This window comes from Plodia interpunctella, chromosome 17, assembly GCF_027563975.2.
Source record: "Plodia interpunctella isolate USDA-ARS_2022_Savannah chromosome 17, ilPloInte3.2, whole genome shotgun sequence".
Taxonomy (NCBI): Eukaryota; Metazoa; Arthropoda; class Insecta; order Lepidoptera; family Pyralidae; genus Plodia; species Plodia interpunctella.
Genome location: NC_071310.1, coordinates 7,719,962 through 7,841,857, shown reverse-complemented (window position 1 = coordinate 7,841,857; position 121,896 = coordinate 7,719,962). Strand labels below are relative to the sequence as shown.

Here is a 121,896-nt window from a genome sequence, read left to right as displayed (position 1 = left end):
AATGCTTGTGTGTGTACAAAAAGGATTTAATGCTTAGATTATACTCCCGTTCATTTAAATTTGTATGGCATATTGTACATTATATGAACTTTTCACGTTATGGCAAAAGTTAAGGCAAAATGTATTTTCTTTGAGATTAATAAACGTTTTGTGAAGAAGTAGCACTTAAACCGTATAATGATCGGTGTGTGTCATACCCCAAATCTAATGTTGTGGATACAAAGAGAGTTTATTTATATATCCGTTATCGCCAGACTTTATCTACTTATCCAAACTTCGTCTACCTCACGAACCGGTTCTGTGTGCGCGATCGAAGTGTTCTATTTTATCATCATTTACCTAGTTAAAAGTATGGAGAGTGATATCGGATAACTATCATCGTGGGCAAAGTACTGTGCAGAGGGAAAATCAAGCGAGCGATGTCGCTCCCAAAAGTATCAAAGTATAGGAGTTTCAAGTTCTGTATGTATGTATATGTATTTAGAAAAAATGGACACCATATTCGACCGACAATAAAGCTGAAAACAGACGGCCAGAAGCAGGAGTGAAGCGGAAGTTTTATTTACGTACGGAACCCTAAAAGTGAAAAAACAACTCAAAAATCAAAGGAGACAAAAACCCAATTGAAAAAAATATTTTCTCGGTATTACAATTTATTTAAACTGTAATTTGGCTAAAATTACTACTTAGATATTTATGTGGATCCCGCGCGTATTTGAAAAGGAACCAGGCATCAGTTTAATGAAGGATATATCTTCAAATAAATCACATTCCTAAACGTATTTACTGCGTTCATTATCAGCTCGCACGCACGATTTAAACCTCTATAAAATCAATCTTCCTCACCCGTTAGGCCTTTCAGACATGCGTGGTACGTGAAAATGGCTGAAGGCATATTTTCTTTTATATTTTTTTAATTCGTTTTCCTTTCCCAACGAGCAGCGAAGCGACATGTGGGATTTGAGTTAGCACCCTCTAATTTTAATAAATATAATATTCACCAATAGTAAAACAATTATAACAGAGATAAATAGTTCAATGTATGCTCACTCAGTTCTCACAGTGGGCCAACAAGATCTTGCCTGATCTTGATACTTAGATGACAATGATAAATATTTTAAAAAATAAGACCTATTACTTAATTGAACACACACACATTTAAAAAAAAATCTATTATGCATAATAAATTAATTAGTTAATTATTAATAATATAATTTAATATATCAAAATATATTCAATATCTTAATAATTATAATTTAAATATTTGACATAAAACTAATACCCCTATAATAAAAAAACAGAAATCTATCAATAAAATTAATAAAGCACGCATATATATGATTAGTTTTTATAACATAATGGCCCTTCTCTCATTGCAGCGCCCGTCAGGGCCCTTAATTGGTTCTAATTCTATGAAAACACCTGTATTACATTAAGGACGCAATAAATGATTTGATTTGATTTGCCGTTACAAAAGTTTGCTAGTGTCCTAGATTTAGTAAAAACTCTCTAGAGTCTCTATATCTGTTCTAAATTGTTTTACAAATTCTAAGATTGGTTTTAGAATTTTTTTAGACCTTTTAATATAATAATTAATATTATATTTATATTTAATAAAATTATATTTAAGAATATTATATTTGTTAAAATTAGAGAGTGCTCACTCAATGCACACGCATACAAAAAATGGGTATTGGTATCTGGCTTATGGTGGCAATGATCACCTACCACGACAATTCATCCAACATTTCAGTTAGAAAATGCGTATTTGCATCTCACCAATTAAGTAGGTATTATTTGTATAAATTTAATTATTTTAAGTAAGTTTATTTTGCAAAATGAAGCAGCGGCAATGTTGTAATATGGTAAATGCATTTCTGAATTACTAAATATTCATTGAGTAATGTTTCGTTAGAAAAATAAATCATAAAAATACACTCACTTGTTTATAAAAATCCCGGTTCAATTAGTTGAAATTTAAACATGAATGAAAAACATCAATGAATATAATAATAAATTTTTGAGTGAAATGGAAACATAATAAAGATAGATTGATATAATAATTACATAAACAAGTTTTGCATCTAACTATACATTAAGGGGCGACCCTGGAGTCCCTAAAACACAGTTCAGGGCTGATTTTAGTGGAGCTTCGAAATTCAGCCCGTCGATTGGTTTCTTAAAATAGGATAAGTTCATTATACCTATTAATGTTCCGCTGGAGGAATTTTTTGATATCATTCAATTTTTCGATGTCTCTGGGGACCCAAGGGCTTTTGGCCAACGTTTGAGTTTGGCCATGCAAAGAGGAAATGTCGCCAGCCTTCTGGGAACTTTAGCGCACGACGACGGCGATTTAGTATCAATTTTTTATTTAAATTAATGTAGTATTTATTATTTAGTTTTAATTTAAACTTATAGTACTTTATGTTGTTAATACTTTTATATAGATAAATAAACTAATGTTTAAGTTCTTTTCAATAGAAGAAGATACATTTAAAGAAAATAAGATAATTCGTTGATTAATTATAGATTCTCAAATAATAATAAGTATTAATATGATAGCAAGTAAAGAAATATATGTTTTTCGTATGTTATGTTTCATACTACGATTTTCATTGTGTCAAATTTATATTTAGCTATTTTCATAACACCTACGTTGTTCCAATCAATCAGATTTATCAATTTTTTTTTAAGTTAAGAGTTTATTATTTTTATAAACAATTATCCATAGTGTTCGGCAAATCTGGGATATAGGTATACAGAATTAAGGATGACATGGCACACACGCTGTAAGAGTTTAGTATCATTATATTAAACTTGATCGAATCAATGGCTCGACATCGTAAGGATTACAGTGCCAAAGGCTTCTTGAAAAAAAAAATGGTTGAGGAAAAATCGTAATATTAAAAAAACATGACCAATTAAAGAAGCTATTGAAAATCGCAGTGTGAAGCTTTGAATATACCTAGAAAACATAGGGGGTACATTATTGTATTTTGCCCTCTCGTTAAACTTTTAACTTGGGCCGTCACTGCATTAACTTAGCAATTCCGCGAACTGTGATTGAGTTGGCCAACAATCTGCGACTTTGCTATCTTGTTCCGAACATCCGCTGGAATCAGCTTGAAGCTAATTGATGATATTATACGATTATAGCTTTTTCCGCTGGCTTCGCCCGCATTGTTATCCCCCAGAAGTCGTGTGGAGGTTTTTCTAAAAACTAAAAACTATTATATATATATATATTCCTTTCATCAGCACTTGATCACAATCATAATGTTTCAGTATACTTTTGACCATGTACTTTATTGTGTACTTACATTGGTAAGCCCTGGCATAATAGGCTATATAATAACCAACACTGTTTGAATGAGTTTCTTTCGGCATTTCTTCTCAGCAGTGGTCGTTCCGAAACGCTAGTAGTTTGTAGCTTTGGTAAACATCATTTAATTTAGAATATGACGTGAAAAAGTGCCTGTGAAGGCCTAATTTCTGAATAAATGATTTGATTTTGATCCAAGCGAAGCCGGGGCGAGCCGCTAGTTATTAATAAAATTTACATTACTACATCAAAGATTAATTATTTTAAAGTCAGCAGCGGTCGAAACGCTCTGAGAAACACCTAAATATATTTTATATAGCAACTAAACAATTAGGCATATGTATAGATAAATATGTGACCCACTCCAACATATCAATAATGTTAATATATAATATATAGAACACCTCTATATATCTGTCCGTATATCATTATCGTATTTGTTTACTTCTTTGGTTTATTATTGGAGTGACTTTTGCTCCGGCTTCCCCGGAGATACTGTATTAATAATGATTAAATTATTCTTCTGTCGGTCTGTCTGTTCAGTTGTGAAATTATAGTATGTAGTATGTTTGTAGAGTTCGCACTGGTTTGTCATTGACATATACGTCAATGTCTCGTGACAGGACGATTCCCGCCACTTTGGCTGACAGGCGAACGTTACCGCAGCCGGAGGGCTAACCAAGAGTGATTATATGATTATATTCGTGTGTAATACCTAGTTTACTGAATAAAGGTTTGGCAGTAATAATATGTGAAGTATTTATTGATAGTCCCACAATGTTATACTGTAAACTTTGACTATACCAGTCGTCCGCGACTTCCGACGAAATGTAGAGTGAAGTTTTTTGCAACTGCTCAGCAAACCATGTCATATTTAAATATTCATAAAAGGTGATCATGAATTTTATCGTAATCCGCATAATTATTATCTAAATTATGTAACTATACCGGAGCCGAGATAGTAACTAGGCGTTTAATTTTGACGCCACCGGTCCATATAAATCTAATTACTAACCACAGAATAATACTTCTTACCTATCTAAAATCCCTTGCTAAATCGATCGAGTAATTAAATATTTGTCTAATTTTGTAAATTAGGAATGATAATGTATAACGCGTTTTGTAATACATACTAACTAATATTATAAATATGAAAGTATGTTTGTTAGTTAACTCTTAACGCTCTATCTACTCAACTAATCTTCTTTGAAATTTTGCATACATATAGTTTGAATTATGGAGAAGGACTTTACCTTTCATCCCGGAAATATAACTGTTCCCGTGCGAAATTTACGCGGGCGAAGCCGCGGGCAAAAATTAACACATCATTAGTACCTATGTGTCGTCCGAACAACTCGTCGTTATCAGCTCAGCCAGTCCATTCGACGCTTAGCGCCTGTTGTACTGTAACCTATTCACTTCTGTGATATTCATTCATTTTGTCAATTTAAAATATTTTTGTGGTAAGTGGACTATTCAATGTTATTAATTGGATATTAATAGCTGTACAATTATGTTTTATGTGCGTAGTAGTAGACAAAAATCTACAAAATAGTAATCGTTGTAGATTACTATTGGAGGGTGGTTACCCTCCACCGTTTTGAGCAAGTAACTAGTAGGTACCTGTGGTAGGTACCCACGGAAAAATGGAAAAGCCATAGCTTGATCATTCATATGAAAACCGCTGTCGCCAAACTCGTCGCAGTCGCAAAAATCATGTCAAATGCTTTTAGGCGACTTAAATCAATCTGACAACAGGGTTAGCAATTAACATTGGTGTCAGTTTTATTGATATTTATGTAGGTAGGTACACTCGAAAAGTAATATTGGCAGCTGACCTACATTCACAAACATTCGAAAACATATACCAATCTATTTAAGCGATAATATAGTAGGTGCATGTGAAAAAGCGTTTATTTGTCGCCTTCTTTCACTAAAATTAGCCATTCCGTTATGGTAATTTTTGATGAGCAGATATAATTCAGAGCCGGAAAGTGACACAAGTATAAAAGCTACTTTTGTAGCGGGCAAAAACTAGTTTTAAAATACTTCAATTATTTTCGTTTCATAGACATGGATCCTGAACGACAGTCGCTGCTAAATCCAGTAAGAACACGCGAAGCACATTGCAGTAGATTCAGGTAATGAATATGAATCTTATAAAAGGAGAAGGCAAAAAAGTGGGTATCGTTTTCTTAAAAAATATTAGCAATTTATTGGGTTAGCGACAGGTACCTGTATGTCCATACATAGGTACCTGTCGCTACCTGTGCGGGTTGCCTTATGTTAACCAAACAACGCTTGATATCAGTCAACCCGCATGCGCGATTGCCTACTTAAATTACTCAGCGAAAACGACCCCAAATTGGATCATAGACTTCAAAACTAGAAAACACCCAAATTTGACACTTCCGTGATAGGCTGATTTGATGCGTCATTGCATGCCAATCAAATATAAATCTGTAGCCAATGATCTGACTACAAGTGACTACTAACTACCATTGAAAGTGGAGATGAAAAATGACTGCTGAGGCTTCAAGCGGGAAATCAGTCTACTACGGTAAATAAAACAAGTCATTACGCATTTTGAACCGACTTAAAAAAGGAGATTCTAAGTTCGTCACGATGTTTTATTTAAAGCCTTTTTTACATCCCAATGCTGGACAAAGGCCTTTTCTGCTCCCATCAGCAGAAAAATCTAATTAAGATAAAATCTAATTCGAATCTACGAAGAACGCTCGAATTTCAAAATGAAACATAAAAATTAGATAGGTACAGACGCAAGCAGTACCTATGCTATCGGAAAAGAGATGACCTGGAATGATAAGCATTTCCAAGTCGAGTGCAGTGCTAAGTGCACTCGATGGAAATCAGGATGGCACTCGGAACTTGTATAAAACGACAATTTATCGTTATAACGCGACATTGTAACAGTTTATAGTTGTTACTGACCTATTTTCATTGGGGCTTCAGAATGGCGTGGTTGTGTTTATTTTTGTGTAACTGATTTTCTTTTATTACGAAAGCCTATCTTTACCGCTTTCACAACTAAACAGCTGGACCGATTTTGATTAAAATTGGTATACCTACGTGTAGTTAAAGAGCCCCGTTCAAGCTAGTTTTTTTTTTAAATCTACCCCTAAATGACTGTAATTTGCGTAGTAGATCCTTGCCCATTTATCCTTGTTCGAAGAAACGAAAAACTGTATTAACAATATACCTAATTATTTATTTCCGCCGATTTCAGGCCGCTAACATACGAGGAGGTAATCAGATCGCGTCAAGACGTCTCCTGGACTCGCATCCGCTTCTGCATAGTCCTCATCTTCTGGGGCATAATGGCCATGTTCCTCTCCATCGTTGCCTGTCTCCTCATCACGGCTCCCAGGTGCAGTTCAGTTGACACATTCAGAGCTGTTCCTATGGTTTCGCCTGTGCATATGTCGTTGGCGCCATTAATTTCTACGGGGAGAGCGTTGAGTGATGATTCTAGTTATACTTTGTAGAAATATTTACTTGTCGCTTTTGTATTTTGTAATTATCCCACGGGAACAGTTATTTTTCCGGGATAAAAGGTACCTTATGTCCTTTTCGGTACATCAAACTACATGCATGCAAAATTTCCAGAAGATTGGTTAAGCTTGTTTCCTAAGAGTAATAAAAATGTATGTGAAATTACAACTACGCAATAATATTGATTATAATGTCAAAGTGCCAAAGATTATTAATGCACTTGTTATGTTAAAGTGACATTGATTAAGTATAATAGACACAGTGGAAAGAAATTGACTAGGTATCTGTATCTGTCCACTGCGATGTGATGTAGCAATGTTTCTTGATGTGTTTTTATTATTTATATATTACTAACAAGCTTTTGTCTGCGGCTTCGTCCGTGTGAATTTCTCTGCGAAAGCGGACTGACAAATCTTCATACAAACTTTCACACCCCATTATAGTCATTTGGGGGTCAATTTTCGAAAAAAAAAAAGAGTATTTGTTTGAACGGGGATCTTCAACTACGTGCATACAAGATTTCATAAAAATCGGTGCCGCGGTTTAGCCGCGAAAGCGTGTCTGACAGACTTTCGCATTTATATTATTAATTACGAAAACAAAGTTATGGATTTACGAAAACACTACCTAGTTAACAAAAAACAAAATATTAATCACTGTCTTTTATTTTCATATTAAAAATGTTTGTACAAATTAATACATCGTAACATCACAACAACATACAAAATACAGCGGCAAAAATTAGTAATACCCAATCCAATTATGTCCATAAGCCATGTATCCATTAGGAAACAATTAAGTCTAAAAATATGATAGCACAATCTTTATATTTAGTCTTTGATACATTACTTGTAGAAGACTCAGTTTACGTCAAGTGTCATATTTGCTTATTTGTTCTTTAATATTTTAATGACAGTAAAAAAGAGAGTCAATACATCTTGCCATCCGAAGATAACAATACGCTAAAGATTAAGACCAGCCTACTACCAACTTTTATGGAATGATTCCAATACAAATCAGTTCAATGTAGGGATCTAAAATTAATCTATTGTATTTTTATAGACGTCGTAAGTAAAAATTGGACATAGTTGTCCTCACACATATGTCTGCAAGTCAACTGTTCCCTATTGGATACGATGCTTTATACAAAACATTCTTCTTCATTATTTTTTTGAAATTGTCATCAATATATTTATGACTACAATCTTTAAACAATAAATCTCTTTGAAAAATTTAATTTTGAAAAACAATTCTCACTTTTGTAAACTCAGATTGCACAAAATTACACGTAATATAATATTGACAGGCACAGTCCAAACTATTCTAGGTATAACATGAAACTAATATAAAAGTTTTTATGTTCAGATAATTATTACACATTAGCAAATAACTTGTGTCGTAAACTCGTGTAATTGCAGTTTACACAGAATTACAATATAATATTTTCCTGTTTGAAAATGCATAGAATATATAATTTCTGTATATATTAGCTACTTTCCAATTGTCAAATCAGATACTTTTTTAAATGTCAAAAACAAAAAATATATGGAGCTTGTATGCCAGAGATGTGCTTATGATATCACGATTTTTGAAGCCAAAATGCATTCCTAATAATACTTTAATGAGAACAATAAAGTAAATTACGTAATTAATAAAACTAATCAATTAAAATTATATTTAATTATTGTTTGGTTAATTTGGTTTGTAGTGTAATACCCAGTCTAGTAGCCAATTATTTGCTTACTATTGAGAAAACCACATTTTCAAGTAAGTAAATTTTCAAACATCGGAAAATACCATATTTTAGTATTGGACATACTTAGTCTTTTACGACCTAAAAATGTACATACCGGCCTGTGTTTTTGTTGGGGGGTGGGCAAAAATTAAGCATTTAGTACACGAATGGTAAAATAACACACATCCGACGAGAGAAAGAGTATACAAATGAAAAATCTCATAGGTGAGAGAGAAAATGTTGATTAACTCTCTATCGTGTTTGATGTGTATCAAAACCACCGGTGTCTGACTGGAGGCGGTAGCTTTTATAATTGATGAAAATGTTTCTCGACACTGCATGTCTATATTGTCATATATATAAATGTGATACTGTATTTGTATAAAAATAAATGATCAAAATCTTTTCCCTATAAATATTTCTCTCGTATATTATAATATAAATAGGCGGCTTAACACGTACTGTCTGTCTATGAAGAGTAGAAAATAAATGAATACATTGTGTCCTTTTGGTTGGCACACAACACTGGGTGTTGTCAGCTAAGAGAAGAACAATTTTATTTGGTTTTGCAGTGACCGAAATATGTAGATAGTTAAAAATTTGTTTTCTACTATTTACAAATAGCGGAGCGCCGAAGCTATGTTCATTAAAAATAATAGAGGGCGGGGTTTTGTAATAAAACGCGCCTGGTGTGTCATCTTTTAGCTTAGGTACGATACGCCAGGTGTACTTTCTTGTGACACGCTAGGCGCCTCTCCGTGAATGTCAATAAAGTACACAATCAAGTGATCAGTCGACATAATGAATCTGGTATAGAGTATAACGCGTAGAGTTGCGTTTCGTCTGAAGATCTGCTTTGGCTTGTTTGTTTCACTATGGAAGATAGCTCCTTTAGTGTGTCGTCGAGGATCTCGTAATATTTTATATAGCTGAAAAATACGATGGTAAATATTTATAATTGCGAAACTATAATTAAAAGTACAAATGGCGGACTTAAACTAAAACTAACCCATTTTAATATCCCACTGCTGGGATGTTGCCCTTCCTTATGGATGGATAAGGGGTATGTGTGGCCCACATGCATAATGCAGATTGTCGGATAAGATCACTATTTAATATAATTTGGTGCATCCAATAAATATATTAGCTATAAAATGATAAACATATGGCAAATAAAAAATTGCACACCACGATAGCTTCGACAATAAATTACAAATATTTATTTATTCCTATTGAACATAGGTACTGTATGGTGCGTACGTTAACGTCAAACTTATGAAAAACAACGAAGCGGCAACGCACTGCGTCGACCCGACTGAAAACGACGGAGAAATGAGTCCAGGCCAAAGACTTACGTGTCAAAAACGGGCTGGAAGGCATGCGCGAGCTCCGTGACGTCGAGCGGCGACGCGAGCTGCGCGCACAGCGCGCGCACGCACGCCGCGTCGCACGACAGCGCGAGCACACTCACGCGCACGCGGCTCATCACTGGCTGCAGGCCAAGGCTCACTAGGATTGATGTCACTTGGGTGTTTATCTGGCAAATTTAAATTCATAATCAAGGCCTTGTTTTACAACTTTCAGATTAAATATCTATCTCGTCAAGTGTTTTTTCGGTTTCTTCCTCAGCCGTCGAGTTGAACCACTTCTTGATAAAATATCATATTGTAATATGATAGATAAACGAACTAGGATAAATAAATTATTTGTAACTAAACTAACCTAGCTTTATTCAATACTTGTGAAACACAAATTTTAACGCTATTTATTCGATATGTTACCGTTACATAGGTTCTACGATATTTTAACAACAAGCAGTGGAACAAGGCCTTGTCATAAATGAGAATTGAATGAATTTCTTTCTTTTCCAAAGTGTCGAAAAATGACATACTTATTTCAGAATGTCGTGCAAATAAAAATCAGAGTTTAGTGATGTTCAAATGTGAAAGATTTTTTTTGTAGGTACTTCTTTCTCTCGTCGAAACATACGTATTATACTTAGAGTGCGAAGCGCTGGTTGGCATTTCACATCTCACTATAGAATCGATTCGAAATGGGACGCAGCGAACCAACCACATCGCCGTGTGGTTGTCGTTGCGTCACAATGGCGCACTGTGATTGGTTAGCTGGGTCTCCCTGCTAATCCACTCGATGGTGAGATAAAAATAGCAAAGTCCCACTAAACACACAGGTGATTTTCGGCGTAGAAATAGTAAAACAGATGAAGAGTTACGCAGGCTACATTTTGTTTGATTTAGATTTGTTTATGTAAAACTAGCGGCCCGTCCCCGCTTCGCTCGAGTAAAAACATAATAAATTATACACCAAAACCTTCCTCAGGAACCATACTATCTATTGGTGAAAACCGCATGAAAATCCGTGCAGTAGATTTTGTGTTCATCGCGAACAGACAGACAGGACGCGGAGGAGGACTTTGTTTTATAATAAGTAAGAAAAAGGATACAAACCTGATTTTCCAGAAACCGTTTAGAGTTCTTAGTTATCCTGTCGGCGGTGATGAAAGTGACGGATATACTGGGACTGTTGGACTTTTCGCTCTCACTCCAGCTTATTGAACGGTTGTTTGACGCTGAAACGTCAATATAAAACTGTAAAAGTAATACTGGAAATTTTTATCATCACTATTTATCACTCTTATATACAGAGGAAATATTTGTATTGTTGTATGTTAACTACTGTACCGATTTTGATAAAATTTGACACATGTAGACAAAATTGTTGTATGCTAACTACTGAACCGATTTTGATAAAATTTGGCACATGTAGACAAGACATGCAAAAATAACATATGCTTTTATTTTACGTAGACGAAGTGACCGACTGAAGGTAGTATTTGATCAAGTGTTTTTTTATTTTATTTGGAGATTAAATATAATAAATATACTTATTAGGACAAATCACACAGATTGAGCTAGTCCCAAAGTAAGTTCTAGATTTGTGTTATGAGATACTAACTCAACGATACTATATTTTATAACAAATACACATACAGATAAACATCCAAGACCCGGGCCAATCAGAAAAAGATCATTTTCCATCATGATCCGACCGGGGATCGAACCCGGGACCTCTTGGTTCAGATGCAAGCACTTAACCACTGCGCCACCGAGGTCGTTTTTCTCGAGATTGAAGGAAACATAGATAATAAATTGATTTACCTTCATGATTTTTCTGCGTGTCCGGTGTGAATTTTTGTTTGATGAAGTCTATCACTTCGTGGTAGGGCAGTTTGTGTTCAATCACTCTGAAACAATAAATATGTCACATTAATGTAAATATAATACTTAATGTGTATATATTGAATCGTATCGTGAAAATATAAAAAAAATGCAATTTAATTTTCATATGGCTAGACTTCATAAGATTTCATTTGAATAAACCTTTAATTTGAATTGCAAACATATTTCTTGTGGACATCAAAGTTAATATGATTTTTATATGAAATTTAATCACTTTCTACTACGGTAAGAGTTGATGGCAAGTGATTAGTAAGATAATCTATGTTTACTCCCGAGCACAAAACTAGTATGTGAGCATCCGCCACCCCTGACCCCCACGAGGTACAGTTGTATCTACTGCACCACATTTCCCGGCCAGCTGTGTGTCTGTTACCTGTCATCTCCCCAACAAGAGACCCTCACACCAGCGTCGTCCTGCCACAAGACAGCGGCCGCACGACTCAGCTCATGAGCGTCCGCGAACCCCGACCCCCACGAGCTGCAGTTGTATCCGCTGCACCACAGCTCCCTGGCTAGGTTGGCACGCTTGGCCGCCGCTTGGCCGTCGCGACCGCTGCCAGCCGTGCCGTGCACGCACACACAGATTAGTGGTGACTAAAACAATTATTTTTGACTGAAATACGTTTGAGTATTTAAAAAGTATCAAATTTCCAATCAAAATTCTAGTTCTTCTAAAGAAATATAAACCTTGAGTTTAGTTACTGATATGTGGCCGTCCAAATCAAAAGGGACCTTATGGCGCCCGGCACTTACGTCATTATTGCCGTTGTTTTGTATTCGAACAACGGCAATAAAGACCAAAGTGCCAGCCGCCATAAGGTCCCTTTTGATTTGAATGTCCGCTACACCCTATCGCCGACCTCAGATAGGTATGCCAATACATTGCGAAGTTTGTATATATTTTTATTACCGCAAGGAAAAATCAGCAGTGTACGTCAAAACTGTCAAGTTCGGTGGACTTTTAGCCTTAATTGATCTATAGCGGGCATTAAATAGTCTACCTATCGCCATCTCGTGGCAAGATATATATAGCTATAGGTAATAACACGTCCATCTTCCCGTCAGAGCCATGAGTTGCGAAACTCTTTCATTAGTGGAGACTATATAGTGGCAGGACTAGCCCATCGCCTATGATTAAGAATCTAACGTTTACAGCTTTTTCTCTTGTTTATCTTTTACAATCTGCGCGGGAGCAGCAGCTGGCACATTCTTCTATTTATTTTTAAACATAATAAATAAATAAATTAAATCGATGGCAGGAAACAAAGTAGAATGGAAAATACTCCATCAAAAAGGACCTCGTTCGTAAATTTATTAATGGCTAGCTGCGCCCTGGGGCTTCGCTGCCGTAGGAATTTCGGGATAAAAGTATCCATGTATACCCGTGTAGCAAATTTCATAAGAATCGGTTCAGTAGATTTTGGGTTAAAGAGTAACAAATATACATACATACACACATCCCAATATTATCATAGCATTTATAATATTAGTAGGGTGATGATGATATGGATAATATAAAATACCAGTTTGTATACGTACCTCAACATTCTTGACCACAGCAGGTAATTCCCCCTCAATTTTCTTTAATATGGTCGCAATCCTCTCTAAAGACATGGAGAAGCCGACGGAACACGACATCAGGTCGGCATTCTCGTGGTCTTTCTCTGTGCGAGCGACCTCCCAGAACTCCTCTACCAAAGCGTCGTATCTGATGACAAAAATCTATGGAAATACTTCATTCCACAACTTAAATATTTTAAAATGAGAACTAATGATATTTTGAACGGAGAACTATGATATTTTTAACTGAGAACTATGATATTTTGTAATAAGTATTACGATATTTTGTAATGAGAATCGTAATTTTAAAATTAGAACTATGTCATTTTTTAGTGACAATTGTACATTTGGAAATGAGAATTATGATAAATTAAAGTGAGACTTACGCTCGAGTTTTACAATTCTCGGCGCAGTCTACCCCATAAGACAGGATGTTGTATATATATTAAAGTGAGAATTATGATATTTTTAAGTGAGAATAATGTAATAATAATATTTTGTAAGTTCTCTTGTCGGCGAAAACGAAGCATCTTATGAAGTTCTCACTTTAGACACACACAACAAAGATCAAATTTCTGTATTCAACGGTGGTAGTCCTTATTAAATATAACGGAAGAATCTAAAATGATTGATGACAAAAATATAACCCGACACGATTTTTGTTGACTCCAACCTACATTTAATGAATTATTTATTTATACATATATATTTCAACACACATTATTACAAACTTAACTGCTAACAGTGTACAAAATCCAAATAATTCGGTTTGAACGTACACTGGCATAACATACAACATCGAGCGCTATAAATATAATGTTGTGCCGATTGCCGCGCGTACGCAGCTCAGTTATAAAGTTATAAATTCTGTACCACACGGGGTGATTTATGTGTTATAAGTCAGCAATTTTGTTAATAAAATATGATTTCAGTTTTTTCTTTACATTTTCACTTTTGATTTCTTGTTTTAATGCCGAAGGTAAGCTGTTTATTAATTTGGGTATATGGTATTGTAATGAATTGTCTACATAAAATATGTGAATTTTAATTAATAGCACGAACCTGCCCCCAGCAGCTATCAAATCGCCAGATCTTCTCTTTGCATTGGTTGTTTTATGGTCGGTATGCCTTACCACAGACATTTGCCAGAATACGCCGCTGTGTTGCGTCGCGTTGTACGCCAGTAATGGCGCCACTGTCATCGGACACTGTAACAAATGTTGTAAATCATTGCACTTTTAATATTATGGATGAATTTCATAAGCGTCTGAACGCGGCGTGCAGCGTTTCATTAGTGTCCAACATTTTTTTTTATATAAAGAATAATTTTTTTATATAAACATTTATAAAATTAACATTGTACCAGTACTTTACTTATTTATAAAATAGGACAATTAATTTGATTAGTACAATTTAATAAACACTAATGACATCCCGCGGCGGAGTTCAAATCAAAACGCTTGTGAAATTCACCCTTATACGTGACGTTCCACAGCTAAAAGTATGGATTCTCATGTCCAAATGTCGCATGTTAAAATATGCATGAGGTCCCGCTACATTATGCACTCGGTAAGGAATTCTCTTCAGCTCTTGTGATTGGAGTTTGAGGTTGCCGATAAATAAATATATTAGGACAAATCACACAGATTGAGCTAGCCCCAAAGTAAGTTCGAGACTTGTGTTATGGGATACTAACTCAACGATACTATATTTTATAACAAATACACATATAGATAAACATTCAAGACCCGGGCCAATCAGAAAAAGATCATTTTCCATCATGACCCGACCGGGGATCGAACCCGGGACATCTCGGTTCAGAGGCAAGCATTTTACACTGCGCCACCGAGATCGTCAATAATATTCCCGTTTTTGATAATTGCACGTTTAGGTGGTTCGGAGTTGCCGCACGCATTTTGTAATGCCACGATCGACTCACGTATAGTAGTTTTTAAAGACTTTCTTCCGGTGAAGGAAAACTTCACGTGGAAATCTGCACATTGCTTAACTTGACTTTACTTGTGTGTTTGCGACTACCTATCACACGATGGCAGTAGATGGTCGTAAATGTCATGTCAGATGCCTTTAGGCGACCTGAATAAAATCTGACACCTTAGCAATAAAACACTCGATGAGAAAAATGTGGGTTGTAGCCTAATGAGGTGGCACGAGTCTAAATATACTATAGGTTATGACCAAATGTCCCACATGGATATGTCCCAATGTCCCATGGTCCCACGTCCCACTAACCTCGCACCCTAAAGCCCTAGCGTTTCTGTACACAGCCTGAAGAGCATGCGCAGCTTGCGTGGCGACGCGATGACATTTCGCACTAAGCTTGCACTCGGTGAGGAACTCCTTAAGCTCTTGCACTGGGATGTCGGCTTCCATCAGTTTGAGAAGATTGGATATATCCCGGTTAGTTATGCAGAGCGAGGTTAAGTGGGTTTGCAGTTGCAGTCTTGTGATGCGGCCTGAAACACTTCAATATTTTAATGGGTGAATTTCACGAGCGTTTTGAACGCCGCCGTGGGCTGTCATTAGTTTTTATCAAATTTTACCATACACAGTAATCAATTTAATTATCCTATTTTATAAATAAGTAAAGTACTGGTACAATGTTAATTTTATAAATGGTTAATTAAACATATATATATATATATATATATATTCTTTATCCAATAAAATATGCGACACTAATGAAACGTTACACGCCGCGTTCAAACAGTCGTGAAATTCACCCTAATGCATCAAAACTTACAAAGCAATTATTTACTTATTTATTTATCAATTTATGTACAGCCTGCCACAGAGAAATCTGACCCCCTTGCGATTTGAACATCATCTCTAGGAAGATTTCTCTGTGGCAGACTGTACACAACAAACTTCAAATATAAATTACATTTTCTATATAAACCTATTCCGCGATATCCTACTCCTGAATTGCTGGCATGATAGGGACTGACACACTGTTGAAGTGTTCTTTCGGAATCTCTTTTCGAAATGAGAGTAGTTTGTAGCTTTGATCGATTATCACGAATAATAGTGCCTGTGGTGAAGGTCTTATTTCTGTATAAAAACTTTGGTTTTGGACGACGCTCAAATGAGGAAGAAAGTTATCAATAAAAAAAGTAAGAAGTACTTATTTCAAAAGAAATCTGAGTACACGTGATAGGAATATTGTTATGAAAATGAAGTGTGTAAAGACACATAAAACACGGTAAGCGGATTTTATCGAAGCGAGCGCGTTATTATCAAATACACTTCCGATGGCAAATTACGGATTTGCATTTGACTTCCCACTATCGACTTAATTGATTCGTAGTGAGACGCAGCGAACCAATCACACTGTGGTGTGGTTGTCGTTGCGTCACAATGGCACACTGTGATTGGTTAGTTTAGCTGAACTGCGAATTGACTCGATGCAAGTCGCTAAGATAGCAAAGTCGCACAACGCACATATACCACGCTAAGAGGATTTTATCGAAACTAGCGTGTTATTTAAATGTTATGTAACTCATAATGCGAAGCGGTGGTGGTGTAATGTTTAAGACGCCCGCCTGTGGATCGAAAGGCCCCAAATTCGAATCTTACTCGTGCCACATGAGTTTGTATACCAATCTGACTCATGTATAGTAGTTTTCATCGACTTGCTTCCGGTGAAAGAAAACATCGTGAGGAAACCTGCACAATGGTTGATTCTTATTAACTTGTGTGTGAAATGGAGAAGGCAATGGCAAACTACTCCATTAATAATGCCAAGAAAGTTGTTGTGTGTGTTTCATTCCACGTAATAAACACGCCCCTCAGCCGTGAGGAATACGACTATGAAGAGAATTCATAATCGATTAAGCATACTTAGATCATACTCCAGATACTGTTCAATGAACAGCGGAGTCTCGCAGACACAGGCATCTTATGATAGCGACTCCAACACCACTTATATACATTATAAGATCTGTTACAGAAAATAAATATTTTTGTTTTTTTTTTTTATTTGATTTACAAATACTATTCAGGTACTTACCAAAGCTAACCTCAACCAGAACTGGGTAGATATCGATGTGTTTGTCAATTGGCACTCCACAGGATAGTAATAATGTTTGAAGTAATGCTGTGTGGTTCAACTGAAGTGTAACGTTTAACGAGCATTCGGACGCCGCTCGGCTCGCTACAAGTAACAGTTCTGCGTCCGACCAGAGATAATCTAGAAAAAAAAGAAGCATAAAATAAATATGTCCATTCATATTCTCTGTAAAAAAATTTGTCTATGAGTATTCACATTCAACAATATACAGATCAGAATTTAAATTTATTTAAAAAGCTCCTCAGGTGCTTACTGACTGATAAATATTCTATTATATAATTTGAACGATTTTTTTAAATGTTAGACTCAGATAAAAATTTAGTTAATTTAGTTACTTTTATTTATTCGATTTTGTTTTGTGGGATTGTAGCATGCTCTCCATTTAAATTTGCACACCCGTGGACGGTGATACATTTAAGATTAAAATTATTATTTTAACACCTCATTGTAAAAAAATGTAAACTCATGTTTTTGTAAATAAATAATCTTTGTCTTTGAAAATACAAAAGATGATGAAAAGTCTAAAGATCCTTAATAATAATAATAATAAAAGTTAAGTAAATATCAATCAAAATCAAAACTCAGTGGAAAGCCCAAACTGTTCACATTACACCTATAGTATTGTCTTCAACTGGCATTATACCTACATCACTGAAACACAGCTTGAACACCTTAGACATACCAGATTATACACTCTCCTTGATCCAGAAGGCGGTAATATTAAATACATGCCGAATCACACGTAAATTCCTAACTCGTCTACCCTCACGTGTACCTTCAGCATATAAAACTTTTCCCTCTTACGCTTGGCTTCGGCCCGCGTATGAGGCGTATACCCTTTTATATTTTTATTTAAAAAAAAGGAGAAAACATTTATAAAAGTATAATAATAATGTTTATTTCAGATATCGTTACAATATCCATAGTAATATACAATAATAAAAATATTAATAAAAAACTAATTTATATAAATATAAATAATTTAAGCGGCAAATGCCAGCCAGCGTCTAAATGTTTCAGTGGTGTGAAGTCTTTCTTTCAGACTCCGCACAATGCAGTTTCTACACATGGCAACCCTGGACATGAAGTTAGCTATCCGTAGTCGGTGTATCGACTTCGGCGAACATATCTATATTGGTGGAGTAATCTAAAATATCTCAGTTTTCATCTCAACATTACGACGGTCATTCATATGACGAGATTTTCATATGAAGAGAGGCCTATGCTCGTCAGTGAACAGGAAAGGGCTGATGGCGACAATCTATACTATTATTATAAATAGGTAAGCGTTTGTGAGTTTGTATGTTTGAGGCGGGTAATCTCCTAAACTACCGAACCGATTTCAAAAATTCTTTCACCATTAGAAGGGTACATTATCCAAGATTGCTATAAGCTGTATTATATCTCAAAATTCCCACGGGAGCGAAGCCCCAGGCAACATTTTTAGACACTATTATAGTTACACATAAGGAATACTAAACTCGTACCCGTCTTAGGAGTGACGATATCAAAAGCGCACTCCACAATTTCTCTTGGATGGAAGCCCGCCACGTGTTTCTCTCTGTACACGCGGTCCACTACATAACGCCGCATATATTTTGTTCCCGAATATGCTGTGTGTCTGCAATAAAAAAACAAGTCGGAAAAAGAGTTTTTTTTTAACTTAACCAATTTGAATCGAATCCGAAATGAAAGGTATTTTTTTGGATATTTTCTCCACCATCTCATTTCTATCAATTTATTTTTATTGGTAGTGAAAAAATACCTGCTTCCGGTGAAGGAAAACATCGTGAGGAAACCTGCACACTGGTGCAACTTGTGTGTGAAATGGAGAAGGCAATGGCAAACCACTCCAAATAGTGCCAAGAAAGTTGATGTGTATGTTTAATTCTACGTAATTACCACGACCCTCAGCCATGAGGAAACACGAGTGTATTTAATCTCCTGTGGTGTTTTTAGGGGGTGTCCACAGTTCACAGATTTTTTTTATATCTCAAGTTACTTAAACTTGTTATATTTTATATTTATATTTAAAAAATGGTAAGCCCTTATGACATAATATGGACCAACACTGTTTGAATGAGTTTCTTTCCGCATTTCTTCTCAGCAGTGGTCGTTCCGAAATGCTAGTAGTTTGTAGCTTTGGTAAATATAATTTAATTTAGAATATGACGTGAAAAAGTGCAGTGTGAAGGCCTAATCTCTGAATAAATGATTTGATTTTGATTTATTATGTTCTTACCTAACCTTACCTAATTATGTCAAGCAGAACTGAATTTAACGATTATTTTAATTCAAGCTTATCTAGATTTTGAGAAACAAAAAAATATATTATATTATAACTATGGACACACCTGTTTTTAGTTTTCGCAATGAATTAAAAGAAATTGGAAAAATAAAAAATTGACGGTGGCGCTAGTGCGCTAGTGCTAGTGGCGCTAGTGTGTTGGCGCAATCTTGAAGTCAAGCGTTTTCAAACTGCTTTACCTAGCAAATGGGAGTCTAAAATCATGGGGTAAATGGCACACATTGCCGCTGGCCGTCATCACTTTGACGGCATTGGGGTACTGCTCCCAGCCCTTGGCCCGGGGGATGAGGAGGGGAGGGGAGAACTCGTCGGCTCCATGGCTGCGGAACACCTGAAAGAATTGAAAATCTTGAACTCGTGTGGTTCCCGCCCTATAATAGGACCACAATATCCTCCCGGAGTTGTGTTACTAGGTGACTAAAGATGGCAGATTTTTGTCTACATTTCTCGGTATGTTAGGCCCATTTCTGTGTTTGTGTTCCTAGGACCGGCGATACAACCTAAGTGCTCAGTGTGGGCCGTTGAGTGTCCACCAAACACAAGATACAATACAATTAGAAAGACGTAAAGAAGACTGTAAGATTGAAATATTAATAAACTAGCTTTTGCCGGCGTGATTTCCCACAGGCGCAGATATTTTTCGGGGATGAAAGGTACCCTATGTTCTTCTCCGTACATCAAACTAAATGTATACAAAATTTCAAGAAGATTGTTTGAGTAGATAGAGGCGTGAAAAGGTAACAAACTAATTAACTAATTTACTTTCGCATTTATAATATTAAGTTAGCAATTAGAAAAAATGTGAAGATGGATTTGTCACACATGCTTTTAACTTATTTTTGAAAATAATAATGAAATAAAAAATTCTGGAATCGAGCGGCCGAGTCGGCGTAAGACGTAAAGTGATGAATTAATTCAGCCGAACTGGCATGGTCTCGAGTTGTCAAGAGCACTGTCCCGGATAGACAGGGGCGCGGGTTCAATTCCCGCTCGATTCCAGAATTTTTTCATCTCATTATTATTTTCAAAAATTACGTGAAGATGTTACCTTGATAACAATATCTTTAACAGCGGCCAGTACGTCGTTCCTGTTCCTCACGTCGTTGTGGTAGGTATAATCTTCAGCTGGCGACGCTCGCTGGTCCAAGCAAGCGGCCACTAGTCTGGTATATCTACAACAAATAAATAAATAAACAAACAAACAAATAAATAAACAAATATAATATTAGGACAAATTACACAGATTGAGCTAGCTTCAAAGTAAGTTCGAGACTTGTGTTATGGGATACTAACTCAACGATACTATATTTTATAACAAATACATAATATTGATAAACATCCAAGGCCCAGACCAATCAGAAAAATATAATTTTCCATCATGAACCCGACTCTGGGTTCAGAGGCAAAGCACTTTACCACTGCGCCACCGAGGTCGTCAAACAATTTGCACGAAAAATTAAAGCACTTCTTGTTTCTTCTCTGTGGCCCTTCTTCTTCCTGGCCCGACGCGTCTTCGCGCTCGGGTAAAAACATAATAAATGATATACCTAACCTTCCACAGCAACCACACCGCGTATCGGTGAAAACCGTATGAAAATCCGTGCAGTAGTTATCGAGTTTATCGCGAACAGACGAGACGCAGCTGATGACTTTGTTTCATAATATGTAAGGATACACACATCTTTTTTATGTACAGTCAACAGCACATCGACCTACCCAAATTCATTGCAAACTCGCCGACATTACCGCGCCACAGAGGTTCGTGAAGGGTAACTTGGTGTGCTGTTATCTGTACGAGCGAAATGGAATATATTATGGGATCTCTAGCTTTCTCTGTCTATCGTATAATTATTGCTTTAGTGGAACATTGCTTCTGTAGCATCTTCTGTATGCACGTGTAGTGTAACTTTTCATACGAACATCACTTTATTGTATGAGCGGATATATATCAACGTAACAAATGTTTGACTTTTGATATCGTGTGAGATGAATGAAGAAGTATATTACCCTCGGCTACCTCGCTCGCTCAACGCGTGAGACAACAGCCCCGCCAGGGTTCCCTCGTGTACTGGCCGAGGGATATGTTCGCTGCTCAGCAGCTCCGCACAACTTGGCCGAAGACTAGCATCGTGGTTTAGTAGCCACCTGGAACGAAATCTTTGATGAACCTATATTCTCGTCTCTATTAGTATGTTTACTTTGAATAATAAAGTAAATTAACAAATCTATATATGTGTATATATATAGTAGATTTATATATCAAAGAAGACACTGAATGACGGACTGAAATATCAACACACAGCCCAAACTTCTTCTTCGTTATGTGTTCTGGGGGTGCACTAAGAAAATTTCATAATTCACCCTCTAAGGGGGTAAAAAGGGGTTTCAAAGTTTTTATAGTCTAAATATTTCACTGAAGGGAAAAACACGCGGGCGAAGACGCGGGCATAAGCTAATAAATAATATAAGAAGGTAAGGTAAGAACGAATCCTACCTGATAACATGAATTTGTTTAGCATTATCCCTTTCAAACTCCTTAGGCATTACGATATCTTTGCTCCTGATACTATTAAGTACGGCCATTCTCTCCATAGCCGTGTCGAGCGGAGGGTGGAACATTTCAAATAGGATGATCCCTAGGGAGTAAATGTCCACTTTCTGGTTGTATATCCCTTTGGTACCCGCTTGGTACAACTCTGGAGCTACGTATAGAGCTGTGCCGACCTGAAAATTAATAGGTAGATAGTAGCCAAGGGCTGCAAGGCATCAATTGCAGCCCGAGATATTGGCGCACGAGCGCAGCGAGGGCTTCTATAGTTCGAGGGTGCAATTGATGCTTACACCCGAGCTAACTACTACGCTTTACATCTCGATTGTGAGGTAAGTAGAAAAAAAAAACGTATTTATAAAAAAAAAACCCAAAAACAAACAATATTTAAAGTAAAAGTTTTCTATTCCCGCCTTTTTTCATTAAAAAGAACCAAGTAAAGCACTTTTTGATTTTTTTTTTTCAAGAACGTAATTGAGCTTCGCCGTTCGATACCTATTTAAAATTGATAACTATTATATTTATACGAAGACAAAACTGAATAGCGAAGGGACCTCTTTGGTCATTGGGCTGAATGCAGTATGATGATTAGATATGTGGGAATTTTTGAAAGAGTGAAGTGGTTTTTTTTTTCTAGCTCTTTTCTAGCTACATTATTACACTAGAGCGCTAATTGGTCACTTACAAGCCCCATTTGGGGGTAATAAGGACCTACTTATCGAACATGAGATGGAAAATAACTATAATACTTATAGTGAACTAGGGGCCCGTTTGCTTCGCTTGGGTATAACCATAATAAATTATACACCTGAACCTTCCTCAGGAATCGCACTATTTCTTTAAAAAACCCGCATCAAAATACGTTGTATAGTTTTAAAGATCCAAGCATACATAGGGACAGACAGGCAGCGGGAAGCGACACTGTTTTATTTTTGTCTGTGTTGTCTATGTGTTGATGATTAAAACTTAAGTAAATATATTTTTCATCCCAATTAGCATAAAAACTCAGTTATCAAATTTAGCGAGCAATTATAGTATGATGTGAATGTTAGAAAAAAAAAAAAAACACAAGACACATTGTATAGACAATGTGTCTTGTGTTTTTTTGTGTGAAAATTACCTGTCCAGTTAACGATCCACTGATTTCTTCTGGCTTTACTTTTTCTGTAATAAAATAAAATATTACGTGTTGGCCAATGGAACACCAGCAATTAAAAACACGAGTCTAATTTGACAGGCGTCAAAAACGTACTCATAGAAATAAACAAAAATACAAGCTTCTATCCTTATTAATATCTACTTAACCAATCTTCTTGAAATTTATATAGTTTGAAGTACGGAGGATATAGGGTACCTTTCACCCCGGAAAAATAACTGTCTCCGTGGGAAATCCCGTCAGAAGCTTGTATATAATAAATTCAAATTAGGTATAAAATTAATGCAATCAGTGTGAGGAATCCTCGCGTATCAGGATGCATTTGAGTGAACGGGATAGAGAGAGAGGGAGAATAAAAGTCCTAAGGAATAATTTATTTCTCATCATCATCATCTACGACCCTACGTGACCTCCTATACTTATACTATTATTTTATACTAGCTGCCCATCCCTGCTTCGCTCGGGTAAAACCATAATAAAAAGTAGACTATGTCCCTCCTGAAGGTTTCGTCTGCCTCTGTGCCAAATTTCGTAAAAATCAGTACATTACTTTTTGAGTTTATTCATTACAAACTACAAAAAAAAAACAAAAATACAAATTGTTTCTGTTTATAGAATTAGTATGGTAGTATATGAAATGGAAGTATGGAATATATATATTCCTACCATCAACCAAAGCGGTGAAAGCTTTCGTCGCGAGTCCAAAATCCCCAATCTTGACATGATCGTTGGAGTCCAAGAATATGTTGACAGGCTTCAGGTCCCTGTGTATCATGCCTCTTTGGTGGACGTGGGCCAGTCCCTCCACGATCTCCCTGAAGAGGCGCCACGCACGGAAGTGCTCCTGGTAGAGGCCGTTGTCTATGGCTTGGCGGAGGGTGTTTTTCTCACAGAACTCCATTTGGATGTATAACACCTGGTTGGAAATTTAAAAATCTTGTCTAACGATCTTCTATTTTCAACTTATTTTTTACTATTTTCCGAAAGTTGTGTGGTAGATTTCTTTTAGAATTAAATCTGCACTTAATGCCAATTTGGTGAATCAAGTTTTGTGGCATGTGTTACCACTCATGTCGTTGTCGTACGAGGCGACTAAGGGACATTAGCCTTAGCAGCGATAGAGTATAATTATATTCCCAAAGAGGGTAGTCGTCAGGCTGGCAGCCGGTAAAATCATAGCTAATAATCTTCAAAATTCAAGCTTTATTTTTTTTTCATGATGGCTTCGCAGCCTCACAGAAATCAAATGTAACTAGAAACACACGACAAAAAGAGAGAGAGATAGATAGATAGATAAATAATTTAAGATTATCAACATACTTGATTTAACCTCGTGGAAGGTGGTCTTGGACTGGCAGATAGAAGTTCCGATGGTAAGGTTTCCGATTTGTTTTCCGAATCGGATGCGAATTCGATACCGCTACTCGATTCATCTTCAGGACTATAAAAAAATCGTCCTTAATTTATACCACTAATAATATTATAAAGATCAAAGTTTGTCAGTATGTTTGCTACTCCTTCACGCTCAAAGGACTAGGCCATTTTTATGAAATTTGGTATTGAGGTAGCTGATACCTTAGATTAAAACTTAGGATACCTACTTTTTATCCCGAAAGCCCGCAATTCCGGTAGGATTTAGTTAAACATTCTGAAAGTTAATACCGCTTTATAAAGTAGATGGCGCTACTACAAGTATTGTACAACAACACACACCATCTGTTAGATATATTACATTTAGGCCATCGAATACTTCATCAGCAAACGGTAAATAGGCCCTAAGCCTAGTATTGGATTTCTTACAGAATCTCACCTGATATTGAACAGAGGCAATGCTTCATCATCGTCGTCTTCTTCCTCGCTGTCCGACGAAGAGTGCCTCTTCTGTATCGAGGGGTCGCACATGGACCACTCCACTTTGACCTCTTGTCCGAGTTTCGCCACTATGTCCTCCAGGCTGTCCGGTTTCTTCCTTGGAACAATGATTTTGATCATCAGTAAGAAAATCTTTATGATAGTGTAGTTGCAATCAAATCATATTATAAAATACCCGACGTTGCCCGGGGCCTCGCTGCTGTGATTTTGGAATTTTGAGATAAAATATAGCCTATAGCAGTCTTGGATAATGTACCTTTCCAATGGTGAAAGAATTTTTGTAATCGGTTCGGTAGTTTAGGAGATTACAAGGAGGATTACAGGAGATTACCTCAAACATACAAACTCACAAACGCTTACCTCTTTATAATAATAGTATAGATGGGGCTTGTATGACAAAAATAACTGATGACGTCACATTTCTTGGAGTCAAAAAGCACGACAAATTTTACGTTAATTAAAATTACTAAATCGTGCATAAATAAAAATGTCACTAGACGGCAGTAGGTAAGTCATGTCAGATGCCTTCAGGCGACTTGAATAAAATCTGACGCAAATGTTAGCTACAACACTCGATATTAATGATATACGAAATATTTGAATCATGTCAAAACATAATTTTTTACCTTAATTTGTTTCTATTTAATTCCTAGAACGTATATTTTCAGTAAAATATAACTATATTTATGTTAGTTACCTAGTAGCGGCCTTTTCACTGCAAGTGACCGGAGTGTCGCCCTCTACCGGCTGTGTGGTGGACTCAATCCACGCGTTGTAGTACCTCACCACATTTTCGTGGTTCAAACGAGACAGTAGTTTAACTTCGCGAGTTATCTTCTTGTTTAACTGGACGCTTTCCGGGTTAAGTTTGATACGTTTTATCGCGTATAATCCGCCGTCTAGTTTGTTCTTCACCTGTTTATGGACAAATATGTATTTTTTTTAACCTTGAATGATGTGTCCCACTGCTGGGACTCCCACTTTTGAGGTGGAGGCAGACCAAGTAAGATTTTTTTACTTAACGAAATGCAACTTGCTCCGGGACAAGATTTTAATAGTAAGTAATAGTTTTCCAGTTAATGTTATCAAAATTGACTAGACGGATTTTTATGGCCACCCTTTTCGATTTGGTAACTGTGTCCAATAGAAAATTATATTACTTTCTAATTAAGTAATTCGTTTAACTAGTATAATTTGTAGAAATATTTCTTTGTTAATAAATAAAAAAATATTAATAGAAAACACACCAGTATTCTAATTTATAATTAATTCCATTTCCATTCCAATTCCTTTATCTAGTATAGCATAATTTAAAGAAATTTTTTTTTTTGTTAATAACAAAAAAATATTTATAAAAAACACAACAGAACATACGACATAATAGTTAAACAATACATTATTGCGCAGATCCGCGCAGGCGCACTCGAAGGGTGAACGCTTACCTTCAAGACATCTCCGAAGGCGCCTTGTCCCAGCCAGGCCAGCACTTCAAACTCGTCGGCCAAGCGCGAGTGGCCGTTAATGGCCGGGCCTAAATTACGGATCTTTTTTACTGCATCCTCATCCTAAAATTATATTTAATTTGTTGTTTTGTATATCGAGACTGACACTTTTTTTGTTATTGAAAGCACTCCTAGCGTGTTAATTACTGAAAATACTCATAGCGTGTTGATAACTGAAAACACTCCTAGCGTGTTGAAACATTATTTCCATGCAAGTCTGGGAGCAAAAAAAACACATAACATGACTGCTACGTTCAAGTAGATAGTAAAACACTGGAGATTCTTCTCATAAGCGATAGGCTTGCATATACACATACATACAAATTGATGACCTCGGTAACGTAGTGGTCACCATTAAGCGGGCGGGCTGCTAGGTGCGGGCAAATATTTGTAATTTTTATCACAAATATTTGTCTGCGGTTTTAGCTGATTGAGCGGGCCGTTAGTGTGGACAACACTCAACGGCCCGCTATGGACACAGACACAGAATTTATTATATTTAATTTATATTTATATATATTCATATTATATTTATTAAATTTGTTAATATCACACCTGTTTCCATTGACTTAAAACTTATCACTATTTAATTTAATCAGCTAAACATAGTCTTCTTGGACCACAATTCATGGCTCTGTCTACTTATTAATAGTAGATTGAATGTCTATATTGTCTATATTGACATGTGGCAGGTATTTATTGCCGTTGTTCAAATACAAAACAACAGCAATAATGGCGTAAGTGCCGGGCGCCATAAGGTCCCTTTTCCTTTGGACGGCCACATATTAATGAGTTTACTCACATCAGACCCGCTGCCGCCATCGTCTTTCCTCTTGCCACCAATTTGTTTCACCGGCGCGTCTACCAGGAAACCATGATTCATGAGCTGTTCCGCCGACCACTGGGAATGCTCGTCTTCTGTTAGACATCTATCGGAAGTAATCGAAACTTACTTTGAGGCTAGCTCAATCTGTGTAATTTTTCCATATATATATATAGTATGTAAAACGAAACGGCTAAACATATATTGATAAGATAAACAAATTATATATAATTTGTTTTGTTTTGTTGTTGATAAACAAATAATATATACTATATTTTATAACAAATACATATATAGATAAACATCCAAGACCCGGGCCGATCTGAAAAAGATCATTTTCCAGCATGACCCGAACGGGGATCGAACCCGGGACCTCTCGGTTCAGAGGCAGGCACTTTACTACTGCGCCACCGAGGATGTCGTTGACATTATGTCAAAATACCCCTTTTTTTCATGAAACATAAGCACTAGTTCAACAAAGCCACTAGTTCGCGGAACCGTGGAAATTTTGAGATAAAATATATAATAGCCTATAGCAGTCTTGGATAATGTACCTTTTTAATGGTGAAAGAATTTTTGAAATAGGTTCGGTAGTTTCGGAGATTACCCGCCTCAAACAAACAATCTCACAAACGCTTACCTCTTTATAATAATAGTATAGATTACAAATATGTTAGGTAGGCCTCAATGTGTGTAGACAAAACATGACAAACACTGTTCCACAAAACAAAAGAAATAAGTTATTTTTTACATACAATTTTGAAGGAAAAAGATTTGAAACTTCGAATATATTTTTGCTATAGTATTCGAACCTGGGATGTTTGGATCTCAGGCGGACGGACTTAACTTCACTGAACCACCACCGCTTTAAATTACTTCAAATTTACGTGGAAAATTTACGCGGTCGAAGCCACGGGCAACAGCTAGTTAAACATATTTACCTAGAAAAGAAGTCTTTAGCTGCGCTGGGCAACTCAGGGGGTATTTCATGAGTAGTTTTCTCCTGGCACAACATGGACAGTAACAGATGACCCGCCGCGAATATGTCTTGCGCACGCGTCTGTCTGTAAAACAGAAACATACATATACATGTTATCTGCAGACGGAGGGAAGTTATAAATTTTAAAAGTTTTGTGTATTTGTATGTCAGTCTTTGGCGCCTAGGTCAACCGATTTAGATCTAGTTTTTTTATGTGAAAGAAAATTTTATCAGGAGTTCTTTTCTAGCAGATGTGCCAGCAACTTCATAGTCATGTAAAATCTTAATTAATTAAACAGTAGAATAGTAACAGAATTTGTGATCAGCCTTTATGGCTATACGCAGTTATGATGTGTGATTAAGGTTTTAGTTATTGTATAGTTCCTATAACACGGTGGAAAGACGAGCTAAGCCTAACATTGGGATCTAACTGGACAAGAGTGGCTTTAGACAGAGACCAGTGGAGGCAGTTGAACCTTTGCCAAAAGGCACACTGAGCTCAGAGATATTTAATGAGAAAAATTTTCAGTCGTAACTTGATCTAAGCACAGTAACAGAAGGCTAATTATTATTATTATTGTTTAGTTCTAAGAGTCACATTTCAGTCTATTCATGAAGTACGGATAATGATAATATGCCGATCTACATTCAAACTAATTTTTAGCGAAAATATTGATAGATAATCTCTATTTTTGTTATTTTGTTTGTAATGTATAAACTCAAAACTAATGGACCGATTAAGAAATTTGGCACAGAGTTCAGGAATAACATAAAAGCTACTTTTTTATTGTGATTTTATCTGACCAAAGCCAGAAGCCAGACAGGCCGCAAGTATATTATATTTTAATACATAAAACTCTTACTTGTCACAAAAGCTATCGCCATCGAGCATTTCAGCCAGCCAGCTGTCCAAACTAGCACCGACCAACTTGACCGCTCCGAAAACGTCCAGAAAAACGTTCTCACTTCTCACATCTTTATGCACTACGTCTGCACTATGCAATTCACTTAACGCACTAAACACACCCACGCCTACATGCCTCACTAGTCTTAACGTTTCGTATATATCACTATTTTTGCACTTATCTAATAAATATTTCAAGGAACTGCCTAGAATAAAATTTCTAAATATATAAACAGATTGGCCAGCCGTCCGTCCACTTTGACTTTCTTTGCATGTTTCCATGGCTATGTATGGCACTAAGTTTGAATGTTTTAACCGACACATTGATTTCAGATCTTGTTGAAGCGATGAGAGTAGCCGATGCCACGATTGGAAGTCCGGAGTGGGGATGGACCATTTTTTGGATACTAGTGGTTCTCCCGTTTCGTCTTCTATCGCTAGGTAGCTTGTTGACCCATTTGAAGAATGACCTGCAAATGAGATATGAGAAGAGAATCGATTTTATTTGTTTTACATAAAATAAGTTATCTATATAAAACTCGTGTATTACTGAGTGTTTGACTGACTGACAGACAACACACGGCCGAAAATACTGGGCGTAGAAAGCTGAAATTTGATGTGTAGCCTACGCAGCCTTGGACAGTGTAGGGGAGCACTAAGAAGGGATTTCCTGAAATTCCCATGGGAAACGAATTTTTACTCACATATGAAGATGTGGGCAAAAGCTAATTTTGATATAAAGGGCGATGGCCTTGTGCATTCACGGCAGTCTTTATGTCCGACCAACTCCAGACCAGGAGTGCCATCACCGCTGGTACGGCCACGAAAATTAGTACGTAAGAGCAAATGTTTGGCTATGCCCGTCCCTCCTGGTCCTGGCAGAAGGGGCAAACTCAAGATGTGCTGGCTTGATATCGTCAAGGATGATATGCGTGACAATGGTCTGACATCTAGGGATGCCAACGACCGTGCGAAGTTGAGACGCAACAGTAGGAAAACGGACCAAGGGCTCCGACACTCAACGACTGCGAAAGTAACCAGAAAAACGCTCAGATGAGAGGGAGATGCTCAAAACCTTGGACCCTTAGAATAATTTACCTAAACAATTTCCTATGTAAACTTTCTTGTGGTTCTTCTGCGTTATCCTGAGAACTTGTGCACATTTTAGATTGCACGTGCACGCCACGTCTTTTGGTCGCTTGCGAACCACTTTCTTGGCCGGAGACATCTTATCATCAGCATAGCTGTTAAAAAAAAAACAAATCACATAAATATTTTTAAATTAGCCATAAATTACCAGCTGCAGTCCGGGGCTCCGCTTCATTGGGAATTCCAGGATAAAAAGTACTAAGATTGAGATGGTTTTAGGAGAGCTGGCGAGTGACTTGCTATTTTTTGCCGCGGGCAGAGCCGTTGACAACAGCTAGTGGCATTATAATAATTAAATCTTAAAACAATCCGCGATAACAAGGACGAATGTTCGATGAATTCGTTGCCTGCACATAAGTACTAAAAATTAAAAAAATATATTTAAAGTGTCATCGAGACACCAAGAAGTACATACTATACTAATTCGGGTGCGTCTCCGTGACCCTCGATACTGTCCTCTTGAGACAAACTCGTTCTGTGCACCCGCTGTCTGCCCGCACATCGCAGCATCTCTTGTCGTCTATGTATCTCCTCCTTTATCTTTTTCCTCTGAAACATGATGAATGAGATGCAAAAGGATATCAGAAATTCAAAAATTCAAAACATACCTTTTGAGTTCTTTTGAGAACTTAAAATTTTTTTATGAAATTGTTAAGTTTACATCAGTAAACTCGTGTTTTTGCAATTTATTGCTATAATTTATTTATTATTTTTAAACTGTCTAAGTTCCCCAACAATATAAAGATTTAAATAAATTTAAATCTTTAATCTCAGTTTATTGATAAACATTATAATTTAAACAATTATTTTAACGACAAATTCAGATAAAATGATAATAGTGTAAATAAATATTTTTATTTTGTGGCATGATAGCATTCTCTCCAATTAAATCTGAATAATTTAAAAATAAACTTGGTACCCATATAGCTGGTGAAACATGCAGGATTAAGTTTTCTTTTAACACCACATTGTAAATAATGTACACTCACGTTTTTATAAATAAATGATCTTTGTCTTTGAAAACAAGGGTTATAGCCACTATTATAAGCAAAGAGAATGATAGAAGCTCTGTCCATTATTGGAATACTAGAAGCTAACTATGAGATGACGACAGACGATAATCAATAATTCCTCAAGAAAACAGTAATAATAACTTACTTCTTCCTTTTCTTTAATTTCCATGTCATGTTGCTTCAATTTCTCTTTCTCTGTGTTTTGTTTCACCATTTCGTCATAGAAGGAGAGAGTGGGCTTATTGTGGTCATGAAGGAATTGCTGCCAACAGAGCAAAGTTCATCAGAAAATTTTAATTGATTTTAGGTTCTATTCAATTTGAGCTGCTACATAAATTATACTTCAATACAAAAGTATTGAAGTAGGTATAATTTTCATTCTTACAAATAAATTTGGTTGTAAATATCTTAAACCGATTGAACTGATATTCTGTGCACATATTATGCTTAGTTTGGATGACAATGTATAATTATATACATGAATTTATTTAGGACTCAGGATCGGCTACCAACAGGGATTCCTTGGATTAGGATGTTTTTTTCACATGTTGAATGCAATAATATAAAAACTTGTATCAAATATTATATTTTTGAAAAATCTCACCTGGACATGTTGCGCCAGCTCAAAGATCATAACTTCCCCGCACTTCTCCGACGCCATACTGCCAAGCTCTGCTAGGAGCTTCTCCGCATTTTCCGCAGACAGCCCTTTCATTTTTGATATTTCAATTTTTGGAGGCCTGGAAAATTGTTAACAGGAGTGAGTAATTTCTTTTTGTTTTGGAGAGATTTCTGGAAGAGATTGCTTATTGCTTGTATAGTATTGTATTGTATTATTGCACTTAATACTAATTGAATGGGAACCAGGCTTCATATCATCAGATTTGATACCAATATGTATCATAAAAATATATCTTCATTACAATCATATTTTTATGGGTTACTATGCTTGTCTGGTAGTAAAAGAAAACATGTTTGCTAGCTAATTTTCCTCTTGTGTATCTACATGATTGTTAAAGAGGGACAGGGTTTAGCTAGGTTCTTCTCATTATTAGATGTTAGTATTACTTTACAATTACCTGTATGTAATTTTAAAGTAATATAAAAACTTTGTAACTAATGTTACTTTTTACGACAAAATTTTTACAACTTATGTTAATAAGTTGTTATTGATGAAAAGAAAAATAAGATAACAAATAAAAATATAGTCAGTATAATTATAGTTTGCCCATTATCTATGTAAAGATAGAGATAAAAAAATCAATACATACTTATCAGGGTAATTATGACAGCACTTGAAGCGCAGAGTGATGGAGCAATGGACATCGGGCATAGACGAATTGTGCAATGGATACAGGCTTAACAGAAAGTCATTTGGTCGCCAGACCTTCCAAGCCGTGGGCTCACGTTTGTCTTCAACCAGCTCTCCATATATTGCCTGTAAATTTGCATAATTTCTTAGATCATTTTATTATAGTTCCATGTTCTAGCTGAAGATAAGCATGATAAACCTAGATGTAACCAATTGACACTGGCTACGCACACAAGATATCACGTGAAAGAGTAACATACATACAAGCTCACAAAGTTTCGCATTTATAATATTAGTAGGTATTTCTACAAACATAACTTATAGTACTTATGAATACTCCAACAGTAGGATTCATATCAATATAACGTACTTCTAGAAACACACACACACACACACACACTAGAAATATTAATTATTATTACTGAAATATACTAATAATTTTAGCAAAAACATACTTCATTCAGATTTTATGAATTTCAGAAAACTACTGGGACGAAAATATAATGTAGGTACTGTTATATTTATAAACACACGTGTTCCCAAAAAAATCGTGCAATAATAATGTAAAGTTACAATAGTTTACATTAGGTAGATCTAAAAATATGCTGCTAACCTGTAATGCCTCGAATTCATTATTTTGTCGCTCCTCTGGCGTCTCGTCACCCATTATTGTGTCAGGATATTATCATAATCTCAACATTCACATTAAATGACTAGTTTCCAGTAAAAAAGGCTTTTTACTTTATCAGCTATATTTTGCGGAAAATAAAACACACACCGCCAAAAACACAAAACATTTCAATTCATCGAACGTCAAATGCATGCGACTTGTGTCAAATAATGTCAAAATGACTTTGACATTGGCCCTGACCTGTGGTAGATAACAGTGACGGTCCTGTTTGAGATTTTTTTTAAATCGCATAGAACTGTGGATTTAATAAGTTGGTGTCTACTTTACTAATAGAGAGTATTACTGCACATTTATCCCGCCAGAGTACAGCACTGTATGTTAGGTACACAAAAGCTTTTCCACCTTTTGCTATGTCGATTAAAACGTTTATTTTAGAGTAAGTAAAAATATGGACCTCATATAGGTAAGATCTTCAGTCAAAATCAAGTTTATATCAATTTATGATCACAGTTGACCAAATAATGCAGAACATAACCTAAAATAGTGTTATTGTTTTTAGGATAATCCACTAAATCCTTCCTTTTTCCTTTAAACTCTCACCACAATTGCGTAGAAGGTATTTTTGGTCGTAAATCTGCAACAATATTGAAAATTGGCGCTTTTTACCTCCATTGGTAATGTATGTGTATTTTAGTTGTACCAGTAGCCCCATCTGCGCTAAGCTTTATGTATGGTTTTCGGAAAGTACCTCAAATTGTTCATATATAAGTACCATAATAATAGATTTAAAAAACGCGCTACATTCGTTAAACCTTTGCGAATTTGTCTAATAAGTTCAAATTGAAAAAAATGACCATAAATAGCTAAAATGCCTTAATATCATAAAGTCACTTTGTAGTCAATATCATAAAGACACAGACATTTGTAGACTAGGTACTAGGAAATAAAAGATATATGTATTATTTATTTTTTATTAAGTACCTACTTAGGTAGGTACACTATACATACTTAGAATATAGGTAGGTAGGCGAGTATAAATTAAATAGACTACGCGTAACATCCAATACAAATGCCGGGGAAAGGAATGCGAGTTGTGACAATTTCTTCGACGATCGGCGCCATGTGGCCTGAACCCCAGCGCCCGACGCCGTTCCAGTTGTTGCTAGGCACCCACTGAAACAAATTAAGCAGATGTTGGAACTTAACTACCGCAGAAAATAGGTAAAAGATTTTTTAAAAATTTGTATAGGTAAGAAACAAATGCAATTATCTTTCTGTGAAGTTATGTCCAAATGGTTCCTATGACGGGAAAATAGAGAAAAGGGGGCGAGACAATAAGAATGCAAGAATCGTCCTGGAGATGTGGTCGTGGTGACTTACTCTTCTGGAAAGAGCCTCTGTAACATTATTTGAAGGCATGTATATCATCCGGACGCCAGACCCTGCTTGCAGAGACATCAGAGAAGACCCCGTCGAAATAGCTTCAGTGTTCAAGTTCTTTTGAATCTAAAACCGATAAAATTATTATTTTTTTTAACTCTCATGGCTGAGATTTGTGTCCATTATGTGAAATGTAACACACAATGATTTACTTGGCAATTTTAATGGAGGAGCATAATATCACACACTAGCTAATGCAACTAGAGTTCAGGTTTCCTCACGACGTTTTACTTCACCGGAGGCGAGTGGTGGTCTATGTAAAAAACAAGACAGGTTATATACTCATACGGCATACCTAAGTAGGTTTCGAACCTGGGTACATCGGTACTACCGCCGTATAAATTATGGCAAAAGGCGTAACCATAGTAGTCGACCTCCTTTTATTGACTTTTACCATCAAAATGTAGTTGGCACAGTCGAACTTATTTTGGGGCTAGCTCAATCTGTGTAATTTGTCCTTATATATTTATTTATAGTCTATTTCTGTCTCTTACAAAGAGTGCATGAAAGCAGAAGTTTTGCATTTCTTTGTACTTAGTAAAATATGACGAAAGAGATGAAATCATTCACCGACAAGTCGATATCGACTTCGATCGACACAAAACCTGATTTATTTTCTCCTCATTATTAAAAAAAAAAAACAGGATATGCACATACCGAAAGCTGATATTGCACCAAAGCATGATTATAAATCCCAGTATACGTCTGCACAGATTCCACTCCATCATTATGTAAGGTCACGACCACATCAAACCCGATCTTTACATCACGAAGATTTAAATTACCACGGACATTGGCAAAGTTAGTCGTTATATTGGTTTCACTGTCAGTCGTTGATGAGAGCGAGCCTTGGATGTTGGTTAGGTCAATCTTCTGGATGGAAACGAGGAAGCCGTTGTGGTACATCACGGTGCCATTGACGAAGAAGTTATATAAGGAATCGCTGGAAAAGATAAATTAGACAGTCATAATGTGGACACAGATGAGTGATGGTATTAATGGTGGTGTGTTGTATCTGGATCTAGCCTTAGAACAGTATCACGAACAACAGCCTGTCAAGAAAGTGAAGAATTTAAAAGAGTTAAAAACACGTGTTTATCAACCAATCTTGATTAATCTATTTGGTATTGCAACTGTCGATTTCCTAAATAGGCGTTTTGTTATATAAACCTTTTTATAGTTAGACGTTTTGCTACATAGGCGGTTAGCTAGCTAGGCAGATTGCTCATCAGATGTTTGGCTTTGTTGTTAGTATTTCTGATCGGGAGGGTGGTTTGTTAGAAATGTGGTTCATCAAAAATCCACTTTCTTCACTTTCTTGTTCAAATTCAAATTAGAAACAGAAATTAGTCTTTCACAGGTACTTTTTCACGTAAATTATTGTTATTTCTCACAAGCTACAAACTACTGTTATACTACTAGACAACGGATATAAAAGACAGACTTATGATCTGACCTTATGGTTTGGTAAATGTTGTCAGTTTTTAAGTTACACCACTCCCGGCGCTCCAATTCGTACATTGTCTCTTGGAGTACATCCGTGAAGAATTGCTCATGGTCCAGTACGTAGCTGGTGCTTACTGTGAATCAAAAAAATTAAATTGCCTTCGTGCTTCAACTAGTGATTATCTTCGTGATCGAAGCACGGGAAGAGAAACTGGAATATCTTCAAAGACCTAAGTGTCGTAGAACAGGTAAACAGTGGACAATGTTATCGGGTATTGGTGTTTAAAATCCGCGTATAATTGAGCCAACGAAATATGGTAGGAACCTCATGTCCTTGTTTTGTGCTGTCTCTGACGTAAGAAGGGAGGTAAAAGCGTGAGAATCTTTGTTTAAAAAAAATATTTCAAAGACTTAAATTTCAAAAACTGCCTTGACAAAATAGGAAGGAATGCTTCGATGATATTTTAAACAAATAGGTATATAAAATGCCTGTATACCGTAAGCAAAACACACTTAATGAATTAAGGATATATTATAAAACTTAGCTGTGCAAGTGAAAATAACAAATTGAAATACATACCCCAATTTTGACCAGATACCAAAACCACACATACACTAAAAAACACTACGGAAGACTTTAGCATTGTGTATTTTTTTAATTATAGCAGTTTTAATAATAATTATGGTACTGAATTTCAAACTTTTGAATCGTCTAAGAATTGTTTCTGTATCAATCTGTCACCCAATTAGGTGCTGATTATTAATTAAAGATTAGATATTCATTGATATCCTTAATAAGTACTTATAAAAATATCGATAGATAATTTTGATTTTTTTCTCTCGATTAGACATAAATAAAATCTATAAATGTATATATATTCTTGTAAGTATTTATATAATATCAATAAAACTTGCTTTTCGTAAGGTAGCTTCGTCGGTAATTGTACCTTGGTATTGTACTCATAAAACCAAAGACATTTTTTTATCTCGCTCTCTGAAGGTTTTCCCGTTTGTTTCCTAAGCCGTTGATCGTCGGAGCTCAGGGTCCGCTTTCTTACTTTTTCGTCTCCACTTTGAAAGGTTGTCGGCATCTCTAGTCATCTATCTTTAGTTGTTTGCCTCGGGTTTGCCTCTTCTGCTAGGGCCAAGCGGGAGCGGCATAGCCAAACATTTGTTCCCTACGTAATTTTCCGGTCGACGCATGACGTGGCTTTAGCATTTCTGGAGTTTGTCTGCTATGTCACGAACATTTCCACCATGCCCGACAATACGCAAATGACACCAGTTATCTAGCGAATTTGTTCACGTTGCAGATTTGTATTTAAGGTCCAATAATTTGAAATATCGTTATTCTTGTTCTCATGTGTGTTTTGATACTATGATATATTTTGATGGTTGAAAACGGATTATAGAAAGATTTGTCCATATTATTCGCTTTGGCTAGTTGTATTCCACTCTTGTAACCATTTAGCATTTCAAGAATTTGATGGTTATGCTAGGCTTGTATTTATTTTATAAAATAGTTGTTTACACGCGAATCGTTAGTGAGTGTTGAATATTTCTGATAATATATTAATTTTTTTATCATTAATGTGTTTACTCATACCAGATTACTAATCTATAAGACTAATAATTGTTTGATACTCAAATTTAAGTCGTTTTTGATCGTCTTTTCATCATGATTTTCATACAAACTTTCACTCCTCATTGTAGTCATATTGGGTTGATTTTTGAAAAAAAAAAGTACAGTAAAATGTTTGAACAGGTTTTTAATTAAATGCGTACCTACCAATTTCATCAAAATCGGTCCAGCTGTTTAGTGAAAGCGGAACAGATAGACAGACGGACTTTCGCATTTATAATTATTAGTCGGGATTTGTACAATCAATATTATTAGGCATGTTGATAAAACCTACATTACAATAATGAGAAAAGAAAAAGCAATGAAATAAGACATGATTTATTGTCATTAAGTGATAGGACAATTGTAACAGATGACAGGGAAGCTAATCCTATTGGTGACGACGTCCAGAGCAATGGGCTGGAAGACCTCAGACCACGACGTGATGCCTGTGAAGGTTATGTTGGAGTCGTACTGGAAGTAGAAATTATTTTATCTAATGAATATATTTAATGAATATATTTTTTGTATTAAATCAACAACACGATTTTTTTATCACGAATTCCCATTCTATCTGAAGCTTTCTGGTTTCCAATAACCATGGGGTTATTCAATTTTAAGCTGAAGAAAAATTTATTAACGAATTGATTTGAAGAATAAATTCTGTATTTATTTATTTGATGTCGAATTTAAATATTTAGTCTGCGTTTCGTCAAAATTAATAACTGATTAATTTTCATTAGTACTTACTATCTAGTCTTGGATGTTTCAAATGAGAGTTATTTTGTTAAATAACTCTCATTTGAAACATTAACACTATAACAGGTCACTATCACAAGGACTTACCAAAGCATTTATAACGTCAGTGGCGTTGTTAGTTGGCAAAAATTGAAGCTTGTTGAGACTCCTAGGTTGGGTTCCAACGACGGTAACTGAAGTGGCTAAAGTTTGGGTGTTTCGGAAGATCTGGAAAAATACAGTATTAATCTTATATGCTACTAGTTTTTGACCGCTGCTTCGCCTGCGTGAATTTCTCTGCGTAAGCGGAACAGACATGATTTTCATACAAATTTTCATCCCCTATTTCGGGGTTAAATTAAAAGTAAAAAGTATTTTTACTTTGTATAAAAAAATCATCAAATCGGTCCAGCAGTTTACCCGTGATAGCGCAATAGACAGATAAACAGACTTTCGCATTTATAATATTAGTATGAAGAGTTGGGAAAAGCTTTTATGTTTATAAATCGTTTTAGTGAGTACAATCGACCGCACATCAAGTTTATTTATTTATTTTATTTTATTACGGAATAACAAACAGTTACAAAATAAAGCCTTAATTAAAATATAACCCACAACATTATTCACAGCTACCCTTGATACCCTTACCCTTTATAGATCTTTATGCCTTGGTAATAGCGGCGAATTTGCAATGAATTTAGGTAGGTTAATGTGCTGTAGACTGTACGTAATAACACACTATAATATGATAAATTAATAAATTATTTGTACGTTTTAAATTTATAAACTTATAATACCTCTCTTTTACGACAGGGAAAATAGTCAATTACTCACAGAAAAGGCAAAAGTGATCAGCGGATGACGATAAGTAGCACTGGATCTGAAGATTTCACCAAAGTCGGCAACAACATCGAAGCCAACAGTCAGGTCATGCATCCTCAAGGTGCCTCTGACTTCAACAGTCCCGGTACCGTCAACGTTGTTCCAACTCCAGATCTGGTTTAAACTGGACTCCAAGATCTCTAGTCTTTGGATGGATACCGTGAAGCCGTTTTGAAATGAGACGGTGCCACTCACGTCCCAGTTTAGGATGTTTTGGCTAAAAATGCAGTTTAAAAGATATAACTTCTATTTTGTGATCTCTTAAAACGTCTAAGGACATTAGAATCATATAAATTGGACAACATGTTGTTACTTAATTTTTCATTGTTGGTGAATTTGATTGGAATTTGAATCAAAAAGAGTTCTCCAAAAAAGATAAAATCAGTGTTTGATTCCGTTTTGTTAGTTCCAAAAGTTGCTGTAGAGGTTATTTATATTTATAGTTATATAAATAAAACGCTAAATGTGTATCCTTACCTACAATATTTAGTTTAAAAAAATCTTATAAGCATTGTTTAATCAATTATAAGGGGAGGCTTTTTCCCAGCAGTGGGAACTCATAACTACTTACATAAAAAAGCTATGTTCAGGAAAAATCTATGACGAATAGTAACGACTTACTCTACGTCCATTTGAAATTCAGGTATCTTCAAATTGCACCATTGCCTTTCTTCCAGTATGTGGGCCACTGCAGTTAGCACTTCAGTCATATACTCCCTGTGGTTTACCAGACGTACATTGTTCACTGAAAATTTCGGGGATCATCAAGTACCTAAGTCATTGAAAATAGATAACTTGAAAATTTTTAATGATTTGCTTATTAGAATGGAAAAAAAAAATTGAGTTTTGTGTCCCTGATGCCAGCTGCAATCACGGCAACTGCAAAGCCATTGAAATTTCAGTTGGGTACTTAGTAAATGCATAAGGTTCGTGCAAACTCCCGTTAATATTATATATTATGTACTAGTATGTTCAAGGCGCGAAACTACGAACACTATGTTTATTTCGGTGTTACAAAAGAATAAAATATAGGTATCCCTGGTCGCTAAAAATATCCATAAATAAATAGCCATACCTCATTGGAACACTCATAAAAGAAAACAAAATCTTACCATGTTGACTATAAACAAAAGAACTAATTACAGTTAATAACAAACCAAACTGCACAGCAGCCATTTTTGGCTTTTTTACAAGCACATAATTCAATTACAATGAATTATGTAGGTATTAATGCGTCAATAGGATATTATTAATTGCATACCACTTATTATTGTTGATTAGCTGATGACTGATTAGATTATCAAATACGTGATATGTATAGGGTGTTGTGTCTATGAATACTTATATATAAAACTCTTCCTTTACTGACTGACTGAAAGACAACGTATAGCCGAAATTACTGGGCGTAGAACGCTGAAATTTGATGTGTAGGTTCCTAGGACAGACTAGGGGAGCACTAAGAAGGAATTTCCTGAAATTCCCACAGGAAATGGATGTTTACTCACATACGAAGTTGTGGGCAAAAGCTAGTTATATAATACAAAAATTAACAGTTATTTATTAAAGTTTGTGTAACTATAGTTAGGTACCTGTAGTTACATCAACTGTAACACTCAAGCAGGAAGATTAAGAATCTCTGTAGAATTTATTTTCAGTTTTCGGGCCAAGGGTCCCGAGGAAAGGTACATGAACGACAATAAACAATCTCGACAATGAAGCTAAATTCTCCATCAAATCATGTCACACTCTATCCCCAGGATTACCTTGTCAACTACCCTCGGGTGACATACCGTGACATCTGTCAAAAACTGTCGATTCGCGCCGACCGCTGTCAGATTCAGCGCGGATCCTGTGTGACGGAGATGCGGTGTGGGTTAAGTCAGTAGCGTTATGATAAATGCTAATCAATGTTATCACCACGATACGACATACAACAATGATGAGGCCAATTAATAAGCTGTATAGCTCGTGGCATGGGAATTGAGTTGCAAAGAGCTGGATACGACTTTCAGTCATGATTAATGATCCTACAACAAAAAAATGAAACTGTTAGTAAACATAAAGTCCAATGATAAAAATTATTAAGTACCTATATCCATCTAAAGACTATTCTCAGGTTCACTTTTAAAACTAGAAGTACTTACTTATCTTGTAGGTAGGAAATTTCCATTGAGCACAAACAAAATAATCATTTGATTGTAGGTAGTTGAAAAAAAGTCCCTTATGTCTATTCTGTAGGTACTACAAAAATAAGTATAAAGGAATTATAATGATTTTCTGAATACAACAAGGTTTTCCAAGAAATTTTGCATAGGTACTCGAAATATTTTTTTATATAATTTAGAAGAGGACATGAGTAAATATTTTTTTCTTTCTAATCTGATTGTGATCTATAGAGTAAATAAATCAATTCTCACAATCTACTTAAATGTTTATTTTTTTTATATTGGGCTGTGTTATGTAAAAATACAAAATCTAGACATAATACACTTCACTACCTCAATAAATACACTTCACTACCTCAATATTATTTTGTTTTAAACCTGAAGGTTGACTGGTAGAGAATGCGTTTAGCATCAAGTCCGCCTTTCGTACCTGTACTTTAAATAAATAAATCCTATAAATTGTACCACATTTTCGCAAACACCTGAACCACTTGGAATACTAATGAAGTTTTTGCGTTATCCCTTCAAATCTTAAGTACCTGTCATGGTTGAATTAACATCGAGTCGCCGGGTCTTCACTTCATTTAATACATTTATTCATTTCAGTATTCAGAAACATCTGTTTGTGGTTTTTACTTGTTAAGAGCAATCCGCCATTGTTCTGTCGCACTTAGTCATTGACGTCCGTCGATAGACAACGTAGAACTTTATTTATTTTATTAAAGAAATCAAAACCGTATATCTACACAATTACAATACAGTTAAATTCTTATTCTATAATTAGCCGCTCCGGCTTCGCTCGGGTAAAACAATAGCAAAAGTAGCAAATTTCCCTCATGAAGGTTTCGCCTATCTCTGTGCCAAATTCATCAAAATCGGCTCAATAGTTTTTGAGTTTATCAATTACAGAAAAAAACCAAAAACACAAATCTTTTCTGTTTATAACATGAGGCCAATAAAATGTTTTTTTCTCTCTCTATTACAATAGTATTTAAGTATTGTCGAATATAACTACTTAGAAATTGTATGAAGTTTCGACTTATGTCAACGCGCGTCTGTGTTAAAACCTATAGAAAATAACGGAGCTACAACCACGACTGAGCAATGAGACATGACTCTAAATGTGTCGTCATAAGGGGTAGTACCTACTTACATCGTCTTTCTCACTCTAAAGTTTCTGAGCCAAGACATCATACGAGAACTAATAATTTCCATTCAACCCAAGTCAGTCTTAAATGTAGGGCAATAAAAAATGCGTTAAATTACATAACATTGTAGGCATAATGTTTACAGTTTAACTTTACGACCACTCATAATCCGATAAATTTGATCACAAAGAATTGCCGAAATAAAATCCAAGTGTTCAACTTACTGATTGGAGTTTCAATAGCTTTTTACAACACTCCATATTTTTAAAAGTTGTTATTTTTTAAGGTTAGATTAGGTTAGCACTTATTTGGTTTAGTGGGTAGGCTGGGCCGACTAGCGGCCCAGGAGTCCTACTCTCAGTGCGTAACAAGCATTCCCCTGGGTAAACAAAAAAAAAGGTTAGCACTTATTTGTGTCACTTTCCGTATTTATTGGATATTGGCTATAAAGATTTATTTTTTTTGCGGGGAAAAGGTTTTAATCTTTTTTAAATTGACGAAAGATTATTTAGTTCAAAAAAGCTTTAAATCAAAATAACTTTTAATTAATTCAAACTTATAATAATAGATAGATAATAGATATAATAATATAGGAAATGTATGTGTTTGTTTTATTTTTGGGTCTTGGATGTCTATTTATATATGTATCTATTTATAAAATATAGTATCGTTGAGTTAGTATCCCATAACACAAGTCTCGAACTTACTTTGGGGCTAGCTCAATCTGTGTGATTTGTCCTAATATATTTATTTATTTATTTATTTATATTTATTTTGATTGTCCGTCAGTATATAATTATCTTTAATTCTTTAAAGAATTAATGTACCTCTCTCTCTGTCACAATGAATAGTACCTAGATATAAGTATGTATGTGTAAGTTTATATAGATTGGTATGTATATATTTAAATATATATGTATGTAATTTTGAGTAGGTTTATTTTGTTTTGTTTAGTACATTACCCTTTCTTCCCCTTTCCTCTGTTGGGTCTGCTGGAAGAGATTTCTTTAGAAATAAGCAGTACCTAAGTATGTACTATTAAGTATTCCACTTTTTATTCTTCTTATAATCTGTTCGTGTACATAAATTGATACATTAAATAAACATTCTTTGACTATAAGTCTATGAGAAGAATATCCAGTTTATAGCCCTTTCCTTCGATTGACTTTTACAATCTACGTGGGAGCTAGGAGAAGCACATTCTTTGCATTTATTATGCTTCCAGAACAGCATGGAAGAGTATTTCTCGGATAATTGATATTTGAAAAGGCCAAAATTTCAAAAGCAATAACATAACTGCCCTGTTGACTTGCCCGCCAAAACCGGTGACCGTGTCCAAAATTGACCGAGTCACGAGTGAATTACGTGGGTCAAATTACGTAAGTTAACTAGCTAGTGTCGAAGTGGTCTGGGTTTTATGATCTTTGTGTTGCAAACCAACCGGAGAGGCCATCATTGTGCATCGCCAGCGAATATTAGTGTATAAAAATCAGCAATTTTTTTGTGTCGTTCGAATGAACGCAATGTAAACTTAATGAGATCGTCAATAAACTTAACATGTAGTTACATACATAAAAAAAAATGGGTTGCACTCCGGGAGTGGCGGCAGAAGTGAAAACTTGAATATTAACGTTGTGCACTTTTGACGTCTTACGAATTGTTCTGACGCGACTTCACTTCAAAAATAATGCCGATGAACTTAATGAATTTTACAAACAATTAAATATTATTTGAATAATTATATTTCTCCATAAAAGTGTGTATGCAATGGCTACTAAACTGTTCAATAAATTGCCTGGAAATCTAAGAAATGCAAATAACTTACCTACCTTTAAGAGAGAACTATCAAAGCTACTTATCAAAAAAGCTTATTATTCTGTTACTGAATATGTAAATGACAATTTCAATTAATTTAATTAAGTATTTGATCTTTTAATGTATCGAATGTAACCTGACAATTAGATAAATTATGTAGACACTTTATAGTATAAATTATTGTATAAATATATTATGTAACTTCATTTTGTAAAACCTATGACAAAAAATTCGTATGCCTTATGGCGGGACATAGATAAGCTCATTCCAACGTATTATACCTATTATGTAACCTGTGTTCACGAAATAAACGAATTGAATTGAATTGAATTTGATCGCTGTCGCCGGGTTCGTTCCTTTGACTAAGGGAACTCATGTACCTAGGTTTAATAGTTTTCCTCTCCTAAATGGTATCTCAGATTGGTTTAACACTCAAAGTTTATGAGCGATAAAATTTTGATTTCACCGCATTCGTTAATTTCCACTGAAAAATTACAATGTTGTGTTGCTGAGTAACGCCATTTTATTACCTGCGTCGTAAATTAGTTCGCATTTTTATTTTAACTACCTCCAAAAGAATTTAGCTTAAAAATTTATAATATAGAATAATTAACGTGAGAAGGTAATGCGGTATTTCAAAACAAGAATCAGACATTAAAAATTTGCAGAATCGATAGTGATTTTACAACAGGCTTCTTGCCTGAAAATAAACCTCCTTAGGAATGCTGTGGTTGCTTATCAGTTCCCAAAACTATGTGTCTTTTAGTCACCTCATTTGACATCCAGGGGAGCTATGGAGTGGACCAATTCTAGGGCGGAAATACGCAAGAAATAACACAGTAAATATACCAAGCTTCTGTTTTCAGTGAAGTTATAGTATAAGTATTAAGATACTATATTTTATAACAGATACATATATAGATAAACATCCAAGATCCGAGCCAATCAGAAAAAGATAATTTTCCATCATGACCCGACCGGGGATCGAACCCGGGACCTCTCGGTTCAGAGGCAAGCACTTTACCACTGCGCCACCGAGGTCTTCGGATATATTTGTACCTAATTAACTATATACAATTTTACGAGACGAAATATTTAATTTGTAAATATTTATCCTTATCCTTACATATTATTAACAAAGTCCTTTGCCGCGTCTGTCTGACTGCGAAAAACACAAAAACTACTGCACGGATTTTCATGCGGTTTTCACCAACAGATAGTGTGGTTTCTGAGGAAAGTTTAGATGTATATGATTATATTTATATATTTATTATTATTATACCCGTACGAAGCTGGGACGTACCGCTTGGAATTTATATTTAATTAATTCGTTTATATATTTAGTTTTATTTAATTAATGTAAATTATATTTTATTGTAAAAAATAGATTCAATAACATATATTTTACGAGGTCGTTCCAAAGAAATATTTGCTATACATATATTTGTACCTAACTAACTATACACAACCTTACGAGACTATTCCAAAGAAGTCTTTGAACTAATAACTCGCAAACACAGTTCATGTCTCAGAGAAACTTCCTCAACTCTATTGTTACTGTTCATATGTAAAATTGGGCATTGTCTCAAACTACCAAGTATAAACTACCCACATCTCAAAACAAGAGGACACGAAGTTTAGGTACGATCGCCCGGCTAACCTCATGGCTTTTTTTCTCAGAACTAACTGATATTCAGTCGACAGGCATTGATATAGATGTATTATGGATTGTATACGCTGTATTAATAATAACAACATTATGACGACCTCGATGGCGCAGTGGTAAAGTTCTTGCCACTGAACCGAGAGGTCCCGGGTTCGATCCCCGGTCGGGTCATGATGGAAAATGATCTTTTTCTGAATGGCCCGAGTCTTGGATGTTTGTCTTTATATGTATTTGTTATAAAAATATAGTATCGTTGAGTTAGTATCCCATAAAACATGTCTCGAACTTTGGGCTTCTCAATCTGTGTGATTTGTCCTGATATATTTAATTATTTATTTATTTTATATTACTATTAAGCGGTGTTGGTGTAATGGTTAAGATGCCCGCCTGTGGATCGTAAAGTCTCAGGTTCGTATCCTACTTAAACCACCACTTACTTCCGGTGAAGGAAAACATCGTGAGGAAACCGGTACACTGGTGTGGTTTAGTTCACGAGTGTGTATGCGACTACCTGCCACTAGATGGTGGTAAGTAGTCGTAAAAGTCATGTCAGATGCCTTTAGACGACTTGAATAAAATCTGACACCAGTGTTGGCAATAACACCGATATGATAATGATGATTACAATTAAAATACAATTATAAATTAAAGAATTATATTTAATACAATAAATATGTACCTACATTCAGTTAAATTACATACAATGAACACCTTATTAAATTGTATTAGAGTGTGGTAACACACTAGCGCCATCTAGTGACTTTAGATTGCACAGACTACAAGGAGAAAATAAATATCGATTATCTATAGTAATACTTTAAGATAAACCTACGGATGTCACAACAATTGGTTAATTATTTTATTCCTAGATGGCGCCAAATATTCTTAAGTTCATATATAAGCTAATTATGCCTGTAATTCCCTCTCTTCGTCTCAGTTTGTATCGCAATATAGTACAACATAAAGTATTTCTTGAGTTTCTTTTTCGCCATTTAAATCCTGCTGGTCACGAAGCTAACAGAGTGTTTATTTGAAGAAATTGACATAAATTATTTTCGAGTGTGTTGATTGCTAACACTGGTGTCAAATTTTATTCAAGTCGCCTAAAGGCATCTGACATGACTTTTACGGCATCAAGGGGTAAGTAATCGCATACACATCAGTGTGCCGGTTTCCTAATGATATGATACAGTTAAATGCCGAAAATCATGCGAAGTGGCAAAGAAGAAGTTGAAGGCGGCGGAAGAAACCGGGAAAACCTTATAAAGTTATAATGAGAGGCGACACAATATTCATTTTGGATGCGGTTATTAGGGTGAACTTCACGTTATTAAGGAACTCGGCGTGTAGCGTTTCATTGGTGTCCGACATTTTTTTTGTATAAAGAATATATATTTTTAAATATGACATTTATAAAATTAACATTGTACCAGTACTTTAGTTATTTATAAAATAGGACACTTAAATTAATTACTGTGTATGATCAAATATAATAAACACTAATGACAGCCCCCGGCGGATTCCAAAACGCTCGTGAAATTCACGCTTTAGCGTTTCTATACATTTTGTTCGAAATTGACTCTTCTGTAAGCATATTGCATATTTAATCTATGTTCAGTTCATATAATAAGTCTTCCCTGTCACATACAGGCTTCCTTTCTAACTCCTTCCGTATCAAAATGAGGTTATTGTTTAATTTACACGGAACTTGCAAAATAATTATTACCCCTTATGGTCATATACTGGTCTCAAATCCATACTAATATTATAATCTGTCAGTCTGTCTTTTCCGCTTTGACGGCTAAACCGCTCGACCGATTTTGATGAAATTTGGTATACATATAATTAAAGGCTTCCATTCAAATATAGGGTGCTCTATTTTCAACAATCTACCCCCAAATGACTATAATGGGGGGGGGGTGAAATTTAGTGTTCCGCTTTCGCAGAAAAACTCACCCGGGTGAAGCCGTGGGCAAAAGCTAGCCATATATAAATGGCCATAACGACTTTAACTTATTAGTTGTTTATATTAGGCGCCTCTATTATCTCCCGTTGTATACTTATAGAGTATTCCAGCTAATTCAAAAACATGCCTTTTGGAGCCGTTCCTGGGCCTACCACCAGGTCATGCTTATAATAATAATAATGCATTGTTATCCAAACTAAACGTGTGTACAAGATTTCAGCTCAAGATAACTGTTTTAAAATTGAGGTTACAACACCCCAACATACATTAAAGTAAAAAATGTCTTTATTTTCGCCAAAACACTACATGATACAGTAAAAAACAGATGAATTACAGCGAATGTTACAAAATCTGTTTAGGAGACTGGAGCCTGTGTTAGGCAAGGCCTGTGTCACAGTGCTCCAGGGCTGTCCTGTATAGTTGAGAGTAGACTCTTCAATAACAATATTACAAATACATTATTACATATCGCAAGTTAAATAAACGCTTGTATTTTCATAATTTGAAGGTCTATTCCCAAAACAAACAAACAGTTGTCTCAAACTCTAATATTCAATTAATAGCACGACAGGGCATGAATATTTATGTCGTCTGCCTGATGCAACTTGGATTTGTTTGTTCCGCTTAAGTCTACGTTTTTGGACCCTATTGAAACATTTGTCTTGTTGATTTCTCTTGTTGAAATATATTTAGTACCTCTGTTACTTTTTAACTAAAGTTAAATTCTTACTCATTTGTTCTCGGTTTTATTTATAACCTCATCTAGCAATTGCCCAAAACCTTGTCTCGAAGAAATAAGGTCGCCTTTTGCACACTGTTCTAATTCATTATGTCACGCATGCAATGTCTGTTAATACATTTTGTACTTATATATGTTACAGGCCAAACCCGATTCCAGGATAAACTAGTTTTACCTAAGCTAAACTAATTCTTTATACATGTGATAGGATAAACTGGTATAGTCTAGGCTAAACTAGTTCGTCCTAAGCCCGATAGGATAAACCAGTTTAGCCTAGGCCAAACTTAGTTATCCTAATAGAAATACACACTCTCAGGATAAACTGACATAGCCTAGTCTACACTAGGCCATGTCAGTTAACATATAGAATATCTAGAAAGTTAACATATAGAATATCTAGAAAGACAAAATAAATAGCTAAATTGAATAAAAAAAGTAACATAGGTATCCGGAAGAGGACGTACAAGAAGTTATCATAGACCGCCTAAACGGAACGAAGGGACTAAAAGGTGAAAGTAAAACATTCATAAGACCTAATAATTAGGAAAAATATGCATTGGTAGCGTACGACTATGAATTTTAGATTAAGATTATTGTATGTTAAGTGTCGGTAAATCCCAATTCTCTTTTCACACGGTACCATACCGATTTGTCAACTTGTAACGCCACGCATTATGACCTCTTTGGTCATATCGCGTGCGCGCTGGCATGATTTTTATTTCTTTAATTCTAAATTCAAAATTTCAAATTATTGTTCCACTTGATATTTTGAAATCACATTTTGACTTATTCATAATCATAACGATATCGGCACGTACGGTGAAATAATAATAAAATATATATATAATAAAATATATTAAATTATTTATAGTATTGAATTATATTTATTATTTATATATATTATTATTTATTTATAGAATATTTATTGAAGGGTAAGTGTTTTAATATGTTTCGGAAAAGTGTTCTAAATTTTACAGTGATTTAGTGCTATAGTTTATGTATTTTTTTATTGTTCACAGGTCTGTATTTTACTTATCAATTATACTATTATACAACTGTCTGCTTTTGCCTATTTCTACTCCAACCTACCCTGAGGTTACCCTACCCTAATAAATGATCGAAATCACGCCAATAACATTTAACAAACATTTTTAACAAACAATGAATACCTACATACTTTTGTATTAAATTTATTTATTTTCTCGATATTCTATTTCATTAATAATTTTAAAAGATTCTAAAAATTACAACCGCCTATTTTATACATTTTGCAAATACGACACGAAACCGAAACACATAAAGAAGATAGATGGGGTTTTTTGAACTGTCATAGCTGAGAAATAATTTGAATTGAGTACTTTTATAACTGCGTGCGTGTTATTATAGATGAGCGTTTCATAGATGTAATTAAACCATTTAATTTCATTTATAAAAAGCTTATTCAATTCTATAAAATTAGGAACAAACCTGAAGGTCGTATGTAAAACAAAACTTCGATCGACAGCTTGCACTTCTATAATTTTCGGTAGCTATTGACTTGGGGTTTTGTTGTCTTATATATACCGAATATATTGCAAAGGTAGTAAGTACTTACACTGGTTTTATTTATCGCATTCGCGGCAGATAAACTCCAGATTATTGTTTTTAGAAATCGTTTTCCAGCCGATAAGGTATCTAAAAAGAACAGAAAAAAAGTGTCTAGTTCCGCAGGGGCTACTTGATTCTAATCCAATCCAGGAACACTACAAATACAATGTCCTATAAATACCACTTAAAAATTATATAACTTCTATGTTTTAAGCTCGTACTACAAGTATACGGGCGCCGATTTCTATATTACGATGTACATATTGCTTGGTTTTAATGTGTGTTATGTATTGATGCAAGGATTGAAAATGAGCTATAATGTTGAGTTGATTCTTGCAGCTTTGTTTAGTCATGATCAGCATCGTGAATCAAATAATAATTGTCATTCTTTAGCATGACAACTATAAATCATACTGGCCTCTAACGCGAATGAAAAAAAAAAAACAAAAAAAAAAAAATGAGTTCTTTTTCCGAGCTTCAAAAAATTGAAGCATCAATAAAATAGAGGTATAATAGCAATAGTATGCCATTGCGGTGTGAACCGAAACAGCTCGACCGTTCGCACTTAAAATTCATCCGAATAATCCTATAATCGTCAGCTTTCAATTAAAAGTCGCGCTGTCGCCGTGTGAATATTTATTAGTAATGGATTGAAACTATAGTATTCGAGTTAATGTTGCCGTGTTCAATCCAGGTATGAATGATTACGATAGAAAATACGAGGCTGCGTGGCCGGCACCGTTTGTGGCAACTTTCTTGTCCATTACATAACATAGGATTCATACTCGAGGAATGCCGCTACGTTATGAAAGGAAATTTAATCACCTCTGGGTAAATATGGGTGAAGTGATGAAGAAAAAATAAGAGAAGGTATCCTGGGCTACGACGTTGAAGAAGCATCGAGAAAAATGCTCAAATGCGAGAATAAGTGCGTATCTTTTAAGTATTAATTCAATTGAAAAATGTAACTCAAAGACCACATACTTGGGTCTGATTTATACAAAAATATATTTTTTCTCTCCACTTATTCTAAATATTATATACCTAAGTTTTTTTTTACCGTACAACAAGTAAACTGTTGAGGAGTTCCTACCTCTGGAGCCGTTCCTGGGTGCACCATCAGATCATGCTTATCATAATAATGATTGTCATCCAAACTAAACGTGCGTGTATAAAACTTCAGTTCAATTAGTTGAAGTAATCTGGTTCAAACTTGAATTGCAAGATTTCACCCGAGACATAGATCGCATAGAGTTAAATATAAAAATGTTATACATTTATTTTTGTTTGCAATTAATATATTTTTCTTTACACGTGTAAAATAAAAGAAGAGAATGACAAGAGTATAATATCAACTGACAAGAATGGGAGTGCAAACAGTTTCGCAAGCAGATGTCGCTGCAGTCTAGACTCGAGACGACACTGCGGGGCGTCGGATAAACTTTTATTTTCTTTGCCACACCGACATTTTGGGAGGTAATGGGTGTAGTTAAAATTCGAAAAACCAGTTTAATTGCGTTCGGGTTTTATGTACCTATTTTCATTTTGAAAGAGAAAAAAAAATTAACTAGCTGCGCCCCGGGGCTTCGCTCCCGTGGGAATTTCGGGATAAATAGTACCCTATGTGTTATTTCAGGTTATATTCTACCAGTGTACCGAATTACTTAACAGTTGGTCCAGTAGATTTGCGTGAAAGAGTAACAAACATACACGTACATACACACATACATTCTCACAAACTTTCGCATTTAAAATATTATTATTTATAATATTTATTATATAAAACTGTTCAAATTATTATTATGGTATATTATGGACGATAGTAATCTCAATCCCAACTAATTTAATTATAAATATGAAAGTAAGTTTGTTTGTTTTTGTTATCTACTCAACCAATCTTCTTGAAATTTCGCATATAGGTATATAATTAAGAGTATGGAGAAGGACATAGGACATATTCGACCCGGAAAAAAATGGGAATAGCGAGAAACCTATTATAAGTGGCGCCAAATATAAAAACGCTAGATGGCGCTGTGTGTATTTTAAATGCGCTTTGGATATTTCAAAATCAATCACATTTTAATGCGAAGAAAATATTATTAGAAGACTCGGGCGCTGCGCACACTTAATCTTATAGCCAGTGAGATCGATTTATTTGCTTGCACACTGAGTGACTTCACACGTGTGTAAGTTTGTATATAATATGTTACAGGATGTAATATTTAAGCTGCACTATCGCAATAGGTTATAACTGTAATAATAGTAGTAAGCTAGATGATGAAATAAATAAATATTCCCGAGGGTGTGTAGTCCCGAGCGGGCGAAGCCGCGGGTAAACAGCTAGTGCTACATAATCCGCATTTTATATATTTATTATCATTTTAATATAATACACTAGGTACATAAGATAACAAGTTTATTTGTTACACAAATTAAAAAAACCCCCGACTTTCAATGTTCATTTCGCTACAACTTTCGAACGGCCGAACCGATTATTTCATGAAACAGCTACGAACATTCAGGATAAAATTATCTAAATCAAAATCAAAATCAAATCATTTATTCAGAAATTAGGCCTTCACAGGTACTTTTTCACGTCATATTCTAAATTAAATGATGTTTACCAAAGCTACAAACTACTAGCATTTCGGAACGACCACTGCTAAGAAGAAATGCCGAAAGAAACTCATTCAAACAGTGTTGGTCCCTATTATGCCAGAAGGGCTTACCATTTTTTAAATATAAATTTATGTATAATTTTTTATCAGTAATATAACATGTAAGTACACAATAAAGTACATGATCAAAAGGTATACTGAAACATATTATGATTGTGATCAAGTGCTGATGAAAGGAAAATATATATACGACACAAAAGAAAAACTAAACGAAATAAGGTTCATCCGTTTGGGAGCTACGATGACACAGACAGATACACAGACAGACACGTTAAACTTATAACACCCCTCTTTTTGCGTCGGGGTTTAAAAGACGATAGCGGATCAAAGTCTCAAAGAAATAAGAATAGAGAAAATGGTACTAGGTTTACGTTCATATTTAAGACAGAGAACACTAAAAACACATTGAAGTACCTAAATGCGTGCGTGTAATAAAAGTTTTCTGCTTGACGTGTCTTCAAAGCAACTTAAAAGGTTACAAACCTTACCTTTTGGAAAGGTGTAGAAAAAAAACATCAGTGCCTTAATGAAAATCCTTAGAGGTATTTTTTCGCTTCGGTAGTTATCAACGGTTACACGGACTGTAGAATATTTTAAGACGGTAATCCTTAAATTATTATATAAAAAGTAAAGCCTTTTTAAATGAATTTTAATTCACTTTTCACTCTACGGTGTTTCTCTTTAGAATTCATCCAGAAATTAGACCTTAACAGGCACTTTTTCGTCAAGTTTTATTTATTTATGCACGCAAAATAACATTATATATATAAAATTTACAAATATAAAACTAGTACAGAGATTCTTCTTATTCGTATAGAAATTTCTTCCAGTAAATAAATAAATATATTAGGACAACTCACACAGATTGAGCTAGCCCTCCAAAGTAAGTTCGAGACTTGTGTTATGGGATACTAACTCAACGATACTATATTTTATAACAAATAACATATATAGATAAACATCCATGACCCGGATCAATCAGAAAAAGATCATTTTCCATCATGACCCGACCGGATATCGAACCCAGGACCGGTTCAGTGGCAAGAACTTTACCACTGCGCCACCGAAGTCGTCGATAGTAGAAAGAAAGAAATATGGAAAAAGAAGAGGCGTGTAGGTACAAGAAAAAAAAATCGATATTACTTATTGAAGCTACTTTCTACTAACATTTCGTGACGGATACTGCTGAAAAGAAATGGCTGCAGTAACTAAATTATATTTATACTGAAGTCGGCTAAAGTAACTAAATTATATGGTAAATTTCATTAGGGTTGGTCTCTATCATGATAGAAAAGCGGTACTATTTATCATGTTATTTGGAACACAAAAAGCAAAATATATAATATATATATTTTTAAATGGTTTTGTAATAAAAAATATCTGAATTAAATAATTAGGTAGATGTCAAATTCAAATTCAAAATTCTTTATTCAATTTAGGATGATATACATCACTTATTGACGTCAAAAAAATTACTTAAACTAAGTCTACTGCCGGCTTCCAAAGCGCAGGTGAAGAAGAAGCGGCGCAACAAACTTCACCGCAGCCTTTTCTCCAAGGACGTCAATTAACAAATATAGGTCTTATACATATATTAAAAATTAGGAGGACGAATTTACATCATTATTAAAAATGTCAAAATTTGAATGAATAAATAAAATAAAAGTTGTATTTCCAATAAAATTATTGAAAATTGTCACACAAAATATATATAAATAAAAAACGAGTATATAAATAAAAAGCTAAATGTACAAAACGTACGTAATAATGTCATAAATCAATTACATATGTTATGAGGATACTGCACCATACTTGGGCCAAACATTATTGTTGTTCACATAATCGTCAGACTTGTAATATGCTTTTTTACAAAGTACTTCTTTTATATAATTTCTAAATTTTTTGTCCGGCAAATCAAGAATCCATTTAGGCAATTTGTTATAAAAACGGTTACAGTTCCCAACAAAAGACGTTCTAACTTTGGCCAATCGATGCCCGGGGACAGACAATTTATCTTTATTACGTAAGGCTCTATCAGTGTAATCACCAACTTTTTTTAAATAAGTTTAAATTTTTCCGGACATGCATAATGTTGTCAAATATGTATTGAGAGGGTAAAGTTAAAATATCTTTAAAAAAATCTCTAAGGGAATCCCTTCTCCTCAAACCATATAATATAGCACGGATTGCTCTTTTTTGTAAAATGAAAATAGTGTTAATGGTGCTAGCACTCCCCCAAAGTAGTATCCCATAAGACATTAAGCTATGAAAATAACTAAAGTAAACTAATCTAGCAGTCGCCACGTCCGTCAGTTGTCTGATTCTCCAAACTGCGAATGCCGCGGAACTAAGCTTTTTAGATAGGCCATTAATATGAGCGTCCCATTGCAATTTGGAATCAAGGGTAATTCCTAAGAATTAGGTGTTTAGTACAAAATCTAAGCTTTCTCCATTCAGAGTCACGTCGACGTGAGCCTGCCTAACATTGGGAAGTGTAAATTTAATGCATTGGGTTTTATTTGCATTCAGCAATAAGTTATTAGCAGAAAACCAATTCGAAATGGTAGACAAAATACGATTTACTGATGTAAAACAACATCTTCGCTTCGATATAGAGTTCGTACAGCTACTATCGTGTTATTAACTTGAGATTTGGTCAACTGCACATAAAATAAAAAGAGAGAAAACTTAAAGATATTCAGTTAAAAAAATACTTATATAATACATATAATGAAACAAAATTCTCTAATATAATTAAGGAATATATTCTCGAGAACTAATTTTAAACCAATTTAAACCAAAATCACAGCTTAATAACGTTTAATTAAGAATGCGTATGTATTTAATTAACGGGATATGGCAACCTGCTTGAACGTCTTTGGGAAAATTAATTTCCCGATGGGAAAATTTCCCAGCGATGCTTAAAATTATGTTCGGATATATCCATGGCCAATGTAAAGATTTTTATTTAATAACCAGTTGCGCCACGGGGCTTCGCTCCCGTGGGAATTTCGGGATAAAAAGTACCCTACGTGTTATTCCTGGTTATATTCTACCCGTGTACCACAATTCATAACAATCGGTCCAGATGATTTTGGGTGAAACAAATCACGTAAAGAATTGTTTTTTCAAAACGTATCATTTTAAATCTTGGTTAAACTTGGGTATTTTTTTATTTCCACATAGCCTTGCCGCCTACTACTTAATACGATATCTGTATAATATTTTTTATGTTTAACAATAGACTTTTATATTTGGTATTTGGTACAAAAAATGATAAAATCAAACATGATTTTATCATTTTTTGTATAAATAACACTGATATTATTAATTATATGTAATTATTATGCTTAGTTTGTTTATGTTCTAGTATTCGAAATAATATTTTTATAATTCTTATACCACAAAAAAAAAATTTTGGACATTATTTTGTATAAAACAATCGCTCGAATACAATTATGTTTGTATATTAATAAACAAATCGATATGAACAATATCAAATTACCGCTAAATCATAAGAACGTATAAATAACCTCAATCCCGATGTCACAGTGTATGCGAGTGACAGTTGTATAATTGAAAGGTTCCAAGAGCTATTTTTGATCTCATCCCTATCAACAGCCCTTTGTGAACGATATTTAATTTGACTCCCCTATTGTACTCATAATTTTCTCATTTTTGTACTGTGAAAATCAGATATTGTGCCTTTTTGACTGTAAAATTTTCGATTCCGAAGCTTTTGTTGGTAAAGAAAAGGAATTAAGGGTGATTCGATTTTTAAACGTTACAGAATTTATGAATCCGTGTCTATTAAAGAGTACATAGTATTTAAATAAAGGGTTTCACCCACACATTTTTAAAGTTCTTAAAAAACTCTCAACTGATTTAGGTGATTTTAGATGAGTTTAGTTTAGATATCTTGTATATATTTGAGCATGGGATTTAGGAACTTAAGTATTTTTCCAGTACTTCCAAAACGACTGGCGCAAAGCTAATAAAACAATAGAATATTTGCATTGGACATTTTGGGAAGAATATGAGGAATTACTTATGAGTAATTAATAATAGTGTTTCCTTGTATAATATTCATAAATGTAAGGTACACATTATAGTATTATTTTGTACTGTTGTTATTTTTATGGACAATAAATATATATTGTATCCATCGAAGTAGATTGTTTCGTCTTCGTCTTCACTTGCACTTTGGAAGACGGCAGTAGGTTTAGCTTCAAGTTAGTGGAGAAAAGGCAGCACAGTGAAGCTGTTCACACCGCTTCTTTTTCAAATACTCTTTGGAGTAGGCGGTAGACTTAGTTTTAGGTAAATTTTGACTTCAACAAGTTATGTATATTCTAAGTTAAATAAAAAATTATGAATTTAAATGATTTAAATCTTTTTCATGATGTTGAAACGAAGGATTCAGATTGTAATTTTTTTGTATCCACCCTAGCTTATCCCCCATGATCGAAGGTGCCAGGGGTGTTTTAATAAAGGGAAAACTGATTTATTGCTATGAAACAGGAATTTTTCAGCCACGCGGCCATGTTGGAGCGATATTTGATAATTGCACAGTCATCCGACTAAGAAATTTCGGGGGACAAAGAATTTAAACCGTGGAAGGATATATTTTGAATTTCACGAGCATTTTGAACTCCGGCCTCTCATTAGTGTTTATTAAATTGTTATTATAAGTAAAGTATTTATATTATACCTATTTTATAATAAGTAAAGTACTGGTACAATATTAATTGTATAATTTAAAAATATATATTTATTAAACAAAATTGTCGGACACTAATGAACGCTACACGCCGCGTTCAAACGCTTGTGAAAATTACCCACAAATGTTTATATTGATTAATATAATGTTCAGCTTTACTCCATTTATTTGAAACTAGTTGTTGCCCGCAGCTCCGCCAGCGGCAAAAGTTGCCTATAACAGAATGACTTCTGCAATATTCTATCTCCACACCTAAAATCACCGCCAATCCAATGCTTCGTTTTGATGTAGAAGAAGCACAAATAAACACACTTTGAAATTTAATAATATTAGTATGAATTTCATTGATTCAATTTACGAGCTCCTTCTGGTTTCTAAAATGCTGTTCTTATTCTATGTTAGGGGACAAAAAGCGGAAAATGTAGATTTATGAGCAGACCACTTTTAAGGAATTCTGATGAAAGATTTCTCAGGTTTAGATTGTTCGTGACTTTGTGGTTTTCCGTAGTTTTATTTACACAACTGCTCAGAGTAGGACCTTATCGAGCTTCACACTAGCGCCATATCAGTTTAGTCAATTCATTCTAATTCACGTTGCCACACTAGATAAATAATATGTGGTCGTCCAAATAAAAAGGGACCTGATAGGCTAGCACTTAGGTCTTTATTGCCGTTGTTCCAATACAAAACAAGGGCATATTACTTGAGTATATAATACTTGAGTACATAATACTTGAGTACATAATACTTGAGTATATACACATAATTTAATGTTACAATGAATGATTAATTGTTTTGTTTTTTTAATTATCTTAGGATAATAATAGGGTTTTCGATACAAAAGGGTGAAAGAGAGGTGGGCTATCGATGAAAGGGAAAGCAATACAAAGTATTTTACAAAATGTTCTTGTGATTACTGGCTGAAATCAAACCTGTAGCTTCTTGAATATAACGCCATCTACTCGTCTCGTAAACGACAAGCTTATTAACCCTTGCAATGCCAATACTTCCGAAATGAACACAAATTGGACGACGCGTTCCGTTTGCATAGCGATGCTCTACGCCGCTGGAATGCAACCTATTATACAGGATGATTTAAAATTATGTTTATTTTATTCTAATTCCACATAGATTTTTGACGTCAATAAGTGATGTATACTTAAGTATATCATCTGAAGTTAAATTTTGAAACTCAATTTGATATTCACCGCTCGAAAGATTAGTTAACTTGTGTGCGACTATGGCATTTAGATATCGATAGTTAATTCTAAATGATTTGTGTCTGATGATTTTAAGCGATTTTAATAAAATCTGACACCAGTGCTAGCAATATCACAGCCGATAAGATACGCTACATAGTGTGCGATAAGGAAAACACCACTTTCATTATTGTTACAAAAATTATGCGCACGCGTATTTTTTATTCTGCATTTTCTCGTCTTATATTTTTGTCAAGTACTTTTATCTCCTAAACAAAAGAGTAACCTAACATCTTAGAATAGAACAAGATACTTACTTGCAAAGTTTCCAACAGCGATTCGGTGAAGTTTTTATGACTGAGACTTGTGTTAGCAAACATTTTGTGTCCGTCGTAAAAGTCGAGAAAACAGTCTGGAGACGGGAAAAATGAACGTTTTCATTACTTTAGTTATATTGAGAAATAAACGTAGTTAGGTGAAATGTTGTTTAACTTGTAGTGAGCGCGATACCGCTGTCTTTTTCTCTCATTTCAGCATTTTTCTTGTTGCTTCAGCCGCTATAGACCGTCGAAGCCTCTGAGCCTGCTTTTCAAAATAATAATGTATCAAATCTGATACATAAATAACTATTGGCGTCGGTATAATACGTGCCAACAGTCTGATAACTAAGGACGCTAAAGACTCGACGAAGAAAGGACGAGCATACTCTGGTATGCTCTTCTAGTTTTTCTTCTCCACAAGGCAGAGTCTTGGCGACCTCGGTGGCGCAGTGGTAAGATTCTTGCCACTGAACCGAGAGGTCCCGGGTTCGATCCCCGGTCGGGTCATGATGGAAAATGATCTTTTTCTGATTGGCCCGAGTCTTGGATGTTTATCTATATATGTATTTGTTATAAAATATAGTATCGTTGAGTTAGTATCCCATAACACAAGACTCGAACTTACTTTGGGGCTAGCTCAATCTGTGTGATTTGTCCTAATATATTTATTTTATTTATTTATTTATTTAGCGTCCTTAGTTATCCGACTATTGGCACGTATTATACCGACGCCAACAGTTCAACAAATAACAATATATCAAATCTGATACATAAATATGTATCAGATTTGATACATTGTACATAAATATGTATCAGATTTGATACATTGTTATTTTGAAAAGCAGGCTTTTATGGGTTAAAGTTTTGGAAGTAAGTGACTAGTTAGGAATAGGTATTTATTGGTTTTGATGTAATAAGGTGGTAGGACTTGTAAACTGAAATCTTTAATCCTACCCCTGCTAAATATGCAATAATAAACATATTTATATTAGGATATGAATATTTATATTAGGGGTTTTAATAGATCACTACTTTCTTCCGTTGAAGGAAAATATCGTAAGCAAAATAGATAAAATATCGGCTTCGCCCGCGTTAATTTTCCGGGATGAAAAGTACCATATGTCCTTGTCCATACATCAAACTACCTACATGTACTTTTAAATTTCAAGAAGATTTGTTGAGTAGATAGAGTGTGAAGAGGTAACAAACAAACTTACTTTCACATTTATAATATTAGTTAGGATGATATATAATCCTTTTCGCATCATGCTGTATATTATGTCTGTCTACAGGCACGCCTCAATAACGAATGCCATGCAATGTTCGCAATGACAACATGGCTGCCTTCCGAACATTGTCGAGCGATTCCGAATTTCCACGAACTTCGTTATGTCGTGTAAGATCTACTTACCACTTCAGTCTATAGGGTGTCACGTCTTTTTCTCTTGCGGGTTAGATAGAGCTGAAAATCGCGGGACTCCAAGATCACGTTTAGCTGAATAGTCGGCTTATTTGTGGCATTGAGGTCCTGAATTATTGCGCATTTTATATAATGTCAATAGCTCTTGTCCGCGGCTTCGCCCGTGTGAATTTTCCCACGGGAGTATTTATCTTCATGATAAAAGGTACCATTTATCCGTTCGACTTCCGTGTTCAAACTATATCTGCCAAATTAACAGACTTATATTATCAACCTCAAATTCCCAAATTTTTCCCAAAGTCAAATTTTAAGAAGATTGAGTAGATAAAGCCTGAAGAGGTAACAAACGTTAACAAGTTAGGACAGGATTCAAGTCTTTATATTTAATCTATTCCGTCCCACTGCTGGGCAAAGGTCTTCCCCATAGAACCTTCCTACATCCAAAGATGTGATAATTTGCGAAAACTTTAAGGACAAATGATGGGATTCGTCATCGGATAAAACAGCTTGGCAGCAGGTCAGGGTGTAGTGTATATAGTGTAAATATAAGTATATTTTTTTTATTCAACAATATTATTTTCAAAGTCAGTTTATTGTATCCGAGTGCAATTTTCACAAACAAACTGACACCCACAAGTAAATACGATTCGTCCTCATGACTTTGACACTTATAAATTGTCGTCCCTTTATCTACTTGCCACCTGGTACAGTAACCGGCAAAAGTTGATAGATTGAAAATCATTGACATTTTTTTGTTTAAAGAAAGAAAATATTTATTTGCTAAAAACATGAGTACAAATATACAAATTACAATGAATTAGACCTACATGTTTTACCGAATTTAGTATGCAAATATAAATAAATAATGTTGATTAAATAAATCTTTTTGAAGTTTAAGATAATAAAAGATATTTTGGATTGATTTTCAAAGTAAATTTGACTAAGTAGACGAAATATATATAAATTAATCGTAACTTGTTCCGTCAAAAATACAACAGAAATTTATCCTGCATCAAAATGTTAATTTAAGAGTTGTATTGAATTAATAGACATTATAATTATTATACCATAAGTATTATTAATGGTATTATATATCATAAGTTATAATGTGATTAATTGAATGCTATTCTATTATATATAAACCTATAAAAATATAACAAGTTATGTATAATATATAAATATTTATTACCATACCTTCTATGATAATATAGAGTAGTCAACGATAACATAATTAAATATAAATTAAATTCAATAATTATATTTTTATATTTATTAACAATGGATGGCGTGATTTAGCACAGGACCGAGCGTCGTGAAAGAAAGAGAGAGGCTTTGCCCAATACTGCGACAAGAACATTAATTACAATTAGTTGAACAATTTATTATATTTGTCAAACCAATAGACCTTAGAATAATGACTAGGATTTGCGATGATTCGCTTTTGTTGATGACTGTACCACCTGTACGTAAACAGCTGGGAGGAAAAAAATTCGTTCAAAATTGAGCCTTACTCGGTTCATATTAAACCAATATAACAATGCCTTTGAAAGTATCTCACAATGGTGTTTTTTGAAACATTATTCGATGCATCAGGGGTCATCAATTTTTGGATAGCGCGGCGAGGGTAATGATGCCTTTCGATGAAGGGAGAAAAGTTTGTGAAATGACCTGTATATAGCGGTAATACTGGACATAACTTTAAATTTGTATATATATATGTATCATATAAGTTATAGGTGCACTTAAATACAATTTGTTGGCAACAAATATTTGGCTATACCACTTTCGCCTAGTCCTAGCATATAAAGCAAATTTTATTAAACGCCAGAAAAAAAAATAATTTATTCATATATTTCACATAAGAAAAAAGACAGGTTTCGCTATACACTTCTATGAAAACATGTTCTCTATATGATAATCTAACCCTGCTGGGAAAATTTGATGTCAGTCGCTTAAATGCAAACTGTCTATGTTATGATCTCGCCTGGCCCTGACAGGTAGCTGCAATGCAAACCTTAGTAGTGCTTGCTTGATGTCCTCAAGGATGATATTATGTGGTCTAGTCAGACCACATATCATCCTTGAGGACATCAAGCAAACTAAAATACCAAAGAATGTGCATATGGAGAAAAAGGAGGGAACAACCGGGCACTGGGCTTCGACATGCAGAATGAAAGAATGAGAAAGGGATAGCTTGCGACTTTTACTTGTATACCAGGGTGAATTTTACGAGCGTTTTGGACTCCGCCGTGGGATGTCATTAGTGTTTATTAAATTGTACCGTACACACTAATCGATTTAATTATCCTATTTTATAAATAAGTAAAGTAGTGGTACAATGTTAATTTTACAAATGTTTAATTTAAAAAAAAAGATTATTAAAAAAAATGTCGGACACTAATGAAACGCTACACGCCGCGTTCAATCAAACGCTTGTGAAATTCACCCACCACCATTCCAATTACTCGCGTGTTATTTCCGTTCACATAAATTGTGACTTATTTCGTCTAGTACTTAACAATAGTAGTCGTTGAGCCGGAGAGCGTTTTACAACGATTTCCTGTCAACTCACCCCTTTGAATTTCCGGCTTATTTATGGTTTAAAATTTGACACTTGTATTGTGGGGGGCGTGTTATGGATTACCTATTATTGTTAGATTACAAGAGGGAACATTTTGTAATCACTGTTTGTTTTTTTCTTCATAACAGCGGATGTTTATATAAAACAAATTTGAGAATTTACAGAGAGTTTCTGACAAAATTGCAAAACTTTATTTTTTGATTTGTTTTAAATGTGTACTCGCATAATAAGCAAGTAACATCAAAAATAAGATACAAGAATTTTGAACAAGACAACCACATAATATAGTCTTTTGGGAAAAAAATATAAGTATCGAAATTACAGTATATCTGTAGTACTAGAAAAAAAAATTAGTGAAGTATTTAAATTTTAAAACTTTCAACTAGATATCTATCAAAGGCAAAATCACATTTTTATCTTTAGCTACATTCTTATAGTTACATACTTCTCAGTATGACTGTGAGATCATGCACTAAGCATTAAAATATTACTTTACATATTTTAATATCACTATAACTACATAGTATAAAACAATGTACCTGCCCTCTGTCTGTCCCTATGTATGCTTAGATCTTTCTTCTTCTTTGCGTGTCGATGGCAAATCAACGCTCTATTGGGTACTACCTAAACATATTCTTGCCAGAACCGAGCCACTTCGATGGCTTCATCGGAAGCTGCCATTTAGTCAGTCAGAGTACAGGTGTTTGGACACTCGGGACAGGCGAGGAGATGAGCCATCGATTGCGGGGAGAAGCCACAATCGCACATGTTCTGGTTCGCACTGGTCAAACATACCCCACCTAGCCAGATTGTCTTGAGTGCGCAATCTGTTTAGACACTTCCAAGTGGGCCAGGGCTGATCATGGCCAGACGGAAGTTCCTTTCGCAGGGCAACTAAATCGGGCACTCTGTGGCGTCTCTCCCATGACTCTTGTGGTCTATGGCTTAAATCTTTAAAAATACGCAACAGATTTTGATGCGGGTTTTTTAAATAGATAGTATGATTCCTGAGAAATGATTAGGTATCTAATTTATTATGGTTTTACGTCAGCGAAGCCGAAACGTGCTGCTAGTGTGCAATAAATTAAAAACAAATAAATAGAATCATTTCTCAAAACATATATTTTTGATAAGATAAGAACATTACATCTAATTAATATTACTTACATGTAGTGTTCTTGTATCACATTACAACGATTCATTCATTCTTCAATAAAATCGTTTCTCGAAGCATTTTTTTTTTGCACAGATATAAGAATTACATGTAAATAATGATTTTATTTCCTTTATTTTCTCTTCATAAATAAGTCAAAAACACACAGATATATATATATAAGAACATTCTTATATCTTGTTTATTAAGAGAAAAAGTTAGTCACAGAATGCAAATACATTGTTCTTATACCTACTTGTGAAGTTAGTCAAATATTTTCTACCTAAACATGGAGAGGTCGGGCGTGAAAACGAATTTTCAACACCTCTTCAGATTATCTGACGCGGAACGAGCCCAGAATCGATGCACCCTTATTGAAAAATTCAAAACCGTAAATTTTTCTTGCAATATTAACCCCTGTTCAAATACTTCCATCCGATAATAAAGCTTAAGTTCCAAGCAGAAAGCGATTTTTATATAAATAAAATATATTATAAAACAAAGTATTCTACCGCGTCTGTCAAATATGTTGAAAATATTTTATGGATTTTCATGCGGTTATCGCTAATAGATAGTGTTTTTCCCGAGGAAGGTTTAGGTGTATAATTTATTATAATTTTATACGAGCAAAGCCCGAATGGGCCGCTAATAAATAAATTACACTAAAAGTAGCTCATCAGCTTTTTAATTATATTTCAAATATGCTGGTCCAGGTATCTGGTGTTCAAAAGGCTAGAAGCTTTTTATGGATAAAGGCTCAGCATTGCAGTGCAAATTAGCAAAGGCTGGCAGCCTTTTGGGCACTTTGCCAGAGGACAACGCGCTTGATGGGCAATATTATTAGTATAATGTACCTATATATTTTAATTTAGTTTATTTTCAAGTTTAGCTTAATAATAATATCTTAATATTATTTAATAATATGCTAAACTAAAAGTAAAATAAAAAAAAACAGCAAAAAAATATTTAAAAAACAAATCAAGTAAACGCTATAACTTCATGTTTTGGACGTGCAGTGTGACTGACACTTTCGAACAGGAGCTCCCCCAAAAATATCTTTGAGAAATTCCAAATGAAGCAGGAACGTGTTAAAGAAATATTTTTCAAAAACTCAACTCACACACCCCCGTCGAGTTATTTCGTAATGATCTTGTGGATCTTCCGCTTCATCTCAATACCTACGTACATAATACAAATACTTTCCTGTATTCCTATTATTGCACCACACTAGCTGCACCCCACGATGTCACTCGCAATTTATCATTTGTTATACTTACGTGTTAGTTTTATAACGCGCCATTGACTATCAGACTTTTTGACCAAACCCTACGGAAATAGCATCATTTCGGGATAAAAAATATCAGCTATGTCAATACCGGCTTAATGAAAACAGGGTGGACAGAAACCAGCCGTGTGAGCATAAAGCAGTAATACACTTAAGTGAAACTTGGTAGTTGTTCGCCGCGAACACAATATATATTTTTTTAAATTGTGAATATTTAAAAAAACGACTTAACTTCAAAATTCTATTGGCAGATCCTAAATACCTTTTAAATTTCGTCAAAATCGGACCAACGGTTCGTAATATATCGCGTTACAAACATACATACAAAAAATGTATTTTTGCCCCAAAAGTCTTCTGGACACATTACCTCAAGGCAAAGAATTGCCGGGACAGGCATTTTTGTAAACATTTAATTTGTAAGTTTTTAGTTATAAGTTTAACTTGGTGAGATTTAATTGTACCTATATAATATTTAGTTTTATTTTTGTAGTCAAAGTGTAAATTCATAAGATTAATGACAATAAAACCAATCATAACGTAATCGATGTTAACAAATTATTTGAGTTTTAATTAATGATTCTACATATTAAGGTGCTATCGGACTCCAGTAATACTTTTCGTATAGCTTATTCCAGAAGGCATAACTATCTTTAAAGGGATCAGTTCTCATCTCCACACTTGTTCCTATTGATAAGTATTTTGGCTCTTCGTTTGTATATTTCTGCCACTTTTGCTTCACGATCAGACTCTCATAAGTAGTTGGGTTTCTGAAAAAAAAAAAAAATAATTACTTAACAATTTGACAACCTCGGTGGCGCAGTGGTAAAGTGCTTACCTTTGAACCGAGAGGTCCCGGGTTCGATCTCCAGTCGGATCATGATGGAAAATGATCTTTTTCGGGTCCCGGGTGCCCGGGTCTTGGATGTTTGTCTACCTATATATGTATTTATTATAAAATATAGTATCGTTGAGTTAGTGTGCCATAACGCAAATCTCGAACATACTTTGGGGCTAGCTCCATCTTTGTGATTTGTCCTAATATATATATTTATTTAATTATAAAAGAGGTAAGTATTTCAGCAACTAATAATATTTAATAATAATATAATAATATCTGCCCGGCAATGGGCTGAAAAAGGCTGAATTGATGAAATTATTGAAGACTTAACTGAATATCTTTGCTTACATAGACATTAGGTATTTTGTATCTTATTATTTCGTACCTATGTATGCCTATTGGCACAGCAAGCTGTACCGTAAGTTATTTTTTAACGTATGTATGACAAAAATAAACGAATTACGAAATATTCAGCTTCAAATCTATCAGAATTCCGCAGAAACTTAGGTACTGAAAAATATCCAAGTACGAAAATATATAATTTAACATTATTTGTTATGAGTAGTCTACTACGAAGTACCTACGTTTTCCATGACAAAGTATAGCAAATGGCTTTCTATTTGTCTATATTCATTTTCAAATTTTACTACAACCTATCAATAATTTTCTTAAAAATTATTAAATTACACAAATTTGACATGATCTTGAACCTTTTTACGATTTCAACATTACAATTTTGTGTCGATCAAAGCAACGAATATTCCTAGAGGAATATTCGTTGCTTTGATCTATTACGCAAATGGGTACTTACTCATATTTCACAAAATCAGTCCACATAAAAGTCATCAAATCCCTTATATTCATATCCTCAGCGTGGTGTGTGAAGCCGTAGAAGTCGAGAATGTATGATGTCTGATCTCTATGGCTAGCTCCTTTTATCTTGTCCATATAATAATGCTTCATATTCAAATCTCCTACGTAAGAAAACTCATAAAAATATAAAGGTCGTTTCGATCTCGCGGCGTGCAATCTAGCTGATTTCAAAATGGAATTTCTGAACATGGAATCTGAAAAGTAATCAATATATTCTTGCAAAGTATCATGACTTAATTCCTCTCCTTTGAAATAATACTCTTTGATTAAATCCGCGACCTCATTTTTACTTTTATCATCTTTGAATGTCAAGTCAGCTGGAAGGAAATCTGAAAAGTTTTCGTTCATCAAATCCATCCATGTTTCGAATTTGATTGATCTACTCAGACCCTCCATACTTGCGAGTCCGGTCAAAACTGCGTACTTGGTTTCCTTTTTACTCAAAGATTCTAATGGAGACTCGGTCAAAATAGCTTCAGATTTTTTCGATTTCTTTTCAATACATGGTGCAAATCCAAATGTGCTGTTTGGCAAAAAGAAATTCAAACTTCTTTTTGTTATATCAACTACAGGAGCATTTAAATAAAACTCATTTAAATCTTCAATCGTTCCTGAACCGTTATAGCCTATGGATCTGGCTATATTCCTAGCAGTGCTTATTGGATCTCTGTTAACAGCAAAAGGCGATAAAGCAGAACCACTTTCTAAAATCAATTTGTCTATCAAACCTTCTGTAGCATCAGAAAGTGCTATCAACTCAGCCATTGCCGCACCAACACTATAACCAGCTAGCGTAACCTTCCTACGATCTCCACCAAACTTATGAATATTTGAATTGATCCATCTCAATGCTGCTACTTGGTCTTTCAGAGCGGCATTACCAGGAATTTCTTCAGTGCCAAGGCAGGCGAATCCTATAGCACCTAATCTATAATTAAGACTGATTGCTATAACATCATGTCTTGCTACATAGTTTAGATTTCCCATGTTACCGCTGCCACCAGCGAATGCTCCACTATGTAAATAGACTACGACTGGAACTAAATTACTCTCACTTGCAATTTTGGGAACAAGGAGGTTAAGAATTAAACAGTCTTCTTCTCCTTGCAGCAGTGTATCATCATCATCATCATCAGTGAAGAAGATTTGTTGACATAATATGTCTTTGGCATCGGCTGCGAGTGTTTTCTCTCTTTTCGTTACAGGGAGTGGTGCCTGCAATGGTAGATTAATATTTAAAAAATTGTATATTATTATTAGGTGTGATTTGATTGACGTATTGATGTACAGGGGAAATATTATTATATCCTTCAAGTGGCTTCCAGGCGACTTGAATAAAATCTGACACTTATGTTATAATATAATTAGTTATAAACGAATGTTGATAAACTAAAATCATATAAAGTTTTGAGGGAGTGAATATTATGCTAAATTAATAGAAAGTGTGCAAAACAGAACTCCCATCTCCCATTTTGAAAAAAAAAGTAGCTTATGTTCTATGAACGGGGTTCTTTAATATTCATACCAAATTTCATAAATATCTGTTTAGCGTAAAAGCGGAATAAATATGCGAACAGACTTTCGCATTTATAATATTAATATACATTTAGTTTAAATTGTTGTAAATTAGCAAATTCATACTTGAGAAAGTAAATCCTAAGACACAAGAAAATAGAGCAATCCTAATTAAATTTTAAAACTACAAGTCACAGTAAAAATGTTTTTTAATTATACTAACCTTAAATTTATCCCGCCCAGTCGGTGCAGTAGCATACGGTACTCCATAAAATTCGTAGAAATCACCTTTCCAATACTTATTACCCACCACTGCCCCATCATCCAATTCCACTACTCTCACATTTTCTGTTAAAACACAAGAAATTAACACAGAAAATATAATTATTCGAAACATGTCTGTCTCAGACCATAACACAAATCCGTGTACACTTTTTATCGATCCATTGAATTGATAAGAATTGATTTGTGTCATCATTATCTATGGATAAACGCGATAATTGCTATTTGAGAAAGTACAGTTATGTGATCGCCACGTCATTGTTTATTAATTTATAAAAATACACAAGATCAGAATCATGCTTAACCCTCATTGTAAAGGAGTTACGTGTCTTACAATTAGTGAATAGATCTAGTCAAGGTTGGTGCTGCATTGATATTAGTTCAATGTAATTTTCTTATATCTGTGATGATGTGCCAAAATATATTTAAAAAATGGTAAGCCCTTCTGGCGTAATAGGGACCAACACTGTTTGAATGAGTTTCTTTCGGCATTTCTTCTCAGCAGTGGTCGTTCCGAAATGCTAGTAGTTTGTAGCTTTGGTAAACATAATTTAATTTAGAATATGACGTGAAAAAGTGCCTGTGAAGGCCTAATTTCTGAATAAATGATTTGATTTGATTTGAAAATTAAGCATGCAAATTTTCTTCTTTGCAATATATTGCCAACTCTGATGTCAGATTTTATTAAGTTGCCTTAAGGATGAAGGATTTGTCTGATGAGACATGACTGAAATTGAAAAACAGTTAACATACCTTATCGTAAAAAAGTCTTCATCTAAAAACTTTCCAAGGTATCCTTCTATCATCCAAAGCCACAAAAGGAAAACAGAATTCCCTTCAACGCCACAGAAAAATGAACTTATTTCAGGCCCATTTCAACACGTCCCATACAACCCATAAAACTGTCATACGGTAAAAATATATAAAATATATACATACAAATATATGCAGTGAGGAAATCGCGAAGCCGAGCGAAATATATTATCATATGATATCCTGTACTGTGTCCGGCAGGCAAGTGGCTCGTTGTCTTTACACCTCACGATTTGTCGAAAGTCGTAACATAAAAATCAGATACACATGGCAAAGGATTCTTAACGAACTACTTTTTGCCATTGCAACATCAAATAAGAGTCAAGGTTGGTTGATAAACACCCAGTGTTGCCAACAGGAGACATTGCTTTCATTTATTTTCTTCACTTGGCAAACTGTACTTACATTCCTTTTCGTATAGCTGAAAACTTCAATTTCAAGAATAAAATATAAAATTATAAACTTTAACCTATTACTGTTATCATTTTAGCAACATCAATTTGCAGTCAGTTAATATCTGACGTTCATAATTGACCGAGCCAGCGAAGCGAGAGAGGTCTACCAATCAACTACAATACATTTTTTATATGTATGTGATAACTTTCGAATCATTGGTCTGATTTTGATGAAATTTAAAAGTTATGTAGGATCTGTCAATAGAATTTTTAAGAACGTGGGGCAACAAAATCGTTTAAGTTGTTTTTGAAATATTCACAATTTTGTAAAAATGTAATGTGTTCGAGAGGTTCTAAGTTCGCATCGAACAACTAGTTTTGAATTGAATTTGAAACGTTATTGTAATCGTACCGTCTAAAAAGCCACTACGTGTCTTTAAACGGAATATATTTGGTTTAGTATGTGCCCATGTAGAGTTGTGCATAAAATATAGTTTCTCACTCCGACTTCAGACCATTTCTTCCTGTTCTTGGCATTATTTGTGTTTTGCTCTCAAAATGTTCCTGTGGCTAGCAATATGAATTTAAAATTATTTCGGCTTGTAACTAGGAAAAGTGTTGTCTTAATTTTTTTATTTTATTTCATAAACAGTCTAATGACATAAAAATATATATATATATCAATATGACATAAAATATATATATATCAAATCATGTCTAATATATATATATATTAGACATGATTTGATATATATATACATATATATATATATTAGCCATGATACTGATAGACAACTTGAAACTATCAGTCCGGGGCAGTAGTCCAACTGCTCCGTCCAACTAGTTGGACCACAGGCCTTTATTAAGGGTAGTTGTCCTACTTTAAAAATAGTTGGACCACAGCATCTTTTCAGACATCGTAAAAAGTAATATTAATGTTAGTCGACTTCGAAATTGGATTATTTTTTCAATAAAATGCCAGTTACTACTATGTCTCTACATCTGGCTATAAATTGGGAAAGTCTTTTACTGGATTACCGGTGTCCATTGACTGCGGTATTTGCTTACCATTAGGCAACACACTCCTCCCTCCTCTGATATCAACAATATCAACTCGTTCGATGTACCTATTCAAGAAACAATTAGCCAAACATGTAATTTCTATTTACTGAATTTGTCTGTTGTGTTCAGTTTATTAGTGTGACTACGAATATAATATTTTTTTGTTCAAATTCAAATTCAAATTCAAATCATTTATACAGAAATTAGACCTTCACCGGCACTTTTTCTTGTCAATATTTATAGTTATTTCTCACAAGCTACAAACTACTGGAAACGACCACTGCTGAGAAGAAATGCCGAAAGAAACCTTATTAAACCTTACCATGTAAAAGAAACCTTACCATTATTGTTTCTTACAATGTTTTTTTTTTCTTTCTAATAATATATAAACGTACATAATGTGTTGTCATGTAAGTGATGTAAAATATGTCTTTATGAGAATAAATGTCTTTAAACCTACACTCATGCTAATTTGTCTACCACCTACGTGAAGAAACAATAAAATGAAAATAAATCAGTTAGATATTGAACAAAAATTATTTTCTGTTTCAAGATCGTAAAACTATATTTGTCATTTCATATGATGTTACAAAATGAACTTCAATTGAATTGTATTAAATTAAAAAAAATGGACGATGTGACTACACATGAATCAAAGTTTATGAAGGAAGCGATTGAACGATATCCCTTGTCGACAATAAATTACGGCGAACACTTTTATAGGACGCCATTATGTGACCCACGTTCTATAAATTCGTTTTGACACCTATCGGCTGCTTTTAGTAACCTTTATATCGCCTTTATGTATCTGTAAGAAGTCCAATCATTTTTCTATAGTTCTGTCCTAAATATAAATTTTCTGTTGTTGTATGAAAACTACAATTGTTAGAATGGTATACAAACTCATGTGGACGGGTAAGATTTGAATCTAGGACATGTCGATCATCACAAAAAAACAAATTCGTTCCACCTACTCAAGAATCAGAAATTACCTACGACAAAATATGGTTGTAAACTAAACTAAATCTAAACTAGTTTCTTACATGGCAAGTATTAAACCGAGCGGGTCTAAACTAAGAGCGTTCGTTGAATAGTTGATGCAGACGGAGGTGGAATTGCTTTATTTGAAGCGAGCTCTCCGACTAGAACTGAAATAACTTTCAATTAGCATGAAGACTAGATGTAAATAAGACTGTGGGTAATGGGTTTTGTACGTAAATACTTTTAGGTAAAAAGTACAATTCAACATTGATTATGACTGTAGAACGCAAGTTGTAGGTATATGTACACGTATGTTTAGAACGTGATAACTTTCGAACCGTTGGTCCGATTTTGATGAAATTTAAAAGGTACGTAGAATGTGTCAATGGAATTTTTAAGTTCGTGGGGTATCAAAATCGGTTTAGTCGTTTTTGAAATATGCACAATTTTGAAAAAACTCATCAAAATTTATTGTGTTCGCGAGGTCTAAAGAACGAAGAAACAGGGAAAACACTAAAATAATTACAGAGATAATACATTATATTTATAGTTATTTCTTACAAGCTACAAACTACTGGCATTTCGGAACGACCACTGATGAGAAGAAATGCCGAAAGAAACTCATTTGAACAGTGTTTGACCCTATCATGCCATGCTACAATTTATGAACGCAACTAACTGCAGGTATTTTTCAGTAAATTATCTTCAGTCCTATGATAAAAGGTTTACACACAAGTACCCAATAGGAGAATTCAAAAGATTAAGTTGAGGCATGCGTTAAAAGGACTTTAACTTTTTGGTGAGGATTCAAGCGATCAAATTGGGTGTGAAGCGTGTAGGGAAACCAATGTGTTGAGATATTTTTGTGGGTAGATGTGACATTTTTCCTTAAGCCGCATACTAGCGCCACCATAAAATTTTTATCAATATTATTTATTTCTTAGCGAAATATAAAATAAATATCTTTGTAACAGATTTTAATGAATTTTATTATAGTTACTATTGTTTTCTATAAGTAATACAATTAAGTCACAATTAATCGAACGGATTTTGGTTTGATTTTTGTTTAAGTCATGGAATGGAAAACTAACATAGAATATTTGTCACGATATTTTTTTTCCGCTAAGAAATTAAAGAAATTGATAACTTAATTTAAGTTAACTTACATTTAAGTTATGGTGGCTCTCGCTCCTGCCTTAACTGATCTTACAGTCTCTAGTCGCGAATTTACTTGTTTGATTTATTTTCAAATTTATTGTACTATATTACAAAAAAATATGTACAAAATGGTGATTATCTTATGGCACACTCAGTGAACCACAAGACTGAACGACTCGGCGCGGACTACGCAAATAATTTATGGCAGTTTTTTTGCGTAATAGGTTTTATTTTCTAATCTTGATCTAACGATCTAGAAATTATTTTGGAAACACTATTTCCTGTTTATCTTCAGATTTTGCATCTCCTAAATTTGTGGTGAATATATATTAATTTACTTATAATGAACTTAGCTACGCTAGATAATTTAATTACTTTTATTTATTCGATTTTGTTTTATGGGATGAATGCATGCTCTCCATTTAAATTTGCACACCCGTGGACGGTGAAACGTGTAGGATTGAGTTATTCTTTTAACACCACATTGTAAAAAAATATAAACTCATGTTTTTGCAAATATAATAATTGGTATAAAATATATTTGGTATAAAACCGGTTACGGTTATGAAATTTTGGGTTAAAATGTCCTCAATTTCGAAAATCAAATTGGTTAAACATGAAAAAAACACATCTTTAATCTGCCGAACGTGAAGGCGAAAAGGGCTTAAACAAATATACCTACGGAGCCACGCAATGTTTGCTGTGTACACTTTACCCACCTCTTTTGTGAAGGGTAAGAACAAAAGGTATTAGCTTTATGACGTTTCGTAAACATGAAACAGCAAACAATGCAGATAGCGCTTGAATTCTTTTTGTCTCCGTGTTCGCCATTTTTGCCTTTTTAGTCTGTGACAAAAATTGGAGATGTAATTGAAATTGAAAAAAAAATTGGTTTAGCAAAATGTTAAGCTGATTTCGTTTACATTTTGTAGGGGACAATGTCTTTGCTGTTTTCGCTCGATGTTGAATGCCTGATGCCTTGATGGAAAAGCATACCTTGGACTTCAATGATCAATGGTGGGGTATACAACCGAGAGAACGCTGAAATAAGGGGAATAGTTGTTTTAACCTGGCTATTAATTTGTTCATCTAATCGAAATAACTAATTTACGATATAAAACTTTATTGGTTCTAACACAGATTGTAGATTATTTCCAGTAGTTCTAACTAAATGGATGATCACGTCTTTGGTGTCAAATTTCTGTTGTTATCTAAAACACGATCAAAAACAAAATCAAATAATTTATACAGAAATTAGGCCTTCACAGGCACTTTTTCACGTCATATTCTAAATTAAATGATGTTTACCAAAGCTACAAACAACTAGCATTTCGGAATGACCACTGCTGTGAAAAAATGCCGAAAGAAACTCATTCAAACAGTGTTTATGCCAGACGGGGCTTACCATTTTTTTAAATATAAATTTATGTATATTTTTTTATCAGTATTTTAACAACAATTAACCAAACAAAAAAAACTTTTAATAAAAGATCGAGCTGACCAGTTCCGGATAAAAGTAGCCTATGTGTGATTCCAGGTTATATTATACCGTATGACAATCCGTCCAGTAGATTTTGCGTGAAAGATCACGTGTAACCTGGAATCACATTGGGTACCTTTTATCCCGAAATTCCAACGGGATCGAGGCCTCGGGGCGAAGTCAGTAATTATTTAATAGATCTCGCGACAATAACAAGATTTTCCTACGAATTAATAATGCTTACTCGATTACGCAACAAAAAAACAAATACAAAACACTCCATCTAAGCTGTAAGAGAAACACTGACTTTTCCAACATATCTGATAAGATCAATCGAGCCGAATAGATTATACCGTTAGCAGTAAAATGTTCAATCTACTCCCGGAATCACACCAATAACTTTGGCATTAAATTAGTTCAATTTTCTCCAAGGGGCCAGCCTGAGCCCTTATTAATAATGTGACCGTGGAAGGGTCCTACAGAGGTCACACCTGTGGACCTAACTTCATTCTGTTTTGACGCACGGTTGGGCTTACAATAGGCCCAGAAGGATATTGAACTCCCGTAAAGTCACTATGATTAGATACTACTTTGTGTTTGAAATAAATATGATGCATAATTGGCTACTTGACCGGGTTAATAGGTATTTATATTAGGTATTTAAATAACCAAATACAATAATTATTAGTAGTATTTATATAATTAATTATTAATATTAGAATTGATCTGTAATCTCTCGATAAGCTTTTGCTGATAAAGCAGTCACGAGATAAATTGTCATAACGAAATTTATAGCATCATAATGTTTATCTATCTTCAAATATCAAATATAGTTTTAAGAGGCCTTAGCGTCATCATCATTGGTTTCAGATTTTATTCAAGTCGTCTAAAGGCATCATAAAGAGGTCTTAGCTACACCAAGCGACAGGTTAAGCCTAGTCTTCACTTCCTGATAGACACAAAACGCTCACATGTGCTAAATTTATAAATTTGCAATGGTTTTTAGAACCAGTTTTTCTTTTACACACATATTTTTACAGGTTCTACCGATTTTTTAATTCATACCTCGTATAGTGACAATTAATATGTACAATGAAAATGTTGGTATAGAATACGACATCATTAACGCGAATTGAACGTTACAAGCGCGAGTTGTTTTGAACTACCAAAACTTAATAATTGGCAGTCCACGAGATGGTTATTGAAATTAATAACGCAGTAACTCCCCTAATTGTTACCATTACAGTTAAACTTCAGTATTAGCCTGTTAATACAAATGTCGTTAATTTATCATTCCTGTATTGTGGCCATAAAGTGGTGAGGAGTTAACTTATGAACATTGGTTTGCTGTTTAAATTAATAAATAATAATAAATAAATATATTAGGACAAATCACACAGATTGAGCTAGTAAGTTCGAGACTTGTGTTATGGGATACTAACTCAACGATACTATATTTTATAACAAATACATATATAGATAAACATCCACGACCCGGGCCAATCAGAAAAAGATCATTTTCCATCATGACCCGACCGGGGGATCGAACCCGGGACTCTCGGTTCAGAGGCAAGCACTTTACCACTGCGCCACCGAGGTCGTCAAAATTGATAATTCTTTGTATTAAAAGTGTAAAAATTATTATATGTTAATATACTGGATATATTATCATAGTCTAAATTTGATGCCCCACTGGTCGAGCACTGGCTTTCTTTATGAAGGTTACTAACAGCCCGTCACGGCTTCGCTTGAGTAAAAACACAATAAATTAATACATCTAAACCTTACTCGGGAATCACACTATCTATTGGTGCAAACCGCATGAAAATCCGTGCACTAGTTTTTGAGTTTATCGCAAACAGACAGACAGATGCGGCAGAGGAATTTATTTTATAATACGAGTATGTTAATATATAAAGGGATGGACCATGATTCAAAATGGTTTAACGACTACAAATATCCGACTACCTAAGTCGGCTCACTCTCAAGTCACGCAAGAGATAAAGATAATACATTTTTGGTCACCTATCCCTTGAACGTCAATTACAAAAGTTGCTTAACCGCCATTATCGCAGGTCTAGTGTGCAAAATACTGCGCCACTGAGCTTATCCAACTGGCACATGCGAGATTATAAAACTTCGGATCTGTTTGTCGATTGGTCTATCTCTCAGTGGGATGTACCTACTGTAAATCAGATAAATCTGTCCTACCTCTATTTATTTATTTATTAGATCGTGGGTTGATTTTATCTGCGCCCATTATACTTAAAATATATTTTTACCCTTCGAATGAAATGAGTTAAAATCAATTTGAAAAGTAATGTTCCCGTAATAGATTCACTTGGACCAAGCCGCAGGCATAAGCTAGTTATGATAAATGATTCAATTCATTACCCATTTAAGTCAAGTCAAGAAGCCTATAATAGACCCTCGTTTTTCCCAGGGAAAACTTCTTTTGACAATTCCTTTTATGTCGCTATCGTGAAGAATCTTCACTTCAGAAAATTGTCAATTCATTTAGTTGCAATTCGCTTGAACCACTGGGAAATACAAACATTGTCGATTCTTGACGCGGAACTTGCAATAGTACAGTTGATAGAAGTGTTTTTTTTTTTTTCTATTGAAAAAAATATTAGCGTTTAATGTGTGAAAGTATGGAAATGACAAGAGTTTGAAATGTAAAAGTGGTTGAATGTCAAGATCAGAATGATATTCACAATGGTTTAATTCTGTCGTCCAGCCATTTTTCATTTTTTATTATCATTAAATACCCGAATAACGATGATGATGATGGAACGAATTATGCGGCGACATTAAATAAGTCATCCCTGTTCCGTTCGGGGTTGTGACGCTGTGAAGACCGGGGACAGCGTAAAAATACCCTTAACATTTTCAATTCGGCTATGATTTTACAACCGGCCGCCTGTCTGTCGTCAACCCTCTTTGGGAATGCTATTGTTGCCTATCAGCCTGCCTAGGCTGTGTGTGTGCTTAGTCGCTTCGCACGACATCCACGAAAGGATATGGAGTGGCCCTAATACTAGGGCGGAACCACACGAAACTAAAATAAGTATACGTAAATATATAGACCCCTGTCAGGCCTGGGTGGGAACAGTATTGCCTAACATTGTTTCCTAAGTACCTAGCAAATTTGTCGGTTTACGCATGACGTGGCCGTACCTACGAAATCGGCATTCCTGGAGTCTATCTAATGTGTCAGCCCTGATCCTACTTTTATATTTGAAGATCCATTGGATTTGGAGTACTAGTAAAGCACGAGTGCTTCAGAGTACAAAGGTTTTCGGCGACAAAATAACGAATCTTTGACACTTCTATTGTACTAATTCTTAATTCTATGTTAGTTGCATTCAGTGGCTGTTTAAAAATAAAAATAGCAATATCGATACTTTCAAAGGCTTTGCACAGTCAATAAAAAGAAAACTAGTGTAAAATATTTGCGTTGAAGTTGCTAAAGATTTTAATATTGGATACGTATATACGTAAAACTTTTGTCATCTTATTTTTTTTGTTCTGTTCTTTCTTTCTGTTAATAATTGTCTATTCTTTCTGTTATTACGTGAAAAAGAGATATTTTTTTCTGATAATAATAATCACTCTCTATTAAAAATAATCCTCTTTTTCTGATAATAATAATTTAATTTACATAAAATAAGACGAGATGATGACTTAAGCATTTGACATAAAAAATTAAGCCATAATGTAATATAGCATACTGTATTATGGCATAATGATTTTAAGCATTTTACGCAGAAATATTTGAAGCATAACTAACCTAACTAATGTCAAAATATTTTATGTTATGCCAAATAACTAGGACAAAATAAAAGATTTGTATTTTTTGTTTATTTGTTTGTAATGAATAAACTTGAAAACTACTTGACCGAATTTGTTGTTATATAGTTGAAACATTCAGGATATAGGTCACTTTTTTTTAGAAAAGTTGACCCCAAAAGTGCCAAAGGTCAAAGTTGAAAATTTGTAGGAAAAATGGTTTGTACACGCTTAACTCCAGAAATACTGGACCAACTTTAATAATTTTATACTTTACAATTGTGATATATAAAGTTTAAAATGTCACCATGTATCAAAGCGACGAAAGTTTTGATTTATGTTAGTTAATCGATTACGCAAAATCTATTAGAAGGAATATAATAAAATCTACGCAAGTAGGATGTATACTGGTATAAAACTAAGGATACTTTTTATCTTGAAATGTCTACACAAGCTGAGCAACGACACGCAGCTGAAATTTAATGAATCTTTGCCAAAAAATAGCACATGAATAGTAGAATGTGTGTTGGTGAAGTTGGTCGAGTTTGCCTGAAGAATGGAACAGTTTAACCGGGATGGGTCGACAAATAAGGGGAGGTTATCGACAGTTTGGTGCCAACAAAGGATGCAATTTGTCAAATCAAACAGTTCAGCGGACGGGGCACACGGAATACTATTTCGGAAGCGTCCGCTCGCTTGAGACAAAGTACGTAATTCTCGGGTTAAAGTGATTATTAGACGCAATGATTAAAATCCTACAAAATAGGAGGCGGGATTTTTTAATATCTTCTGTAGGTTTGGATAACATTTAGTGATAAAACATGGATAAAGTCACGTAAGCGGGATAAAAAGTAACCTATATGTAATTCCAGGTTATATTCAACTCGCGTACCAAATTTAATAACAATCGCTCCAGTATATTTTGCGTGAAAGAGTAGCAAACATAGACACACACATATCCTCACAAACTTTCTCATTTATAATATTAGTATGATAACAATTTTAATACTAAGGATTTATATTATATACATTTATCATTATTACATCGATAGTTATTAGCGGTTTAATTTGAAACTTCAGAAATCGGGCATTTTTACCACGGTCGATGTATAATCGTTATTTGTTCCAATTTATATATAGGTACCTATAATATAACAGTAGAAAAAAAATCTGTACAGTGAATATCATTACATACAAATAAAATTAGGCAATGGAGTCATAGGGTAGGCTGGTACGGGCATATTTTAAGAAGAGATGAAAATCACGTCATTCAAAGGGCATTAAAGATGAAAGTAAAGGGTTCCAGGAATAGAGGAAGACCTAAGAAGAAATGGATGGAGTGTGTCAAGGATAGTATGAACAGGAAAGGAGTATCAATGGATATGGCAAATGACAGAACGAAATGGAAGGAACTTACATACTGTGCCGACCCCACATGAGTGGGATAAGGTCAAGAAGAAGAAGAAGAAGAATGGAGTCATAGCAATAGAGTAAGAATTTGAAAAAAATCTGTATATTTGTTGTACACGCTAATGTCGCGGGCATCAGTTAGTGTCAAATAAGAACCCGTATGTTTTCAATGTCAGTACACAGCAGGACTATTCTCGATCTTAAGTAAACGGGATGCCGATTGAAAAATAATCTTATTTTACCTATTTATAGTTGAATATTTCAATATTTAAGTGAAAAATTGGGTTAAAGACTTCGAGAAGTGCATCGGTTCAGATCGTATAGATATCCCGGTATCAGTTGGATTTGAGCCAATTATTAGATGAGTTAACGCCGGGGTGTTTGAGAAAATACCGAGAGTAAACCCATATCTAGTCTAGTTCAGATTAATATTTCCTGTCATTAACTAATTACCGTTTTTTTTTCTTAGCTGAATATCGATGACAATGTGACAAAAGACCAAAGAATTCTTGTTCGCATTTATTAACATCACATTTAATTATTTATTTTTGTAAATTTAACGAGACTTCCAAAAAAGGATGAGGTTATAATGTTGGAGTGTATTTGTTTATTTTATTGTATATATATTTAATGACTTTGCCGTCAATTGCGGACAAATTTTAAATTTTTCGATTTTTGTATTTTATTGTAATAATATTTCAAATAAATTCCTCTTGTAAACTTGCTTGTAAAACTAAAGTGCATTATAAGACTCTCATTTATCCTAACTAATATTATAAATGCGAAAGTAAGTGTGTTTGTTTGTTACTACTTCACGCTTTACCTGCTCAACCGATCTTCTTAAAATTTTGCATACATAGTTTGAAGTACGGAGAAGGACATAGGGTACCTAAGTACTTTTTGTCCCAAACTTCCCACGGGAGCGAAGCCCCGGGGCGCAGCTAATGCATGATAAATACAACTTCGAATGATATATTTAATTTTCCAACAATACAAGGAAAAACTCTGCTAATAATACTCTGCTATTCAAAGGGGCTTAGGGACTTTTTATTGTTGTATTGGTCTTTTGATGACAAAATACTTATAACATTACCGCATACAGTGGTGTCTACATTAGGTTACATTAATATTTTATTATTAGTTTTTGTCCGCGGCTTCGCCTGCGTTAATTTTCCGGGATGAAAAGTAGGTATGTCCCTATGTCCTTCTCCAATACTTGAAACTGCACGCAAAATTTCAAGTGATTGAGTAGATAGAGCGTGAAGAGTTAAACAAACAAATTAATAAACAAATTACTTTCGTATTTATAATATTAGTTAGGATTTTCCTCCAGGATACTATTAAAAAATATAACTTAAACATGACGCTTCTGTTTTGAAACAATGTTTAAACCATTGCGTCACCAACTGAACCGATACAAATAACATTCACATTTTATACCATCTTTAACAAATAAGGGGATTTTGCAAATCCGTCAACATATTTACGTACTCGGGTCATATAAAAGCGTATATTAACAAATAACAAACACAAGTTAATAACACGTACTGAACGACACACGTCGTATTCATTCATGAGAATGAATCGTTTTTTGTTTATTTTGCTTGGTGTAGCTGTCACCGCTTTTGGCCAGGGATTTCCCACAAGTGAGTTTTTATTTTATTTTATTTGAAGGCGTGGACCCTAGAATTGGACCACACGATATACTCTCGTTGATGTCGTACGAGGCGACTAAGGGACATATAGACTTGGCAGCTGATATGCTGCTATATTGTTCCCATAGAGAGTCACAATTGAGTTCACAATTGAATCTTAAAAATTTTAAGGTTCATTTTACGCTGACCCTGAACTTGCGTAGGTGTCATAGCCCCAGATGCAACTGGGGACATGAATGAGAGAGACAACTGATTGTAATTTTTTTATTCTATATCATAACCTATAGTTACTCAATGAATTTTGTTATACAATGTGGCTTTTTTCCAAGTTTATTTTTTTAATGATAAATTAACTTAAGTATAATAAAAAAAATATCCCCTATAGAATCGTTACGAGACGCATTTAACATAGAAAGATAACGAAAAAACGAATTGATTAATTTGACGATAAAATTAATATTTTACATTACCGTTTATTTATTATAATTTTCAGGAATATGCCCACCTGGAGAACATTCAGTACTATACTGTCCGCGGGTCGTCGAACCTTCGTGTAACAACCGGGACAAGAACAACTTGATCGACAATTTCGGCGCGTGCGACATCCCTGACTGTTTCTGTGACACCCCTACTGTTAGAGATACTAGGAATGGAAAATGCGTGCCAGTATCGCAATGTCAATAGATCTCATGTTTTTGTATAATTTAAAAAAAGTTTTATTTTAAAATCTTTAATAACATTGGCTGTTTTCTGATTGGGAAAAACATAAAATGCACGAAGATATTTAAAATAATCAAACACGATGATTAAATGTCACTTAAATTCATCAGTTTTATTAATCTAATCTAAAAAATCTAATCTTAAAAATGAAATAATAGGGAATCGCGTAGATTCCCTATTATTTCATTCTGATTAAAATCTGTTAGGAATTCTTTTTGGCTCTCAAAATTGTGACGTCATAAGAAATCACTGTCATGTTATGCTCCATATACATTTTTGTTTTTGACATTAGCAAAAGTATTTGATATGACCATGGAATTAATAAATAAATATATTAGGACAAATCACACAGATTGAGCTAGCCCCAAAGTAAGTTCGAGACTTGTATTATGGGATACTGACTCAACGATACTATATTTTATAAGAAATACATATATAGATAAACATCCAAGACCCGGGCCAATCAGAAAAGATCATTTTCCATCATGACCCGACCGGGGATCGAACCCGGGACCACTCAGTTCAGTGGCAAGAACCGTACCACTGCGCCACTCGTCCAATTAGTAAGTACTAAGTATTAAATCCATGGAAATCTAGCCTATTTCAAAATTGGAACTCTTATCTTCCAATTATTTCGCATTTAGATTATAATTATTAAATTTAATCACATTAAAGGAATCTATTTTAATATTATATGCTATGTTGCTTCCACATAGTCGTGGTCTTGGCATATGAAGCAAGTCAAGTCATCTCACTGATGCCTGTAGGTCGAATTTAAAATGTTAAACTGTGTGTACAGGTTTCCACTACTATTAGACTTTATAATTACTTAAAAATAATCAATTTCAAAAGAGTAAAAGGTAAAATACAACAATTTCCTCAGCAATAGAGATTACATATTTGAAAATTAATAAAACAGTTCAGTAGCACTTCCTGGATGTTCGAAAGCAATTAGACATAAAGAAAAGGTTAATCGTTATTAAAAGTAACCCCATTAGTTAGACTCATTAGCGAATAATTCAACGGTTTTTTTCATCGGGTTGATTACAACTGTTACAAGGCATAAGAGCTAGCGGTTTATGGAAATATTGGCTATAGAAATGATTATTAGGTTACAATCGACTCACTAATAACAGTCTAAATAGTGTGTCTCATTCCTCTTCTTATTTTCAACGTGTCCACTCGGCTAAATTTGTGAGGACTTATAAAACGTCACATCGTGCCGTTTCGCGTCGCTACGTCTGTGATGAATTTGACACCTATTCGTAAGTATGCAATGTTTTTAAATCTGTGGTAAGTTCCAAACCAAACTGTTTATGGAATTAAACTATGTATTTATAAATACGTGGAAAATTTACTGACATAAACCCGAATAAAGTTGATGATAAAGCACATCATTGCACGTATTCGTAAAATTACTTAATTCCATTTTTTTTTTCTTATTTGTAAATATTAGTGCCGTATAATTATTGTTTTTCCAACATAGCTACCTACTGAAAGTATTGTATTTTCTGTGAAATAGCCTAAATACTAATGTGGTATCGCTCTTTGAAAAGTGTGTTTTGTCATTACTTTATTCCAGTTTATTTGCTTATCGTAATATTAATCTAGTTCGCCGCGAACACAACAATTTTTTACAAAATTGTGAATATTTCAAGAACGACTTAAAACTGATTTTGTTGCCCAACGAATTTAAAAATTGTTGACAGATGGTAGGATCTAATGGTATGTAGATACCATTTAAATTTCATCAAAATCAGACCAATAGTTCAAAAGTTATTGCGTTACAAACAAACATACATACACAAATGTATTTTTGTCCCAAGATATTTTGTAAATACCTCGCTCGCTCGGTCGATTATTAACACTCAGTATAGGGACAAACTCCGCTTTAAGCCCCAATATTAGACCACCATGGCCGTCGGGAAATTACAGTTTGGGCCAATTAGAAGAGACTGGAATAAATTTCGGCCAGACACACAGATATATTTTTTAATTATATTCCGTTACACACCTATTCCGAATTAATTTGGGATATTAATCATTCGATCCCAGTGGGCGCCCAGAATTTTTATTTGTAAATTTTTAAAACGCGACGTTCCCGTTTACTGTGGCCATTAAATTGTGAAAAATGTTTGGCAAACGTTTTTTAATGTGAGCTTATTTGTTTGTTTCGTGTCATTGTTGGGTTTGGGAATGGTATGATGGTGGAAATATATTTTACAGTGAAAAATGAAAATTCAAATGAATTAGACAGAAAAAAATCCGATTCCATGCGAGATGATAAATAGATTCAGATATCAATGGTTCCGTACAATTATGTCATTACATAATTATGGTTTTTCTTTGTTTGTAATGTAAGCCTTTACTTCTTGCCTGTCAGGATTCTAATAATTTGCTAAATATATCTAGTAGTTAATTCTAGGTAGACTTAGTTTTAAGCAAAGACGTCTCAATAAGTGATGTAAACCACAACAAGTAAATAAAGAATTTCAAATTGAAAATGGTTACATCTTTTCATGTGTATGTATGTGAATATATACGGGTATTTAGAAATGAAAAACGCTCGAAGACGGCTGTTAGTAAACAGCCCAGCATCTTGCCAGTCTCTAGGGAAATAAAAGGTGTGATGTGGACGTGTGAATGTGTGCACGCGGGCGTTTTGTGGGAATGCAGCTTAAGAATCTCCTCTATAATGTCGAGTCTCAGAAAAAATACAGACGCAGATCACAGGGCAAGAGTTGCCGAACGCCAGTCGTTTGCAGCGTTGGTAAACAATTGATTTAATTTAGAATGACGTGAAAAAGTGCTTGTGAATTTGTAATTTCTGAATAAATGATTTGATTTTGAAACTCGAAGGCTATGTTTAGCTGTTAACAATTAAGTATCAGGCTGTTCTTTTCTCCAAAGTAAATATATTATAAACACCAAAATTTAAAACTCAATTTGGAAATATTTCGTATCAACAAAAAAACTTGGGCATATTAGGAAAAACATGACGAGCTGCATGGAACAAAGAGACAATAAAATTACATTGCTGACGACGATATCCAATAACAACATCATAAAAACAGAAATCTCCCCCTAACAGATAAGAGCTAAAACCATAACACCTAACACAATACGCACCATGAAAGATTAAATACGTTTAATGTCATATCTAATGTAGCTCATAACGAGTTGCTGCCATTTTAAATATTCAAAGGGCAAATGGCCTATAAACTTGACAATGAGGGACCGGCACCTCTTAAAATTTGCAGTAAATTTTTAAGCACCTGTCTTTTCCGTTGAAGCATCCAATAATGTTGCGATATTAAAATTAAATGATATTGTAAATGATAAAATTTGAATGAATAACTAATCTTTAATGTAATACAAGACTAAAGCTGGTAACGTGGTGGTTGTGACAGTCACAATTTGGACAGAATTGTTAACGAATGTCTTAATAAAGATAAATAAATAAAACAAAAAGAAAATGATTATCAAATATTTGTAGAAAGAAACTAGGCTTATCAGAAAAAGGATATGTTGTAATATTGAATTGAAAAACAAAAATGCATACACCGAAAATCGAAACTAGAATCAAAATGATATCACTTCTTTTAAAGTTTCGTAGATTTCCTTAAGATCCTAAAGATGCTAGGACTATAACGACCGTTTCTGAGATCTTCTAGAAGAATCTATCCATATCGATGGATAGACTGAACGTGTTTTTTAAATTAATTTTCTTATATATAAATAGTACAAAAATATGATGTAAAACGTTACTAAAATCATTACAAAAACAAAAATCATCCATGAATTTACATATGAGCTAACTAATTAGTAAACATTGTGAAGTTTCCCAAACACTATTCTAGAACAGAGAAATGGCATGGCATCTGGAAAAAGTCGTTTCGCGCGTCGTCATAAGGGCAAAAGAAATGGAATTTCAGAGATGTTCACTACAGCGGGAAGGGGAACGAAAAATGGAGGTGGTAGACGTAATCTCGTTTGTAATTTAAAACAATTATTTTAAACAAAAAAAAAACATGTTTTGGCCTGTACTAAGTAGTCTTATAAAGTACTCCCATCTAATTATTGTTCTTTGAATATCTCCTTAGCCCATTACAGTTTTATTATATGTATATACGCTTGTACAGATTATGGTTTGTTATTATACATATAATCGCCGATTTGTAGTATTGCATATAAAATAATTTGGGCTACATTTTTTAGATTCGAACAGTCGAATGCTTATGACAAAATATCTATGCGTAGGACCGATTGTATTATTTGAGTCAATAGTAATGTCGAATACATAATTTTCTTATTAATATCCTGTGTTATGTTGCGTGCAATAAAGAACATACTACTTCTTCATATTTGCGTGTCGATGGCAAAACCGACGCTACACAATTGGGTACGAAACCCATTCGTACAAGAACCGTGTCACTTCAATAGCTTCAACAACATCTGCTATCAAGTCAGCCCGAATATAGGTGTTTGGGTGAACAAAACAGATGAGCAGATTATCTATTGTATACACTACGAATCTTAGATTAGTAGAATGTTTAAAAAAATCTCAATGTCATATCCAATGCTCATATGTTAACACGTCCGCGCGGAACCTCAAAGAAATTCTTCACAAAATGAAAATAGTAAGTCGCCGGCGCCTGACGCATCTCCAGGCGCTCATCCGAAAGAATCTACATACTTTATTCAGCAAGTCTTCCGTGGACGGAGATGTTTGCGTAAATATAGATGCATTACTCACGATTCCACTTTGGTGGCCGTGATTATGTGTAACGAATAGCATCTACCTCAACTGCCTCATGTCTGTTAGTCTTTATTATCTTTTCTATCAGTATTTGTATATTCTCTCTCTCTCTCTCTCTCTCTCTCTCTCTCTCTCATCTGAGCGTGTTTCCGGTTGCTTCTCAGCCGTCAGAGCTCAGGTGCCGCGTTCCTACTTTTTCGTCTCCACTTCGTACGGTCGTCGGCATCCCTGTGAAACCAGGGACTGCTGAGAAGCGACCACGCTCCACGCTCAGATATACGAATAGTGAAAAAAAATGTTTATATAATAAATATTATAAAAATATTTAACCAACACTATTTATATTATTCTCTTTCAGAATTTCTTCTTAGCAGTCATATCGAAATTCTAGTAAACTGTAGCTTCGATAAATATACTTCGTTCGTTCTCGTATATTCTATGGCACCTTAATTCATTCTCCTTAGTACAGTCGTATATTCCTCATGTCCGAGGGTCACACAACGAATCTTTTGTATAACATGAGTTGATTGCCTTCTCCATTTTACACACTAAATTTATATATTGTCTACTATTAGTGCAGGTCATGATGTTTTTCTTCACCTTTATTATTATTATCATATAATTAGAACTTTGCAACTACAACTACTGGATTACCATAAAATAAGAACTGTGCAACTGCAATAGACGTGAATTCGGAACGATTTTACGTAGCTTGATGTGCTGTTAAATGTACATTCATGAAGTAAAAAAAAATAATGAAAATGTGAAAGAATACTTTTAAAAATATAATTATCTTGCAGGCCGGTGATAGCCCTGAGATTTGGAGATTTGAACAACTTTCTTTCGCGTTTTGTAACGAACTAAATCTACATAATCTTCAAAAAGTTTTTGAAACACATTTTTGAATATTTTCTTTTTTTATGCGAAATAGGAAATAGGTATGTATATATTTCTTTTTTTTTTTATTAGTTGAAAAAAATATCTGAGCTACCAGCCAGAGTTTGGAGATTATTACGTGTTTTGTTTTCCGTTCATAGTACAATCGTACCATTAATTGCTATGTTAAAACTTCCTGCTTTCTAAGATGTAAATCCAAACAGACAGACAGCAGACACACCCTTTAAATTAAGTCGTCAAATTAATCGAATAACTTGCAATGATTAATCAAATCTTCCAAAAACAAATGTCTAATGAATATCGAATTTCTAATCGATTAGTAATTAGAACGCCCGTAATAAAATCATCGATGTTAGGAAACCGGTGAAATGACACAATCAGTAACATTTTAGCCCTGATCAATCATCTGTGGTAACAAACATTGGAGGTAACTTCCCGAAATCAAAATCAAACGAAATTGTACCGTAACAGTATAAAAATAGGAGGTATATAATAAAATTCATGGCTGCGGGCAGTTGTGCAAATGGTGAGCCATCTGTCATCTGCAATGATTGAATTCTCTCCAGTTTTGATTTATAACTGTGGTTGGATTGTATGAACAAGTGGATTTATCGTATAGTCTTCAATGAAAATGAAAACGTGTATTACTTTTGCCATGTTTGTGTTCAAATTTAAAAAAAATTATTAGTAGTGGTACAGTCGTTTACAGAATCCAATCAGATCTTATGATCTGCCGTACCCTTGTCTCATCGTACGAATTCCAAGAGATCAAATCTTACGCGCCATATTCAGTGCTTTTAATCTAGAGTAGGAACCAAACTCTCATTTTTCAAGAGTAAGAAAGTGAGAGTCACTAATTACACAAGTAAAATCAAACTTGTCGCAAGCAGATTTTTCTGCATTGGCCGCACGAGCGACCCTCTGAAATTTAATTAACTTAATATACAAAAGTCTGAGAATTAATTAATCCATAATTAATTTTGGCTTTAATGCTCTTTTTTCGCGTTCAGACACGGAGTAGGTAAAACGCCAGTGGCATAGTCTATGTTGTGCTAATTTTCTGACAACTTAGGATAATGATGCCTGGGTTAATTGGAGAAGAAAGAGCAGGAAAGCGCATCCCCTACTAAGCTTAATGGATGAATAAACTGGAAAAACGCTCAGATGATAGAAATTTGTTTATTTATTGTTTAATTCAAGTTCAACATAATTTGATAAACGTCCATTTGTCTGCTTTCTATTTTCAGAAGTTGGTTAAGTTTTTAAATAATTAGGTACATTTCATTTTTTTATAGTTTAAGTTTAACGTGTTTTTACTAATAAATAACGTGTTTTTAATAATAACTAAATGCATAATATTTATTTAGTTCGTTTTCTAGCGAATTCCTCAATTTTTTAAAAATACAAAACATGTTAAACTTGGCTCTCTATATAGGCCTACTCCGTGCAAGGGCGAAAAGTTTCAATTTGCTCAAGAAGTAGGGTGAAATTAATTCAAAGACGAGAGTTATGTGGGTAGTTCCAAGTTTTTTTCATCTGTCCAAGATGCATTTCTTTTTAAATATTTCAAAATGTTTAAAAGTATTAAAGTTGTTGAATTTAATTTTAAATGATCTCCATTCAGTTTTCTTTTAAGTAATCTTGTGTGGTATATGTTATTAGGTAATCAATATTTAGTTATTAATAATTACTATTGGGTACAATAATATTTACAATTTTATTTTTTTTATTTTAGTCTCTATAGTGTGATATGGGTCATGTATTTCACAAGTGTCTGCAAATAAATTATTTATTATTATTTTTATTTGTTTAACGATTTTTCTCCTCTTTTGAGGAAAGACACCATACAGAGGGTATACACCATACAAGCGGGCCTAGGCCAAGCATGTGTGGGTGATTATTGAATACAAATAGTGGAAGATAGTCTAGACGAACTTAAGAATTTTCGAGTAATACGGCAGGTGTTGAGAATGACGGCCTTCTGTAACAAGGCGAGTATATGTGATGGCATTTCAAGTGTAGCAAAGCTGTGTTTTAAGGATATTGGTAGACGATAATACTATTGGGATAATATGGACAATTTGAACCTTCCATTGGGTTTTAATTTCGAATTATTATTAATTATGTTAAATAATATGTTCATATCTAATGTTTTCTTTTTCTATTATGGGTGCTTTGAATAAACATTTATGTAATTGGTTTTCTGTAAATAAAAACTAAAAAAGTTTTTTTTCAAAAATGACATATTTGACACAAGCTTGTTGTCAGAGAGATATTGTTGCAATCATGTCCGTGAATTTAACCGTTGACCGAGGAGTTCCCACGTCTGGTTCCGTTACTGGGTGCACCATCAATCTTCAGATCATAATAATGAATTGTCATCTAAACTAAATGAGTGTATAAAATATCAGCTCAATCGGTTGAAAATAATATGCTTCAAACTTGAGCATAGAGACGTAGTGACAAACATAAATAAATCTACTTAATCTAAATTTTTCTAATTCTTCAAATTCTAATTTCAAGTTAAATTCAACTTACTATAGTTACTAATAGTTACGTTTTTCAAATAAAATAAGTACATTGTTGTTTGAGTTGTTTACCTCTTTTACGATTCCAGCACAAATCTATGCCGGAATAATTTATAGAAAATATGGACTATTATCAGCAAAAAAAATGCATGCGGCACAATCAAATTGTATTTTCCGGGGAATTAGACAAAGCCGGGATAAACTGCTATCCTACTATGATGGAAAAAATAATAACAGAACTAGTGGACGAGAAAAATGCGTTTATTGTGCTTTATTGAGCGTTTTTTGTCGAATATTTTTAACTAGATTACTCGGGGTTTCGCTCCCGTGGGAATTCAGAAGTTATTTTTTAAATTTTTGCGCTTTGAACGCAATTATACATAAATATATATTAACAGAGCATAGCACTAACCTTTTTATTTGATTACTAGCCTTATCATGCGGCTTCGCTCGCACTTTCATTCCCCAATAGTCATTTGGGGTAGACTTTTGAAAAAAAAAGTAGTGGTACTTTAGGTACAACAGTTTATTTATTTATTTAAGATACACATAACAAATTGTCACCAAAATTACACAACTCAAGTATATAACGCTAATTAGTAAAGCTAGGCAACAACTCACACATGTGTAAGTATACAGCAAATTTAAATTTAAAAACGATTTTGCCGAAACAGACAAATAGAGTTCCTTTTTTATATATTACGTAATTATATATAACTACCAATAGTTGCAGTATTTTTATTTAAATACATTTTTAATGATTTTACTTAACTAGCTATGTAAATACTTATACCTATATACCTAATGTTTGTACATATAGAAAGGTGCTAACTATAGAAAACTGCTCTTGCAACTCAACTTATAAGCAAATATCTGCCGATTCTGCTGAAATTTTATTTACGCCTTTAGTCTGGATTATAATGACAACTTTTCAGTTGGTTGTATCTAAGTCCGGTCCAATCCTTTATGTCATCAAACCACTTTCGTCTAGGGCGGCCAGGAGGTCTTTTGCCAGGGATTTTGCCTTCAAGAATCAGTTGTAGAAATTCAAACTGGGGTCCCCTTTGTATGTGGCCAAAGAAACCAGCTTTCCTCCTCCGAATGGTGGTCATCAGTTCGCGTAGACACGTAGCTCGTTGCAGTACTTTGAAAGCCAAAAGGCCAAAGCCGCGAGGGTTTCCGTATGCTGACCTCCAAATTTCAATTCGAAGATGGCACCCCATGTTGATGATGATAATTACAACATTAACTTTCACTACGCACGATTTTCGATATCCTTTAATGAAATATCATGACTACTGTAACTTCAGAGTAGATGTAAATCTCTCGCTAAACCATGGATTCCTATCAATTTTTCAACGAAGATCGAGACATTCAAATGAATACCGTATGACCCGAACGGATCCTACAGGGAGCTGAGAACAAAATGGAGATTTCGTTTTGTTTGGGTTCTTAGTTAGTCGAGTTAGTCGAGAATTAGTCGAGAAGGAATTAACGAATTTATGTCATATATTCGTTAATTCCTTGACTATTCTTTCACAAGGTTCACCTATGAAAAGTTTATAAGAGCGCCTATTGGTGCGATAGAAATATACTTACTACGTTGTCTGAGAATAACTAAAACAAAGAGGAACATTAAAATTTCAAAGTCGTATGAGACGGCACGCCATGCTAACAGTACTAACGTTCCTTAAAATTTTATGAATTCAGCTATGATTAAAATTTAAGACCGGCCGCCTGCTTCACGTTTGAGAATTTAGTTGTTACCTTTCAGTTTTTAAGGCTGCCTTTGTCACCTCGTACGACATTCAAGGAACGATATATGGAGTATTAGTCTAGGCCGGACACACGCCAATACCACCAATACGTGTTATGAGATGATCTCAAACAAATTGAATTATAATAGAGAATATATATATATATATATATACGGAAAGGAGAATATATATATATAAATTCTCCTTTCTGAGCATTTTCCTGATTCCTAGCCGTTGTGCGTTGGAGCCTAGGAATCGCGCTTATTATTTATCTATACTATTGTTATGAAGAGGCAAGCGTTTGTGAGTTTGTATGTTTGAGGCGGGTGATCTTCGAAACTACATACTGAACCGATTTAAAAAATTTCTTTCACCATTAGAAAGGTACATTATTCAAGATTGATATAGGCTATATTTTATCTCTAAATACCCACGGGAGCGAAGCCCGGGGCAACATCTACTTTTATTATATTATAGAGGTAAACGTACTTTTTCGTCTTTTGTCTCCACACACGCGGTCGTCGGCATCCCTAGTTGTCACCTTACCCATCTACCTTGAAGACGGTATCAAGCCAGCACTTCTTAAGTTTGCCAAAAAGAGGTTGTCCATTAGGTTCTAATCTCGTCCAACCCGCACAATACGAGAATCAATCCTCTGGATTTATCGCCTCGCTCGCGCTCCGTCCCCGGACAGTTTTTGTCACCCGTTCCCTATCCTACTTGAATTATAACGGTAGTTTTGCTATCGAGATTGGACATTAGTAATTCTGATTTACTTTGTTTAGACATCTTGTGTTATCCATATGAATCGGTGTATTTTTCTAATTACAAACCGATCTCTCATTCACTCTCTCTTATGCGAGCTTTTCCCGGTTCCTTCCACATTGAATCCACATCTATTAGGTCACCATTTTTTCGCGCAACTCGGTCCTGTGTCAGTTTCGTCCGTCGTTTTCCCGTGACAATGTCAATTGACCGGCGTGTTGGTTGTTTACCAAACGCTCTCTGTCCAATAGTCTTTATCTTATAGTTATTAAATTATTAAATAGTGATTCTAAATTGTTTAGTTGCATTGATGTGTAATTGCTAAATAGTATCATAAGGGGCTTGGATTTGTCTCACAATAATTCCTAACTAATGAGAAAGTAATTTTGTTTGTCACCTCTTCACGCCTTATCTGCTCAACCAATCTTCTTGAATTTTTTAAATATTACTGTACCCGTGGGAAATATACGTAAAAGTTGGAACTAAGAGTTTTTTACAACTCTATATTTCAAAAGTGTGAAACTATGAAAGAATTGTAGTAAATGACAATATAGAGTATACCTAGTTTAAATAAATAGAGCTCGTTGAAGATCGTTCCTCGAAGCGAGGAAGCAGGACTATAAAATGCAAAGTGTAGAATATCTGCGCTGGAACCAAATGAAAAGTACGTAATGACTTCCATACTTTGTCGGATTCAAATTGGTACGTAGAAGTAATGAGGCACTTATGATGAGTGTTTTACCTAGTATCTTGTATTTATGTAATTCTTTATTACCTCATAATAATATATCCAAAACCGCTGTACGGATTTAGATAATTGAGGTATGGTTACAGTCGTCTTAGTTGCCGGAGTGTTCTTAGACAAGTGACATTAATAAAAAAACATGGCGGCTGTGCAACGCCATTGGACTTGGTGAAAAAGTTTTTTTTTTCGAATACTACAATCAAATTAAAGGACTCAATGCAATCCAAAAAAACCTTTTTTTTTTGGGTTTTTGTCTTTTTTTTAACTTTTGCTTGAAATTTAATTGATTTAGCGTATTATTTAAGAATATAAAAAGTTTGAGTAGGTACAGTTAATGGTACAGTTAAAGATACATGGATCTATCCGTAATGAGTTTTTGGCGTGAGGTTCCGCCCTAGATTTAGGACCTCCCTTGAACGTCATAAGACGCGAAGAAGGGACCCTAGGCAGCTGATAGGCCATAATAGCATTCTCATGGATGGTAGAGGTTAGGTAAATTCATGGCCGAATCACATAAACAACACTGTTTTTTACTTTTATGTGGATTAATTAAGTCACACACATGGAACAAAATGTCGTCAAGGATAATATGCGTGCCAATGGTCTGGCAAATAAAAGTGGGCTGTATCAGTCAACTTTAATGTTTACTTCAAACAAACACAGTTTGTCTAAACGTCAGGCGGGAGCCAGGTTAAAATCAACGTCCATTGACTGGTGCAACTCACCCTTATGATGTCAATACAGTGCGAAGTGGAGGAGACAAATTAGGAGAAAATATTTATCTTGAAGCGAATAGTAGAACCGAACTATTATTTGTCACGTTCGCGATCCAACTGCAATAGTTTAAACGTTTTAGTGGATTATAAAACTGCAATTTTACGAGCGAACTTTAAATTTGGTGTTCTCTCTTTGTGCCTCAAGATGCGATGCCAAGTTGAGATGAAAACATAGATTGTAATAGATTTTCTAGAAATTACGCGAACCTCAAAATCCCACTAATAATATAATATAAACGCTAAACTCTGTGAGTACTTATGTTTGTCACATCTTCACGCTCAAACGGCTGGGCCAAATTTTATTAAATTTAGTATTGATGTAACTTTTACCTTGATTTAACATATATGGTAATTTTTATCCTGAAAGTATCTACGCGATATCCGTTAAATTTGGTCAACAAGCATAATAAAGTCAATGGCGGTTTATAATATAAATGGCGATCATCATCAATTTAATAATCAATTAAGAACTTTGTTCTTGTCGGTGGAGCGTTTTCCATCTAATTCTGTCCTCAGCCATCGATTCCACCTCCCTACACGACACGAGCTCTGCCTTCTCTTTTATTTCACTTAGGAATTGCCCGTCTTGGCTTTCCTTTCCTCTTCTTCGATTTTTCCTTCAATCAGATATTTCATAAAGTAATATATTATCATCAAACAGCTAGTGGAAAATATTTAAATTTTATAAATTTTATTTTTCGAAAAGTGAGTTTTTATTTATTTATTTGAAAGTAAGATATCACCAGTAATACTATCTCTAACAACAAAGCATAGAGCTTACAAATTCTTAATCTGTATTTTTGGGAATCTATATCGCTTATCCCTGCAATGGTTTTATCCACTGCAAGTAATCTACCATGTTATTTAATCAACTATTATAAACTAACATTAACATTATATATTTCTTTACATTGAACTCTCTATTTATAGGATTTAATGCTTAGGTATACTGAGAACTACTAATATGGATTCACCATCAAAATTACAAAGTTGTTACCGGATTGTTGGAGCTCTTAACTTTAATGCATGACACTGTAAACTGAGACTTGGATGTATTTTGCTAGTTTCATCTGTAAACTATACTTTTTAAATGTTCAATAAACGAAGAACGTTTTCGGTTTTCTTGAAAAAAAAATTCCAAATGGTCCTTTTGATTGAGTTTTCGCCTGAACCTTAACGAATTAATTGAGAAAAAAATGTGCGTAAACGACACAATATTTGGTTGAACCTAACTAATATTATAATTGCGAAAGTAATTTTGTTTGTTACCTCTTCACGCGGAATCTACTTAACAAATCTACTTGAAATTTTGCATACATGTAGTTTGAAGTGTGGAGAAGATTCCCATGGGAAATTAATACAGGCGAAGCCGCGTACAAAAACCTAGTCGTCAATAAAGTGTACCTCTAGAAATAAAAAGGGGCAGAAGTACAACCAGGCAACTCAAATAGGTAAATCACCACCACAGACTACCTCATCAGCCGTTTTAGTGAGATGATCTTTTTCTCTCGCTCTCATCTGAGCTTTTTGGCTGTTCTTCTTTGGCTATTGAGCGTCGGAGCCCAGAGTCCGCTTTCCTACTTTTTCGTCTCCACCTCGCACGGTCGTCGGCATCCCTGGTTGTCAGATCTAATGCCCGTTTTGTCGTGATCGATATCATATAATTTAGATTCAACAAAATTATCTTTATTTTGTCCATTAATTCATTTAAAACGGATCTTATTCTCGTTAAATAATAATTAATGTGTAAACTTGTCAGGTGCGTGTCGGACCACGTGCGATGTATTTTACATCTATGTAACCAGTGATGAAAAAGTACCTATTCCAAAGATTATTTTTCATTTTAGCTCAAATTTCAGCATCAAACTTTTTTCTTTCTTCTTGAAACAACGTAAAAATTTCTAATCGGCTCCAACACGGTAGTAATGAAATTACACCAGTAATTTATCACACAAACCAGGCCAATCTTGGATATACGACAATAATGTTGGAGAACTTGCTCGTTGTCGTCGCGTCAACGTAGACAGCAGCCGCCGAAACTTCTGCCCCACTGTCAGTAGGGTTGACAACGTCTTTATGAAATAGTATAACTAATACTCCTTTGTTTATTCACTAGCTGTTTACCCGTGGCTTAAATGCCCTCGGGAACTAGAATTAGGATAGTTGGAATAAAATATCTGTTGTTAGTTCCTCAATAAAATACGGTCGATAACATTCAGTGTTCCAAAATACAGGCTCGCCTAGTTTGTAAATCGGAGTTCATACAATAACTTGTACTACCCACTTAACAAGGAACATTTTGCTTTGTAATTTAATTTACCTAGTTAGATTTAGATTAACGTTTAGAGTTGTACAAATCCTTAAGAATTTTATTATTATCATCTATAGCGCATTTAAAATACACACAGCGCCATCTAGTGCTTTTATTGCAAAGATATAACAAGCATTTAGAGCTTTTAAACGTGCATTTTACAATAGAATACGGATTTTTCGCAAATCACACCGGGAACAACAGTTTTTTTCCGGGATGAAAGGTACCCTAAGTCCTTCTTTATACTCTTAATTATATATTATGCGAAATTCCAAGAAGATTGGTTGAGTAGATAATGCGTGAATACGTATAGCATTTATAATATTAGTTGGGATTGAGATTTAAACTTTTAAAAAGAGTCTATCACTTTTTTAAAATGTTCTCGAAGTCTATCTGGTATCGGGTTGCCGGTAGTTACGAGCTGCAGGTTATCTACCATCAGGCAACCGGATTAAAATAAATAAATAAATATATTAGGACAAATCACACAGATTGAGCTAGCCCCAAAGTAAATTCGAGACTCGTGTTATGGGATACTAGCTCAACGATACTATATTTTATAACAAAGACATATATAGATAAACATCCAAGACCCTGGCCTATTAGAAAGATATCATTTTCCATCATGACCCGACTGAGGATCGAACCCGGGACCTCTCGGTTCAGAGGCAAGCACTTTACCACTGCGCCACCGAGGTCATCAAATGCACGTTTGCACTCTATGAGAAAAAAAACACGCTATGAAAAAACTTAATTTGTCAAATTCTGTGCTTTGGAAGGCTTTTTAGACCTTGAGCCCGGCTGTATTTGCAGTAATCCACATTGAGCACGAGTGGTGCATGTTCCTTATGCACTGGCCTTCCCTACAAAAGTAGAAAATAATAACTAGTTATTCGCAAAATTGTGACGACTTAACCGATTTTGATGCCCGACAAACTTAAAAATTCTATTGACAGATCCTACATATCTTTTAAATTTCATCAAAAACAGACCAACGGTTCCAAAGTTATAGCGTTACTACCAAACACATACATAAATACATACAAAAAAAAATGTTTACCCCAAGTAGTGTCAATTACACAACTCTGCCAACCCTACGACATCCCGGGCTGCCACCCTACTTGGTGTCGATAATTTAAGCAACACCGCTACCAAAACTTTGCATCGTATCAACACAAGGTGCGCCCTGGACTGTGCCACAACCACAGACTTTCGCGGTATTCGAATGTTATTACAAGATTTTATTTAGTTAATGTAATGGTTAAGACGTCCGCCTGTGGATCGAAAGATCCCAGGTTCGAATCTTATTCGTGCCACATGAGTTTGTATACCAATCTGACTCATGTATAGTAGTTTTCATCGTCCACCACTTGCTTCCGGTGAAGGAAAACATTATGAGGAAACCTGCACACTGGTTGATTCTTATTAACTTGTGTGTGAAATGGAGAAGGCAATAGCAAACCATTAATAATGCCAAGAAAGTTGTTGTGTGTATTTCATTCCACGTAACAACCACAACCCTCAGCCATGAGGAATACGACTATGAAGAAGAATTTTAGTCTGCAATAATATATTTTTAAACTGGCTGTTTACCCGCGGCTTCGCCTGCTTAAATGCCCTCGGGAACAGTTTTTTCTTCGTATTAAAATGGAATTGGGATAGTTGGGATTAAAATATTTATAGCGCATTTAAAATACACACAGCGCCATCTAGTATTTTTGTTATACATTTGTGTAATTGACGAAACGTAATTGACGAAACGAAACGTATGTATACGTACGTATACATACGTTCGCATTTTGACGACCTCGGTGGCGCAGTGGTAAAGTTCTTGCCACTGAACCGAGAGGTCCCGGGTTCGATCCCCGGTCGGGTCATGATGGAAAATGATCTTTTACTAATTGGCCCGGGTCTTGGATGTTTATCTATATATGTATATGTTATAAAAATATAGTATCGTTGAGTTAGTATCCCATAACACAAGTCTCGAACTTACTTTGGGGCTAGCTCAATCTGTGTGATTTGTCCTAATATATTTATTTATTATTTATTTATTTATTACAAAAAATGTTAAAACTGGTTTACAAGTATATAATGTTACAGTTTCATATGTGTTTAGAGAATTGCAGGTTTAAAGCACTAAAATTAATGTTACGGAACTTACTTGATAACAGATTAAAGTGTACATACCACATAGTGTTTTAAGTCCGTAGCCACAACTCATAAAGTCAGCATTATTTTCAAAATAGCAACTGGAAAGTACGGGCTATTTACAGGGTACATATTCGTAGCTCTACTTGAGCGCATCGTAGCACGATCTACGAACCTCTACGAGGCTACAAGTTTTTGTGCCCACCGTTATGGAGTTACGACATGCGTCTACGCACGTCAATGTGAAAATCAATATAAAACAACGAGATCGCAACGCGCTGCGTCGACGCATGAATCAATGAGGCAGTTTTTACTACACATTTTGACATAGAAGTCGGCAGTGATTACATGCAAGTGATAACACTAGCGCGAATTAAACAATAATGAATGAAAAAGAAAACCGCTGTCGCTTGCAACTTGGACCATACAAGGACGAAGCATGTCTCTCAACAGCGGTGTTAATCCGCGCGTGCGTCATGCTGTTCGCGTGTTTCTAAACTTCCTCGACAACCCAAACTGAGGGGACAGTGCTTTGACTGTACAATATTTAACAGACTAGGAAACTGAGTGGAAAAAGAAGGAAGGGAAGGCCAAGGAAGAAACAGATGCGTTATGCATTTTATTACCCCAGTTCTATATTACTTCGTGGCCGATGAAGGAAACACGTAGTCTAACAATCTAACAAATCCAACAATGACATGGCAAGAAATAGCCAAACAGAATTAGGTGTATTGCCTCATTAGTGAACCAATATGTTTAGCAATGCTACTGTATGACCACAGAATATTAATGCTGCAGGGAATCAGAAATGGGGGATTTAATTATAATAGTCCGGGAGCGGACTCCAGAGATTACACATTCGATTGAACACCACTCTGGAATACATTCTTTAGGTGTAAATTTAATACCTAATTAGCGTAAGACTTGATTGACATGGGTTGAAAATGTGGTCAAACATTAGTAGAATTTTATTTACATTTTTCATCGTCATGAAGCGGTGGTGGTGTAATGGTTAAGACGTCCGCCTCTGGATCGAAAGGTCCCGGGCGCGAATCCTACTCGTGCCACATGGCTTTGTATAGCAATCTAATTCATGTATAGTAGTTTTCATAGTCCACCACTTGCTTCCGGTGAAGGAAAACATCGCGAGGAAACCTGCACACTGGTTGATTCTTATTAACTTGTGTGTGAAATGGAGAAGCCAATGGCAAACCACTGCATTAATAATGCCAAGGAAGTTGTTGTGTGTGTTTCATTCCACGACCCTCAGCCATGAGGAATACGACTATGAAGAATATTTTCATCATAGTTCGTATTTACATATTTAAATAACATAATGATATATTATATGGGAAACCTTTGATATAAATATTAAGTAAGCTTGTATATAATGGCGACAAAATATTGGGTGACATCGGGAGACTGGCGGCAGTTGAATAATAGTTTTTGACCGCCTTTAGTTTCACATTAGTGCCAAAATAAAAGTGAGATTATTCACGAGTTTTGAAAAATTCACATAGAGATCCTACTTCTGCGCGTTTAATCACGTCCACTATTATAATATTCTCTACGTTAGGGTGATGTTCGATCGAGCACCTCAACGGATTTGTGGCTCTCGAACTCAAATGATTATTGATCGCATAGGTAATGATCGCGGTAAGGGGAATAATAAAATTATAACAAGTTGCCAATGAAGGAACATGGTGTTTGCACATCATCATATCCAGTGTGTTATTGCTAACACTGGCGTCATATTTTATTCAAGTCACCTAAAGATATCTGACTTTTACGATTAGCTGTCCTCTTCCTGGCAGGTATCCAACACACTAGTAAACTAAACTGCCCGCCAATGGTTTCCTGACCATGTTTTCCTTTACCGGAAGCAAGTGGTGGTCAATGAAAACGACTATGCATGAGTAAGATTTGTATACAAACTCATGTGGCACGAGTAAGATTCGATCACAGGTAAACTGGGCTACCATCGCTAAACGCGCGTGCTGATTTGTCTACTAGACATGAATATTGTAGGGAATTTGGTGATGAAAAATAGAATTAATCCCATATGGACTATAATATTAAGCTACTTCAAATACTAGCAAATTTATTGGTCTAATGAAAGTTACATGAATCTTAGTACCTAAACATGTTTGTTTGCATAGTATGTAGATATATATATATGTTACTCAATAACCCATTTCCTTTATCGGTTGTATGTTGATAAAATTATGCGTTGAGGCATCAAGAGGCATTAACTTTTCCGTTTCGAATGCATTGAAAGTAATGTTAAAAAAGTAATCAGGTTTTTTTAAAGTAAATAAAACACATAATTGAAATCAGATCGCAAGTTAAAACACTGATTTATCTCTCTTAAAATCGCTTTTTAAGTAAAAAAAAGGATATTAAAAAATAATATATCTTGTAAATTGACTTGAACAAGAATCTAAGCGTATTTGATATGGAAATGAAAAAAAACCCTTACAGATCTTTTGATATACCGTTTGTGCTTACAAGGGTTGGCCAAAAGGCTCCCCCGTCCCTTGGGAAAGGGTTAGAAATCGGGACAATACGAACACTTGGCTACCCTAGTGTTGCACTGTTAATGATTGCATTTGTCCCGTTTGACTCAAATTGGGGGATAAATCAAGGGTTGGGGTGGAAAAGTTAGTCTTTGGACTTGTGATTGGGATCTTATTAGTCCTAGAGTGATCGACCGGCCAAATTAAATTTTAGTATTTCACGAGTATATTCGTAATGCCAATACATATAAATAATAATAAATAAAGAAATATATCTTTATTCAGTAACTTTTGTTCACAATTTCTGTATGTGATTGGAAACCCCATTTAAGTTCATAAAAGAACTTGTGTTTGGAACTACCGCTTTTTTACAGTCGGCATAAATAATTTTAATTATAAATGTTCTTACATATTCTATTCTTACATTTCAAATATAACAATGTATTTAAAATTAAAATAATAATGATAAAAAAACAACATATATAGCTATACAGTATCGCTATCCTACTAATATTAAAATGCGAAAGTTTATGAGCATGTATGCGTGTATGTATGTATGTCAATCTTTCGCGCAAAATCTACTGTACGGATTGTTATGAAATTTGGTACAAGAGTGGAATATAACCTGGAACAATACATACGGTGCTTTTTATTCCGAATTTACCACGGGAGCGAATCCTCGGGGCGCAGCTAGTACATTATATATTCTAGCCGTTTACGCTATCATATACGCTATATTATGAACATATATATACACATATAAGTGAAAAATACGAATTCAAAGTAAGAAAATAAGACCTACAAATCGATGGAGCTCACCTATTGTTGTTTACCCTCGAGGTGGGAACGTTACGATACAGTTTGAGCTTCGATGGCCCACAAAAAGCGAATTACTCGCGCCCCATATGCGACGATATCTTAAGACGACACTGATTTTCAGATGAATGATCTTTATAATTTACTGCGTAGATATTTTGTTGGTTGTTGCTAAGTTACTTGTTTACGATACGATACAATCAACCATTCCAGAATCTTGTTTTTATATTTTACAATATAAAACTACTATTATATATAATTACTCATCACTTCTGACCGCCACTGCGATACATTATTCCAATATATTTTTCCTTTAACTTTTCTCTTAAAGAAAGTATGTATAGAATTTTTAGATCTCTGTTGTTTTCCTAATTTGAAAGTTAATAAAAAAATAAATAAAAGAGATACTACACTATACATAGTAATGTATACATACTTTATATATAAGACACACGGTTGAATATATTACTTCGAAGCAAATGTATCTATTAAAATTTCTCAGCGACTGGAGCCATATTATAATTAAAAGGATAAAATATAAAAGTGTGTATGCCCTTTTTTCACGGCGTTTCATTCGATTGTTGGTGTGGAGATTAGTTGGCAAACTGCAAAGTGAATTTACAGCGGTCGTAGCCGCGGGCAACATCTAGTCACTACATAATATAAAACAAAGACATCCGCCGCGTCTTACAGTTTCTTTTAAACCAAGCAACGGATTTATAACGAAGCTGTATACAATACAGTCTATAGACAGCCTATAGATAGATATGTAAAAAAGTAAAAGTGAAATTTTTCAAATCTTTTTTGCTACCTACAAATTTTACGCACGGTAACTACCTACACGACATCTAAAAACAAACTTTTATGCACATCTGTACACATTTGTCCAACACAAGTGGATGTACAGTCAGCGACACAAGTACGTAGGTGTGCATGGAATGGGCATACAAATGGCAGAATTATGCAAAGAGCTATAGGCAGTGTTTGTGTGTTTGTTTGGGGGCCGAGAGCGCCTCAACTCTTGTCAAGAGCTAGGGCCTAAGTGTAGGTGTGTCCTAGTGCCACTCGTGTCAAAATAATGGCTGAATTTATTAAGCTTGATGGTGAATTATTATTTTTAAGTCATTGCATTAATATAGTAATACGTACGAAATTTAGTCAAAATTTAGATTAGGTATATGTTTGTTTTATTAATACAATCTAATTATTTTCAAAAATGCGTTTTGCTAAAAAAACAATCTATTTTAACTAGTTAGATCGTCTTAAATATATTCTCTTTCACATATAGATTTAAAAAATATATCCTTATGTTTTGTAGATTCGTTTAGTACCCTAACGAGCCCTTTGAGCCGGCTTCGCTACCCTTTGAATGGCAACTTGCACAGATTATATATATATACCAAGTTACTGCGTTTTTATTTTATAGTGACTGCGTGGCCGGAACGACTTTCTTCAGTTAGAAAAATAACCGTTTATGCAACATCAAAGTCTTTCATCTACTTAAACATTTTCCTGGCTTTTCCCCAGCTATAGGAGTAGAAATTCGAATACCATCATATTTCTTAACGCGATCCACTTTGCGACCTAAATTCAAATCATTTAAAAAATCAAATTCAAATAATTTATTCAGAAATTAGACCTTCAGAGGCACCTTTTTTCGTGAATTTTTATATTTATAGTTATTTCTCACAAGCTACAAATTACTGGCATTTCGGAACGACCACTGTTGAGAAGAAATGCCGAAAGAAACTCATTTGAACAGTGTTGGTCCCTATCATGCCAGAAGGGCTTACCGTTATTGTTTCTTACAATGTTTTTTTCTTCTAATAATATATAAAAGTACATAATGTACATAATAAAAAGGTATACCTTTTTACATTTTTTTTTGATATATCAAAACACGTTGTGATTGTAATCCGAGTGCTGATTATAATATATATATTATATCGATGTGAAACACAATTAACTTACATAAAAATATATGAGAAACGAGATGACCAGTTCCCTCTGGCAGCACCCGTTCACGAGTTGACGCATGGGTCAGCCATCGCATAGTTCAACCATAATAGAGGGAACCTCACGACCCGGCCCTAAACTGATCTCCATCGCAAATTCGTAGCACCGAGTTAATTTTTTAGTATGATTGAGATTCAGTTCAGGTTCCTAAATTGAACTGAGCTGCATTGGATTGGAATCGTTCCGTAAACGTTGATGGCAAGTCTGCAGGTCCGTTTATATATTTATTTGCATTCTTGTCGAATAATAAAAGATGGCTGCGTTTTTTGCCAGTCGCCAGTGTGGGAATTAATCAATAAATTTTCAATCAACTTGTTAATTTATTAAAATGAAATTGCAATTGATTCAATCACAATAAATTTTGATTCGCAATTAACTTTTATTTGCACGTACAATTAAATTATGTTTGATCAATGCAAGTTATCCGTAACTGACAATAGTAATTAGTAATCTTAATTATCAACGTAATAACAATTACTTTGGTAACTGATTAACTTATCATATTAATTGGTTAAATAATTAAAACGATACATTAAACGACAGGTACAATTATCCAACGCGAATGATTTATAATAATAAAAACTAACAATAGGATAGTTAGTATAAAATAAAAAGTATAGATTCATTCACATAAAGTAACATAAATAAATAAATGAATAAATATATTAGGACAAATCACACAGATTGAGCTAGCCATAAAGTAAGTTCTAGACATGTGTTATGGGATACTAACTCAACGATACTATATTTTATAACGAAATACGCATATAGACAAACATCTAAGACCCGGGCCAATCAGAAAAATATAATTTTCCATCATGACTGGGGATCGGACCCTGGACCTCTCGGTTCAGGGGCAAGCACTTTACCACTGCGCCACCGAGGTCGTCAATGTCGTCAAACACGATAACCAAATGTCACTTTAATTAATCAATTTTATATACTTATTAATTAAAGTGACGTTTGGATATCATGTTTAAGATTAAGGTGTTTTTTTTTGGTTCTCATTCAGTACAATTGAAACATTTTCTTGATTTGATTCAAAATTTGTGACATCACTTGTTCCTACTATCAAGCTCCACATATTTTTTATTATTGACACATGGATAAAAGTATCTAACTTGACTGAATGACAACTATCCTTTTAATAAAATATCATTACTAATCTCTAAATGGGAGACATTCTCATATGTCTGATTTTGGTACATTTGTTTTAAGGTTCCATACCCAATCATTAAGACTCCGCTGTCTATCCTTCTGCCTGTCCGTCTACCACCAGGCTGTATCTCATGAACCGTAATTGACACTAGAAATTTTCACAGATAATGTATTTATATTGTCGTTATAACAACAAATAATAAAATCAGAATAAAATAAATAATTAAACTGGTTCCCATTTTTGGCCGTTTTTATAGATAATGGTAAGGAACTCTTCGCGCATGCGTACGACTTGCTCAGTTATATTTTTTTATTTCACCTTATTATTTCAGCATTGTAGTAGGTATAGCAATATAACTTGTAATATAGGTTAAAACATAATAAACTAAATAATTCATGTCAGTATCAAACGACTGTACGTATCAGTAAATTATTACAAAATTATGAGCCGTGTCCAAATTACTGGCTGACCACTACACTGACCCAAACAACGAAGTATTTCCCACTCGTCACAGCCCTGGGTTGCCAGCAAACAGCGCAATGATGTTTTATACCGACTTTAATTCAAGTTAACGTCCTAACAACCGCTGTAAAACCTGGTATTCATTATCCCCTAAGGCAATTCAACTGCAATTCCAAGTTGGCCAGATTACTTTTTCTTCTTGGCCATCTTAGTGGCCAGTGCTAATGTTTTAATTTCATTTTTTTTTCTGGAAAATTGAACTCTAACACTTGCCGCTGATTTATGAAATAAAAAGAAAATTGGACTTTGAAGAAGGCCAAAAACAATGACTTGTGCTCGATTTGTTTTTAAACAAGGAACTTTAACTTTAATTAACTTTCATTCTCTTTTTATATTAAACATAATAACTTTTAAATTACACTTAGAAGATTTTTACGATAAACTTTTAATTTTTTTTTATTTTTAAATTTTAAATTTAATTTATAAATTTTTAAAGACATCTGTAACTGTATCACAAATCTTTACCGATTAACTGTCAAAAGTTTCATCATATCTAGCTGACTTTTGACAGAGTCCACGTCCAGGCTGCCTGTGTCTAATCTCCTAAACCATCCTAGATAACATCATGTGTGTACACGGCTTAACATAATGTAACCCGCAAGCGTTGTATTGTCCCCGCGCAGTTAGTCCCGCGTACGTTCAGGGCTACCTCGTAACTTTGTTGGGTTATAACACTTTCGGCGCGCGCTATAATTCCCAAACAAGCTGCAACTTGGCCGTTGAGTATTATTCCCTGTTTAAAACAGTTTTGCTATTTTGTATAACGGATAGAGCGAACTGTAGATAAACTCTGAAACATAAAATTAAGGATGCATACTGTATACTAAAATACTAGAGTTAGGTTCACTTTGGTGCTCTGGATTTTAATGGTACCTACCTATTTTTTTATCATGTGTTCCGAGATTTTGTGCATTTGGCAAGTGAAACAGCGAGGCATGAATTATTACTTTGTGAATATGTGATCTGCACATAAAATATATATAACTTAATCTAAGCACCATAGTGGTGGTGGTGTAATGGTTAAGACGCCCGCCTGTGAACCGAAAGGTCACAGGATCGAATCCCACTCGTGCGTGCTACATGAGTTTGTATACCAATCTGACTCAAGTATAGTAGTAGTTTTCATAGATGGAAAATATCGTGTGTGAAATGCAGAAGGCAATTGCAAACCACTCCATTAATAGTGCCAAGAAAGTCGTTATGTGTGTTTCTTTCCACGCAACGACCACAAACCTCAGCCATGAGGAATACGACTATAAAGAAGAAGCAACGTGATACATGAATGTTGCACATCAATTGATTCTACCATAATTGTACTACCATTATAAACGCCCCGGAATAGCGAATTTGTTTGTTTGTTTTCATTATCTTTATTGTACAAAGAATACATCTTAAAACTACATACATATGAGTATTTATTCTGCAATATGCAATGTGCAATATTCCCTATCATATTGCTTAGGTTAAGTTATATATTTTATGTTTAGATCACACATTCACAAAACCGTAACAAAAAGGTAGGTACACAATGGTGCACCTCGGTGGCGCAGTGGTAAAGTGTTTCCCTCTGAACCGAGAGTTCCCGTGTTCGATCCCCGGTCGGGTCTTGATGGAAAAAGATCTTTTTCTGATGGGCCCGGGTATTGGATGTTTATCTAGCTATATGCATTTGTTATAAAATATAGTATCGTTGAGTTAGTATCTAATAACACAAGTCTCGGTCTTACTTTGGGGCTAGCTCTGTGTGATTTATCCTGATATATGTTTTTATATATTTAATGGCGGATTCTTCCCATGAAGGTTATTCTTAAAGGAAACCATATGTGGGTGTCATATACAGGGTTACTGGTATCAAACGCAAAACCTCCTAAAGAATAACTTGGGTACATAATACAAGGAACATTTATTCTTCGATTATTCGTAGTTTTTTTTTGCGAGTTTTAATTTTGCGATTCTACACATTTTAACTCTATGTAATAGCCAAGCAACACGAGACGGTACCGTAGCGTTATGTAGCGAAATAGAACAAAGAATTAACGTTTCAAAGAAACGACATTAAAACTAAAAAAAGGAAAATGTTTGTATTTATTACGTTTAGACAAAAGTCGCCGATTAAAAGATGTTAGTCTCTATGTACCTTATGCGCCTTTGAAAGGTTATGCGTTAGATACCAACGAGTATTTAGTATCCCAATGAATTCTGCAAGTACACTAAATACTAATATAACATCATACCGAATCATGCAGCCAGCTGCCAACATCAAAAACAATTTTAACTAATCTTTGAGCTACCAGGTGGTCGCCAGTAACTTTATTCACGATGTAAACAGTTTTTATTGAGATAATTTTGCTATAGTCCCTTTTATATGCGCTTGTGAAGATATTCTTTGAAGTTTTGGAATGCTTGATGCATCAAAATTAAAATAGTACATAACGACCAAAAAAAAAACTACTGACGATAAATAAACATTCGATAGATAAATCGTTTATTCATAAGTAACAAAGAACAGCAGATGCTTAAAATTAAACTAACTTAAATGAAACTAAACTTAACCCCGAAAATAAATGAAATAAATAAATAAACGCAGTAAGTATATTCGTGATCTGCAGCAGCCAAAATGGTTATAACTCAGCGACATTTTTGCACTAGCGAGCGAGAGTGCAAAAAGTCTGATTTTCAATATCACCTTGAAAGTAAGCGCCCGGCGCCTTTGGTACGTTAGCTCTAATACTGTATTAAATTCTTTCTCTGCATCACTACATAGTTTCGCTTCTAGCTATCTACCTGTCCCTACGTACGTATGCTTAGCTCTTTGAAATTATGGATTTTGATGCAGGTTTTTTAAATAGATATTGTGATGTCTGAGGAGCATTGAGGTATTATCTGAGCTAAGCCGACACGGGCCTCTAGTGTTAAATAAAACTACTCATATATCTTGAATTTTGAATCGCTTATATAACAACTCTTGAATCGCAACAAAAGTTGACAACAGAACTAAAACAGTTAAAGATGGAACTCTCGGCATCCAAGCGAGATAATTAATTGTGAACTTTAAGTAAAACGTACATTAAAAGTACTTATTTCAAGTTGGTATGCAGTGACAACGCTTTGTGAGTTCATTAGTTCATCTTGTTGGATCCTTTATTTGGCAATAAATAATTACAAGTTGAACTAAAGTTTAATGAATGGCAAAAAAAAATATATTACGTATATTTCATCGTCTAGCAATTTTCCATAAGGTTGTCCGGAAGAAATTGCTAACAGCGAAAAGGCCGTCTTTTGCACAATATATCTAAATCATCATGTCACGCTATTTGTGATAATACATTTTGTACTTATGTATACTATATAACTAATTTGTTATTTTTAAATATCATTCGAAACACCGATTATTAGATATCTTTATCTATCTATACACTATATATATTTTTTTATTATTCCTTTATTTTTTTTTTAATTTCCAAGGTAAGTCAGCGCTTGCGCTTGTTCGTTTCCTTTTGATTGCGGGTTGTTTAGAGTTCTAATAGAATATATACAACCCGCGATCAATTTGATTAACCGTCAAGGGATAGACCCAATATCGGCCTGATTGGGCATTTAATCAAAGTTTACAATGAAATAACATTGATTTCAAATTAAGTGATGGTCAGAAACAGTTGTGTGTGGCGTTTACATGATATGTATAAATTAATTTGTATATTCAATTATGAAACGAATTTATTGGTAAATAATGAAATATTTTCGACTTATTTTAAGCCATAAGATGAGTGAGTATTTGCTATTATATATTATACTAGATTTTACCAGCGTTCTGGGTGAGATTTATTAGTAAATAACAATAATTTGATTTTCATTGAAATTTTGTATTGTAATTCATCAGGTAGATTTAATTGATGTAAAAACAAATTCAGCGGCGTTGTGCACTTTTTGTGAAGAGTAAAAAATTTTTCGAAAATTTGTAAGACGTCAAAAATGCACAACATTAGTATTAAAGTTTTCACTTCCGCCGGCACTCCCGGAGTGCATATACTTATTTTTTTATATTTTTAAATGTTTCTTTGGTAATATATTTTAATACCCAATCATATTATAAGTAGTCTAAGTACTGTTGAGATTCACTTTATAAAGTGAGAAACAAATCATTTCCTTTAGACTAACATCAAATAACATGATTTCGCAAAACTCCACGACGTTATTTGCGATTCTTACGTGAAGTGCGTTCAAAGAACGAGTTCGAACATCAAACGGTTCCATACGATGACAAAATTGTGGAAATTGCCACTATTTTCTTGAAAATCTTGTTATCGGACAATTCTTCTGGAATGTAATATTGTCTTACGAATAATATGCTGTTATATGTTTGAATAATGCACTTATTTATATTAATATTATTATTTAAAAAAAATATCGTGAGGAATCGGAAACCTGCGCGCACACTGGTTGATTATCAACTTGTGTGTGAAATTGAGAAGGAAATGGCAAACCACTCCATTAAGTGTGCTAAGAGGATAGGAGATAGATAGTTGTATTTCCTCAGCCATGAGGAAATACAACTATCTATGAAGAGACGAGAAAATCCATGGAGAGTCTTGTCCCTGAAATAGAGCCCTTAAAGGACCTCTTTCGGAATACTGGTAGGTGATTAGATAAGACACAGGTCAATGTTTCTGTTCGGTCTGAACGTTCGTTGTTTGTCAGATTCAGATTTTATTGTCCCAAGTTATATAGGTTGGTTACATGCATAAGTTGATAGTTATCTGGAGGAAACTGGATGATTTCATAGAAAGAATTCTATGAAAACATTCTACGTCTCTTACTAGCTGGCTTTGAAACTAGACATTACCCGTTTGAGACGTGCAAAAAGGCACGCTATTATACGTCGATGATCTAAGAGTAATACCCAGAGACATAAAACCAAGAAAAATGCTAATTCGGCTCTGTGTATTAAACCAACCGGAGAGACGGCAAGTGCATCTTTCTATCGTGTCTATGATTTCTAAAATATTGATCACTTTCATTGCCAATTTCATTCCAATAGCAATATTGTTGGTATGGTATCTTAATGGTCTTCACAAATATGATTTGCCGAGTCAACACGTTAAGAAGTGTTGGCCAGGTGATGCTTATACACGTAATGTGAAATATTAATTGATTGTTTGACAACATTACTATACAAGCGCATAAAATTTAATATCAATAACTTGCTTAAAAAACTACGAACCGTAATTGTATCGAAAATATCAAAATTCATATGGAAATTAACAAATTATTTAGCGATAAATTGTACACAATCATAATAGGTATTATGATCGGTCCCATATATTTGGCAGAGAGAAACGCATAAGTGTGCTCTCCGGTTGGTTTAACACTGAAAATAATTCAGGCTGAAGTGAATCAGGTCTAATTCTCTAAGCCATTATGTCTACGGCAGGCTATCTGAATGGAAGCGCGATTTATGATAATGTTCCAATGGGTGTGTTGTCTATGGAGGTCTTGTTTTCTGAGGTTTAAAATAGCACAGAAAATATAGAGAAAAAGTCTCATAAAAAAACCGAGTTTTGAAAAAGTTTCATTTTGAGCTACTCATCTCTGCATGTTCTCGTTTTCGTTTGAGGTTGTGAAGCCGCGAAGCCCGGCGTCAAAAAAAATGTCAGCGTAAAAAAAAACTGAAAATACAAGATTCAGCTGTGACTCAACCCTCCTTGGGAATGCTATTGTTATCTAGGCTGTGTGTCCCTTAGTCGATTCGTACGACATCCACGACACGACTCACCCTATCTCTCATCTAAGCGTTTTTCCGGATACTTCTTCAGTCGTTGAGTGTCGGAGCCCAGGGTTGACTTTCCTACTTCTTCGGTACTTGAAGTACGCAGAAGGACATATTTATTTTTATTTTACGTTTATTTTTCCGGGATTAAAGGGTAAAAATCCACCTTTCATAGCGGAAAAATAAGTGACCACTGGAAATTCGCGCGGGCGACACCGCGGGAAAAAGCTTGTATTTACTTATATATAATAGTCTTTCCCTGGTCGACAGTGATGCACTTTAAGAAGCTTACAGTCTATTATTTAAGGATTTGTGCCGGTCGATATTTTCATGTTTCAAAAATTTTACCTTTGTTACCTTACCTCTAACAGTTCTCATAAATAAATATACAGGGTTACTGGTATCAAACGCAAAACCTCCTAAAGAATACCTACTTGGGTACATAAAAACAAGCAACTTTCATTATACGACTATTCATGATTCGTAGTTTTTTTTTTCATATAAAAAAATACAATCTAATTTGCGATTCTACACATCTTAACTCTATGTAATAGCCAAGCATCACGAGACAGTACAGGTAGCGTTATGTAGCGAAATCGAACATCGAGTTAACATTTTATAGAAACGACATTAAAACTAAAAAAAAGGAAAATTATTGTATTTATTACGTTTAGACAAAAGTCGTAGAACCAAAGATGTTAGTATCTATGTACCTTATGCGCCTTTGGAAGGTTATGCGTTAGATACCAGTACCCGTATAGGGACAAACCCTAAAGCAAGTTCGAGACTTGTGTTATGGGATACTAACTCAACGATACTATATTCTATAACAAATACATTTATAGATAAACATCCAAGACACACGTCAATCTGAAAAAGATCATTTTCCATGTGGACTTTGCCAGGAATCGAACCCGGAACCTCAAGTGTAGCAGTCCGAATTACCATTAGGCCACGGAGGTCGTAATAAAGCGTAGGTTTTTAAATATTTTAAATTATTCTATCGGGTTAATTTTTAAGTCTTCTTAAGCTCTTTGAAATAAAATATTGCGATGGTTAAGATTGGTAATCAAAAATAAAAACAGATATAGTGCCAATGCACTATGTATAAATATAATAAATATATAATACTATGTATACTAAAAGTCTAGTAGTATAAAAAGTACGATATAATAAAAGTCGCAGGTTGTACACGAATGAGAGAGGCACAGGACAGATGAGGTTGGCGTACGCGAAGAGAGGCCTGTGCTCAGCTGTGGGCACAAAGAGGCTGAAATGATGATGATGACTATGTATACTAATATATAATTTTAATTTCGAAAAAAAATTCTAAGAGTTGACTAGAGGTCTATGTTTCGATTTGAAGTTATTTTATAATTACTGTCATTATTATTTTACCTCTATGTACTCGATAAAATTATGTACATTTTACTGAGCTATCTCTGTACATAGAGATATTAAAGAACAATAATTCAGGTCTTTATGATAGATAAATAGATAGATAAAATCTTTTTTTGTAGCCACAACACAAAATACACAACACATATATTTCTTCATATTAATAACACACACAATACAAATAAGAATGTGTTTGCAGCAATACAAAAAGGACACAACTCAGCGGTACTATTACCTGGGGGGGCACTGATTTTCATTTGTGACCTTTATGGGACTAATAGAAGCCAAATCATTATTTTTTTTTAATTTTGCTGTCTGTCACGCAAAAATTACTGGACGGAATTGGATGCGATCTTCACAGTTTCATAGCGGATAGTCTAACTTAAAATCTGTTATAAGTTTCATTGCAATACGATGCTTAGAACCCGATTAGAAACAAAAGCGGGCTTAGCCGCGGGAAAAAGCTAGTTAATAAAACTGTATGTGTTATACAAAGCTGTTAATATCCAGCAAGTTTATTAGTTTGGTTATACGAATAAATAACGTCTAAAACACAGAGATTTCCGTACAACATTTGTAAATCATTGTGATTGTAAACAAAATTAATGCTGTGAACGTAGTCAATTATACTGCCAATTTACTGGCGTTTTCACCCCTACTTATCAAAACAATATATATCACCACCCTTTCATATCGTTATTATATAAATATTGCACAGGACTGGCATTCTATGGTTTGATTAGGATTTACAAGTTTTTTTTTTTATTAATATGATATGTGTGTTGCTAATTTTAACGCTGTCTTCTGCCAGAATCATTGAGCGTGAGTTGCGCCGTCCGTCCGTCATAAGCTTAACTCAAAGCCTTTATAATTTGGCAGAAATATATACTTTTATCAAGGGAAGACGTCTCAGGGAAAAGCTGTAGAAAAAAATATGAAAAAAAAAACGTTTTTTTTTAGATATGTCTCCTACATCTATAAAGCGGGAACACTTTTTTCTTTCGATTATCCCATCCATTAGATAGGTCTTCAAATTTTTTTTTTGCGTATCCAAAAACCAATTTTTGATTTGGAGCTCCATTTGAGAAATGTTCTTGTTAAAAACAATAACACAACAAACTATTTTTTTCCATAGTAGTATCTCTGAAAGTACGAGTATTATGAGTTTTATCTCTAGTAACGAAGTAGGTAAGTATGCGACTATGTGTTTTCTTCTGCTTTCTCTATATTTTATTATTTCCCCCTTAACAAACAATGTAATTCCTGTAATTATTACAGACAAACATATCCTGGGGAAACTGTTATCTGTGTCTAAACAGACCAAAATTCGTATTTATTGTTGTAATGCCTTTAAGACTACGCTATTTATAATTATATAAATATTATATCGTGTTCATGTTCAGTAATAACGTTTACTGATACGGCCATGTCTTGTGCAATAGTAGATTAGTAGACAAGGGTTGTAAGGCATCAATTGCAGCCTGAGATATTTAGTTCGAGGGTGCAATGGATGCTTTAACTGAGCTAACTACTCGGCTTAACATCTCGATTGTGAGGTAAGTATAGAAAAACGTAATTATAAAAAAAAAATACAAAAACAAACAATATTTAAAGTAAAAGTTTTCTAATCCCGCCTTTTTTCATTAAAAAGAACTAAGTAAAGCACTTTTTCTTTAAGACTTTTTATTTTTTGAGCTTATGCCGTTCGATACCTAATTAAAATTAATAACTATTATATTTTATACGAAGACAAGGCTGAATAGCGAAGCGATCTCTTTGGTCATTGGGCTGAATGCATGATGTCTATTGTCAGTATGATGGTTAGATGTACGCGAACTTTTTGAAAGAGTGAAGTGTTTTTTTTTTAATTACTTTCCGCCCTAGGGCTTTTCTAACTACATTATTACCCTAAAACGCACAAACGCTCAAATTTATGGTATTTTTTTTTCAAGAATAAAAATGTATCCCAAATGTGTAGATAAAATAATTATACAATTTGTGCGATCATATTTTAAAGCAAACGCTCCAAACAGCGAACAGTAATTTTGCGAATTTTCACAAAATACGGTTTTTTCATTGCGATCAAGATATAAACAACTCAAAAATCTCCTCAAAACTTGAATATTCTCTTCGAAAATGATTTCAATAACTTCTCAGAAGCTTTAAAACAAATTACTAAGTTAATTCGAGCGCAGTCTGAAACATAATCTAGTGGGTGTCAAATTGTGAAAACTTAAGAGTCTCCTTGAGGGACGCGACACTTTGCATCTAAAAACTTGATTGTCTCTTTAGAGGTGCGGATGTGAGAATTAAATTGGACGCGGTATCTGCTTCAAAGTCTTTTATGTTGTTAATATTTTAAAGTACTTATTTAATTTAATTCTAGCTAAAAATCTTCCACGTATTTCTCGTCTTTGGTCTTTTCCCTTACTTACTATACTATACTTTTCAGTTTTCAGAATACCTTGTCCTTGCTCTTTATTTAATTTACTTTTTTTAATTTAAATTTTTTAAAATTTGAGTATATGCTAATTCAATAAAAAAACGGAATGCAAATAGAGCTAAAATAATAAATATTGTATATTGTGCCTTATTTTACTAGTTATTATTTTACTTTCTATTAATTTCACAGTTTCTCTCATCCTCGCGTGCTCCTATTTGCATTTGGGGTTGTGGCGTCGTGAAGCCCGGGGAAAAAGTAAACCTAAGAATTTCAAAGATTTGGCTGTGCTTTTACAACCGACTGCCCTTCCTGACGTCAGCCCTTTTTGGGAATGTGATTTTTGCCTATCAGCTGATAGGCCCTTAGTCCTTTAGTCGCCTCGTACCAATACGGGAGTATACAAAGTGGTAGTCTGTATGTATTTTATAGATACTTTGGTACCTATATTATTATAAAACTACCCTTCCGGTTTCATTCGGGTAAGAACATAATAAATTATACCCTAAATCTACCTCAGGAACCACACAATGTGTTGGTGAAAACCCCATGAAAATCCGTGCAGTATTAGTTTGAGTTTATCGCGAACAGACAGAGAGACAGCGGCAGAGAACTTAGTTTTATAATATGTAAGGATACATATCCCAAATTCACCTTTATTTTAATAGTTCATGAAAAGAAAAATAGATTTTTTAAATATATAGCCATTACATTATCTTCCTAGCTCATCCATTGGAGCTGTCACCGAAGTTACATTCAGGCGAATTGACGCAGGCTTTTACTGAAAATTGTGACACCGCCCCCCCCCCCTCACGCCTTTATATTTGCTTCTTCTTCTTCGAAGCGGAAAATAAAGGTTTGTGATTTTAGATGGTAGAATGGGCTGTGACGAAATTCTGTCAAATGATGTAATATTTTTTAAAATTATTTTTATTAATCCAGAAAAACAGTTACATGTTATCACTAAACAATAAATCGCCAAACTGTAAACCGGTTTGTCGGCGAAAAACAATTGCACTCACTTTTGATATAACCTAATATTATATTAAACTAAGATTTTTCTATTATTACTAGTATATACTTATTCCTATATCTATATATTCAGTGACGGTTCCAAGCAAAATTTTCTTTAACTTTCTTTAAAAAATATTTAGACTTTTATAATCTTCTAATGTAAATTTATATGTAAATAAAAGAGTAACAACCATTTTACATTTGAAATATTCGTAGGTAGTTTGCATAATAATATAATAAAGGTATAAAGGCCTGACAAATAAGAAGTACAGTAGGTAGTTTTTAGGTTAATTTATTTATAAGTTGAATCAAATTATAGTAAATTAGTAGAAGCAGTAGTAGAAAGTCATTAACTAAATTTAAGAAGTTTCAAATTTTATGCGTTCATAATCTTGACGACCTCGGTGGCGCAGTGGCAAGGTTCTTGCCATTGAACCGAGAGGTCCCGGGTTCGATCCCCGGTCGGGTCATGATGGAAAATGATCTTTTTCTGATTGGCCCGGGTCTTGGATGTTTATCTATATATGTATTTGTTATAAAATATAGTATCGTTGAGTTAGCATCCCATAATACAAGTCTCGAACTTACTTTGGGGCTAGCTCAATCTGTGTGATTTGTCCTAATATAAAAAAAAAAAATAAAAAAAAAAAATAACCATGAAGGTTAGTTCGAAGAGTAGGTATAATAATATAGCTTAATAAAAATGTTTAAAATAAGTATTTATCTATATTTCAAGTGGTGGTGGTACAATAGTTAAGACTACCGCCTGTGGATAGAAAGATCCCAGGTACGAACCAGCTACTCGTGCCACATGAGTCTGTACACCAATCTGACTCACGTATAGTAGTTTTCATAGACCACCACTTGCTTCCAGTGAAGGAAAACATCGTGAGGAGTGTGTGAAGGCAATGGCAAAACACTCCATGAGCTAAGAAAGTTGTTATGCGTGTTTAATTCCACGTAATGACCACGACCCTCAGCCATGAGGAATACGACTATGAAGAAGAAGATATCAAGGAACAAACAATATACGAGAATGCGGTGATTACGACACAGGTAATATCGAATAAAAGCAAACATTTGTATAAATGTTATTGCCAAAAACGCCATAAAATACATCTGGTCCTATTGATTTTTGAAACATTTTTAATATCACCGAGAAATTTGCATTCGATATGACATATTATCGGAACGTGCCTTTAAAACTGTTCGCTGTGGCATATTGAGAGCTTGTTGCAGTCGTGTTTATGTGGTAATGGCAAAATCAAATTGGAAATTTCATTGCTCATAGTAAAGAGCTCGCTGACGCGGTGGTTCACGCGCTCGGCCTGCGATAGTGGCAGTTAGCAACTTTCATAGTGGTCTGAGATTTGATGGGTTATATAACCTCGATCATCTGTGCCGTTGGCTCCAGTTATATGTATGTTATTAAGAACCATCCTATACGCTTGGGCCTGCGTGGTGTCCTTGTCCTTGGACAAGAATAAAACAGAAGAACATAGACGGCCAGTCCAAACCATAAAATTATGGAAGGTGATTAGATGATTACTATATATAAATAATACGACGTCGGTGGCGCAGTGGTAAAGTGCTGGCCTCTGAATCGAGAGTTCCCGGGTTCGATCCCCGGTCGGATCATGATGGAAAGATAACAAGAAAGATAACATATACATATATAGATAAACATCCAAGGATGTTTATCTATATATGTATATGTTATAAAATATCGTTGAGTTAGTATCCCATAACACAAGTCAAGAACTTACTTTGGGGCTAGCTCTGTGATTTGTCGTAATATATTTAATTTAATACAAAAAATATATTTCATTTATAAATGGTTAACAACAATACAATATTCTCAATTCATATCTGATAACACAATGGAACATACAATTTCAATTATCTAAATGAAAACGTACAATGTCAAGTGCTAAAGTGCTAATTCATTATCACGTTCCAACATACGGAACTCAAAAACAAAGCATTTTGGAACACGACGAGTGTTCTTCAAATAAAACATTACAAATAACTTAAAGATGAACAAAATGGCGGCGAAAACTCCGCAAGTTCCGTATTTTCTGAAATCGCAACAAAGGAGATGAATTCGAAATTATTATTATATTGAGAGAGAAATATGTTGGGGGTACATTTGCTGTAGACTTAATTAACGAAGCATGTTGCGAATACTTTTTCGTAGATTATTTGACGAAGCATTTTGCGACTACGGTTTTGTAAACTTTTTAGCGAAGCATATTGCACATATATTTTTGTAGATTTTTTGAGGAAGCATGTTCGGATACATTTATTTAGACTTTTTCACAAAGCATGTTGCGGATATACTTTTGGAGAATTCTTGACGAAGCATGTTGTTTTTGTGCATTTACATAAATATGTACATAGAAAATAGATGCAAGAGAGGGGGAAAAGTTTTATTAGTTACATTTACTAAAGGGGGGTAATTAATTATAACTAAATTATACAACAAGTTAGATACATTCTATAAGGAATAACTGTAGTCCCGGCCTAGTTTTGGTGAGGTGAAAGTTATCAATCATTAGTGATCCTAAAGAAATTTATCCAAGAAAAAATCCAATTTCCAAAGTGGAAAAACGTAGAAATTAAAACTTCTCGTTGTCCAATCCTCTTTATTCGTTTTTATACAGAGAACTTGTGACTGAGCACTGTCCATCTGATGAATGGGAGACTTTCAATGCGGTTTGTTTGGTTTGAGTACCACTCACAATTTTTTTGTCTGTCTGCGGCAAAAGATGTGGACGTTGGACTACACATGTCTGTTATTTTCAATTTTGTAGGGTTCCTGGCATTTCCTTTTATCTATGGTTCCTGATGTGCAGAAAACATAGCTTTTTTTCTTTGCATTCAGACGGTGTTTTGTTTTCTCCTAATCTTCGTTTTACATTTACTTTGTTTATGTGAAGCACGTATTAACTAATCTCATTTCGTTCAAAAATGAACGTTTTAATTTTGAAAATTCAACTATAAATTTAGGTCTGGCCGCCTGTCTGATGTCAAACTTCTTTTATAATGTTACTGTATCAGCTGTTAAGGCTTTTTATCTCTTAGCCGCCTCATACAACGCCCATTGGAGGGTATATACTCCTGTTCTAGAACGTGCACACGCAACCATACGCATTTTATAAGATTTTATGTCACTATAAAGTTGTCTGTCTGTCTGTCACGCTTTCAAGGCCAAACCGCTTAGCCGATTTTAATGAAATTTGAAGGATTAGTTAATGTCTCGAGGACAAACATAGGCTACAGAGGGCGGTGCTGCGGGAAACAGCTTACTAGCTGTAAGATTTCTAAAATCTAGGCTACTGCTTGATTTTATGTCATTCGAACTGTTTTGAAAAATCTGAAAAATAAAATTTACATTATAATAATAAATAAATACCAATTAGTTTGAGATTGCGCCATAAACTTAGCATAATTTATGGATGGCCTACTTAAAGAGAGGAATTATTAGAATATTCATATTTTCCCGCCCTCGGGCGGCCATTTTGGTCACGAAACTTCATAAAAGGAAAATATGTCGGGCTGCGTCATCACTCAGATTTCTCCAAGACTGTTCTCAAAGTATTTGAACATAGTCCCGAAACTGTTCAGGGTAAATGGAAAAAGTTTTGATTGTCATATTTTTTTTTGTCACTCCATGATTTGAACATTTTTATTTCTAAGCAGTTTTTAGGATCTTTTGTTGTGTAGAACATCGGACGTTTTAGCGGCCGCAGTGTTGTGGTTTCGTTTTGTGTGTATTTGGCAAATTTGAATTTTTAAGTGCGGGAACACAGCCTATAATAATGCTATAAAACATTTCCTATACGCACAATTTTTTATTGTCTTTTACTAAATTTGAATACTTATAAAAATATACAGTTTTAAATTATTGTAATTTTTGTATTGTTTTATTCATTTTCATTTATTTTTATCATTAGAAAAAACACAATTTTTTAGACTAAAAAATAAAATTAATCCAGATCATAGATAAAAGAAATATATCCAGATCGTTATTTTTTACATATTTGTTTTCCAATGTGAATGATATACGTAAATTACGGTTTCCATCACTTTTTTTATAGCGACAACCACAAATAGTAACCTATCTCTAACTGAAATCCTTTAAAAAATGGGGGTGTTTAACTTGGCAAGATTAAATCTAAATGTTGGCGGTTTATCATAAGTTCTCCCTAAGATATGCAAATTCTAAAACGAGGGTGGGTTTTTGTTTTCACTAAAATAAATTTCGCCTAATGGGCATCCTAATTGCGAGGGATAAATAAATTGCAGTTGGCTAATCTTTAAACAAAGAGATGCATTT

At 34.5% G+C, this 121,896-nt stretch overlaps 4 protein-coding genes across 6 annotated transcripts; all 4 read right to left on the bottom strand.

The window, feature by feature from the left end:
• Positions 1 to 7,485: 7,485 nt before the first annotated feature.
• Positions 7,486 to 33,855, bottom strand: Gcn2. 2 transcript variants are annotated; one of them, XM_053757645.2, is made up of 29 exons: positions 33,660 to 33,855; positions 33,006 to 33,172; positions 32,339 to 32,474; positions 31,880 to 31,996; positions 31,137 to 31,270; positions 30,671 to 30,816; positions 29,532 to 30,042; positions 28,631 to 28,753; positions 27,669 to 27,795; positions 26,807 to 26,929; positions 26,062 to 26,279; positions 25,303 to 25,461; positions 24,813 to 24,933; positions 24,159 to 24,408; positions 23,457 to 23,500; positions 22,283 to 22,512; positions 21,796 to 21,933; positions 20,837 to 20,960; positions 19,968 to 20,119; positions 18,968 to 19,101; positions 17,421 to 17,600; positions 15,644 to 15,867; positions 14,456 to 14,601; positions 13,373 to 13,541; positions 12,207 to 12,427; positions 11,753 to 11,838; positions 11,042 to 11,163; positions 9,929 to 10,110; positions 7,486 to 9,502 (listed from the first exon to the last, which is right to left on the bottom strand). In XM_053757645.2, the coding sequence occupies exons 1-29, from the start codon at positions 33,711 to 33,713 to the stop codon at positions 9,355 to 9,357; spliced, it is 4,686 nt and encodes a 1,561-aa protein (XP_053613620.1). In that variant the 5' UTR covers positions 33,714 to 33,855; the 3' UTR covers positions 7,486 to 9,354. The 2 variants fall into 2 exon arrangements, with proteins under 2 accessions (XP_053613620.1, XP_053613621.1); XM_053757646.2 differs by lacking the exon at positions 33,660 to 33,855 and adding an exon at positions 33,502 to 33,525.
• Positions 33,856 to 34,627: 772 nt separating this feature from the next.
• On the bottom strand, positions 34,628 to 37,311 carry LOC128677218 (uncharacterized). Its single transcript, XM_053757905.2, has 5 exons — positions 37,144 to 37,311; positions 36,574 to 36,697; positions 35,775 to 36,060; positions 35,058 to 35,183; positions 34,628 to 34,850 (listed from the first exon to the last, which is right to left on the bottom strand). Exons 1-5 carry the CDS (start codon positions 37,205 to 37,207, stop codon positions 34,725 to 34,727), a joined length of 726 nt encoding a protein of 241 aa, XP_053613880.1. The 5' UTR covers positions 37,208 to 37,311; the 3' UTR covers positions 34,628 to 34,724.
• Positions 37,312 to 38,507: 1,196 nt separating this feature from the next.
• LOC128677216 (uncharacterized) lies at positions 38,508 to 43,392 on the bottom strand. 2 transcript variants are annotated; one of them, XM_053757903.1, is made up of 7 exons: positions 43,342 to 43,392; positions 41,949 to 42,045; positions 41,595 to 41,831; positions 40,426 to 40,549; positions 39,757 to 40,021; positions 39,031 to 39,150; positions 38,508 to 38,658 (listed from the first exon to the last, which is right to left on the bottom strand). In XM_053757903.1, exons 1-7 carry the CDS (start codon positions 43,375 to 43,377, stop codon positions 38,533 to 38,535), a joined length of 1,005 nt encoding a protein of 334 aa, XP_053613878.1. In that variant the 5' UTR covers positions 43,378 to 43,392; the 3' UTR covers positions 38,508 to 38,532. The 2 variants fall into 2 exon arrangements, with proteins under 2 accessions (XP_053613878.1, XP_053613879.1); XM_053757904.1 differs by lacking the exons at positions 41,595 to 41,831; positions 41,949 to 42,045; positions 43,342 to 43,392 and adding an exon at positions 40,917 to 41,067.
• A 23,392-nt stretch (positions 43,393 to 66,784) lies between these two features.
• On the bottom strand, positions 66,785 to 69,908 carry LOC128677167 (esterase FE4-like). Its single transcript, XM_053757833.2, has 3 exons — positions 69,696 to 69,908; positions 67,896 to 69,172; positions 66,785 to 67,013 (listed from the first exon to the last, which is right to left on the bottom strand). The coding sequence occupies exons 1-3, from the start codon at positions 69,867 to 69,869 to the stop codon at positions 66,833 to 66,835; spliced, it is 1,632 nt and encodes a 543-aa protein (XP_053613808.1). The 5' UTR covers positions 69,870 to 69,908; the 3' UTR covers positions 66,785 to 66,832.
• Positions 69,909 to 121,896: the final 51,988 nt, after the last annotated feature.

What these genes read in the sequence shown, in the direction of transcription:
- Gcn2 (XM_053757645.2), bottom strand. Translation starts at nt 33,713, where the DNA reads ATGGGTGACGAGACGCCAGAGGAGCGACAAAATAATGAATTCGAGGCA. An exon ending in TCTGGTTGAGGTTAGCTTTG is followed by an intron (nt 15,868 to 17,420) that starts GTAAGTACCTGA and finishes GAAGTGTTTCAG; the next exon opens with GCCGCATCACAAGACTGCAA. An exon ending in TTCCAGCCCGTTTTTGACAC is followed by an intron (nt 9,503 to 9,928) that starts GTAAGTCTTTGG and finishes CGTATTTTTCAG; the next exon opens with CTATATAAAATATTACGAGA.
- LOC128677218 (XM_053757905.2), bottom strand. Translation starts at nt 37,207, where the DNA reads ATGCTAAAGTCTTCCGTAGTGTTTTTTAGTGTATGTGTGGTTTTGGTA. An exon ending in GGTATCTGGTCAAAATTGGG is followed by an intron (nt 36,698 to 37,143) that starts GTATGTATTTCA and finishes TTTGATTCACAG; the next exon opens with TAAGCACCAGCTACGTACTG. An exon ending in TGGTGCAATATCAGCTTTCG is followed by an intron (nt 35,184 to 35,774) that starts GTATGTGCATAT and finishes TATCGGTTTTAG; the next exon opens with ATTCAAAAGAACTTGAACAC.
- LOC128677216 (XM_053757903.1), bottom strand. Translation starts at nt 43,377, where the DNA reads ATGGAGTGTTGTAAAAAGCTATTGAAACTCCAATCA. An exon ending in ATTTCCTACCTACAAGATAA is followed by an intron (nt 41,832 to 41,948) that starts GTAAGTACTTCT and finishes TTTTTGTTGTAG; the next exon opens with GATCATTAATCATGACTGAA. An exon ending in CTGACGTTATAAATGCTTTG is followed by an intron (nt 38,659 to 39,030) that starts GTAAGTCCTTGT and finishes TTCTACTTCCAG; the next exon opens with TACGACTCCAACATAACCTT.
- LOC128677167 (XM_053757833.2), bottom strand. Translation starts at nt 69,869, where the DNA reads ATGTTTCGAATAATTATATTTTCTGTGTTAATTTCTTGTGTTTTAACA. An exon ending in CTGGGCGGGATAAATTTAAG is followed by an intron (nt 69,173 to 69,695) that starts GTTAGTATAATT and finishes CTACCATTGCAG; the next exon opens with GCACCACTCCCTGTAACGAA. An exon ending in ACTGATTTTGTGAAATATGA is followed by an intron (nt 67,014 to 67,895) that starts GTAAGTACCCAT and finishes TTTTTTTTTCAG; the next exon opens with AAACCCAACTACTTATGAGA.